Genomic DNA, 143,260 nt, shown 5'->3' with positions numbered 1-143,260 from the left:
TTTAAGAAACATGGATACCTACAGAGCAGTGTCACGAAGACGAAGCACTGTGTTCTTCAAACTCTAGGAGCTGTAATCTAAAATCTTACCCTGTAGGTTTGTTTAAAACCTTCTTATATCGTTTGTTAATAAATCTCTAAAGATAAGATCTGCAGAAATAATAAACACGCATTCAAATGTATAAGAGCCGACGTTTGCTTTGGGTTCGTATTTTCATTTGATCACTGCTATTATTGTACATTTAGCTAAGTAAACTACGTTGTGTATAGAAATACATATCTGACATCTTTACAGATTGAGATGTGCAAAGCTACACACACACCTACACACACATATATAAATACAAGCACAATTACATTTAATTACACTAAACTCTCTTTCTTACAACATGCACACGCACATTGAAATGAGGAGATTACCTTTGTATGTGTGTGTCTTTTTATGTTAATCATGAAGGGTATGAGGCTCTAATAATGACAACACTAAATCGACTTTGAATGACAAGATGACAATAACATTAAGTGTGTGTGTGTGTGTGTGTGTGTGTGTGTGTGTGTGTGTGTGTGTGTGTGTGTGTGTGTGTGGGAGGGGGCGGGGTTAAGTCCTCCTGATGCTGAATTAAAACTCCCAATTAACTGGAACTGTTTGATCTGCATTCACCAGTCCTGACCCAATGCTTACACACACACACACACACACATCTCTGACAGCATGTTTGCATTTGAGTGTGTGCATGTCAGAGAGAGAGAGAGAGCGAGAGAGAGAGAAGTAGAAACAGAATGTGTGTATTATGGTAAAGAGAGATGAGACCTAAATGCCGAGATAATTAAAAATAAAAGAGAAAAAATGAAAAATGATAATTATTATGTAAATCCATGAATTACACACATGAGTTATAGTCAGAAAGAGAGAGCGAGAAAGAGAGAGAGAGGTTTAGAGAGAAAGCGAGTATGTTTGCCTGGTTTAACAACATTATCATAATTGATCAGATAACTGACATTATTGGTGTAGCAATGCCCATTGCAGCTATCTGTCGCCTGCTGCTTGTTATTGTCCTTTCATTGTTTCTGTAATCATGACCATCATCATCATCCTTTATATGCTGATTAGCAAAACTGACAATTAATTTACTCTGTAATCTTTAAGTCATATGTCCTAAACCCTGATCTGAGCTGCTGTCGTGAAACACTTTATCTGTCTGTAATTGTCTTTGTAATTAAATTGCTTTAAGATATATTTTTCTTCTAGCCGAAGAATATGTTTAACATTATTAGCAAAACAATTGTTTTCATTGGTGGATTAATACACTATTATTATTTAAAATCTATTTAACATTTCTGCTGATTGTGTTAAAATAAAATAAATACATAACTCTATAAACAAATTATTATTATTATTGTTATCATTGTTATTAATAATAATCATAATAATCATAATAATGAACTGAAGGAAAGCATAAGTATGAGCAGACTTATCCTTTATAGTTGCATTTCAGCTGTTTTAATTGTATTTCATGTGGAAAGGTACAGAAATAGTCATCATACATCTCAGTCTATCATGTTTATATTTCATATTTAGTGTTTATTCAACAGAACACTGTTGTGACAAGTCTTTTAGTTTGGTTGATTTGGATGCATGAACAATAAGAGACTGGAGGGTAAGGACAGGTGTCACGCATGGGGGCTGTTGTCAGGCACTGATGTGATACACATCAGATGTCAGGGATACAGCAGTAGAGATGTTGAGTTGCGTCACACCAAGACGATCACACAGTTGTTTGATTTGGTGTTTTGGACTGTGTGACAATTTGAGAACTTTGCCGCCTACCACTCTTTTAGCCCCAAAATAAAAGCTGAACCGCTTACATCAAGAGAAGAGTGAGCTAGCCAAAGAAAGAAGAGGGGGACATTAATCAAGGTCCACTATCATCAAAGATGTTCCATTCCCTTAAATGCATTCCAGAGGAGATGAGGAGAGAGGAGGCTCTCATAGCAGCTTGGAGCAAGGAAACACAGCTGTATCCTATGTAACAGCAACACCCCTTCAGTCACAAAAGATCTTCTGACTTGTTCCAGCAGGAAAAGCACAGGAGAAATGAATTTCATTAATGATGGCTCAGGTCCATTAAGTGTCCCAGTAAGCACTGTCAGTGTGACAGCGAGCCAGCAAGCACAATATCAGGTCCCAGGAAAAAGCTCACCTACATGCAGTTGTTTTAATGAAATCAGTCACACCTGTGCTTTTCCTGCTATGATCCAGAAACTTCAGCCTCCTACTAACAGCTCCAATGTTATACATGTTTGTTCATAAAATAAAAAGTGAGTACACAAGTTTAATCTGAATCATGAGTAACTCATCAAACACACTGCAACTTTTTCTTATTTTTTCTTCAGTTGCCCAAAAGATTTTCTCTTCTTCTTTTTTTCTTTTTTGTTGCAAGCGGAATATTTACCATGGTCACCATCTTGCTTAGGCTTAGGCTTAGACACGAATGTCTGAACCAAATTTGAGGTCTTTCAGTCTGAACCAAAGAGGCAGACTGATGGACATTTCCATCCCTAGAGCTTCACTGCTAATGGGGATGAAAAGACAGACAGTTCCTCTCTGTCACAGCATATTTCACTCTGTTTGCATTTGAATCGAGTTTGTGGTTCTTTTAAACGTTGCAGTAGTTTGTGTTGATGTTTTGTGTGTAAAGTTTAGTCTTTGACTTGAACCTTTTCTTTCCCACACAGTGACAGATCAACAGAAATGAGGAAATTTAGCTGCTGAGTAGAGTATTGGTCTAAAGGGAATCAAATGTTCCCCTGACGTTCACGCCGAATTTCAGCCTCGTTTTGTGGTTCTGCTGTTGTCAGAGAGCGTTCAGTTAAATGTAAGAAGTCACTAAATGAAACACAGTGCATCCAGAATTTTTTTTTTCCTTTGTGTCCAGATGGACCTGGAGGAACTTTGCCTCCTGTTTTCCACTTACAAACCATCCACCTTGTTTGTCCTGATAAAGCGAGACGTAAATCCGTCGCTTCCCTTTTTACCATTGGTGGGAATAGCTTGTTCCACCCGGCGACCGGATGATGATGGATGATGATTGGCCGGCTGGATCAGGGTCTGCTGTGTATTTCCATACATCATCTGACTCTCTCTCTCTGCCCCCGACGATCTGCACCTGCGCCGCCTCGCTTCCCCCGAAAATACCTCTGATTAATGTCCGGAGCCGGAGAGGGGAGCAGAGCAGGGAGATGCTGTGGTATTAATTAAACCAACCCTAATACCCCCACCTCCATCATACATGTGAAGGAGGAATAGAATGGAGAGATAAAACAAATATCAAAAGAAAGAGAAGGGGGAGAAAAATGATGAGAGAAAGGAAAGATGAGAATGCAACAAGGAAAAAGTGGAAGGGGAAAGAATGGAGACTGAAAGAGAGGGAAAAGAAGAGGGAGATAAAAGACAAACATGAATCAGAGAGGGAGAGATAACTAAAAACAAAGGATGGAGGATGAAATAGAGGGAAAAAATATAGTGAAAGTGAAACAAAGAAAAGGAAAGAAACCAGAGTAAGAAAGAGGGCAAAACAGACATAAACCGAAAGGTTACAGTAGAAGATAAAATGTAGATACAGTGTGAAGAAAGCAGATGTGAAAGAGAAAAAGAAATGGAAAGACTGAAAGAGGGAGGAGAGAATGAGAAATTGATGTGAATCTAGATAAGAGACAAGGGAGCAGGGAACAGAGTGTGGATGCTCCTCTGCAACCACGCACAGGCTGCACTGCTGCTGTTGGTCAGGTGAAGTACCTGCTAATAATAAAATCTGCCACTAGCTGCCCAGATAAATAACCCTTATCTTGTAAGCAGACACACGGTGTGTGTGTGTGTGTATGTGTGTGTGTAAATATAGCGTTGGTCTGTGTTAGCTAGGTCATAGTGGGCAGTGTGCAAAAAGTATTACTAAACCTTCCTAAGGTTTAAGGTTATTCTAGGAAAGAAGCGGTTTGTATGATGTGTTGTCCAACTATGTCTGAAATCAAGTCAACTACACTGGAAGGCTCAGCGAAAAGCCGACTGACATCGAGAGGAGGAAGACATGGTATCGTTTAAACGTGGGGACAATGTGTGTGCATTTTCTGAAAGTCTCTCCCTGAGATCAGTCTTGGACTCCGTGGTTCACATGGAAACTGTTGAGGATGAAAAGAGAGCCACGGAGCTAGTTCAAACCCTGGCTCTCTCCTCGCCTGCCCAGAGCTGACCAATCACAGCGCGCCAATCACAGACTTGTGGGCATCCTTTACAGGGTGTGATTCGACACGTTGCCCTGCATGGTTCCCTGTATAGAGAGTGATGGATGATGGACGTGTGAATGACCCTCACTGTCATCAGCCTCTTTCAGTTTCTATAAACTGCTTCAGTCTGAGCATTTAGTCCCTGAGGAGGAGCTCCAGACCTGGGCTCAGTTTACCTTTCACTTCTACAAGTGAGCATTGAGCTGCAAAAGCCTTTTTCACACGTAATGTGTATTGTTGGGAAAATTTCAACAAGAAAACACTGCATGATTTAATGTAAGAATTCTTCTTTAACTTATCAGATAATGCTCTCAGTCAGATTCTGTTCAGTGAGGAAGAAGCAGGAAGAAAAACAGCTGGCTAAATTAAAAGCACCAAAAAAAAAAAAAAAAAAAGAGAGTAAACAACCCAAAATGTTTTTATCATTGAAAGGCCTTTCTAACTTTTTGAAGGGCGACAGCATCTCCCTGGTTTCCAACCTCTGAAATAATACTAATATTAATCCTAAAAATAATGAGATAATATATCAGCTTATTAAAAAGCTGAGACGATAGTCGGTGAATAAAGCAGGCAGAAATAAATGTTTAAAAAAAATTTAATAAATAAATAAATAAAAGCAACTCCCCCTGTGAGTGAGTGAATCTGCAGTTTACACCTAGCAGCCACTGTCTACAGCAAACACATTTATTTTTCAGCTGCATTATTTAAAAATGCAAATAGATGCAATTACATTCGCCTTGTTTATCAGCAGTTATTACCAGTATTTTGGCGTCGCCGCGCTGAAGAGGAGCCATATTTCAAAGCGTTCGCCGTCGGCCGCTCGCTAACGCAGATAACGAGTTTCCCCCCTCGCAGATGTAATTACAAAACTATTTTCTGGAAAACAACTCCGGTCCCACGACCCCCACAAACACACACACACACACATATATGTATATATGGATATACATGTAGAAACAAACACACTCACACATATTCCCTTGCAGCAGTTCTAAAAATAGCCTGGTCCTCCCAGATAGAGATCAGTTGATGGATTCATAGCAAGACCGTTATTACTGGGATTAATAATAATTTGCTGTGTGTGTGTGTGTTTTGGTGGAGAGGGCATGTTTTAGACCCTATGTATGTAGGCATGTTTCTGTCTGCATTAATCTTGTTATTAAGACTCATCATTTTCATTGTCATTTTTTCTCAGATTGCTTTAAAAGAGGGTAATATGAAGCTGTTTTTCATGCAGGGTGTCCCCACACATGGAAACATATTAGCAGTTTACTCTGCAGTGAGAAGTAAATTAAGATTCTGGACGTCATCATTTGGTATCGTAACTGACAGATGAGTCGCACGATAGTAATTTTCACATCACTGCATTGCATTGTGGGATTGTTAGCAGAGAGTAGCATCCACGCTATCAGCCGACATTTATTGCACTGTGAGAATTTTTGAGTGTGTACAGCAGTGCATACATTTCTCAATCAGAATCTGGACATTCAAGTGACATGGCGGAGGGTAAATCCTGTGCGTTGTGGCCTTAAGCACTTAAATGAACAATCATGCCGTGTACACATAACACACAGTTGCATATTTTTCCTAATACTGCTTCAATGGGGCATTCAGAGAAAGTCCCACAACTCTGCACAGTCTGCTGCTCCACATTAGTCCAGTTGTTGGCAGTAATACATCTATAGGCTGGTGTCAGGATTGACAGTAATCAAAGGACATGAAGAAATGTAAGTTTTTGACATGTTGGTTGGTTGACTGATTAGAATAATATCACATATCTGTCACAACATCATGTTATGTCTCTTTTATGTACAGTGGACCTAAGTGCTCCTAGATAACTTGTGTTGACGTGCAATCACCAGTGCAGATTTGAGCTACTGTTGCCGATTGTCCTCCTGTCCTCAGGAGTCTGGACTTCTGAGTTGCCAAGTTCAAATTCCCATGTAAGCTTGTTTCAAACCCCTGAAAGCTTTGAAAGCTGCTGTATGAATATATTTGCTGTGCTTGTTTCTGATCATGTTGCTACATTATTTCTGTCCTGCTGTTATGTTCATTTGTAGAAAATCACATGGTTGTCTCGGAGCACTTTACAGCCTGTACAGTATACAACTTCTATTCTTAGACCCTCAGTTCAGAGGGGGAAAAAAGAAAAAAAGAAACCTGAGCAGCAGAGGAGGGATCCTTCATCCAGGAAAGACAGACATGACATTTTTCAGTGATCCTGTTTATTTCCTCTGAGCTGAATCCTGTTGCCTTCGCCGCTACAGTGATCAAAACACTCCACACACATCAATAAAGTTTGGTTAAATTTGATTATTTGTATGAAATGTTCATCATGTGTGCTTTAACACTGTTGTCATTTCAGCATGTAAAGTGTGAAGTGAAATTCATATGTTCATCATCCGCCATCTGCGCACACGTCAATCTGTCACACAAACACAGGAAAACGCACAACAAACACAGAGTCTAACACAGCACCAGCCTTCACTCACTCACACACACATCTGCACGCACACCTGCATACATGTACATATGCACATGCTAAAATGTCACAGATATGATTCATACACACATATGAAAGCGCAGATGCACAGTGGAACATGTTTCTTACGCACACTCCTCTCCTGCAGCGAGAGGCGTTGCAGTGCAGATGTGTGTGTTGAATGCACAGGATGCGACGCCACACATGAGTGGTTGTCATGGCGTTTGGATGACAGATGTAGTACTCTGGTCTAGGCTCAGTTCCAGACACACACACACAGACACACACACACACACAGACACAGACACACACGCACACACACACACACACACACACACACACAGCTAAAGCCACTCTTCATTTATCAATAATTGGTTTTTAATTCCATTTGGCAGCCAGCAGCGTGAGCGCGGCAGAACGACAATAATTAGTCCATCGGAGAGAAAGAAAGAGAAGAAGAAAAAGGGATGGGAGGCAAAGTTTTGGGGACCATCTCAAAAGTGACGGAATCCCACCTGACTGCTCATTGGATGAAAAGGCTTGCGGGCGTCCTTTATACAGCAATACACTGTCATTTTTGTGGCAAGTCTGGAAATGAGGGGCAGATTAAAACGATGTGGTTAACTCAAAGTGGGGACAGGGTTTGTGGTGCACTCATGAAAACCCTGCCCCCAGTGTTTATCTTTGATTCAGACCTGAACTTTTTTAAACCTTAAGCATTCAGTGACGTCCAAGCAAACACTCATTCATGCTTTTGATTTTAATTATCTACTGTAGAGTACTGTCACTCATTATTTGCCGGACTGCCCCAGAAATCTATCAACCGCCTCCTGAGACAGAGGGTAGAAGAGCTTTTACTGTAAAGGTTCCTCAGCAGTGGAATAACCTTCCTTTGGGAATCAGAGAAGCTACTTCAGTGTCTTCTATTTTTAAATACAGTTTTCCTTTTTGTTAATAGTTATGTTTCCACATCTTTATTGCACTAAAAAAAACAAATATAAGTATTGACTAAACTGGGCCATACGTGTACCAACAAAACAGAGGTGAACCCAAAACACAGCAAACTGGCCCAATAACAACAGTAACATACATATTGTTATGCTGAGACTAGGAATCAGGCCAGGACCCAAAAGCAATAACCCCCCAAGACAGGCTAGGAGTAATTTAAATACTTTTAATAAACCAAAAATCACTGGAAGTCCAGGGCCAGGGAACAAAACTCAAACAACCAAAAATCATCCATGCAGGAGAAAAATATTCAGAAACCAAACCAAACGAAAAAACAAAACATTCTTACATGCAAACAGAGGAAACCAAGGTAAGTCCATGAGGTGGGGAAAAAATGCAAGGCACAGGTACGGGAACGATCACGGGGAAGACACAGACTCGGCTACACACTCAGGCATGGAAACAGACTCAGGCATGGACTCAGACGAACCCACAAGGACACAGGGAAATAACGACTTAAGTACACAAGGCAATGGGCAACAGGTGAAGCCAATTAGGGTGGGACAATCACAAAAGGAGGGAAACAAGACAAAGACAGGAAGCAGAATAAGACAAGATACACAAGGGCCATGATTTCAAAATAAAACAGGAACAGTGAACAAAACTTAACAAAAGTCCGAGAGTCCAAAAGAGAGTTCAAAACATAACCAAAAGAGTTCAGAGAACAGCCTCCTTAGGGGCGCCTTACTAAACTATCTCATGTCCACATCTCGTGACCCAACAACTCAATCTCAACTATGAAAAAATAACTATATAACTATAACAAAATAAATGTGAACCATTTAAAAAATTAACAAAAAGTTTTTTCAACTTATTAAAGATACAATGTGAGTATTGACATTATTACAAAATTAATCAAATGTGTGCACTACAGTGTGCCAATAACATTAAATTCTACATCAAACAAACTGGTTTGGTTTTTGCTCTTATGAAAGCTGTGTGTAGCTTAACATGGTCTGACCTAACAAACTGTGACAGATGAGAAGGAGAGATTTATTTATTTATTTAAGTTACTGTTTAATCATTGTGCCTAATTAAGGCACTTTTAGGAGACTCTGAACACAACTTCCGCTCCCAGCTTCGGATTCAATTCTCTGTCCTCTCAACATCAAGCTACCCCACCTAATGTTAGTCCACATTGTCTGACTGGCTAACCAAACTGACCAAAGAAAGTCTTCATCTTCCTGTCCTGATGATGCGCTCATCGTGACCCTTCATGATGACATCTCATAATCAGAGTAAAAGTCGCTGAGCCTTTAATCCTCCAGATTGTTCCTCTGCTCTGGCCTCAGTTCATTACATGTGATTCATATTAACTCTATAGATTTAACTCTAATTAATTTTATTAGTAAAAGCGGAGCTGGAGAACATGGCTCTGACCGTCGTGACCTGTGACCTTTTGATTTGCAGTACAGCAGATTGCAGACAACACTGAGGCAGCATGGCCTTATTTAGAGTTTAATCACACACACACACAGACATCAGACTCATCACTCGGCTGTTGAAACAGGTTGCTGTAGAAAACACAGGCTAGAGAGAGAACAATAATTCTATCAGGCAGAAGCAGTTTTTCTCAAAATTTCCCAAAATATCTAATACAAGAGGCTCTGCAGAGTGTGTGTGTGTGTGTGTGTGTGTGTGTATCTGTGGGGGAGTTTATCACGGCTAATGTTATTATTTGTCAACCCTAAATATCTTGTTAAGGTCTGAATGTTGTACAATTATTGGTGAACCTGTGCATTTAAAGCCACTGCAGAGGAATAAATCTTATGGATATACAGTGTTTTTCTGCATTTATTAGACTTGCTAAAGCCTCTCACAGGGTAACGGTCTGTGCGAGAGCCACAAACAACCAGTGTTTGGCTTTTAATATTTGGCACAGGAGCAACTATCACAACTGGGGAGGTCGATGTGCAAAAGAGACCTCACGGTAACGGTTAGGGATGAGCCAGAGGATTCAGCTGAAGACGCTGGTACATCTGTGCTCATGTAAGGCTCTGAGACAAATCGAAGCTTGACTCAGACTGTCCCTGATTAGAGATATAAACATTTAATAAAAAATTTACATAAAACTTTCTCTTCTTAATGTCTTCTTGTTAAAGGGCACTGTGGCTGTCTGAGGAAAAAAGAGAGAAAAACTTTTAATCATTTATTACAGTTAACATTCTCCTACGAAGATGTGGGCCACCACAGCCAATGCCCGGCAACATCAGTTTTCCATATTTTGAATTGGCAGCAGCAAATTCCAAAGGCCTTAACCCCCAACTGCTGTTAGAGCTGCTCAGTGAAACAGCAAAAAAAAAAAAAAAAAAACTGTGGTTTTACAAATTGTTTAAAAAACAATGGCATCTCAGGACAAAAAAAAGTATTTATTTCCAGTGGGATCAGACTCAGTTCGAACCGTGGACACATTTCTGTTTATTTGGTTTTTTTTGTTGTTGTTGTTGTTGTTGCTTTGTTTTTTCCTGACTCAGGTTGTAATTTTGCGGCTGAACTTTGTTTTTGAGTTGTTTGGACCCACCTCACCTGGCCAGACACATTGACAAAAGGGAGGAATGTGTGTCTGTGTTTGTGTGCGCGGGGGGTAGTGGTGGTGGTGGGGAACGGGGATCCTTTCATAGCCGCAGGGCCAGATGTTCATGGTGAACGCCCTCCTCCCTTCCTCCCTCCCTCCCTTCCTCCCTCCATGTCTCATTTTTTCACTCTCTCCCTGTTCTTCCTTTACCTCAGTCGTCCATCCATTCTCCCTTCTTCCTTTTTTCACTCTCAGCAACAAATATTACAGAATGAGCTGATTCTTTAATGAAGGTTATAAAACAGATACTTTTATATAACAGCAAACAACATACAACAGTCTGCGATCCAATTCTATGATGCCAGGGATCAGCACTCTTGGCATCATAGAATTCCTGTCCCTGCATGTTCTGGGGCCATGTAAATTTTTCGGGCTGTGCCACCAGCTGGCCCCAGGAGGGGGACCCAGTTTCCCTGGTCCAGGCAAGGTGACTAATCTCAGATAAAAACTGTCTATCAGAGTTGTGTGAAATGCTCTGGTTTGGTCAGGAAATGATGGATTACTCTATGATTGACAGGTGGTTTGGTACAGCATCTGCAGCAAGGTCCAAAATATTTTATATTGAATATGTATTATATATTTCAGCAACCCACCAGTGACGACTGACCTCATTTACTTTGTTAACCAACCTGGTTTAGACTCTTATTTAGCGAGTGGCAGGTGCTGATTTTGGCCCCTGGTCTGCAGTAATACAGGCTTTGTACCAGACCATTGTGGTGAAGAGGAAGCTGAACCAGAAGGCAAAGCTTTCCAGTCACTCCAACACTCGCCTGGGATCATGAACTCTGGGTAGTGACCTAAAGAATAAGGTTGTGAATAGAAGAGACCAAAATGAGACTCCTCGCCCAGATGTCTGGAGGGAGCTAGGATTAGAGCCTCCTTCGTGTTGAAAGAAGCCAGTTGAGGCATCTGATTAGGATGAGGTTCAGATGAGGATCAGGTTGTCCTGGCAGGGTAGGAGGAACTGGAGAGACTACATATCTCATCAGGTCTGGGAACACCTCAAGATCCGTCAGAGATGTCTGGACCACCTTGCTTAACTTACTGTCACCACCACCCAACTGTGGATGAGCAGCAGATGGATGGATGGAACATGCAGACACATAAAAGGTGAATAGAAAGGTTAATTGCAAGTGTATAACCAATATATTTTGGTTAGAATTCTATATCTTATCTGTTTATCTCTCATCATTACTCTCTTTGTTTTTCTCCTCACCTTCACTTTCCCAGTTTCCTAAAACCACCCCACACACACACACACACACACAAACACCTTCCTCCACAGCGACAACTTGAAAATGAACTGCACCTGCAGTCTAGCAAAGGTGGGGGTTGGGTTGTGTGTGTGTGTGTGTGTATGTTTACATCATTCCTGACCGCTGACCTCCAGCTGTCATCACAGCAACATCACGTTAGGTATGTCAGATACAAGGAATCAAACCAGACTCACAGGCTTGTCAGTCCCTCTTCTCTTCGACTCTCTGCTCTCCTCTTTGTGCTGCCAGCATCCCCGAGAACCTGCAGCGTTCATCACAGTCACAATATAAAACGTGTTGGTTAGAACGAACATACTGATGATTTAGCTGCTTTTACAGAATTGACAGCAGTGGAGCTAAGTTTGTCCTGAGGTTGGTGTAAGAGAAAAAGTCACAGGGCCATTAAAATCTAAAGAGTTCATCGTCTGGGGAGCAGAAAAGTGAAAAGATTCACCAGTTTCCTTCTTTTTCTGACCATTAACTACACATCTTGAATGCTCAATGCTCTTTAGCACTGAGCAAACTGTGTGTCTGATGTTGTGATATATTGTGAGTTTGGGCTTTAAGGGGGAAATGTAATGAAATGTAAACCTGCAGGTTTTAGGATAATCCATTTCCCATACCGTCAGCTGGTGAGAAAATATGCTCTGCTATCCGATACCACACACACACACACACACACACACACACACACACACACACACACACACAGTGTCAAAGCAGCTGTTGTGGACTGAGAGAGACATATACATGTAGATGCAATCAGAGCAAGAGAGAGACAGTGCTGTCATCCTCTATCGTGGGAAATAATTTTTTCTAGATTAACTTTTCCTAAGAGGAAAAAAATGATTGTCCTCGTGTGTGAACGTTTTTTATACGGTCAGGACTTAACTGACGTTCAAACTGACCAACCACGGACAAACAGGGCTCAACTCTAAAACAGTAAGACCAGAAAAACAGAAGTGGCGAACGTACTCAAGAAAAAAAGCATCAAAGAGATCAATACTGTTTCTGTCTGCTGTTTGGTGCTGATCTAGGTACAGGTTTTCAGCTTCTCCTCTGAAAAGAGCAGCCATCTGCGTTTGGAAACGAGCCTGGTAGGAGCAGAGACACTGAACCAAAACAGAAAACTTGAGCAGTAAAACCAAAACAATGAGCTAAAAGATGCTGAGACACTCAGTGGAGCTGAAAGGATGAAGAGATGAGAGTCTGCTTCATCAGCTCGAATGGCTAACCTGGTATGTTTCATCAGCCATAGCGAGCTAATTTATTAGCCTTAATTCAGAGGCTGGTTGAAGACTCCTTGTCCACCTGACTAATTGAGGCCATGAAATGCATGAGGTTTTTCAGCATGCCTTTGATGGCTAAATCAATTATTTTGTTTGAGGCTTAATTTATGCAATGAGATGAGGCATCCAAAGTAGTCACTTACTAAAGTTTTGCTTTGTTGATTTTGCTGCTGTCTCCACTGAACTGAGAGGAAGACATACAGAGTAAATGGCTGGAGAGACACAGACGGACACAGAAATTCAACCAGACTGGAGGACAGACAGATGGAAACACAGACAGAGAGACAGACAGACAGAGGGCAGGAGGGTGAGACAGAGCCATCAGTTCACCAGTTGAACAAACTCTCCACATCCTTAAATATTTACTCGGTTGCCACGACAACGAACATTCTTCCTGTCCCAGTATTTTAACGTTTGGGTTTCCCCATCTGGAAAACTGTGCTATGATGAACGAGGGTATCAGATTCCAATCCGACCACTGCTGACGTTACGTTTTTGTCTTTCTTTTGATTTTTCTCTTTGTGTTTTTCTTTTCCCTTCAGTCTGAAGCAGGTGTGTGAATGAACGTCACCATCTTAAAGAAACAGTGGGTAGTCCGAGGTTAAATTTGCTTAGTGTCTGACTGAACCACTTTGCAAGTTTCCTTTGAATTTAAACTTATTTTTTTCCAAAATAAAAGTCCACAATGTTACGGGCACAGAAAATAACATAAAATTGCATATTTATTAAATAGGCCAGCAGAAAAAGTGGAATTACATGGAACAACAGGGACACAGAGTCCAGTAGTAGAGAGTCTGAATATTAGCTGTACATCCACAGGTGCATTAATGCAAAAATTTCTCCTACAGTCCGGTTTTTGCTTATTTTGAAGAATCTCAGACCCACTGTCAGCCTATGGACGTGAGGAGATTAAAACAAAAAAAATCTACTGTACCTGAAACATGACGCATCATTCATTATTTATAAAACAGCACACAGTAGGTGCCGATCAGCCCATGCCTGTTCAGCCTGTATGCTTTATCTTTGCGGTTTGATGAATCAGCAGCAGCTGAGGTTGTTGCAGATTTAAATATCCCTGATGATTAATATTGTTTATTCTGCTGTGATATTATTTCCACGCAAGTTTCGGATTTAATTATAGAAAATGTTGCCGACTACGTATGTTAGTTATTGTCCATTACAAACATTAATACTCACACATACATGGTAGAGGGCATGCACGTATTCAGAGCAGCCCTCCTGATGGAGGTGAAGCCATTATTTGTGATGTTCACAAATAATTCCAAAGTTTGCATTCGTGAATCCACCTTTGTGAACTTCAAGTTGGTGTGTGTGTAAACAAGACGTGTATTTATTTAAAAAAAAACACAGTCAGACAGTGAGGGAACTTTAAGCGTTGAGTTTTCCACTCAGTTTTCAGCTTTGTATCTGTGCACAGATGTTCACAAAAGCTCTCCTTTTTCAACAGCGTCTTTGTGTAACTTCACCACTGATATCATTTGTTCACAGATTTTATTCACACAGTCTCTTTTTTAAGTACAAATCCTTTCTACACATACACAGACTCGAATTTCTCATGCAGATTTTATTTCACAGGTTTACAAAGATTTGATGCACAACTAGACAATTTGGAAACTATTTGTGAACGTCACTTTACAGGCTCAAAATCTTATTGACTCTAGTCAAGCGCCAATAAGTAGCCCCACCACCACCCGAGTGAAAATACATCCCCTCCGATTGAAAATAAACTCCTGCTCACAACCATTTCACAACCAATTAAAGAAAAAAATGTTACTTTTCAAATTAAAAAACATGCATAAGTATTTTAAATGTTTTCAAGTCAGGTTCAAGACATTAATAGAGGTGGAGAGGATGACATCATGTGACTGTTTACCTCCATTTAACAACAAAAGACCCAGACAAAGAAGAAGAAGACACTGAACATACATGTGCATATGTGTCTTTTTTGTTTTATTGTGTTACAGCAGGTTGAAATGTGTCCCATGATATGTAAATGTTTTATTACATGATTTATCATGTTGTGTTGTTGTGCTATCTTTGCAACCGTATGTTATGCATTCCTATGTATAACATACTACTACAGTTACTAAGTCATGTCATGCTAAATTATAAATGTTTCAGTACGCTGAAGTTCACAGTGTAGTGGGTTTTCTGTAAGTCATTTTGTTATGTTAAAAAATGTACAAGTAAACTTTCTGTATTTGTACATTTCATTTGTTAAACTCAGATTTTTTGTCAGGTATTCTCAAGTGTTTGCTTCTGTGTATGTGTGTGTGTGCTCGTGTGTTACTCTCAGTAGCGTGAGGACACAGGCGATACAGTCGGACCTGAGCTCTCTGATCCTCCAACAGAAGAAAACATGCTGACAGACACTTGTTCTGACGCTTTGTTCACGGATACAATGAACTTACACAATCAGGAGGAGACACCACACACACTCAGCTGGATCAGTGTTCTGGGTTTCGGTCACTGCAAAACAAAAGACGAACCAAACGGTTAAATAGAAACTTGTATTCGTCATCATTAACTTCATCAATACAGATCTATCCTCCACTGAGTTTTGATGCTTTGAGCAACAACTTTGATTCAGCGAATGCACCTTCAGTTCTTCCTTCTTGGAAGTGGCACAAAGCAGAAGGTTTTAAGGATGAAGTGTATGAATGCTCATCTTACAGTAAGATGGAAAATGATCTTGTAGTTGCCACATTGTGTCTAAATGACTTTAAGCCGAAGCTCAACAGCCTGGTTTGCACCATCTGACACAATGTAAATCTGTCTGACTCTGTGAGGCCCCAGATCTTCTCTGGGCTTCATAAAGATGTAATTACACTTCATATAATATTCAAGAAAATCCCATAACTAGCTGGAACCCTGTTGTGAAAACCACTAAACTATTAATAACTTTAAAAAATAAAAAAGATGACCATCAATTAAACTTTAATCACATGGAAAATGGAACGAGACAGTAATTGGAGGAGAAACAAACCCAGGTTCAAATTTATGAGGTGTCTGGGAAACATTCGCACCTGGATGAGATGGTGACAGGAGATGGAGCCACCTCTAAAATGTGGCTTGTTTTTTTTCCCCTGTCCTGCTCCTGTCTCTGTTGTCTCTCTCCATTGCAGAAAAGTGACAGGAAATTTTGAAAAACGCGCATGAGTCATGACAACCAGTGTATTTCCCCTCCAAAGAAAAACAGACAGAAATATCAAATTCAGAAAGTAGCCTGCTGTCCATCATGTGGAGTCTGCGCAGGTGAAGTAAATTCTTTCCAACCACGACCTCGTACCAGCGTAAAGTTCCCACTGCATCATTTCCAATAACTGCCACTACCTTTGATTTCAAGTCACAGTAAAGAGCAGGTTCAGTAGGAATGTGTAGCGCAGACCACGCACTGTGCGCAGGGCCACACATTTGCGGAGGGGGCCCCGTTTTGAGTGAAATGCACAAATTGCGTGAATGATTCATGCAGCGCACCACTGTGCACTGTGCAATATGAGATGCACAATGAGGACCCTTAAGTGTGAGCGAAGCAAAGGGTAATGGCAGCTGTAATCTGACACCGTGCACGCACACCGTCATGATGATTGGCAACAATCAACATTGGACCAATCAGCAGTCAGAGGCTGCAGAGATGGCATCCAAAAGAAAGTATGAGTCCGGAAGAAAGGGTTCAGGGTTAGGGTTACAAAATTTTGCTTAGGGCTCCTGTTTGGCTTGGGGCGGCCTTGGTGTACAGTATAGGTGTTTCTTTACCAGAAACAAAGACTCAGACAGGATTTGAATCTACAAACTATCTGTTACCAAACCAGCTGTTTAGCAGCATTGCCAACTTAGCAGCTTTTGCTGTAGATCTGGTGACACTTTCATTTAATTTTGTCATTCTGCGTCTGTGAATATGTTTCAGATTCAAAACTCACCATTGCTGTTCAGTCAGTGTACAGTAAGCATTCCTGTGACTTTTTTTTTTTCCCCCTCTGCATATTCACGATGGTCAGTTAATTTTTAAAAAAAAACATTTTTTTTCACTTCCCCTTCATTGAAAAGTGGAGGGGAGAGTCTTAGTGCAGAGGTACAGTGCAAGAACACGGGGACATGGGACTGGAAAGACAAAAACACTAAAATGTGAATCAATAACAAGGCCTATATTCCTGTGGGAGATGATGTAACAGGTAGACGGTGGGTTAGTGTATTTCAATGCAAGATTTTAAATTTTTTATTATGTTTACTTTAAATTGAGAGGTTTTTACCACACGTTGAGTATAAATTCATCTCATTAAACCAAGCCTGTAAAAAACAAACATCACACCAAGGAGGACCTCTAAGATTTGAATTAAGTGATCCTGATCCTGACCAGGACCTGCTGAGGTCATCAGGCGTGTTCGCTTAAATCCAGGACTCCTGCAGGTGAAACCCATTTAAAAACGCTGAAGCACACAGTGTTTGGGGTTTGTGCGTCGGCTGCAGCTGTCATCCTGCATCGGGCGGCGCGCTGCAGCAGAGCGGCAGCAGCTGTTGATTGGCAGCTCTAATGACATGCAACAGTATTCAAACCAGAACGCAGGAGAGGAAGAGGCTGCTATTTGGACGGATGCCAACAGTTCTCTCTCCTCTTTTTCCTCCCTTTCTCCTCCACCTCTCCTTTGTGTCTACTTTTTCAGGTCTTTTACTTTTCTAATTATTCTTCCTTCCCTCATCTCTTCCTGTTTCCTCCTCTCCTTTCCCTTTCCTTTCGCTCCTTTTTTCTCCTTTCTTATCTCCCATCTCTTTATTTTCTTCATTCCTTCCATGTTTTTCGTTTTTTTCTATTTTTGTTGTTTTTCCATCTCTTTATTTTTCCCATTCCCTGCTGTTCTTATCATGTTTTCCTTCCCTTCATTTTTTTTCCATATTTCTTTTCTTTCTTGTTTCCTTTTCCTTTATTCTCTCTTTTCCTTCTTTCCTTTTCTGTCTGCCGTTTTCCCCCTCCTTCACTCTCAACTATCCAGTGTGTGTGTGTGTGTGTGTGTGTGTGTGTGTGTGTGTGTGTGTGTGTGTGTGTGTGTGTGTGTGTGTGTGCGTGTGTGCGTGTGTTGCTGACAGCTGCAGATCATTAGTGTAGCAGGTAGATGCACACACACACACCAACCACTGTATACGCGCAAACACACTTTGTGGACAATCCTGCTCCCGCACCTGGCCTATTGCATACTGTGTGTGTGTGTGTGTGTGTGTGTGTAAGAGTGAGTGTGCACAGCTGAGGATGACAGAGATAAATAAACATTTTTAAAAAAAGATTTCAAATGTGCTTATTTTTAGTCCAGGAAAACAGACACACACACACACACACACACACACACACCTACATACACAAACACGAATGTTCAGATACACACCATAACCTCTGTGTAGTTAAGAGACCCAAAACAGGGCAAGATTAATGTTGCTACTTTCCACCAGAGACTACTCTACATACTCCACCATGAGGATAAAACACACACGCACACACGTGCACACACACACATACACGCACACTGTATCTGCTGACGTCTACATTTCCATTGTGGAATTTATGCTAAATATGCATATCTTAATTGCATTATCTGAAATAATTAGCTGGTGTATTTTTCTTTCCCGCTTGTCCGTCCACGAGCTGAGCAAACAGCGCCATGCTGCAGTGGGCGGGGCCCCGCCTGCCGCCGTCACTTCCACCAAATTAATCCAGTCCCTGTTTGCTAATTATTATCAGTTCTGCTGTTGAGTTACACACACGGAGAGCCAGGGGCTGATGGGAGAGAAGGATCCTTTTTTTTCTTCTGTTCAAAAGCAAAAGAATGAAAGTGAAACAAGAGTCAGAGCAAGGAAAGGAAGGATGGATGGGGACGAAGGGAAGCTGTGAATGAATTGTTGAATATTATAACTGGACTATTTAATTGGTCTTCAGTTTGACTTGTATGTAATTGATTATAATTACATAAGCTCTGAAAATCGGAGCTATGTGAACTGTTAGGCTTTATTTTTGGATAGTTAGTAAAAATCTCATCATCGTCTAAGTGAAGACAAAAACAAGACGAGGAACAAAGTAAGAACAAAGAGAGAGAGAGGGAAGGAAAGTGGGAAAACGAGAAGTATTTATAAGTGAGAAGAAAGGAAAGAAGAAAAGAAACAGAAAAGGTGGAGGGAAATAGGAGGATGAAGGAAGGAGGCCGGGAGGGATGGAGTAAAAAGCATGCAGGAGGTAAGGAAGTATAGGAACTGTATTATATTTACTGAGAAGGAAGAAAGGAAAGATAAAAAAGAAAAGAATGAAAAATGATGATAAGAGTGTAGGTCAAGGAAAAAAGAAAAAAAAACAGGGAAATAAGGGAAGAAAGAATAGATACAAGACACATGCGTCATATGTGCATTAAGGATGTGTATTGAAATTTTAGAGATATTTTTAGGAAAATTTATTCTGAATAATTTAAAGGAAGGAAATATATATCAGTTACAAAGATCATTAAAATGTAAGAAAATGCACAATATAATTGCAAATTGGAAAATTAAGATTAGTTTTTTTCAACATTGAATGTTCTAATTTCATATTTTTAATTAAAAAAATGATCACACTTCCCAACAAGAGATAAGATGAAAATAAACCCTTTCTTGTTACATTTTGTCCTTCGGTTTATTTAGCTGTTTGCTGCTGCTGAGGTACCAGTAAATGCCCTAAATACATCACACTCAATGACACCAATTAATCACATACACAGCTAATGAATATTTCTTTATTTGCCTTAAGCCCTAAACACGTTATCTCCTCCCTGAAGCTGAAAGGGTCAGTGTTATCCTTTAAGCCTCCACACACACATCAGGGTCCCTAAAGTGGTAAAAGGTACCGGCCGAGGCCTTCAGGGACACACTGGAGAAATCTGGTCGCTCACTGAAAAGACCACACATGATGATTATTGATTAGTTACTGATTAATGTGTTAAATGCAGGAGAGGGTCAGACAGGATAGAGCTCACACCTGTGACCAACTGAGAAAGTTCTGTAGTGTTTTCCCAACACAGAGATCACGCAGGAAAAATTTTTACAGTATATGAAATACAATTCAACTCACATCTCAATAACGTAGTTGGAGTCAATGTGTCAGGTGATGTTCAAGAAAGTAAAAGATTCAAAGTGGCAGTAGAAGCAAAAACCAAAGATGTTAAACTGCAGTTTAAATGTGAGTTCTGAAAGGAGTTGAAGTGGCAGTTGAAGTATAACAGAAAGGAGTTGAAGTGTTGTTTGAAGTGTAAAAATGTAAAGGAGCTGTACTACTGACACTAACCACTGTAGTTCACAATACACATGGCACACTTGAGATGAAAGAAGTTGAAGAGTAAAAGGCACTGGAGTGATAGCTGAAGAATAAGAATGTAAAGGACTACAAGGGGCGGTTGAAGTTGAAGACATAAAAGAATTGAACTGTCGTTGAAGTAAAAGCACTGAAAGGAGTTGAAGAGGAAGTTTAAGTACAGAACAAAAGGATTTGCTTCTTACTTCTTTTCCTTCTCATGAAAAGAAGCTGAAGTGACTTTTTAAAAGTAAGTAGTAAAAGTAGTTGATGTGAAAGAGCATGAGTTAAAATGGTAATTTAAAGACAAGCACTAATAGCTGAAGTGTGACAACATAAACTGGTTGAAGTGGCAGTTGTAGTGAAAGGAGCTGAAATTTAAGCACTGAACTACACGTAATGTTTTTAGTGCCAGTAGTAGTAGTAAAACTAGTATTTGTAGCAGTTTTGGTGCTCGAACTGTTATAGTGGTAGCCTCAGTAGCAAAATCACATAATTTTACAGAAATGTTCAATATTTCATGCAAATTTTTCTAATTTCTAAACTTGTAGAGTGTGCAAGAATTCTTTACGACCACTAGCTAAATCTGATTCAGTCTAATAAAAAATCTTAAGTTTATGAAGACTGGAATGTTCCAGTTTGGTCGACACAGTCAGGAAGATGATCCGACTCTGCGTTTTATCTTACAGCCTTTAGACAGCTATCAATATGATTTCTGATTCTAAAAAAGAAAAGAAAAAAAACCAAAACATCCCAGCTACTCTGACAGTAGTGATAGGGCATACTTGCAGTGAATTAAGGGCGGAAACATCCCTCCACTTTGTCTGAAGTCACCTCTGCATGTACCTGATGTGATCACCCAGACTAAGAGCTCTGCAGTGATCACAAATGTGATTACGGTGGTTTTTCTGCCTTTGGATGGCATGATTTCACTGGACCTTCAGCCAGAACCTAGAAGCTGATGTAGGTCAGATCTACTTTTCTGTTCTGAATGATTATTGGTTGTTCAGCTGCCATGACAACGAACCATCCCCCAAACCAAGAGGCCTGGGAACAATGTTCCTGTTTTAGAGATGCAGACCAGCGCTCCTGCATCCGATCACAAGTTAATGGCTGTTTTACATGGTCACCGACGCCCTCGTTTAAGGTGTTTTGGCCTCATCGGGCCACCTACTGCTCAGGCTCCATCCTGAGTGGTCCACCTTAACAACACTCTGCCTGGCACTCAAACAAGCTTTGTTTACTGACAGGATTTGGCAGTCAGCCATTTTGTTTTTGCACATTTACATAAACACCAAATGGTGCCTGTTTCCTGTGTGTGTGTGTGTGTGCGCGTGTGTGTGTGTATGAGTGAGTGTGCAGGGGCCCCGGCTAATTCCCTCCCTCACCGCTGCAGATGAAAATCAGAGGCAGTTTGAGATTCATTAAAGCGCGGCGGCTGCCTGGACACCGTTTTCCTGCAAAAGCTGATGAACTTGACACAAATGCTCACTAGCTGCAAGTTCATCTCTCCGTGCCTTAATTTAGTTGATTACTAAATTATGCAATGACCCAGCCAAAGACATTGGGGGTGGGGGTTTGATTTTTTGCTGCCAGTGATTTTTCCAGAATTGCCCTGTTTTTAGAAATACTTCCTGCTTGCCGTCACCCCGGGCTAAACATGTGTGCCAGGCAGCACAGCAGAAAATAAATGAAGAAGTTTCTCTCTTCCCCCTCCCCTCCAGTGGACTGTAATATAACCCTCATACATCAGGTGGACAGGGACACATACCATCAACTGAAATGCTCAGTATTATTAATTTTACCACTTTAAGCAGCGCACACACAGACACGTACTGCGTTCTGCATTTAATGTGTAACATTAAACCAGGTTTAACTGCTTTTAACTAGCTGAAGACAAATTATTTATTCTCATTTCTTGAACTGAACTGTATGAACTGTTTCTCTTGTTCAATCTGTTATTTAACTGTTTATTCACTATTTATTTAGTCTTTATAGTCAGTGTTCATTCAGTGTGCTGTATGATTACAGTTGCTAATACTGACTGTTTGTTTATTCTTTTAATGATTCATTTATTCATTCATTCTATTATCTCTTTTAATTTTTAATTAACTATTTATATGAGACATTGATCATTTTATTAATCCCACAGAAGGAATTAGTTTGGTGTCTTATGCACACAAAAAAACAAAGAAATGAGACATATTTATGAAAGACCTATGAATACTATAACACAACAATAACACACATACTAACACACATTTCAAGAGGTCATGACTGTAGATCTGGGATCTGTCTAACCTGTCAAGTTCAATATAACTGACCTTAGATAATTTAAAAAAGGCAAATCATAAAACAATTACTCAACAGTCAATACAGATATGTCTTAAGCAGCTGTTTGCACTGAAAAGAGGAAGTGTAGGGATGTAAAGTAGCTGAGAGGTAACCACTGGAAGGAGTTTGAAGTGGTAGATGAAGTGTACCAAAGTAAAAGACTGGAAGTGGCAGCTAAACTACAACCCATCAACAACTGCTACCCATCTGTTCCTTTTTATTCTTATTCTCTTTCTATTCACTCTATCAACTTTTTATTTACTCCCATGTCCACAGCGAACAACAACAGCTGAGCATCAGTTGAATTACTCAGTATATACTTTTCAGAAATTTGCAGAGCAAAGTTGTGCACTGTGAAATTTAAGGGAGCGTTGAAAATGGATGATTCTGCGTTCACTGAGAACATTTGTAGTTTTTTAGCAATATTATAAAAAGTTACACAAAGTAACACAGTGACACACACACACACACACTGCTTTCCAAAACAGCTGTGAACGCTGACTTTGAATTGTTTTGGTTTTTTTTTACCTCTATAAAGTGAATTCACTGCACATTTGAACACTGTAAAGTTTATTGGCTGCATTCATTCACTGTCACGTTTTTAAACATCATGCTTTTAATGTTATGATCATTCAGTGAAAACTTTATTCATATTTATTCACAGCCTTCCAAACACACCTCGACTTCTCCGTCTTGTTCTCGATTGTTAAATCTTCCCATTTTTAGATCTCAGATCAGCGAAGTTAAATGAATGATACCTGAATACACTCCTGTTACGCTGACGTTTGTTTTCAGTCGTCTCACTGTGTTGCGTGTCTGTTGTTTGTGTTTGGAGGTGAGATGATTTTTTATAAGCCTCCTGGGCTGTTTTGTTTTTATGTCGCCATCATAATTCACCTTCTCTCTCCGTTTTGTCTGTGGTTATTCACAACTATGTGTTACTACGTGTGTGTGTGTGTGGGGGGGGGGGGGGTGTGATTGTGCGATCTGTGAGGTGATTTATATTTATCTTTTGTTGTGTTTCACAGGTACATCAGCGGGAATGTCTAATAAATATCTAACAAATAGACAAAGATTGCATTATAGATGAAAGTAGCGTCTCATTTTGACTTAACATCAGCTCATTAGTCTTCGTTTGATTCCTTCACTCCTTGCATTCTTCCCTCTTTCCTTCCTAAGACTAAAAATGACTTCCTTCCTTCCTTCCTTCCTTCCTTCCTTCCTCTCTCCCTCCCTGTGTTTCCGCTCTGATGAAGACTCTCGTCTCTTCAGGCTGTAATTAAGCAGCTCTGCCTCTGTCTCTGCGTTCAGTCATGGGTGGCTCATTGTGCACATGGATTCCTCTGCAACGCTTCATCTAAGTGGGCTAAACAATGTTTAGTCAGTTTTTCCTCCTCTATTTTTATTGCTTTTATTGTTATTATCACCCTGACTACAGCCGTCCAGCTGCCCTCCTCCTCACCTGACACCCTGTTTCTCTTCCATTCAGATGAATCTTGGTCTGTCTTCACGTCTTCACTTCTTTCTCAGTCTTTTTAGCGTTTTTCTTCTGGGTCTCAGTGTTGAATCTGCTCTTTCTCTCCCTCTCTCTTTCTCTCTCAGTTTCTCTCTGTCCCTCCACTCATCTGGCTGTGCTCCAGATCCAGCAGGGTTTTAGCCTGTGGTCCTAATTGTCAGGACGAGGGTGGATCCTGGATGAGATGGCCATATGGTGCCTGGCTACAAGGCTAAACTCCTCAGGCGTTTTAAGGTGAATGTTTGTGAAACAGCCACAATGATTAAAAAAAAAAAAAAAACTCAATGTATGGTACGGTGGAGTTTGTAGGACAAGTTACACTCAGCTTGGCAGACTCAGTTTAGTCAGACGTTGGCTCAACTTTGATCAAGCTGGATAAACACAGCTGCATTTTAAATGAATAATATTAAGCATTTTTTTGTGTCCAGATTTTTTATTTCTGGAGGGCAAAGCAAATATCAGGAGATTATAAGACACTATGTCAATCATAACCTGAGGCATACGTCCATGTTACTGAACGCACACAGGGATATTTACTGATATTTACGGATATTTGTCCTCATCAGACATACAGTAAACTCACACTCCACACTACAGTGCACCAAAAAACAGCAGCAGTTCGTTGTTGTCTCCTAAATTTTGCATCTTGCTTAATTTTCCTGACTTTTAATAATTCAGCTCCAGTCCAGTGTGATGTGATGTGATCGAAGCAGCCAGGGATGAATAAACAGGCTGTTATATTTTTATCTGTCCACTCAAATAATCTTGTCAAGGGGGGTTTTAAAGTTTTATCAACAATCTCCTACACTCATGTTTCATGTTAAAGAGCTCAGGCTCTTTAACATGTCCTCACATACAGAGATGCATGAACACAAGTTCCAGAAAAGTCTTCTCTTCAGCCACACTCACAGTTCAGCAGCAGAAGACACTTTTCCTCTGCTTTGCTTTCCAGACGTGTTCAACATGTTTCAGAACAGTCCAGCTTCAGATCTCATTTAGCTTGCCCCCACACAGTCCTCAGAGTCCTCAGAGTCCACAGAGTCCTGTCCCTTTCAACTTCCTGGCACAAGACAACTGAACCAAAACAAACAACACAACAAAAAAATTCAAGAAAATCAATATTTCCCTCTCTTGATCGTATATATTCTTCATATGTGTTCCAATCAATTGTGTGTTTCCTGTCATCATTAACATGAACTCCAGAGAGACTGAGAGAAGTGGAACGATACTGAATAATGACAGAAACACTGAGTCATGTGACGGGAACTTTCCTCCTCAGCAGTGTTTGGCAGCTCTTTTTTTTCCCTGAGATACAGTCAGACAAATGAATGAGTCTCCAATCAAAGGTTATGAATGACAGGAATACTGTTCTGAAAATGACAAATAATATGTATTTATTGCTATTAATTCTGCCAGTTGTATTTAAATAGCTCACCTCCACATATTAACTAAATGTACAATGAATTAACTATTTTTTAGTGAAGCAAAATATTAGATGATATTATATAAGAATGAAACTTAAGTTGGCTCAGCTGTACTCTGACAAAGGTAACATGCTAACATCTACTGTTATGACAACCGAGGATTCAGAAATTAAGAAATTAGTGATTATCATTATTATTTAAAGTTGGTTATTAAATTAAATGAAATTAAACAAAATAAAACAACCAAAGTGAAACAAAAACTTAGTAATGACAGTGTTTTTTCCCTTTTATTGGTATTTTTGTTATTCTTTTGTAAGCATTTAAATATTTTCAGTGATTTTATGAAGCGTTTTTTCATTTGACAATATATAAATATTATAATAACTATAAAATAGTGATCGAAGCTTTAATAAAATGCAGCTGTTTCTCATCATGTCCTGGTTTTTATATGTTATTATTTAAGTTTCCATCAGTTTCTGCTGAAGAAAAACAAGCAGCAGAAGTTTGTTCTCCCCTCTGAACTCTGGGAAACTTCTTTCAAAGGTTTGTTTAGAAAATAAAATCTGTGAGTGAGCGTGTTACCTGTCGTTAATGTATGCAGGTAATGTGCTCCATATGTTAACGGTCAGCGGTTCAGCTCCACTAATATCCACAGAAATGCACACACACACACACACACACCACCGCTTCACCTCCACAACCATCAGGACACAAAACCTGTTGATCCCTGACACACACTCAAGTACACACACACACACAGAAGAGCTGTCCCACATGACATCTGTCTGTATGTATGCATGCAGTCCACAGGTAGGGCTGATGGTTGGCAGTGGGTGTGTGTATGTGTGTGTGCGTGTGTGTGTGTGTGTGTGTGTGTGTGTGTGTGTGTGTGTGTGTGTGTGTGTGTGTGTGCGCGCATGTGCATGTGTGTTGTAGACATAACACAGGTCCCACTGGGAACTTAGGATCCAGCTGCTGATTTCAGAACAAATGGCATCTGCTGTCACACACACACACACGCACACACACGCTTCACCATCACCACCAAGAGTACAAACACACATGCATGTGCTAACTGGTGGTGCGACACACACATGTTGGAGTGTAACAGATGTAGTGTGGGCCTGAGACACATGCTCGCTCTCTTCCAACTCAGGTGGTGAAGGAGCAGAGAGTGAATGTCAGGATGTCAGAGAGGAAACTGAGTGAAGACGAGTCCAGGAGACATCCATTTTTTTTTTTTTTTTTTATTGCATTCTATATTTTTGTTTTTACCAAACCTTATTTTACTCTTAACCCTGTGAGCCTGTACGTATCATATATGATACCCACATTTCTGGGACTCATTGCATCACCATCAAGCATAAACTTTGCATTTAACCCTTTTAGATGAACTCTTATGCTCGTATACTGACTCCTGGTAGACACTCCTCACTTTTCTAAATGTTTTGACATGTGTGATACAAACAAAAAATATACTTAGAATTTTTTTTTTTTAATTTTTTTTTTTACATTTTGTCAAAGGGACAAATAAAGAGTTCATATTTGAAAAATTAGAATTTTCTGACCATTCTTTCATAGTTCAGGTCTCACAGGGTTAAACAGCAAACAGGTGAACCGGACTTTCACCGTCATGGTAACAATAACAAATACATGGTTAGGTTTGTGAAACAATGATTTGTCCACCCATCACCATCATCACTCTCCCATCTACTCCAGGCTCTTTATAATATGGACTTTGTCATTATTCAGCCACTTGACTTCCTCCTTTGCTCCATCATAATCACCACAGCCACCAGAGGTCATAATAAACTGCTCACAGACCACCTGTGGGCTCCTTTTTCCCCACAGTTGGACAGTCTCAGCCAATCAGACATTGAATTTCTGTCATTCCAACCCTGTCTCAGTTAAACCAAGACTTTTTTGATCTGGGAACATTTATAGACAAATAAGTCTGATCTGCAAAAGTGTGTGTGTGTGTGTGTGTGTGTGTGTGCGTGCTTCATCTTCTCTGCACAAAGCTTGCACATCCTGCCATTTGTACATTTATCTGTGGTTTTATCTTTGTGTATGAATGTGTGTGTGTCTGTGGAGTGGGGATGGTGGTGGGAGGAGGGGGCAGTTGGGGGTGTGTGTGTGTGTGTGTGGGGGGGGGGGGGGGTCAGTGGATCAGTGTGGCAGGTGCAAGGATCGTGGCGACGCCCCCGGGCCGACTGCAGGGCTCGAACGCTCGCCGCGGCGATTAATCACCCGGCAAAATGCTTCTGACGTGCCGAAGAGGGAAAGAGAGGCGCTTCATGTTTCTGCATCCTTCACTGAACACGTGTGTGTGTGTGTGTCTCTGCCTGTCTGTCTGTCTGTGTAAGAGAGAGCTAGAGAAGATGGGGCTTACACACACACACACACACACAGCAGTCAATGGGTATCTGGAGAGGAAGTATTAGGTGTGTGTTGGTAGATGTGTTGGCGGAAGAATACAGGGTGTGTTTATTTGTTTGTTTGTTTATTTGTTTGTGGCCCCAGTTTTTCCTGTTAGTCCTTCTGTCAAAATGACAAAACAAGTTAACTTTGGTCTGATATTTGGAGTTTGACGGCTCAACAAACAGAACCAGTCAGACAATCAGACAGGTTGTAAACAAAGTCAATCTGATTTAGAAGAGAAAACTAAAGTAAAGGGTATTAACAAAAACAGCAACAATAATGATCATAATAATTTATTTTAAAACAAGGCCACAAAGTACTTTACAATTATTATAAGATAAAAAGTACTTTGACTCACCGTACATACCATTAACTGCAATTGTTCTTTACAGCATCGCATTGATTCCAAATGGATGAACCTGAAACAAGAAAACAAAAATTTTATTTTTTTAACACTCAAAAGACAAAACAGAAACAAACACTAACACACACACACATCAAGATTTGCAAATGACAAGTGAATGTGTGAAACGAAAGATGAAGACAAAACAGATGCTTCTAACTGTATATGTGTTGATATTATCCTGTCAGCCTGATCTTTTCCGGTAGTTTTTAACAGAAATGTTATTATTGATGAGAACCATAAATCTTACATATTATTTTTCCTTTATTAGGTTTACAGTAATATCCTCTCTGTTTCTCTCTCTTCTGTCACTCTTCAAAGGCAACTAATGAGGCAGAAAATCACACAGAAAAGAGGAATATATGAGCAACATGTGAACAATACATGTCAATACAAACAGATTTTTTTGTTTCCCTGCAACCAAAGGGACGTAGCTGCTGCAGCTTAAAGCAAAATGTGTATTTTCTGACAGAAAAGGCTCTAAAACATTATTTATTCACAGATCATTATTAAAATAAATTATACTTAAACCTGCAGGTAATGACTCTGTACATGTTTTTATTTCAAGTTAGCGACTTGCATTCCCTTCTGTTTTTTTAAAAGTATTTTCATTTAGTAAGTTGTTTAACCAAATAAATTTCCATTTCGATTTTTCAGATAGCCTGCTGTTCATATTCACAGGGCTCTATCCTTATACATTTCTGTAATGGATGGGGTCAGCACCACAGTCCTTATCAGACAAAGCTTCTCCATTCATGTTAACTTGTGTCTTTCCTGACTGAACTTTATTTGGGAATGTGAACAGTGACCCTGGTTACATATTACTTCATCATACCAGCCCTTTGATTCATTGATAATATAAAATAATAGAACCATTGGTTAGTATATTAATGTAATCAAATAAAAAGTAGATTAGTGAAGGTGTGTGTCTATATATATATAAAAAAAATACAAACCTGAACAGTGGTGAAGGAAAGACGGAGAAAACAAACTTGCTATGGTGACTGTGTGGCATTGGAGACTGAAAAAAAGGAAAAAAGAAAGACAGAGGACAGAGAGAGAGAGAGGTGGAGGAAAAGAAAGAGAGCAGGAAAGAGAGACAGGGACTGGCTGTCCTGGAGGGACGAGAGAGAGAGACGGAGAAGAGTATTATTATTTGTTGTTGTTTATTGTTTGGGTCTCAGCTGGCAGAGTAATGCCTTCTGTGCGTGTGTGTTCTGAAGCAGTTCTACATCTATCTCACACTCACACTCACACTCTCACACACACACACACACACACACACACACACACACACACACACACACACACACACACACACACACACACATCAGCACTAAGTGAAACTGCCCTTTGAGGTTAAAATTTACATAATGATCCTGTATCAGTTTGATTTATCGGTTCAGATCCATGCCTCCTCTCTTTTTTTTGTTTTTGTTTTTTCTTTTTCTTTTTTGATCCCCTGGGCGAAGCAGTTTACTGATCCACTGTCCCTAATTGGCAGAGCAAGGCACTAACGCAGCCCGGGTGAGAGTTCGAATCCCAGAGGGGCAGCATGTGCTAAAAATGAGCGCTAACTGTGTCCAGCTAAATGGGACGTAATATTATATATGTTTAATGATAATAAAGGAGTTACATTTGGATATGAGGGGAAGAGATTCCGAGTCAAACGAACGAGAAACCTCAGGGGAGGAAGAGCGCCGAGGGAGTTTAAATGCTAGGAAGAATTGGGTTGCACACAAAAGAGAAAGCACCATAAGAAAGTATTCGTCTTTAGGGAAAATATCCTGTGATACTCAGTGAAAAGCGTTACAGTACCTGGTGCATTTATACTGCAACTGTAACACACGTATTGTCTGCTCTTGTATTCACTTATGATGTGGTGTTATTCTAAAAGACCAAAACCAACAGTGTTTTGGTCTGTGCACAAATACATGCTTTCATTTTTAAAACCGGTTCAGTAAAACAGGTGGTCACTGTAGCTTTTAACAGATGTTACGCAAACAGGAGGAAACACTGTGTTTGATGGGGACTATTTCAACTGGTGGATTAATACACATTTGATGCTGAGTACTGGCGAACAGTGTATGTGGGACTGGGTCACAACAGTGGTTAACATGAAATGACCAGTAAAGTACGTCAGGAGGAAAAACAAAAGGAAAATGAGATGTCACAACACAGGCTGACAGAGCCAGGAGTGCAACACCATGAGAAAACATTAGCAAAGAAATACTGATAAAATGTCTAGTTAAATATTCAATATTTCAGTGTATTCATGACTAGCTTGCTCGCTAGTCCCTTGAGTTGTCTCTGTACTGGGTGAATCCATCTTCTCATCTGGCTCTGGGGAAGACAGCACAAGAAGACTTACCTAAATGTCAGACTTCCTTCCTATCTGGAGGTAAGTTGCATCCTTGATTGGCTGAATGACCATTGGGGAATGCCTGGATTGAAGATTACCCAAGAATATGTTAATATTTATATAATTACAAAGCATGCATTTACAGTGTAAAGGAGAGTGGATGGATGGATGGATGGATGGCTGTCTGCAGGTATATATGGGCAATTGGGTCCTACAGGAGTTCTTCACAGCAGCACACATTTTATAAGCCATATTTCAATCCACCAACACACAGATACAAAGGGAGAGAGACAGAGAGATTAGTATACAGAGCATTATTAATGTAATTGCATCTCCAAATCTCAACAAGTCCTCCAACCTGAATGACCATATAGGATGTTTGTCTCTACCCACTGATACAACCCATGGGATCCTCTCCTGAAATGGGGCACAATACGCCTGCCGCCACCGCACCTTCGTAGTCTTGGTTACAATAATAAATATGCTATTAAGGAACAGTCACAGTTTTGTGTGTTTGCATGGTTGGGACTTTCCTGTGTCAAAGTCCAGTGTTTTATTGACCCATTCATTCACCATAACCTCCTCCTCACACGGACTTTGTCGCTCCTTACACTATGTCACCTGGCTTCGTCCTTTGCTCCCATCATAATTACGGCTAGTGGTCACCAAACAATAACACATAGTTGTGAGTCGAATGGGGTCATTTTATAGGGGAGGAATAAAATCCACAAAATACCAAAATATCTTAAAAGTTATGGGTGTGACTTTGGCCTTGTGTTTGGGATCAATGCGTTTTGATGCATTTGGCTGAACCTGAGCTCACAGAGTTCAGTCAGTCAGCAGTAAAATCATAAATAAATGCCAGCGTGCCGGTGCCAAAAGAGCCTTATATGTACAAGCCAGAACAGAACCACCGCCATGTTTAACAGATGAGGTGGAGGCTCATGGGTCACGAGCTGTTCGTTTTTTTTCCTCCATCCTTTCCTCTATGCGTCATTTTGATAGAAGTTGAATTCTCCCCTCACAGTTCTTTCACTATGGATGTAAACATAGTTTAGAGGAGCCAAATAGACTTGTCACTTTAATGTAGCATACAGTATTTTATTTTGAATTGTGTCCTCGCATTGTTGTTTGGAGGGTTGGTTCAAAAAAGACAATGACATTCTAATCATCAGACTATCCTGCTTCAGCAGTTAGTATACGAAAGAAATCAATTTACCGTTCTATACTTACAGACGTTGGAACGGCAGTGCCAGTTAAACTCCACAAACAGACAGACGATGAGTCCAGAGACGCATTTCTTTTCACGTCAGATCCTTGTGGTGTGGCCTGTGTGCCGCAAATCTGCCATAACTCCCAAGTACGTTGTGAATGTGCAACCAAATTTTAGACGACGCATGCACGTTGCAAAATTCGAAGGAATTTCATCTTTCATCTCTAGGTGGCATTACAGCAGGTGTTGATGAGTCCGACTCATTTTGAATTTCATCTTTGAAAAAGGTGCTACGTTCCACGGTAGGATATAGCCATCGCACAGTACAACTGTTCAGCATTTTGATGCAGGTTAAATAACATTTTCTATCATTCACTTTCTTCCCTCACACGCTGTCATTTATTTGACATCTACTTATTCATTCATTCACTCTCTCATTTGTTCATCCATTCATTCATTAACTCGTGTGCATCTATTCATGTTAATTTTTTTTTTTTTTTTAAATATGCATGTTGTGCGTATTCTGTGTGGCTGACTTCAATCAAACATACATTTTAATTTAATGCCTTTGATCAACAGTTTAATTCATTCATCTGTTCATTCGTTCGTTCGTAGGTTCCATACTCTCACAGTCAACACGATTTAAATTTTTCAGCTGTGATCTGTGCAGGTGTCTGCCATGAATATCAAACTCACCTCAAAGAGAAGAACACTCCTCAGAGTCTGCAAACGCACACGCCGTGTAGACATGCCCGCACACATGCATGCAAAACGCCCAGTGTCAGCCTGTGATTGGATGTGAGACGATCACACACTGATCAGTTCTGTTGTGACAAAACAACAAATGAGAAAACTAAATATAAAAACATTTTTAGAACTTTGTTTCAATAGTTAGCAAAAAGATAATGTGTCATTTTGCCTATATTATATTTAAAACTGCACACAAAGAGCGGATGAGTGTGTGTCTGTTCTGATACCTTCACTCAATCAGTTCAACAAACAGCTGATCAGTTGAATAGCAAATACTAAATCAGACATTTTTCATAAGGAGAGATTAGACAAACTTCTTGATCACTAACAAAAATAAAACTTATACGGTTACATTTTGTTCACATTCTCAAATGTGTGTGTTTTTTGGGGGGGAATCAATAAGTGTGTTTTCCATTAGCATGAGCCAGCCTTTCCTGTTTTCCTGCACTTCTCCCTCTGTGTGTTTCTATAGTAACCCTGGCTAAAATCCAAACAGCCGGTAGGGCCCTCTGAAGGGCACTACACAGGCAAGATGAAAGATTTCCACCAGGCGACTGCAGCTTCCAGTCAACAGATAAATGTGATTTTGAAAGGAGGACATAGTTCCACTGAGCAGAGCAGCGACAGTTAATATCAGGGTGACGGTGGCAGTCAATGGTTTTATGTTAACTAATAAAAGCCTGAATTCATATTAGTGCCAATGCAACTGCAACCTGATCAAATGTCAAAAACTGAAAATGGAGTCATACAGACGAGCTGGCAGCAACAAGAAAAATGTAGGAAACCATGGTTCATCTGTGCAAAGCTGTGGTGTAGCAGCTACTACAGGAGCTGAAAAAGTTTTTTCTCCATTCACTTAAATATAGTCCAAGTTTTCTTGGAGCAACATCATCTAGGGGCCAACAGAGGAACTGCACCTGACATGATACCCATAAAAAGGAAAAAGAGTGATGGTGATTATAGGGTCTGCCAGCAACCAAGTTCGATTTCATCTCAGGTACAGGTGATTAGACAGGTGATTAGGTAAATCTTGCTTTTTGGGAGGGTACTATTAAGGAAAATGTAAAAACGTGATGACTGAAGCTTCCATTACTACTACTACACATACAGACAATTAATGGGGGGAAGGGGGGCAACAAAAAAAATAAACAGAACTGGGAACGGGAGAACGGGATTGAGTCTAGGTGTACCACTGAAACAGCATGAAAATAACCCAGATCAATGCAATGACATGGCAAAAATAGGAGGATTTTGTCTTTCAAAGGGGAAAACTATCGATGAGATACATGGCGCCCTTGGAGGCAGAAAATCAGAGAGATGTTCTCAAGCTCTTAATTGTTATTATTCAGTCCCTGGCAGAAAGGAATCTGGTGCTCAGGGGATCTGTTCATACATCACGTCAGCACAACAATGGGAACTTTCTAAAAGAAGTGGAACTGATAGCTTCGAAATTCGACAGTGAAGCACAGCATATCACATACTTATGAAAAATAATCCAAAATCAGTGACAAAATACTGGACAAAACCGTGGCAGAAATCAAGAATGCTAAATATTATGCCATAATATTGGATTGCAATCCAGAAGTTAGTCACCAAGAACAGGTGTATGTTGTTGTGTGCACTGTAAGTTCTGGCAAAAGACCAGAAATAAAGCAAACGGGAATTTTTCACTGAATCTATTGGTCGAGGCTCGTCCACATTGTTTCTTAACAGGTTTGAAAAATTAAACGTCCCCTCTTCCAGGACAATCTCATGACAACAGTGCAAACATGAAGGGCAAAAATTAAAAGGTGTGCAGGACAGGTGTTAGCTGAAAATCTATGTGCTTTTTGTGTCTTGTGGAGCACATACCTTAAATTTAAACATTTCAGGCGCTGCTAAACCATCCATGGATGCCACCACTGTTTGCTGGAAATGTGCCAACTTGAAGATGTTACAATTTAGTCTTCTGGACCCAAATGTGACACTCGAGCTTAAAGGCTTGTTATTGGTGCAAGGTCAAAGTCTTTTTAACAGTTAGAGTGAAAAGAGTCTTTGAGCAGCAGTGAAGCCAGTGTTGGAGCAGAGCAGGGTGAGGCCAGCGTCTCTCAACTCCAGAGCTGAGCAAAGAAGCCAGAGAGCAGCATGAGAATCATCTGGAGCTCAGGAGACTGACGTGGCGCTGAGAGTGGCTGGTAACAGGTGAGCTGGTGCAGGTGAGTCTGAGACACCGGCAACGGAAAGAGCAACACGAGGACAAAGCACAGAGTTAAACACCAGGAGAGTCCGCTGAACGTAAATACCACTGCAGGTGAACTGACAGTGTGGTGGAGGGAGGAGTGAAGCACCTTTGGAGGTGGATTGATGACGAGATGTGTAACAGGTGTGCAAGAGAATTGACCGGAAGGAGAAAGTAGGTCAACACACCCAAACCAGCACACACACACACACACACACGAACAGGGACAAAAAGGGGACAAACAAGGAACACGAGGGAGGGGAACAGAAGAAGAAGAAGAATGTGAACATCACACTCAAGTGAAACAGGATGGGAAGGCCGGGTTAACAGTATTGAACGTTCAGCTTTGTTAGAAGTCAGGGAAAAGGCTAACGACAGTGGAAGCTGGATCATTTAGATTTCAAATTACCACATTCTCTCCATAACTAACGTCACAATCAAGCTTCTTCATTTAACCAGCATGCAGCTTGATGAGTGGGGACTCATCCAGGAAAAAAACAAAGGAAAATTATTTAGTTACAGGACACTTGGTTTTAAGGATGCACAGGTCTCAGCAGATTTATGAAGAAATGAACACCGGGACAGTCATGAAGGAGAAGAGGTAGCAGTCCACAAAAAGCCTGTACTCTGCCTGAGGCTGCTCCGTCTACAGAGCTGAGCTTTTTCTGAGCTCAGGCTACAAAACCAGGCAGCTAGATGACGGCTCAGGACCATATAGTGCTTCCAGATTTGGCCTAGTTTTAGAGGACGCAGACTTGGGCTGAGAATCAGCTACAGTTAGCAGGAAATGGACCAGCCCTGGACCAATGTCTAGACCTGGAGTCAGACCAGAACTGGGCTGATTCCTGTGAGTCATTCATCATCAAGTCTTGCATTAGTCCACTGAGGCTGCTGTTTTCGGCCACACTGGAGAAAAGGCTTTCAACTTTCAAATCAGAATCTGTTTCATTGTTCATGCAATTGTACTTTTCACTCATTAAGAACATCGTTCTTGCTTACAAAAGAAATCAAGGCAGGTAGGACTTTTATTCCCACACTCACATCTCAGTTCGTTCGGTTCCCAGACGCTTGGTTTGGCTGTCGAAGCAGCGACTAGCGAAGGAGTTTAAAGCTCTGAGCATCAGTGTTTCTGTTTGTTCTCTGAAAGATTCATAAGTGCCACATCCACATGAATCATTCACTAAGGAAATGATTGTCGTAAACATGAATTGCCATCTCTGCCACTGTGCGATGAAAAATTCATGCTTTTTAAGTCATAAATTATGACGAGGCGCTCTCGCTCTCTCCCCCCACCCCTCTGCCGGGGGGAGGGCTGTGACTTCCTCCTCATCAACCTTCCTCTTCCTGACCGAGGTTCACTGGTGCACACACACGCACACACACACACATGCACACAAAGGCAGTAAAACATATGGGTCACGTTAATGTGGTGTGAGATTCTCAGTGTTTCCCCAAACTTCTGAACTTATGCCAAGAAACAACCAGTAAATAAACCATATTTACTCAGTCGCTGTCCTTCCTGCTAATTCCTGTCTCTAACAACTTATTGTTGTGTTGTTTTTGTTTTTGTTGTTGTGTTGTCCTGGCAGAAGGCTAATAATAGTATTGCTCTCATTATGGAGGAAACTGACAGGAAGAAGTTGTATTAAGCACGAATCTTTCTATAAAGCACAGTTCAGATTTATTTCTTGTGACATCACAGCCCATCTTTTTTTGCCAGAAACAGTTTGGTTCAGGTTCATGCTTTGGGTTTTGTCGCTTTTCTTTTAAAATGAATTTACACCTGTCAGGTTTGACTTCTCCTCCAGGGGTTAAATCACACTTATCCAGGTCCAGGAGACTGAAACAGATCATTTTTTAAAATAACCTGATCTCTCTCTCTCTCTCTCTCTCTCTCTCTCTCTCTCTCTCTCTCTCTCTCTCTCTCTCTCTCTCACTTTCTCTCTCTCCATCCTTTTCTCCCATGACAGTCGTTATCATCACAGCTCCTCGCTTTCCGCTCTTCATTTTGAAGTGTGTGTGTGTTCCTCTCTCTACCTCCTTCCCCCTCTCACTGCCAGATCCTGTTTTGTTTTTTGTTTCTTTTTTTTTCAGGGGAGTGTGTGGTCCTATCAGTGTGAACATGTTCCCGTTTGTGTGTGTGTTCCTCTCTCTCTCTCTCTCTCTCTCTCTCTCTCTCTCTCTCTCTCTCTCTCTCTCTCTCTCTCTCTCTCTCTCTCTCTGTACGTTCGGCCCTCACCTCGAGGCAAGTCGATCCTCTTACAGTAATACCATTGCCTAATCTCAGAGGCGTATCAGAGGGGGCTCAGAGCGCTCAGCACTAATAGGTTCACACAAATGGGATCTAGTCAAAAACCTCCCAATCCTCCTGCCACTGTAAATATGGAGAGCATTATCTAAGTCCGCCTGGAGGCCTCCGATGTGGAACTGATGCAGATTTGACAGAGAGACCGAGAGATAGCGGCCAAAAAAAGGATGATTTAACATGCTGTTAGCAGTGTTACGGGAGTCATTTTATTGGATGTAGGGATGAATCAAATGAAATTTCAACTTTTGAAACCCCAGTGGAGCCTCATGTCATTCAGGCAGGATTGTTTTAAGGAACAAAAATAACATTGTTAAAATGTTATTGTTAATATGAAACATTTAAGGGGCTTGTAAGGTATAAATGAAGTGATTCTTTTTTTCTGTGAAGCCTTAAGTCTGACTTTATGATTTTATTTGAATTTTTACCACAACAGTTGTACAGTGTTCAGCATACAACTTACAGATGCTTACATCTCCATGTCTTTGACTCCTCGCCTGCTTCTTAATGTGTCTTCGTCTCTCCTCAGGATTTAAGGAAAAAGTTAAAAGAGTTTCCTCTTTTAAGGAAACTCTTTTTCAGCTGCACCTCCTTCACTTTTCTTTCATCCCACTCCTCTCCCTCACGCTTGTGTCCACTCTTCTCATCCCTCCTTTTAATTTCAGGACCTATAAAAGCCTGCATTTTAAAAAATAAAAATAAAACAATGCATGAGGCACTGCTCAAATGTGCACTGTTTTAAAGCAGCTGTGGATTAATAATGTTCTCAGGGGATTAATAATCTGTGATGTTAAACCAGTGTGAAGCTTTCACTCAGATCCTTAGTGACCCAGCACTAAATTACACCCTGTGTAGTTCAGTCATTTGATTCAAGCTCTTTATCTCTGACAATGTTCTGGTATCAAAGTGTCAAAAACAATGACGAGCATTGCTCTTCTCATGATTTTCTCTGAACACTGGTGGTACTGTGACTGATAGCGGGTGAAGTGTTTACCAGTTCGGCCTCATGATGGCACTGTCGTGTCACTGTTACAGTGAATAAATGCAGATACTAAAATAAAGTGGTCGGAATATGTTTTGCTTGCTGTCAAAGTAAAGCGGCAGCACATCACCAGAGTGTTGAGTTTAATACAGAGAAGCTTCCTCTTTGATACTGGAGCTGGTGTTGATGACAGCAGCTCTGAGAATGAAGAGACGCCTGGGTCCACTGATGATGAGGAATGAAGTTTTTGTGCCATTTGTGAATCAGAATTGGAGCTTGAAGGTGATGAAGCTATAGTTCAGACCATATGAGCTCTGAATGGGCCAGGACACGTCCAAGTAGTGGCCCTGCGACAAGTTAGGACTGAGGGGGCAAAATAATCTAGTTACCTCAACAACCTCAAGCCAAATTTCATAAGCAATGTACTTTAATGAAAAACTTTAGCTTTCAGCTGCTGTGTCCATGCCTGGAGAAAGATAAGACACCAAGTCATCAGAAGCTTATAGTTAGTTTATTTCACAGAATGTTATTTGATGCAGATGATGGTGGTTGTACGGTGGCTCTGTGGTGACAGTATACAGTTGTCTCACGTGATGATGACGGTGCTCGGTGGAGAACAAAACACAGTGAATAAATACATGCATTCATGCTGATCACAGCTGACACAAACTTTACGTCTTTACATGTGATAAGTAGATATTGAGTGGACAGTGACATCCTGTCACATGTTTGAAATGTCACACACTGATCTTCATTTGTTTGCCACCTCCACCTGTTTTATTTAAATGATTGTTCATGGTTTAAATGCTTTTATCTGTCTACTTGTATTACCTGATGATGTATTGATTGATACAGTACAATTCTAAGTTTTTAGGTGGATTCAGGGATGTGCACATTGTCTTAGTTCACATGCAGTTATGGAAGCTTGATATCGTACAGTAAGAGATACTAAACATGCAAATGTAGAATAATTAAAATAAATAAAAGATAAATATATTAAGATTCAAGTAAATCGTCCAGTGTGGCTTTGCCTTGTTGCCCACACTCCTCATGCACCGTCAGTAAGAAGATGTAGGAATAAATGAGTAAATAAGTGTGATTGCTCAGATGTTGTGGTGCCATGTGAGCTGCCAGGTCGTGTTCCTGCAGCTGAACCACACGCTGAGTTTTCACTGGAGCCACAAACTGGTCGGAGCAGAGCTGAAAGAGACAGGCACAGTCCTGCAGTGACACCCAGAGGCTGCAAAGTGTAGCAGTTTTTTCATCTTGTTCTGCTGCTTTCTCTATGGGAAATCAGAGGCCTATAACAGTCTCTATTTGAAATAAACAATATTAATTATTACTGCACAGAATTCACAGAAGAAACATCTTAGACCAGTGGTTCACAACCTTTTAAGGAGTGCGACCTGTGTGTGTGTACGTGGCACTGTTACTCTGCAGCGTGCTGAATTTATTTCCTATTGGCTTATTTTAGCAGCCTTCCTGTAACCCTGCTGCAAACCTGAGGTTAAGAGTCCTGGTCTTAGACTGATGTGTATTTCATGTCACACATACATTGAAAGCAGTGCCACCTTCCAAAGCTTAAACTACATGAAGAGCAAAATCACAGGCAGATCACAGCATGTCTACACAGTTTATCAGCTCATCAGTGAGAATTTGCAGTAACACCACAGCAAAAAGATCCAAGCAGCAAAAAACCCCAACGTCACTCATCCACCTAATCATTCCAACCTATCTGAGCTCAGCTGTAGAGTTATAACCAACTCCAAGTCCCACATAGAGCGGCTGAGTGAACGTGGTCTGGACTCTGTGGAGGAGAGTCATGGTTTCAGAGACACTGTAGAAGGACAGAATACCTGCCCTGTGGTCCAGGTACACTCCCACTCTGGAGGACAGAGGATCTGAGATGGAGGTTCTGATGTTGTTATGTCTGAATTCTAATCTATTCCCAAAACAATACATTGCCCAAGACTTGTCATTGTTCCCAAATACCCTCTCATATTCTGTTCCTCTTGAATGCTTGTATGTGACTGCTACTGAAACTACATCCCCACTGTGCTCCACCTCCCAATAACAACATCCAGTCAAAGTCTCTCTGCTCAGCATCTGAAAACGGTAGAAGCTACAGGGTGAACTCAGCTGTGTAGACTGTAACTCCATTAATATTTTAAATGCACCAAATATTGATTGTCCCAATGTTACTTTTCTGTTCCCTTCAGATAAAACCAGCTTTCTGTTTTCTGTGTTTGGATCCAGTGTGATTTGTTGTGAGTACTGTAAGAATTCAGCTCTGGTCCTGGGCTCCACTTGTGGCAGTAAAACATCCACATCAGTCACTGTCTGTGAGATCTTGGTCCATTCTTCTTTAAGAACGTGCTGCAGTTTATCTCTGGCCTCTGACACAGTCGCCATCACATCCTCAAAGTATCGCAGAGGTCGGATATTGAAGCTGAGTGACTCTGAAGAGTCAGTGAGATTTGAAAGTAAAAGGTAATTCTGTAGAAACTGGGTGTGGTCCTCTGTGTGTGAGAGCTTCTCCAACTCTTCATCTTTGTTCCTCAGTTCAGAGATTTCCTTCTCCAGCTTCTCTTGAAGCTCTTTGACTCGCCTTTCTTCACTTTCCTGCTGGGATCTGATCTGCTGCTTCACATCAGACCTTCTTTTCTCAAAGAGAAGGATCAGATCTGTGAACATCTTCTCACTTTCCCTCACAGCTTTATCAGCAGAGCGACGGATAGCCTCCACCTCCTGCTGAAGCACCTTCACATCTTTCTCTCTGTCCTGGATTCTCTGCTGGATCTTTTGCTGATTCACTTTTAGCTCTCTCTGCTTCTCAGTCATTTCTGTTACAGCAGAGACTGTGTCGTGGCCTTTGTGTTCATCCATGGAGCAGAGATAACAGATACACTGCTGATCAGTGCGGCAGAAAATCTTCATCACCTCATTGTGACGAGTACAGATGTTCTCCTGAATCTTCTTTGACGGTTGAACCAGCTTGTGTTTTTCAAAGGCTGGAGACTCATAGTGAGGCTGGAGGTGTTGCTCACAGTAAGAGACCAGACACTGAAGACAGGACTTGAGAGCTTTCAGTTTTCTCCCAGTGCAGAAATCACAGGCCACATCTTCAGGTCCAGCATAACAGTGATCAGCTGGTTCAGCTGAGGCTCCTGTTTTCTTCAGCTCCTCCACTAAATCTGCTAACATGGTGTTTTTCACCAGGACAGGGTTTGGTATGAAATCCTGCCTGCACTGAGGACAGCTTTGTACTTTCCCTTGTTTCTCTTCATACCAGTACCTTTTAATACAGTCCATACAGTAGTTGTGTCCACAGGGAATCGTCACCGGATCTCTGAGTAGATCCAGACAGATGGAACAGGAGAGTTTTTCTTGCTGCGCCATTTCAACCCTCAGAGACAGTGAGAGTCAAATAGTTTCACTTTCTCACACAACAAAACTGATCCAATCCCAAACTGAGTTTCATTTCTCCACATTCACTCACTTGAAAGCACTTGCATTTCCCACCATGCTGGTTAAGCCCATCTGTAAACTTGCAGATCTGTGAAGCACACAGGAAGCAGGAAACACATGGACTGAATGGGACTGGCTGCATTGGAAAGCAGGAAGAGGGAGGAGGGGCTTATTGGGCTTTGTCACGTTCCAGGAAGAGGACTGGAACAAGGAAGTTAGGATGTTTTTTTAGACCCAAGTTAAAGAATTGGAAACACCAAACTGGATGAATTCCACCTAAAAAATATATCCTGCCTCACAACCTCAGATTATCCTGGACAGATTTGTCAGATTGTAGGTTGATGTGTTGACTGAGTCCTCTATGGATTTGAGATATTCATGTCCTCCAGGGTTTATTATCAAGTTCCCTACAGAGTTTGTTTACATCAAAGAAAAGAAAGACAGAAGAGAAAAAAAACACGAAATGTGGGGTATAATCCAGCTTTGACAGAGGAATGTTTAAGCGTCCATACGTATGGGCATTTAGGACGTTTTCTACAGCAGAGGAGAAAAGATCCCATTCAAAACTTATTTTTAAATGAAGACACACTTTGAAAGAAGAGACGCCTGAGACCACTGATGATGAGGAATTAGTTTTTGTGCCATTTGTGAATCAGAATTGGAGCTTGAGAGTGATGAAGCTATAGTTCAGACCATATGAGCTCTGAATGGGCAAGGACACGTCCAAGTAGTGGCCCCACGAAAAGTTAGGACTGAGGGGGGAAAATAATCTAGTTACTTCAGCAACCTCAAGCTAAATTCCACAAGTTGGTGGTTGTACAGTGGCTCTGTGGTGACAGTATACAGTTGTCTCACGTGATGATGACGGTGCTCGGTGGAGAACAAAACACAGTGAATAAATACATGCATTCATGCTGATCACAGCTGCCACAAACTTTACATGTCTTTACATGTGATAAGTAGATATTGAGTGGACAGTGACATCCTGTCACATGTTTGAAATGTCACACACTGATCTTCATTCATTTGCCACCTCCACCTGTTTTATTTAAATGATTGTTCATGGTTTAAATGCTTTTATCTGTCTACTTGTATTACCTGATGATGTATTGATTGATACAGTACAATTCTAAGTTTTTAGGTGGATTCAGGGGTGTGCACATTATCTTAGTTCACATGCAGTTATGGAAGCTTGATATCTTACAGTAAGAGATACTAAACATGCAAATGTAAAATAATTAAAATAAATAAAAGATAAATATATTAAGATTCAAGTACATTGTCCAGTGTGGCTTTGCCTTGTTGCACACACTCCGCAGGCACAAAATTAGAAATAAAAAGAGGAACACAAGAAAGTGCGAATCTTAAACTACATGAACAGCAAAATCACAGGCAGATCACAGCATGTCTACACAGTTTATCAGCTCATCAGTGAGAATTTGCAGTAACACCACAGCAAAAAGATCCAAGCAGCAAAAAAGCTCAGTGTCACTCATCCACCTAATCATTCCAACCTATCTGAGCTCAGCTGTAGATCTATAACCAACTCCAAGTCCCACATAGAGCGGCTGAGTGAACGTGGTCTGGACTCTGTGGAGGAGAGTCATGGTTTCAGAGACACTGTAGAAGGACAGAATACCTGCCCTGTGGTCCAGGTACACTCCCACTCTGGAGGACAGAGGATCTGCGATGGAGGTTCTGATGTTGTTATGTCTGAATTCTAATCTCCTTGCAAAACAATACATTGCCCAAGACTTGTCATTGTTCCCAAATACCCTCTCATATTCTGTTCCTCTTGTATGCTTGTATGTGACCGCCACTGAAACTACATCCCCACTGTGCTCCACCTCCCAATAACAACATCCAGTCAAAGTCTCTCTGCTCAGCATCTGGAAACGGTAAAAGCTACAGAGTGAACTGGTTTGTGTAGTCTGTAACTCCTTTAACATTTCGCATGACCTTGCCATTGCAGCAAATACTGATTGTCTCATCATTGTTGCTTTTCTGTTCCCTTCAGATAAAACCAGCTGTGTGTTTGCTGTGTTTGGATCCAGAGTGATTTGTTGTGAGTATTGTAAGAATTCAGCTCTGGTCCTGAGCTCCACTTGTGACAGTAAAACATCCACATCAGTCACTGTCTGTGAGATCTTGGTCCATTCTTCTTTAAGAACGTGCTGCAGTTTATCTCTGGCCTCTGACACAGTCACCATCACATCCTCAAAGTATCGCAGAGGTCGGATATTGAAGCTGGGTGACTCTGAAGAGTCAGTGAGATTTGAAAGCAAAGGGTAATTCTGTAGAAACTGGGTGTGGTCTTTTGTGTGTGAGAGCTTCTCCAACTCTTCATCTTTGTTCCTCAGTTCAGAGATTTCCTTCTCCAGCTTCTCCTGAAGCTCTTTGACTCGTCTTTCTTCACTTTCCTGCTGGGATCTGATCTGCTGCTTAACATTAGACCTTCTTTTCTCAAAGAGAAGGATCAGATCTGTGAACATCTTCTCACTTTCCCTCACAGCTTTATCAGCAGAGCGACTGATAGCCTCCACCTCCTGCTGAAGCACCTTCACATCTTTCTCTCTGTCCTGGATTCTCTGCTGGATCTTTTGCTGATTCACTTTTAGTTCCCTCTGCCTCTCAGCTCTCTCTGCTGCAGCAGAGACTGTGTCGTGGCCTTTGTGTTCATCCATGGAGCAGAGATAACAGATACACTGCTGATCAGTGCGGCAGAAAATCTTCATCACTTCATCGTGACAGCTGCAGATGTTCTCCTGAATCTTCTTGGACGGGTGAACCAGCTTGTGTTTATCAAAGGCTGGAGACTCATAGTGAGGCTGGAGGTGTTGCTCACAGTAAGAGACCAGACAGTGAAGACAGGACTTGAGAGCTTTCAGTTTTCTCCCAGTGCAGACATCACAGGCCACATCTTCAGGTCCAGCATAACACTGATCAGCTGGTTCAGCTGAGGCTCCTGTTTTCTTCAGGTCCTCCACTAAATCTGCTAACATGGTGTTTTTCACCAGGACAGGGTTTGGTATGAAATCCTGCCTGCACTGAGGACAGCTTTGTACTTTCCCCTGTTTCCCTTCATACCAGTACCTTTTAATACAGTCCATACAGTAGTTGTGTCCACAGGGAATCGTCACCGGATCTCTGAGTAGATCCAGACAGATGGAACAGGAGAGTTTTTCTTGCTGCGCCATTTCAACCCTCAGCGAAAGTGAAAGTCAAATAGTTTCACTTTCTCATACAACAAAACTGATCCAATCCCAAACTGAGTTTCATTTCTCCACATTCACTCACTTGAAAGCACTTGAACTTCCGAGCATGTTGTTTAAACCCGTCTGTAAACTTGCAGATGTGTGAAACTCACAGGAAGCAGGAAACAAGTGGCCTGAATGGGACTGGCTGCATTGGTAAGCAGGAAGAGGGAGGAGGGGCTTATTGGGCTTTGTCACGTTCCAGGAAGAGGACTGGAACAAGGAAGTTAGGATGGTTTTTTTAGCCCCAAGTTAAAGAGTTTGAAACACCAAACTGGATGAATTCCACCTAAAAAATACATCTTGCCTCACAACCTCAGATTATTCTGGAAAGATTTGTCTTATTGTAGGTTGATGTGTTGACTGAGTCCTCTATGGATTTGAGATTTTCATGTCCTCCAAGGTTTATTATCAAGTTTCCTACAGAGTTTTTTTTTACAGCAAACAAAAGAAAGACAGAAAAGAAAAAAAAACACAAAATATGTGTTATAATCCAGCCTTTACAGAGGAATGTTAAAGCGTTTACAACGTCCATCTTTAAGGACATTTAGGTCGTTTTCTATAGCAGAGGAGAAAGTCAAATAGTTTCACTTTCTCATACAACAAAGCTGATCCAATCCCAAACTGAGTTTCATTTCTTCAGGTTCAATTTAATCTAGTTACCTCAACAACCTCAAGCTGAATTCCATAACCAATGTACTTTAATGGAAAACTTTAGCCTTCAGCTGCTGTGGCCAAGCCTGGAGAAAGATAAGACACCAAGTCATCAGAAGCTTCAAGGGCTAATAGTTAGTTTATTTGACAGAATGTTATTTGATGCAGCTGATGTTGGTGGTTGTACGGTGGCTCTGTGGTGACAGTATACAGTTGTCTCACGTGATGATGACGGTGCTCGGTGGAGAACAAAACACAGTGAATAAATACATGCATTCATGCTGATCACAGCTGCCACAAACTTTACATGTCTTTACATGTGATGAGTAGATATTGAGTGGACAGTGACATCCTGTCACGTTTGAAATGTCACACACTGATCTTCATTCGTTTGCCACTTCCACCTGTTTTATTTAAATGATTGTTCATGGTTTAAATTGTGACCCAACTCCGAGTGTAAAGAGACCCGTGTAGTTAAAAATCATAAACCTCAAGACAAGATAACTTACTGATACTGAGCGGGGACACAAATAATTAAAAAACTCAAAAAGAAAGAGCGGCAGACATGCTTTCAAACAAATAATGAGTTTATTTAAACCAAGATACTTAAAACAGAAAGTGTTGAGAGCTAACAGGCCTGAAAGAACAAACGCACTCAGGTAAGTACAAATGATAGCCTTTATTCTACAATATAAAAATAGCCTAGATAGCACCAACTGAATACTATAGTAAACGCTTAAAACAAGGGTAGAGTACTCACTGTAAGGTGAGCCTATCGCAGTCTGCTTATACTCACACCATGTGCTCACCTGGTGCCCATTAGAAGACACTTAAAACACTGCAAGGCTTTAAACACTGCAAATCTACCACCACTGCACTGCACATGAGTAAATTCAAGACATGACTATGTGACCGCCACCATTTATATCACCACACAGCATGCAACGTGTGTACCCGGCAAAACTACTCCCCACAGGCTGGCCCTCTACCTAAAAATAAAAACAATTAAAAATCAGTTGGTTCTGATAAAACAAACTAATAAAATGAACAATAAAGAACTTATATGAACACAGTAAAAACAAAATATTAGTTCACAGGAACTAATGTCGGTGCCGCAAAAATCAGTACATCAGTCCCTGTAAAAACAACAGGTGAAGCAAATACATTCAACCAATAAAAGAACCGCTCAGGCACAGCAGCAGTCTGGATCTGGGCCTGAAAGAAGTGACAACAGCTATTAAAAAATGTGTGTTAATACATTAGCCCTACTACACTGCCTTTAAATAAGTTTCATACTTAAAGATGTGGCGGGTCTACTATGGAATCCCCTGGCTCTGTCCGGTTCTGTGGTCAAGGCTCAACACAGTGCACTCCTCAGTCTTCCTGTCAGATGGAAAGAGCTAAGTTTCATTTAGCCACGGCCTACAGGCTCACAGGACTGCAAAGATCTGTATAATCAGAAAGTACCTCTATCAACAGGCAGGCATATCTATCCCTACCCATTACTGGGTGGAGTTACAAACCTAACTCGGCCCAACTCAACCCTCACAAAATGCTTTTATCTGTCTACTTGTAGTACCTTACACTTGTATTCCCTCTGCTGGTAGAATGTCAAACTGATCTCTTGGTATTCACTCTTTTTAGGTGGATTCAGGGGTGTGCACATTTTCTTAGCTCACATGCAGTTATGGAAGCTTGATATCTTACAGTAAGAGATACTTTAACTTTTGTGGGTTTGCCTTGTTGCACACTCTCCTCAGGCACAAAATTACAAAATAAAAAAAAGATGAAAAGAAAGAAAGAAAGATCAGATTTTTGAAGGGAAGGAAAATGTCACATCCCCACTAAGTGTTGAACAACCCTTGATCTGCACCATCAGTAAAAAGATGTAGGAATACATGAGTAAATAAGTGCGATTGCTCAGATGTTGTGGCGCCATGTGAGCTGCCAGGTTGTGTTCCTGCAGCTGAACCACACGCTGAGTTTTTTCATATTGTTCTGTTGCCCTCTCTATGAGAAATCAAAGGCCTATAACAGTCTCTATTTGAAATAAACAGTATTAATTATTACTGCATAGAATTCACAGAAGAAACATTTTAGACCAGTGGTTCACAACCTTTTTAGGAGTGCGACCTGTGTGTGTGTACGTGGCACTGTTACTCTGCAGCGTGCTGAATTTATTTCCTATTGGCTTATTTTAGCAGCCTTCCTGTAACCCTGCTGCAAACCTGAGGTTAAGAGTCCTGGTCTTAGACTGATGTGTATTTCATGTCACACATACATTGAAAGCAGTGCCACCTTCCAAAGCTTAAACTACAAGAACAGCAAAATCACAGGCAGATCACAGCATGTCTACACAGTTTATCAGCTCATCAGTGAGAATTTGCAGTAACACCACAGCAAAAAGATCCAAGCAGCAAAAAACCCCAACGTCACTCATCCACCTAATCATTCCAACCTATCTGAGCTCAGCTGTAGATCTATAACCAACTCCAAGTCCCACATAGAGCGGCTGAGTGAACGTGGTCTGGACTCTGTGGAGGAGAGTCATGGTTTCAGAGACACTGTAGAAGGACAGAATACCTGCCCTGTGGTCCAGGTACACTCCCACTCTGGAGGACAGAGGATCTGAGATGGAGGTTCTGATGTTGTTATGTCTGAATTCAAATCTATCCGCAAAACAATACATTGCCCAAGACTTGTTATTGTTCCCAAATACCCTCTCATATTCTGTTCCTCCTGTATGCTTGTATGTGACTGCTACTGAAACTACAAGCCCACTGTGCTCCACCTCCCAATAACAACATCCAGTCAAAGTTTCTCTGCTCAGCACCTTATAATGGTAGAAGCTACAGGGTGAACTCAGCTGTGTAGACTGTATCTGACTTAACATTTTTATTGTAGCATGTAGTGATTGTCTCATCACTGTTGCTTTTCTGTTCCCTCCAGATAAAACCAGCCATGTGTTTGCTGTGTTTGGATCCAGTGTGATTTGTCGTGAGTACTGTAAGAATTCAGCTCTGGTCCTGGGCTCCACTTGTGGCAGTAAAACATCCACATCAGTCACTGTCTGTGAGATCTTGGTCCATTCTTCTTTAAGAACGTGCTGCAGTTTATCTCTGGCCTCTGACACAGTCACCATCACATCCTCAAAGTATCGCAGAGGTCGGATATTGAAGCTGAGTGACTCTGAAGAGTCAGTGAGATTTGAAAGTAAAGGGTAATTCTGTAGAAACTGGGTGTGGTCCTCTGTGTGTGAGAGCTTCTCCAACTCTTCATCTTTGTTCCTCAGTTCAGAGATTTCTTTCTCCAGCTTCTCCTGAAGCTCTTTGACTCGCCTTTCTTCACTTTCCTGCTGGGATCTGATCTGCTGCTTCACATCAGACCTTCTTTTCTCAAAGAGAAGGATCAGATCTGTGAACATCTTCTCACTTTCCCTGACAGCTTTATCAGCAGAGCGACTGATAGCCTCCACCTCCTGCTGAAGCACCTTCACATCTTTCTCTCTGTCCTGGATTCTCTGCTGGATCTTTTGCTGATTCACTTTTAGCTCTCTCTGCCTCTCAGTCATTTCTTCTACAGCAGAGACTGTGTCGTGGCCTTTATGTTCATCCATGGAGCAGAGATAACAGATACACTGCTGATCAGTGCGGCAGAAAATCTTCATCACCTCATTGTGACGAGTACAGATGTTCTCCTGAATCTTCTTGGAAGGTTGAACCAGCTTGTGTTTTTCAAAGGCTGGAGACTCATAGTGAGGCTGGAGGTGTTGCTCACAGTAAGAGACCAGACACTGAAGACAGGACTTGAGAGCTTTCAGTTTTCTCCCAGTGCAGACATCACAGGCCACATCTTCAGGTCCAGCATAACACTGATCAGCTGGTTCAGCTGAGGCTCCTGTTTTCTTCAGCTCCTCCACTAAATCTGCTAACATGGTGTTTTTCACCAGGACAGGGTTTGGTATGAAATCCTGCCTGCACTGAGGACAGCTTTGTACTTTCCCTTGTTTCTCTTCATACCAGTACCTTTTAATACAGTCCATACAGTAGTTGTGTCCACAGGGAATCGTCACTGGATCTCTGAGTAGATCCAGACAGATGGAACAGGAGAATTTTTCTTGCTGCGCCATTTCAACCCTCAGAGACAGTGAAAGTCAAATAGTTTCACTTTCTCACACAACAAAACTGATCCAATCCCAAACTGAGTTTCCATTCTCCACATTCGCTCACTTGAAAGCACTTGCATTTCCCACCATGTTGGTTAAGCCCATCTGTAAAGTTAAAGATCTATGAAACACACAGGAAGCAGGAAACACGTGGCCTGAATGGGACTGGCTGCATTGAAAAGCAGGAAGAGGAGGAGGGGCATGTCCTCCAGGGTTTATTACGAAATGGAGGGCATCTTGGTGAATGTCACAACCAAACTGATCCTGAGTGAGTCATTAGGGAGTGGTCAGGTGATAAAACATAGCAACTTTTCTGTGGGGGTTTAGTTTTCAAAGTACAGTGTAGACTATGCAGGGTGAGGATGAAGCAAATGAAAGGAATTATTTTCAGTGTGTCCATTCTCTTCACTCTTCTGCCTTTTACTGTTTAGTTTGGTTGGATTTCCTTTTTTCATGTCCGGTGTTTGTCAGAACTGAGGCAAAGTGTCACCAGTGATTAACAAATAATCCAAATATTGGATTATTATTATTAGTGTTGTCTTCACAAAAGTCTCCAGTGGATTGTTGGTGTGTGTAATCCAAATCTAAACGGTGCACTTTCGATTCATTTCATTCTTATTATTTATACTTATGCTGTTAACTAATTAAGTGTCACTGCAGGATGAGCTGCTCCTGCTTCGACCTTCTGTTGAAATTCCTTTGTCACCTTGTTAAAATGTCAGGTGCTGGTTAAAATATGTGGCCTTGACTTACTTTGTTGAATTAAAAATGTTTTTTGTGTGTGTCTTTATATGCAAAGTTGGATCAGAAAGAGGAAACTTTATCATGAACCTCTTAACATTACCCCAGCTTAATCACGTTAATCATTCAGTAATTCACAGTGACGACAGTCAAAAAACAAGAAGCACAGGTCACCACAATAAACATAAAACACTCATTTCAGATTGCTAAATGTGCCCTTGGCTTTTATTAACAACCACATGATAAAACACCATCATATGACAGAGATCAAACTCAGTCATGACCTACTGCCTCCATTCATTCAGTAATAAAAAGATCCATATACAGTAACACTAGTATGACAGGTACAGTAACAGTCAGAACAGGTATATGTCAGTTTTGGCTTTGTTTAGCAGATATCCTAAATCAGATTATATAACTTCTTTGGGTTCACTGTAAACAACCAGTGAGGTGCACACACTCAAAAAAAAAACAACAACAACAACGTGTGATTTAACCTCCAAGGAGTTAAGAAAACAGGAAGAAAAGAATAAACAATTGTCATAATCAAAAGAAGATTATCTAAGACCTCTTTCCTGAGTCTCTGTCCCCCTCAGAAGTGAGGAGCAACTGAATTTACATTCTGCAAATTGACACTGAGACACTGCTGTTTATTTACAGCAAAGAAAACAAAAGAAAGAAAAGGAAAAAAAAATGGGGGGTATAATCCAGCTTTGACAGAGGTATGTTTAAGAGTTTACACCGTCCATCTGTAAGGACATTTTCTACAGCAGAGGAGAAAAAAATCACATTCACAACTTATTTTTAAATTAAGACACACTTTATAACATCTGACCACCTTGCATAGCCTGGCATAATAACGTCCCACCATTATTTACAATAAAACGTTAAAAGAAGATACCTAGACATGTTTAGCTTCAGCTCGCTGTCTTTAATGTGAGGGGGAAAACGTTCTGGGTTTGCATCTCAACGGACAGAAATAAACCAAATAAATGTGGCGATGTGATTTCATGTCGCTAATGGACAAATGAACTAGGATTAGGTTTTAATTTTAATAAAGCGCCGACACATCAAGTGCTCCGCAGACATCGGGCTAAAACTGTGAACGTCCAAAAGTGTCTTATTAAACCACATTACGTCTCCTCATCCAGAGCCTCAGCACTGGTGAGCAGGGACAGACTTGATTAAAAATGAGGCTGTGATTTAAAAAGTCCTGAGTTAAACAACATTATCAGTCACACAGTCACTGCATGACTTCAAACCCCATAACGGCGGTCGTCTTTTCGGTGAGCTTTTTTTTTTTTTTTGCATTTTAACAGAGTGTCTGTGGATACAGGAGGAAGTGGGGGCGGGTGGAGTCAAAGGTCACAAACTGGAGCCAAAAACACATTCCGTAGCGCTTCATTCAACTTTCTGCAGATCAGGCGCACACGCTGGTGGTAACTTTCTGAAACTAAATGAGGAGCTTATTTTAGCTCCTACAGTACTGAAATCCCTCAAAGAAGAAAGTTGACTCAAACTCCGACCAGGTTGTTGTGTTGTTTCTGTGCATAGCTCCTGATGTTGACCATTTCAGCAGCAACTCCACAGATAAAAATGAAGATGAAACCAAGCGCTCCTCGCACTTTCGCAAATATTTAAAACCCGTCTGGCTACAGTTTTGCTCCGTGGCCTCCCGCTCCTCAGATGTTTTCGGCCTCCCTCTGGGGAACCTCCCTGATGCTGTCCTGCGGTCCACCACGGGCCGGTGGGCGCCGCCGAATGCTCCGCCCAGACGAGATGAGGTCTGCGTAGCCACGGGAGTGAGAGAAAGCGTAGGCGGAGCGGCGGGAACGCTGGCCACGCTGGAAGGCTGGCGGCCGCTTCTTCTTCTCCTCCTCCTCCATCTCCATCTCGTACTTTTTCCTGTTTCTCTGGACCTGGTGGATGATGGGAAATAAGAATGGAAAATCAGAAAAGTGCTATTTTGTCTTTTTTTTTTTTCATTTTATTGGGAAACAGGAGGTACAAGAGTACTTCCATTCATGACTATTTCATTTCGAAAGTTATGTAATTTAACTGTTCAGTCATTTGATCTTGTCTTCTTTTTTTTTTTTTTTTTTAATCTAAATTTTGAGCATATAACATCTGGGAACTTTTAGTCCTCCCAGAGGTCTCACCTTGTCTCCTACAGAGGGCCAGATGGTTTTATGGAGGAACTGGATGCAGATGACGGGCAGCAGGCTGATGCCTACAGTCAGGATGATGGTTAACCACAGGTAAGGCTGACGCAGGGCATTTGATGCTACACCTACAAAGAGAAAATATAAACATGTTAGGAGAGTAGTGAAGAGGTTGAATTTTTTTTAAACAGTCATTTAACAGTCCTATTTATTTTACTGTATTATAAGAACTTTTCAATACTTGGACATAAGATTCTCCTTGTACTTGTACAGGAATCTTTCATACGACTGACACACGGAGCCAAAAAAAAAAAAAAAAATCAGTTGTAGGGGTAACTGACCCGTGAAGGTGAACGCTGAGGGGAAGATGACGTGAATCCCAGCACTGTGGATGTCAAACATGATGCCAAAGTAAATGGCTATGCTGCCCAAAACCGCAAAGCAGTTGACAAAGGTCCAGTAGGAGGTGTCCAGAGAGATCTGACAAATAAAGAGGTGAAGGTTAAAACTAATAAACTTCCATTCTTGAAAAAAAAAAAACCAAATCAGCACGCTGATGTTAGCACCCACGCACGTTCTCATCTAATAGCTCTTAATGTGCCTGAACACAGCTATGTGACCAACCTGCAGGTTGACGGTAAAAATCAGCGACGAGGCGGTGACGACGGCAAACGACTGGTAGTCAGAGGGGGCTTCTCCGTCCTGCCCCATGGTCTGCAGGAAGGCTCCATAGGGGATGAAGAAGATGATAAGCGAGACGAAGATGCCGTGGAACAAGCTGATGAAGAAGTTCCTGTAGTTGAACAGTGTCCCTTGCTGACCAGGCAGGTAGAGCTTTGGGAATTTCAGGCTCAGTTTGTCATTAACATCCTGCAGTGGGAGAGGAAGAGGAGGAGCAGAGTTCTGGATGAGTTTTATTTTTCCTCTTAAGGAGCATTAGATAATAGAACTGGTGGAACTGGTTTCCCAACCTGTCCTACAATGGCACACTTTGAAAAAGCAGAGTCACTATGATAGTCAGAGAAAAATTTAAATAAGGATATTTCTACAAAGCCTGTTTTTACCTGGTCAAGAAGTCCAACTAGTAGAACAGGTAAGCTGCTGTAACACAGATTGTAGAGAGTGATGAACCAGTCTTCATAGGCGACCTGCAGACAGGAGAACAGTCACTCAGTGTCTCCAGTAGTGAGTGTAAACTGAGGCATGCTGGGATTGGGCTACAACATCAGCTTGATAATGGCTCGACCCGGCAGACGACAGGGCATTGGGAACAAAAATGAGCATCAGGTGAAAACATCTGTCACAGTGGAAGACGGCTGATGAAGCATCTGTGACGACTCACAACGCTCTGACGAAAAGAGCAAAGTTCAACAATGTTCTGTCACACTGAACCACAGAACACTCTTCCACGTAACACTCCATTCTTTTCTCGAAAACTATTAAGAGAAACCCTAACTGAAGACCTGTTTTTACTTGGCTTTCAACCATTTCAGCCACTGGAACAGTTTCATAATCCACAACAAGTGAGCAAACAATCGTCTCTGTTGATGGAGACCAAGGGGAAGCAAGTGGATTTTGATCTTCTAAAGATTATTTTGCCAAACTACTTCTCGCCTGTCGATGCTGTTGATCTGATCTGATGAAAAATGGAGAGATCATTTGTGTGATCACTAATTTATGAAGAGACATGTACATACTGGATAGGGCTTGTGTGTCAAACACACTTGATCAGGACATGTCTCAGAGGAGTGTTTACACCCTCGACCATAAGCTTCTGACCTGTGAGGAGTATCCGCTGAAGAACGAGTACCAGAAATGGACCAGAGTGAAGGCGAAGTTCTTGAAGAAGAAGAAGCGCAGGAATTTGCACATACGAATGTAGGACCAGCGTCCGTGCACCAGCAGGAGGCGCTGCAGGTAACGGAACTGAGCGAAGGCGTAGTCGCTGGACATGACGGCCTGCATTCCCTCCTGACCACTGATCCCCACACCGATGTCTGCAGCTGAAAGGACAGAGGACGAGGAATTAGAGTAGATTCACTGGAACATGTTGCACACAGACCAAAATTTGTCCTTTAACAAAGCGAAGTCCATTCACGTCCTTACTCTTGATCATGTTTACGTCGTTGGCTCCGTCTCCAATGGACAATGTCACTGCCTTCTTGTACTTCTTCACCAAACTCACCACGTTGGCCTTCTGCTTCGGCGTGACACGACAGCAGATGACTGCTTCACACTCGCAGGCCATGTCCACAAAGTCAATCTATAAAGACAAAAAAAAAACATTTTATCACATTTGTTATTATGTAAACCATCATGAGAAGCATCATCCTTTGAACATCTGGCATACATCTGAATTTATTTAGCTGTACCTGTCTCATCTCTTTCTCCCAGTCGTTCATCGGCTGTCCGTCCTGAGGGCTGCTGGGAGGCGGTCGCTTTCCTAGACGACGAAGACGCAAACGACGGCGTTTCTTCTTCTTTTCATACAGAATCTCATTCTTAAAAAATAAAAAAAAAACAACAACAAAAAAAAAAATCAGTTCAGTCCAGTCCACCATGTTGGCTTGCATGTTGCATTTCTGAATCATTGATCTCTTGAGTGGAACTCACCAGCCATCCTCCAGTGATGATGAGAGCGTTTTTGCCCGGCTCGGGGAAGAAAGGTTCTGCGGGTTTCTTTTTGCCACGATGGAAATTTGAGGGTTCGTTTCTCCTGTTGCCCTGACGAAGCCTTAGCTTTTCACTAAAGACAGAAACAGAGAAAATGTTACAATACAATAATACGGAGATGACAAACCTGTCTCCAAACTACAAACTTCTCTCTTACATAAAACCAGTTGATTTTTTTTTTTTTTTTTTTTAATCATCACACTGTTTCAGACTGTGACCTTCTAACCAACTCACTTGACGTCTTCTCCGTAGTGGATCTGCATGTCGTCTGTCAGAAGTGAACAGGAGTATCCAATGTTTTCTGCCGTTTCTGGGGGGAAAAGGTTAAAAAGTAGAAAGGAGAAAAAACATGGAACAGGTTCTTTTAATCATATTTGCACTGTTCAATTCAGTATCATACATTATTTCTAAAACAAAAAAAAACATGAAAAAAAACAAAAAAAACAGGCAGATTCATTCATAAATCCAGCACCATACTCTAACCATCTGTATATTTTCAGTGAGACATGTAGCTATGTTGATCCTTGTTGTCTTACTGGCACATAGACCAGATAGACTCTTCACTGCAGTCTGATGTGATGGTACCTTTCTTATCTCCTGTCAGAACCCAGATCTTGATATCAGCCTTGGCCAGTTTGGCGATGGTCTCCGGTACTCCATCCTGCAGCTTGTCCTCAATGGCCGTTGCCCCAATCAGCTGAACAGAGGGACACCATTGCTTAGATATGACTGAGGCAGCATTGTTTACTAAACCCTACAAGTGTTTCTATGCAATTTTTGTTTTTATAATTTCTCCTTTAATCAATGTACATTTTCATGGTTCAGGTTGTGCACCTCTACACATTCCTGTTTCCCTCCTGAATCCTGTACCTCAATGCCTCAACGCTTAAGTTTCCTGATGGAAACTAAACTTTTTCTTGAGCATAAAAGTTCACTCCTGATGAATCTGTCAAACTAAAGTTTGCTTGTTTTCCACTCACCATCAGGTTGTTCTCAATTTGCTCATATACATGGTCGAGGGCAGCATCTCGGTCAGCCGAGGACACCTGGGCTTCTTTGTGTTTCCTGGACCAGGCTTCATACTCTGTGGCGCTGATGTCTTTATAACACAAGCACAGCGTCCGCAAGGTCTCATTGGCAAAAATCTGTAACACAAAACACAAGCATCGTTCACTCCCACAGAAACGAGAGAAAAACAGCGAGTGTGCTGTACACTTGATTTCAGCGCTTCGTTTCCACATCATGCTGTGTACAGCAGTGACATACACTGGTGCAAATGAGAATAAAGGTGAACTCACATCCAGAGCAGACTGGGTAGTGTCCTTGTATCTGGAGTTGGGGGCGAGACGCTCATAGATGACTGTGTCTGCTCCTTTACAATAGAGACGGATATGTCCATCGGGAAACTTCACTGAAAGACAGAGAAGACAAGTTGTAAATTTGTGTGAACAGAGGAATAAGACATACCATGTAACACCTGTTAGCAGAACACATTCAGTTTGAGTTTTAGCCTTATATTGCAACATTAATCTTCTAACCATTAACTTCATACTGTATTTGTTGTATGCTTTTTTTAAAATAAAATCATCTTTGTGAGCTTTCACATGAATTTGCTCGAACTTTACTCTGAATTCAAGTGTGTAGTCAAGCTACATCAACAGAAGTGCATATATGTATGTATGTATGTATGTATGTATGTATGTATGTATGTGTATGTGTATGTGTGTGTGTGTGTGTGTGTGTGTGTGTGTGTGTGTGTGTGTGTGTGTGTGTACTCTTACAGATGATGGACATGCGCTTGCGGTCAGAGTTGAAGTCGAGCAGCGCCAGCATTTCATACGTTGTCTCCTGCTCCATCTCGCTGATGGTGATAGTGTCCTGGGTGCGAGACAGGAATACGTAGCCGAAGTTCCTGGCTGCCGTCACCAGGGCGCCCTCGTCAGGAGACGCCGCCTGGTACACCAGCTCACCTGAGAGAAAGATGTAATATGAAGAGGTCGCGTCCAGTGTAACACCTGCTGTTCTTTTTAAAAAGTTATTTGACTCAGTGACAGCATGAGAAGTATTGTTTGATGGCATTGCATGTTAGGGTTGACTGACAGGTGCAGCAGCCTATGAGAGTCTGCTATGGTGGTTGCAGCTTACTCATCCCACTTTATTGAGTAATGACTGTAGGATTACCGTCTTTGTGCTCCACCATGACCGTGTGGCAGAGTGAGAGCAGTTTGAAGAACTCCGTCGCATCTTTGTCCTTCTTGGATCGGACAACGGCGACCAGGGAATGATCCATGAACTGGAACTTTCTGTCAGCGTAGCGGTTCCAGCTCCAGTCCACCGGCTGATGGGAAACAGAAAGTGTTTTGGAAACGATCAATATCTGAAAGATTGCTCTGTTCAGCAATATAAAATTTTCACGTCACATATCAATTGTCTTATTTTGAAAATTCTTAAGTGCGTGTATTTGATATTTTACCCTTCCTCTGTCCAGCGTCACTCCTTCAGCAGTGGTCGGGGAACCTGTGGAGAGGAGAGCAAGAACTTGACAAAAGTGCAGGTCGACAGCAGAGTGCAGTGATGCATTAGTGTAAAAAAACACTGCGAACACATACACATGGATACTGGTGAAAAAGGAAGTAGAATTCAAAGAGTTCTCAACATTACTGAGTACACGGTTATCTGGCAGGTTACTTCTCATAACTTCTCTATTAAATCATGTGTTAATATACTATTTGGTTTTATTATTACATTTTTTGTGCTTTTCTTTTTTCTTCCCTGTAAAGCACTTTGTAACTGTGTGACAGACTGTAAGCCATTTGCAGTACCTACAGTCGCTACACATCTTGGTACTGTGTCGTCAGTTGTCTGTTTGTTCTGCTCTTATCTAAAGTACTTCTTCCTGCAACAGTGATCACGTTTCCCCAAAGGGATCATTAACAGCTCATTCTTCATCTCTCTGATAACACAGTGCTGTCAGGGGATACAGGCAGAGTAAATACAAACCCTCAATCCATGTGTATAACATCGATTTCCTGTAAAAATCCTGAATATTCAGCTACATTGTTGATGTATTTGATACCAATGAGACAGCTGCACTTACAATAACAGGGCAGTAGGGGTCACTCTCACTTTCAGATCTCTACAATTACCCTTACTGCTCTTTTACATGTATCTTTCCCCGTCTTCACTCACAGGTTTAATACTTTAATTCACAAGAGCAAGGTACTGATGTCAACATAGTCAAAGGCTCAATACCTCTGAGCAAGGCACTAATATTGCCAGGGTTAGAGTCTCGGTTCGCTCTCCCTCACCTCTGTGAAAACCTATTTATTTACCCATTTAATGTCAAACAGTAGTACAAAAGCTTGTTCAGTAAAGTTTGATGGCACGTATGTCAGAGTGAAATGACACTGCTCAGTACCGTAGCTGCGTCCGGCAATGGTGCACTTCTTGAACTGCATGATGTTCTGCGTCAGAGTCCCCGTCTTGTCGGAGAAGATGTACTGGATCTGACCGAGCTGCTCGTTCAGGGTGGTGGTTCGAGCCTGCACAGGGTCAAGAATCAATTTAATGAAAGGTGTTTTCAAAACGATGCACTGCCGATATGTTGATGGTAAAGTAACACTCAGTGTAAAGTCCTAAAGTATAAAGTGTCATGAAAACACATCATACTATTTAGCAATTGACGTAAAAATTCATCTGTAATATCTGCAATAATATGTTAATACGTTGCAGTGTGTAACATTACTGTCCACAAATTGTGCAAAAATAAAACTATTTATGGTTCAGGAAGATTATTTTCTTCACTTTTCCAAAACCTTTGCTCTAGTATTTCTACACAAAAAGCAAAAATAAAAGCCGTAGTGATGTACCTTAGCTGGAGTGTCTTTCTCTGAGAAATACATCTGCAGGTCCCAGTTGATGAACTTACTCTGGCCCAGACGAATCACCTCCACACTGAACACAAAGCAGACAAACCAGAGGTGAAACACTGACAAGTCATTCTATCACTTCTTGGAGGCAGAGCTGCTCTTTAACTATATTTATGTAGGATAACAAGAGCATGTGGGTGAAGTTTTACTGACCTAACATATAGTGAAATGGGCACCATGGTGTTGAGGACGATGATGTATCCCCAGAAGCTGAGGAAGCCTCTGTAGGAGGCGTCCTGGTTTTTGCCGTCGTACAAATACCAGGCCTTAGAGCCGATTTCCTCGTACCAGAAGGTGTGACCGATGGCCAGGCCCGCCGCCACCAGGATCAGCAGCACAAAGATCTACAGGGAAACACAGACTCACTGAGTGACTCATAAAAATACCCAGGAATATCATTTAATAACAAAACCATAAAATGAAATACTGACAGTGATGAGTGTCCAGCGACCAGGACTTAAACTTACTGTGTAAACCATGTAGTTCATCAGCTCGTCAATTTTGGTTCGCTTGAACCTCGTCTTCCCGCCATTCCTCATGATTTTGGTGTCGGCACCTTCAGCAACAAGCAACATTCAGCAACATTATGAATGCTATCCATGAGACATCATTATTTTTTGCTGATCAGCAATATTCGAAATGATCAATGACACTAAATGATACCACCGAATTTAATTTAATGGCTGCAGCAGCGTTCACACCTGCGAAGATGACGAGCCCGTGACACTCCTCCGTGTTTCTGACCTTGCAGCCTCGGAGCAGCATGTTGTCCAGGTCCAGAGGGTAGCGCTCCCCCTGCCACAGCATCGTCCCCACGAACTTGTCCAGGCGGTTGTTTGGCTCCTCGCACTCAATCAGAGCTATGAGAGAGACAAGGAGACGTGACAAGGTCCAAAAGTAGAAACTGTTAATGACAAAACGGTTCCTCCTCTGGGAAGCGTGAATTAAATCAGTCGATTTCATGACTCAGTTGTTGTGATATTTTGCTCAGGATCATTTTTAATTCTGGATATTTTGCTTCTTGCTACAGTGATTCATTGAAAACAGTCCTATCACAAAAACTTGGCCTGGAAACAAATTTAAAAATGAAACATCAAGAAAGTTACACACACACACCAGTATTTTTGAGAATCCCTTGCATAACACACGTTGCATAATGCAAATATAAACACACTTTATCTTTATCCTTATCTTCAACAGCTGAGGTTATCGGAATGAGCATGCGATTATTTATTAATTCACTGGCACGTCAACAAAAGTTTTTGTATTGTAATGTGTTTGTTGTAATTTCTTCTGTTTCACGCCCATTATCACGTTCTTCATTTACCGTTACGAGGACTATGACTTATGATCATGGTTTATGTTTTAATTTCAAAATTCTTTAATTAGTCAGTGTTCTGACTAATTAAAGCTATTTGAGGTTATGAAACCTAGCTTGTAGTTTTGAAATATAAATTCATGAGGCTGTGAAAATCTGCGCTATGTGCAGAAGTGTTTACCATCAAACTGAGCCAGCTGATGCTCCTCCTGCAGCCTCTCATCGGTCACTCTAAGTCCCATCTTAAACTTCAGGTTGGTCTCTCTGTGAGAGAAAAGCAAACACAAAGAACTGAATCTCAGCTCCTGAGGAACCACAGCTAAGCAGAGATGGATTCAAGTTCATAAAGTTTGGATTTCAAAGGATTTATTGATCTGATTTATTGAGGCCTCCTGTCTGGACAGATTGAAGAGGAATGAGATTTTATGTATATGAATTCACAATTAATTTAGCCCAATTCCTTACATTCAGGCTGCATATCACATAGCAAATAAAGGAGAAATCCATGTCTGAGCTTCAGTGAAGTGGCCTTTCACTGTAAAATGGTCCCATTAGAGACACCTGCGCAGGTCTGTTTGTTTTATTTAAAGGCGTTTCTCAGTCGCAGAATGTACTGTACAATTCACATGGACAAGTTTGGCAGAGGCTGTTTAACTATTGGCAAAAGCTCTTTACACATTTACCCTCCTCTTATCAGTGAGTAATGTGTTGACTGAACGCTTAAGAAAACGACAGGTCAAACAAAAAGTTCATGGAGCAAAGAACTCAATGTTAGTCCATTACTCAATTTGAATATAGCAATCCATGTAGGTATTACAGTCCAAAACTAAGTGTGCACAACACTGAATTATGAGCCAAATTAAGTTTTTTTTTTCCTCTTTAGGTGGTAAGACTTTAAATTAAAAGGTGACGACTCTTACCCATCCAGTTCGGCAGTTTCTACATAACACAGGCTGTTTGGGTTGGAGCTGGATAACAGCAGGATGTCAGCCTGAAGACAATAAAAAAATAAACATATTAATACAGTGAAATTCAACAACAAGCATTCTGGTTTGTTTAACACTCCAATATGACAAAACATCTGCTTCTGGTGTCTGCACCACTTCTCAAACTCCGTCCCTGGATGCTCAGTAACTATGAATAGGATTTTAGATCATTTTAGATCTTGTCAAATCTTCACAGAACAGAAACTGTTCATAAAAGTCACAACTGATCTCTTTCAGCTTTAATTCAACTGGATCTTGGCGCAGCCTTTGTTAAGATCGTTTACGGGAGTGGTTCTGTCCCCTGACTCTTCACTTGTGTGGCTCAGGATCTTTTGGTCACAATCCCATTTCAGCCATCTGTGCATGTCAGCCACTCTGTCAGGTAATGGCACAGTCACACAGCCCCCCCAAAAAAAAAAAAAAAAAGTATGCAAGCTCAATCATCATACCGGAATAAAGTCGTTTTTCTTCAGACGAACCACGTCTCCGACCTGAATGTTCATCCACTTTGACTCCTGAAACCTGAAGCGGAGAGGACTGATCAGTTTTGTTTTTTTTGGTCATCACCAAAGAATAGACAATCTGGCAGCTGACATTTTAAAAAAAAAAATACATTCAGGCATTGTTTTATTTTGAAGATGGTAGTTATCTTGATTTATAAATCAAAGCTGATATAAAATTCATTTTGTTCTAACCTGCCGTCAAGCAGGACCTCAGACTTCCTGTTGTTGATTTCCTTGTCCATCCTGTGCCGTGCCTGGAGGAAAAGAAATTTAAAAAGAGGATCAGTCACATCAAATAAAAATTTAAATAACCTTCCAAATTCCAATTTGTAAAGCAGACCTTCCAAATAAAGAGCATGCGGAAAAAGATATATATTTTCATTATTTATTCAACAAAAGCAATTTATCTCTCAAAAAACTGAAGATCTGCTTTGTGCAAAAGTATGTGAACCCTTTCAGTTAGTAGCTTGTGCACCCCCTTTTTGCAGCCATTACTTCAACCAAACGTCTTCTGTAACCAATAACCAGTGTATCACATCTGCTTAATGAGGATTTTTGCCCTCTCCTCCTTGCAGAATTAAGCCAGTTGAGACAGGCTGGAGGGACATCTGGCATCTTGTGTGAATCTTCTTTCTCTTACGCCATTCCTTGGTCATTTTGCTGGAATGCTGTGGATCGTTGTCTTGTTGCATAATCCATCTCTGTCCCAGCTTCAACTCCCTGACCGATGGCAGGAGATTATGGTCAAGAATTTGTTGATAGGCCTGGGAACTCATGGTTCCCTGGATAATATGGAGTCGTCCAGGTCCAGAGGCAGAAAAGCAGGCTCAGGCCTTCACATTTCCACCACCATGCTTCACTGTTGGGAGGAGTTTCTTTTCTTGATATGCAGTGTTGACTTTTCTCCAATCTTGGCGCCTGCGATTGTGGCCAAATAATTCAGTTTTGGACTCATGTGTCCAGAGAATGGACTTCCAGAAGGCCTCTGGTTTGTCTAGCAAAGTGTAAACAGGCAACTTTGTTCTTTCTTGAGAGCAGAGGCTTCCTTCTCGCAACTCTCCCATGAATGCTTTGTCTGTTCATTTTTCACCTGATTGTAGACACATGTACATTTATCCCAGATGCTGCCAGAGAGGTCTGTAACTCTCTAGAGGTGATGTGTGGGTTGGCCTTTACCTGATTTATTATTTTTCTGCTGCTTCTTGGTGAAAGTTTTGATGGCCGTCCGCTTCTGGGCAGAATTTAGGTGATGCTGAGTGCCCTCCATTTGTATATTATTTGTCTTACAGATGATTTTCCTCTCAGCATTGTTGATCTGTATGCTTTACACCTTGGCAAGACATTGCTTTGTTTGGTGTCCTCTCTCTTTTAATCAGTGCTGCTCAAAACTTTTCCAAAGGATGTCTCATTTGATTGGTCTGCTTAATTGATTACTTGATTACTCACATGTGTTTCACCTGTGTCTATTACCGACTTGATTTCACCAATGCAGCTGGGGTTTACTTACTTTTGCACATATTCTGATTCCATGTTTCACCTAGTCTGCTGGCTACTGATAGTACATGGAATTGATCTACATAAATCTGACATTTCATATATAAAAACTGGTGATGATAAAAGATGAAAATCATTGTAAAACAACAGCAAAACCTAAACTACTGAAGGGGTTCAAAAACTTTCAGGCAGCACTGTATGCTGATATGAGTATATATGACGTACAATGTATTCTAGCTTGAATAATAGTCAAACTTATACCGGTGTTTTCTCATTGTTATACTGAACGTGTCAATAAAACCACTTGGTAGCTCTCGTCTCACAACAGATAAAACAGTATTTGCGCGTGTGTGTTTGTGTGTCTGTGTGTCAAAAGAGGATGTCTCACCAGGTCGTCCACCAGGTCTTTAATGGCAGTAATTCCCAGCACCACAACCAAAGGAATTAGTGTGGTATACCAAGGCAGAGTGGAAATATCTGGAATGATCTGAGAGGAAAAACACAAACAAGTGAAGGTTTTTATTGGTACCAGTATGAATGCAAATCAGAAGACAGGTGGTCTTTTTTTTACCTGTAAGATGAGCAGAGCCAGGAAGTAGAGGTTGGCAGCTCTCTTGAACTGCTCGTACAGGTTCAGGGGGAGGAATGTGAGGACGTTATACTTGTAAGTCTTAATGCCGTTGCCCTGCAGAGGAGAAACACACACAACAGATGAGCACAAAGTTATTATTTTGTTCTGTGCTGCTGAACTGAAGAAAGTGTGCATCATAAAAGGACACCAACAATATTACGTCTGTCTGTCTCACAGAGTACGATTTTATAACAGAAAGCCTGCATTACAGACTGGTGTGCAGTTTGAAAGACGCAGGTGCTCACAGAAAGATTTGTTGTACTGTGGGAAATGTAGGAGCTAATGTTTTTTAACCCTTGACACACACTAACGTGTGAAAGTCTGAATATCTTATCCAACATCATGGAAGTGAAACGATATGGATATGGAATCAATCATTGGTCCACTTGTCATGGTGTCAGGTCTGAGGCGGTGCTGTGTTTCAGCAGAGGGTAACCCCCTGAAGACAAGTACAGAAGTAGACAGAAGTATGAGGACAGGAGTCTGGGTTTAAGTTATTGCTTTTACCGATCTTTCTTCTCTACAGCTAAAGGACTATCATGAATAACTTGTTTCCATCTTAGCGATCAGTGTTGGTTGAGTGTGCAGGCAGTGGCCCAGTTTGTGGAGACGCCAGTAATGAGACAGAGCTGCATTTCATTACAGATAACCATCTGTACCGTGACCAGGTCTGGCCTGGCTTTACCTTGCAGGTCAAACAAAGACATTCACCACCTTTTTACCTTCTCTTGCTTAATGTTCATCCAGGACTCTAATGTACAGGATATTCATGTTAAAGCTGTTCGAAACATGTTCTGGTTTCAGTCCCACTTCCTCTCACTGTGTCTAATGTGTCTATTAGTGGGATACGGGTCGGCTTAGCTGGATGATCAGGTTTCAGCCTCCGCAAAGACGACACAAAGCTTCAGAAACAACAAACACTTATCTATTCACCAGCTGAGTCACACCAGCGAGTTGAGCTGTCAGCAGGACTTTTAAATTATTATTTTCCATAATGTAGGGTAGACCAACTTAATAAAAATGAGAAGCCAAAAATTGACATAAACTACAGAGAAGAAATCATCTCATTTTGTTTGTGTATGAAAAGTTCCTGTCATTTCTTCACATGCTCCTCGTCTCGTCTTTAATCTACATTTTCATTCAAATTTAAGCAGCATTGAACACAACAGAATAAACAGCTCGTAGCATATTTAAACATGACCTTTCAACAGCTCAGGGAGCCCTGATGGAGTCAGGAATGACTCAGCACAAACAGAGAGGTGAAATCAGATGGAAACTATTCCATGAACACAGAACACTTCCTCGTTGATGTTGTTCACCGCTTCTTCTATTTCACATTCTTTGGAAATTTTGTTAAATATTGTACGTTGTCTTGAGTAAAATCCCTGAAAAGCACGTATGAGGTCAATCAATCCTTACGGATGTCCTGTCCCTATTGCTAACAAGTTAGTACCTTTTATATGATTTAAAGTGAGACTATGTAGCATTTGAATAAAGACATAGCAATTGTCAATACACTCTGGCTACTTAATGACCATTAGCTTATGGTGGCTTGCTTTTTTTTTGCATGAATCTCTGGGCTTGAGACAGGATCAGGTTTAAAAAAAAATTTAATTCTTAGCACATTGTATGAATGTGCTGAGAAGCCATGTGCAGGCAAGCAAACTCTCTAATGTCCCATGTATAGTCTCTGCATAAACTACTGCTGCATTTTCCAAATCATCCTTCAGGCTTTAGGTGGATTTCCATTGGTTAGTTAACTTCTGTGAAAATCTTGAAACTCTGGTGACAGATAATCACAGTGAACAACAGAGCAGTTATTTGACCAAATATGCATTATCATGTGATGAATTAAGTGAAAGTAAAGGATGGTCTTTCTAGCTGACACATTGAAAATGGCTGTTAGAAATTCTAATGTTCAGTGGTTGAGGGTCAAACTGCAACTTGTGTGTTTGTGTTGCAGGATATAACTTATCAGTATGACTGTGAACCACTGAACATCAAGTTCCAGAGCTCTGCAGGTCGATTGTTTTAGAAATGAACTGAAACCAAAGGCTGTCTGGAAGGAATAAAATCAATCTAACGACTGTTGGATGAAAAAAAATAGTCAACATGATGATGAACTGCCCATGGGCTAAAACATGCCAAACACATACTTGTTCTGCTCTTTGTTCAAGCTGTGTCAGGCATGCTCAGCTCTATATGTTCAGGGTTTGGTTGGACCAACAAGGAGAAGCGATAAAGACACCCTCGGAAAAGCAGTTTTATGTAAACAGTTGAACTTACAGAGTATCTGCTCTTCTTGATGCACAGGAAGACTTTTTTCTGAAACTCTGGCAGGTGGTGGTAAGGTCGATCATTGGCTTTCACTTTCCATCCCATCTCTGAAACAAAAAAAAAAAAAAGATGGTTTCCTTAACATAAATGTAATAAGAAAACTACAAAATTCTATTAAATGACTAATGAAAAAGATTTCCCAAAATATAGTTAATTAAAAAAAAAAAAGAAAAAAAAAGTCAACTTTAGTGACTCACCGCTGGGTTTAACTTCTACTGGAGGCTGCGGGGCTCCTGGTGGTTCTTCTGCTTCTCCATCAGAGCTTGCTCCTAATTCGTCATCGGTCTCATCGTCACTGTATGGCATGACCTCATCGTCAGGCCCCATGGAACCCTGGGAGTCTACACGCCGCCGACTCATCTTAGCACCTCAGGTATGTCTGAAAAAGACAAAGAGTTGCAGCTGATCTGTAATATAAAATAATTCACAAGACGTTTGGTATGCGCATTCATGTGACCCTGAGTTTGATTCATAATAACTTTGGATCCCCTGACCTTTTATTGTCTAACGCCATATTCAGAAAGCTTCACTGTTTTCCCCATTTGTACATTTAACTGCCTCAAGACGATGAAGACACAAAAGAAAAAATGCGCTTCAAGAAAGAGGGAATGGGTTGTAGCCACAAGGAGACTATAACCTTCATTGAAAGCGTTTTTAGGCTATTTAGAACAAGTATAAACATGTTTGCCTTTAAAAGTGGTCGGGAAACACATCAGAACACCGAGTTAAACTGCAGCATACTGAGGAAAGACAAATGAGTGAAGAAACTAACCCCAATGCTGACACTATAAAGAGAAAGAGTGAACAAAAGTAGACAAATAAAAACAGTTTTATCAAGTGCAACACGCTTTACAAATGACACACCGTGACTTTGTACTTTTAGGAAAAATGTTTACTGCGAGATCTGTCTGCCGAGCAGGAGCACCATGCAAATGAATGAGGAAAGAAGCTGATTCATTGGAGATATGACAGAGCAGGTGTGCTCGGGTGTGCAACAGGTTAAACTGTTTTACAGCATCTAAAGTTACAGAGGAAACTCATGTCTTAGAAAATGAACATCCACCCAGATGTACTGTGTACAGCCATTGATAGTGAACAGAAACAGAGCAAAGAGCTGTGACAGTAAGCCAGGCAAGTACCAGGAAAACCTCCTGAACCTGTAACATGATGCGTGTGTGATGACGTTGCGTTGTGTGTCTGTGTGTTAAAGTGTCATGTAAATGCGTATACACGTGTGACTCTGAGAAATGTCACCACACCTTTCTGATTACTGTCACCTTCTACTCAGGACACGTTACAGTTCTGTGTGTTTAACAAGCTTTGTTGTGTTTTTGAGCAGCAACACGACACCGGCCCCGTCAGTGTGAACAGGAAACCCGGGGACCTGTTCCAGACTGAAAAACTGAGAGGAACCCAGTTAATGCTGCTACATTTGTGATGCAGAACCCTCATTAACGTGCGAACCTTCGATCAGGTTTCACCAAGCATTTGATTCTGGGATGGTATGACTGGAAGAGCAGGGTGAACCTCTAACACCTGACTGTCAAGATTTTTTTATGATTGAATCATCACTCATAACAAAATGTGCTATTAGCACAGGCTCTTTATCTAAGGTTATATATAGAATACGTACGTTCTTATGACAGACACATAAACAAGAACAACAAATCTCATGAAAAGACCAAAACCAACAACAAATGTGTCCTACTAAGCATTGTGTCTACATCCAAGGCCTGATATATCTTACTCCTCTGAGCCATAGAGCTCCACTGGTGTTGAAAACCATTAAAAACACATCAGTGAGCCATGCTGTTGGACTGGGTGACATGTTCCTTTACAAATACACCATCCTGCCAACCGGCTTGAAGCTGGGTGTTACAGACAGGATAAGGGAGCAGAATAAAAAAAATCTGTGTGATACAAAGAAGAATACTTTTGTCATTTTAGATTTGATTTGATCATTGTTGGAAAAAGAAATGGAAACTTTCATTTAATGGCTTACAAATCTCCACAGATCTTCAGGAAACCAGGAGCAGGACTTCTATATATGTACGACTGAATTTAGTGGCTGTTTCACAGATATACAATGTCAGACTGTAAGATGATCATTTTTGATCCTGTCTCCCTACTGACTAATGACGTAATAAACCCACTGTCTCATGGGAAAGCCCTGCAACATCCGCCTAACTGTTCCTGTTTAGTGGGTGCCAAGTTGAGGTTGGCACTTCCCAACTGCTTAATGTTTAATGATGCGGAGGAGTCCATTAGCACAGCCGATAAGGTTCACTGGTTCTGTTTCCAAGAACAAACACACCTAAACAGGGCCAGACCGGGATCACAGTGGGACTCCAGTTTGTGAAATGGAAGAGTTAAATGAACAGAACAGTAGTCCAGCTTTGGAGTTTATATTAACTACATATTTTTAGTTTCATCCCTGCATAGTTTCCAGTTTTCTTAGTTGTCACTAAATCATGTATACGCTGTAATAAGCTACTTAGCACTTTCATGAGGTCATTGCATTGTATTTGCATCCTGCCTAACATCAGCCGGTTTCAGACCTTTATGTGTTTGACACTCTCTTACTCTCTGTGCTCTTATATACAGTAATTCAATACAGATGAATTCCCACTAAAGCTGTTCTCATTTACATGTATATATTTCTGTTGTCAGACAACGGAACAAATATAAAACAGTGACTGAACTGCAACTCATTAACATACATGTTGACTGGTCCTCAACACTGTTTTAAAGCAAACTCCCTATTTAAAGAAACTGTGGTTTGACTGAATGAGCTCTGGCCGGCCACACAAGTCTGCACTTGAAAACCGAGTGAGGAGAACAAAGAGTTTTGTGGAATCTCAGAGGAGGGCAAGAATGAGAGAAAGACGGAAAATGGGAGTGAAGAGTAAATAAGAGGATGCTTCAACTCTCAGAAGGTATTTTAAATGTACAGCCACATTTCCTGTGTGTTTCTGGTTTTGATACTCATATCTTGATGCCAGTATGAACTCTCTTTACAGGACACTAGAACCATTAGTCCTTTCCCATAAAAAGAACCTATCCAAACTTTACAATGACTAATTGTTGCCTAGAGGACTCTAGTGTCATCTCAATATCTTCATCTATCATCTGCATCAGAGGATAAGTGTAAATTCAAAGTGTGTGAGGTTTTTTTTTTATTTTAGCTGAACTGTCGTCATTAGACAGACAAATATATCACAACAAAAGAATATACAATCTCAACTGAAGCCCTGCGTCATGCCTGCATTCATCCACGCACTGTTTTAGAAACCTGTCATCACTGAAGGTATGCACGCCTTTACAAATAAAGTTTTCCTGAAGAACGAAAACTTCACTTCACTGCAACTGAGTTGTCTTCATGTTACACTGTGTAAAAGCCTGGGACATGTCCCGATACATGCTCTAAATATTATCTAATTTTTTTTTTTTTCTCACACCAAATATTAAATTAACTCATTAAGTCAACTCAAAGATCTGACTGGCTCAAGATATTAGAGATGACTGAAGTTTTGTGTGTGTTCATCAGCCCGTCAGTGGTCGTCGACTGATTACTGTTACCAAAAACAACTAGCAGCTGCTTAACATTAAAAGCTTTCCTCCTGCAACACACTGGGGAGGCTTTTATTGTGCTTACATTTAGATTTTGGAAAGTCAACTATTATTGATCTTTCCAGATTCTCAAGAGTGAGAATTCATTGATTTTCTTGGTATTACATTATAATTAATAGAATATTTTTGGGTTTTGGATCATTGGACGGACAAATCAAGACATTTAATGATGTCTCCCTGTGCTCGCGGATACAGTTTTCTGAGAAAATAATCAGCAGATTAAATCAATAATTAAAATAATCATTTGTTACGTATTCATTTATGTAATTATTCATACAAGTTAATACGAACATTTAGCCTTTTTTTCTGCATATTCAGAGAGACTAGCAACAAGACAGCTGAAATGACCAAACTCCACGCCCAACACCAGCCGGGGGGCGTAGAGCTACTATGGATGGGGGAGTTGAAGGGGGGGTGAGGGGGAGCACACATGACCAGAGGGGGAGAATGTGAAATCTGATTCATGTGGGAACAATAAACAAACAGGGGTTCTCTGATGCTGGCAGGCTACCAAGATTCAGGTTATTCAGACAGCAAACTGACAGGAGTGAAAGAAAAACACAAGATGTTTGTCAAGCATACAGTTAAACTTCAGCTTGCCTCCTTTTGTTTCTATTTTTCCTGGTATTGTTAATCGAGATGCAAAAGTGTGAAGAGCCTCTGAATCCGGAAGCGTTTTTCCCCCTGATTCTGTGTTCCCACTTCAAACTTCCTTAAACGATATCCTCAGTGTTACTGATCACAGACACACAGCCACAGCTGCCATGAAGAAGGAAACCAGTATGAGAAGCAAATCAGAGAAGGTCCAGGTTTTAAACGCTTGTGGTGCAACAACACGTGATGCAGCAGCTGCTACATTTAAACCCAGAGTACAAAAGTGAATGGATTTAAAGCAAAGCTTCAACACGATTCACTTTCTGTTGGACAGTTAAGGGACAAGACTGAGATCACTGTAATATCCACCCTATAAATATGGAAATAAAGCCAGCGGACAGTTGGCTTAGCACAAAGACAGCTAACCTACCTGACAACCAGCAGGTGTAAAACTAAACGTTTCCAGCTTCTAAAGGGAGCGATGAAAGAAAAAGTTTGAGAGCCACTGCTATAAACAATAAAGAGTGAGGAAAGAGCAGAGAGCACCTGAGCAGAGAGCCCTGAGAGGAAATATTAGAAGGCAAATCAGTTTTGGAAATAACAAAAAAAAAAAAAAAAAAAACAGGAAAGAAAATTAAGTAATTAGTGTGTAAACAAATTTGTGCAACCCATCCTGTGAGCCTGAAAACAACCTCATTAAAAAACACAAATTCATCTGTTTCCCCCCTGAGATCACTTGCTGCCCCGCCCCAAAAAAAAAAAACAAAAAAAAACAACCAATCACAGGTTCAGCAGCAGGGCCGCAAGGATCGCCCATCTCGGAGAACAAGTTTTGGTGTCTGGTCCGTGGCGTTGCTCTGGCAACAACAAAGCAGCAGGTAGGGAGAGGGAGGGATTCATGCAGTGGGACAGAGGAGGACATACCTGAGCGACGACAGTGAAACCTGAGAGGGAGTAGGAGGTTCAGCTCTCACTCAGACAGCCGGGGAGAGGAGGCGGCGTCAGGAAAAACTAAACACAACGAAAGGAGAGACTCTCGTTTCTGTTTCCTCCGGCGACCAAAGCACTGAAAACACTGTGTGGATCTGAAGACTGTAATGTTGTCAAGCAACAAAGGGCCATTTTAATTATTGTTGTTATTAAGATGGTCATTGCTGGCATTGTGGCTTTCACTGATTTTTTTTTTTTTTTAATTAACATTTTTCGGGATGAGTTCCTGATGTGACAGAAGTGTGGGTTGCAGGGAAGGGGAATGCTGAGTATTCGTGTCTGTGACTGAGCGTCCTGTCCAGGCGGGAACAGATACTATCAGTCAGATTAAGCCAGGGTTTCTGCAGCACCTGAGGGGAAACTGTTTGAGCTGATGAGTGGAAAACAAAAAGAACAGTGTCTGCCTGTCCTCCGCTGGATTGCTACTTAATACGGTGACTGTGACTAGAGCAGCACAAACCATGAGTATCCACCACTCTCCTCTTTTATTAATGTTTTATTAATCCCACCTTCTTAACCCAGCCTACAGGGTCAACCTGTGCCCTGCAGAGCTGGGCAGTTAAACAGCATCCTCTTTCATTCCCTCTCTGCATCGTTAAATGCTGACAAAAGTCTCACATGTAGATGTACTGTATGTATGATTGTATTCACCCTGTCCAAATGAACGATATTACATTTACAATTTGAAATCTTAATGCAATTGTACAATTATACAATTTAATTTCAGTCCTCAATATTAATAGACTGATTTGGGATTAAAATACAACACACCAGATGTGTGTAAACAAAGATTATTTTCTTACTTTTCAGTTTGCCTTATTTTTAAAAGGCTAAACTTGCAAACTATCTATTAAATGCCAAAAATATAATTTGCCATGCTTTTAACAGAGAAAAAAAAAGCAGCAGCAGGTACACACCCTGGAGACACTGAATAAACTGTCTGACACTGAGAAAGTGAATAATAAATAAATAATCATTTTATCAAAATCCTTAATTAACTGCATGTTGAAAAGGTAATCAATTAATCCACTAATGGTTTGAGAACTGGTAAATATTAGAAGCGTGTGCACGTGTGTGCGTGTGTCTTAATGAAGGTTAATGAGTCAAGTCTTTTCTTCAGTATTATACTCACAGCTGGAGCCCAGACAATGAATCCACGAACAGACAGACACACAGACAGACAGACAGCCAACAGAGACACCAGCTGCTACTGCAACATGTGATCCCACACTGCCACAGCCCCCTGAGCAAGGCACTAGTACGACCAGAGTCAGAGGTTCAGGGATGATAAGGATGTACTAAAGCCATAGTCCTTGAGCTCAGCAGAAATCATATGACACCGTTTACAAAGTGTCATGCCTTCCTCCAACAAGACGCACATACACTAACACTGTCCCCTATGTAGTCAAATCTTATTTGACTCCTAGTTTGCTTATGTTGTGTATATATTAGTGATGACTACAGCCTTTACATGGCTCAAGCCTCAGGTCTTGTAGAATTCACTGACTGCTAGTGATGCTATGGATCCATTATTAGATCAAAATTGAACACCATCACCTTAACAGGGCGTCCTCACTGACCTACCCATGTAGCATAGCATGTAACAATATTTGCAGATAGACGCTGCATGTCATCCTCCTTAGTATCTCCCTGTGTATCTTGTCTGTCAACCATGGCTCGAGGGACCTATAGTGGGACCTAGGGCAAAAATTTGCTGCTGATCCCCCTGAGATTGATTCAGGGAGCCTATACAAGAGGAGGCCACATGATAAGGTCATGAATGTCATGAGATGAATTAAGAAGAAACTGCGATCCTTTAAAAACAGGCAAAATAAAGAAACAAATTAAACTAAATAAAGTAGATAGAAGTTATAACAATATTTTTTTATGACAGAAATCAACATGTGAAACAACACAAACTAACACGGCGAAGGAAGTGCCAATCCCAAAGTGACAAACAAACAGGTCACCCATATGGAAAATTTCCTTAAGATTTAAAACAGCTGCCATGACTTTTTCACCTCAGCTAAACCTTCAGTCCATTTTCCTCTCAAGTCACTATACAAATTCTCCGTCATTGCTTTTAAGGTCAACAATTTCCATAAGAAGACAAACATTTCCATAATCAAAGGACACAGACCTGTTTTGTCTTCCGAAGAAAAGCTTCATTGCTTGTTTATGGAAAAACATGGTATTTCCAAGTCTAATAAAACTCTCTTACTTTACAAGCAGTCATTTCCCTACAGATCCCAGGCAGGGACATGGAGGAAATATATTTTAGATTGGAGTAAAAAAAAAAAATCTACATTTGCAACTATTTTGCAAATATGAATTGTTTATTAATAATCAAACTTAACTTAAACTTAACTTAACAGGACACCACAGATACTTTAGGCTCCAAATGTTACAATTGGTGCTAAATGTATATGACAGTGCTTACGAACCAATATGGCTTGTGACACTTTGAAACCAAGCAATGTGTACTGGTCATTAAAAAAAATTATATATATAAAAAAAAAAAAAGACCATAGGAAAGCCTGTAAAAACAAAAATGTTCTGTGTAGTAAAACATATTTTTCCTGCTTTTATAGCCTGTTAATCATCTTATGACACACTAAAAAAGATGACTGACCCTCAGTTTGTTCTTTTTTTTTTTTTTTTTTTTAATATAGCCAGATAAAATTATAGTGTGAGGATGAAGTACGGATCTAGACAAGGTGTGTAGTTTGTTGTGCAAAATGTAAATATGTAACAACATACATGATTATGCAATGGAAAGATTCAGCCACACACTACAACCCTGTAACTGTAGGGCTGGGTACTAGTACTAGCTGTTTCACAGCTGTAGACCTACATCACTACTTTTTCAGTGTCATGTAGTTTCAAGTTCATTTGGCACACCTAGTAAAATAATGCAGTCTAATACAACAGTCCTGCAATAAAGTCAGCCTTCATGATGGTTATTATGTTCTTATTTAAAATGTCTTAGAGGAGTGTTTCCTAAAAAACAATTTGCTGCTGTTGGATTTCACTGACTGAGAGGTGTTTCTAATATTTAGTTTTAGCCTCGCTGATCTAAATGTGATGGACAAACTATAAGAAACTTTTCCAGACTTGTACTTTGTAAAACCGTGTATTTTATCAAATGTTATTTTCACCTTCTGTAAGTCCTTCTAGTATTTCTGTTAACCCTCAACTGTGACTTTATAGAGACCATTTCTTAGATGTGGCATAAAGTCATGGGAGTTTTATACCCTTTAAGGAATCTGATAGGATTTAATTGTCAAACCTGAAAATACTATGGAAAAAAGAAGTCCAGGACTGAGCCAGAGCCCTAACAATGAGGAACGTAAAATTACCTGCAACTCCAACAAAAATGTGTAAAGAGACTGTTCTGAAGTTGTTTTATTCCTTAGAGCGAATAAAACAAGATTCTAGAAGAAGTAAAAACACACACATACACATCCACAAACACCACAGTCTCAGCTCTAGTCTCTGTACAGGAAAGGTGAGTTGAGCAGCAGCACCAGCAGCAGCCGCCCAGGTGAAACACTGATCCTGTTCTTGGTGTTTTTAAACACTTCTAAAACACCCAAATACTCAGACAAAACTCTCAAACACACACTGGTACATTTCTACACTGAACAGGACTTACCCGGTTTCCTTCGCAGATTGATATAAAAAGATGAATCCTTATTATCAGTCGGTATCCGGGACTTTAGTCACCGCACCATGTTTTCCTCTTCTTCCTGCTTGTAGTGAGCTCCGGCGGCTCCCCGCCCTTCTTCCCCCGCTGCCTCACCTGCTCTGTGCCGCTCAAACCTGCCGGACCGGTCCGACCCCTCCAAAGCCTCAAACAACAATAAGTAGCTCGTTAAAAACAACGCGTGGCATTCAGGTGAGGCTGCAGTTGCGGAAGCGGGCGCGGAGGTGTTCTGGTCACGTGATGTACAGGTAAAGGTATGTAATTGAATTCTTAATTAAACCAGGTGATCGTTTGCAGGGGGCAATTCTACTGTGCTTTTTACTTGCATGTCACATACACAATTAAAAATCAGTTTTTCAACAAAACTGGTGTGAATCATGGAACTGTAATGACAAGATGGAAAACAGAAACAAGGAAATATTAAACGCAAAAACAAAACGGAAAAACAATGTGTTTTTTACAATCAAATCAACAATAAGCAAAAATAATAAAGAGTAGGCAGCTGCAGTGCAGTGAGATAAATGAACCAATATAAGTTATTATGGGCTGAGTGACACCTCATTTCAAACTATAATCTTGTGATTGTCTTTCTGTGCTGCTGTTGTGGATCCTCTGAGAGGCCTCGGTGAGCCAGTGGTGGTCCGTGTACCACAGTTTAGGTACCAGATTCACTGGAGAGAAACATGTTCATTATTGTGCAGGACACATTCAATGTAATTTTAATGTAATTTGTGCTTATATTATTATTATATTTCCTGGTCAATAAAGTTTTAAGTTTGAACATGTAGCTTTCAAATACAGAACGGGCATTTAGCCTGGCACAAATTCAACGATGAGTTTGTTTCTTTAAAAAAAAGTTTCCATTTTCTTCAATTCAGTTCTGTTGAGTACCTTTATTGTCATTGTACAAGTTCAAGGTACAACAAAATAAAGCGTGTACCCTCCACCAAATCTACATTTACAGAAACAAATACAAAAAAACAATACAAAAATATAAATGAACGATAATAATAATAGATTAAAAAACTAATATGAAAAGACAAATAAGAGAGAATCAGAGTACCACAACTGTGCAACATACAGTTACATACTGATAAGTATGTAACTGATAAGATAAGTAGCATAGATAGCACTGAGTAGTAGGACTATTTAAAGTGGCAGGGCAGCCACAACTGATGTGGTCTGTGCGATGAGTGCAGTAATACTGGTGCAGAACAACACAAATCTATGGTCTGCAGATGACGATAAAGAGTATGGAGTTACTGTCTGTTATAAACTGTTGCAATTTTACAGTTGTTAGTTGTCTGTTTTACATGATGGATTTCGCTGGGCTTGGAACTGATCCTGAGTCTGGTGGCATGGGAGTGAATGCTCCTGTAGCACCTCCCAGAGGGCAGGTCGGGGAACAGGTAATGGCCAGGTGATGCTTTTGCTTTCTGGAGACACCTGGGGCTTTAGATCTCCTCCAGAGCTGGTAGCTCGACCCCAGTGGGTTTCTGGGAACTCCTCACAATACACTGAAGGGCTCGTGTTGCAGTAAGTGTTGCAGCTGGAGTACCACACTGGGATGCAGTCTGTCAGTATGCTCTCAGTATTACATCTGTAAAAGGTCACCAGCAAGTCTGTGTTGATGTTTACTTTCTTGAGTGGTCTCAGAAAGTAAAGTCAATGCAGGGCTTTTTTACAGCTGAAAAATGCATTTTGTGGCTCTGGAGGAGATTTGTCAAGTCCACTGCAAAGTCTTTGTCACATTAGCACCCATGTCACTGCCTGATGTACTTAGCAGGAATATCACTGCCACAAATCCTATCACCCATAGCCCTTCGGGTACTCCTGGATGAATGCTGCCATCACATCCAGTGTCTCCCCACAGTTCTCCCTCACAGCCACTTGTCGATTAAAATTAACTTGACAGTTAATTATTCTGTGGACACACCAAGCTGCAGGCACACTCAAAATTTCTTCAGAAATTTTCTACAATGAACAGGGATGTAATGTTGTGTGCGTTGACCAGTCAGGGAAGGTCTAGCTAAAGATGTTATGGAGTTGTATGTTGGAAACATGTAGGTTGCAGTTTGACCCATACTGGGGACTAAAAGCCATGATATATTGAGCTATGCTGCTTCAGTTGGACCTAGAAACTGTGATTTATGTTTTTTCCCCCTTTTCATGTGGAGGGCAGTGAAGTGCACAGAAGCAGTTATAGTTCCAAAAATCACAGAAGAAGAAGAACAAAGTCCCGCCTTTCCTGTTTTGTGTTGGCCAATCAGGAGTCCACACCGTGAAGCGGCTCACTGTACCTGTAGTGTGGCTCAGATACCGGAGGTAGCTAGTTCGCTAATATACTGACAGAAAGCTAAAAACACAAAACACGTTTTGCTTAATAGGTTACCCACTTTCTGTCCTGAACGTCGCCCAGGTAACCAGCGCACGCCACAGCCGCAAACTGTACCATGGTCGGTGTTAAAGTAATCGGGAGCGACCCGGACTTCCAGCCGGAGCTAGCGGCCGCCGGCTCCAGGCTCGCCGTGGTGAAGTTCACAATGGCTGGGTAAGCTTACTAAATCAGCGACGAGGCCGCGCTGTTCGCCGAGCTTAGCTCGTCTGTCTCTCCTTTTAACACAGAAGTGGAAAACACTCAGAGCACACCGTTTTACTGATTTGGAGAGCTGACATGAGCCGGAGAGCTGACATGAGCCGGAGAGCTACGTTATCTGACAGGGGTGGCTTTCATTGCCAGGAAAGCTAAGTTAGCATGCTACCGTTAGCTGACTAGCCGTGTTGCTTACAATGACATGGCAGTATTACAGTAACTTGGTTGTTAAGGTGTCGTAAGATCTAATGATGAGTTGGTTAATTAAATGGAGAGTGAGCTGTCCTTTTTAGTCTGTGGTCAGCACCAGAGAAAGCAGCAGTGTTACCACTAATACAAAGCTAACGTTAAATACAAGTGGGTTATATTTTACCCCCCAGCAGTAGCCGGTCTGTGTAACGTTGTGTCTTTACACTTTGATTGTATTTGTTGACGCTTCTTTGATCATTGTGTCTGAGGACCTGTTACAATGACACACATGCAGATGATCTGCGTTGATAGAAAAATGACTATTGAGGATTTTATTTGATAATTTTAAACCTTAGAAATACAGCATTAGTCAGGTTATAAGCAGTACTTTTGTGTTATGACTGTATTGTAAATAATAGCTTTGGAGACTGTCAGGTACTAAACGCTCAAGTGGCAATACATACAGTGCACTCACTTGAAATTTAGCTCAGGTGCGTCCCATTTCTCTTGATCATCTTTCAGTTGTTTTTACACCTTGACTGGAGTCCACCTGTGGTAAATTTAATTGACTGGACATGATTTGGACACCTGTCTATATAAGGTCTCACAGAGAGGAATTAAAGCGATATTAGCATACTGTGAAGAAAGTGAAGTGGTCTGAATACTTTCTGAATGCACTGGTCATGGTCAGATTCTCACTTTTGTTATTTATCTTCTACCTAATATTCATTTAATCACACAAGTATTGAACAGTGATTAGCAGAAATTCCTCAGACTGCGAAGCTGGAGCTAACGTTTTGCTTTAACCTGATAAATAACTGAATCGGTTCACTGAATATTTAAATGTCGGTCAGTTTCATTAATGTTATCAGACTTGCTGAGTAATCGGCAAATAGTTTCAGCACTATATGAGAGACCAGCGCACATCACTAATGTACTGTCCTCCACCTCCTCAGGTGTCGGCCCTGTGTCACAATAGCTCCAGCTTTCAACATGTTGAGTAACAAGTACCCACAAGTCGTCTTCCTTGAAGTAGATGTTCACATGTGTCAGGTAAGTCTGAGCTATGAGTAAGCTATGAGCTGAGTAAGTCGTCAGGTTAAATCGTTTACATGGTACGAGTTGTCTGGTGACTTGTTTATGAAAAGGGTTAAACAACATCTCTACAACCGACTGATATTTCAGTTGGCTTGAGGCTGTTTATTCTGACTGACGTGTTTATAGGGGACATTGTTATCCTGTTAATATAAGACTCCTTGCAAACATACCTATTTACTGGTAAAAGAGTGAGAATCTCAAAACTGCAAGCCAGGAGAACCAGCCATTAAGACATTACTAAGATATTACTGTTGAAGAAAATATTGTCGCCAAGCTAATTTTACAAAACCCATTTCTCTTTTTCTCAGGCGACAGCAGCAGCCAACAACATCTCAGCCACACCAACGTTCTTGTTCTTCAGGAACAGGGTTCGGGTGGATCAGTATCAGGGGGCAGATGCTGCAGGTCTGGAGGAGAAGATCAAACAGCACACAGAGAACGACCCGGGAAACAGTGAGGACTCCGACATTCCAAAGGGATACGTGAGTGGAAAATCTTCCCTGACACCTTTCATCATTCTGTTGCAGGGTTTGTTTGGTTGCGTGTGCGCAGGATTTACTGTCAAATTTTGTAAGCTGACCAGCTATATGTTTTTAAAAGCACTATATTTAAAAATGTGAAGCAATTTATATGGCAAACATTATTTATAGGCCATGTCGCCCTGCCCTCGACTGAAATAGAACCTGAAGTTGAGTTTGTCCTTGGTTGGTTTTCAGATGGACCTCATGCCTTTTGTGAACAAAGCCGGCTGCGAGTGCCTCAATGAGAGCGACGACTGTGGCTTTGATAACTGCTTAATCAAAGACTCCTCCTACCTGGAGTCTGACTGTGATGAACAGGTACGAGCTGTCAGTTCACCTTTTTATTTGCAGCCCCAGCATTTCTGCAGTAGCTGTACTTTCATAATACCATAATTGTAGTGTAACAGTAGTACTGTTTGCTCCTGCATCCTATTGTGATACTGAATGTTCTTTTTTTAATCTGGTGCAGTTGCTGATAACTATCGCCTTCAACCAGCCTGTGAAACTCTTCTCTATGAAGCTACTGTCCTCAGACTTTGGTGAGTTTTTTTTTTTTCTAGCTTCAGGAATTAAATCTGAGGAGGATGCAGTTAAAGTCATTCTCAGTTCCCTGATAACTAACGTTGTGTCTTTTTCTCTGTCCTCCCTCCCTTTCTTTCTACCACCTTTCTCCTCCACTCGTTTCTCCTTTGTAATTTTTTTTTCCTTTGCTGATCCTTCTCTGCGTCAGCCCAAGCCCCTAAGGTGGTGAAGGTGTTCATCAATCTCCCTCGGTCGATGGGTTTTGACGACGCAGAGCGGAGTGAAGCCACTCAGACCCTGGAGCTGTCGGAGGAGGACTACAAAGATGACGGTTTGATTCCTCTGCGCTACGTCAAGTTTCAGAACGTACAGAGTGTTACGGTAAGGACCACACAGCAGTCACCGTGTCAGCATGTGCAAAGAAACACGCACTTACACCTGAAGTATTTCGTTTTGTGAGTTAGTTTTTACTATTTATGACCATAAAATAATTCAGGTTTCCATGCAGAGCTAATGCAGGAGGGTGTGAGGCCCTGTGCAGCTGTACCACACGCACACACCCTTTATAATGCCTGTGTTTGCGTGTAATTTTATATGAACCATGTGTGGAGCCATTGTTTTTCAGAAACATCAATGGAGCAGTTTCTGCTTTTTATGGTAATTTATTTTTCTGTACCTTATTGTGGTTTTTTCCCCTCTCTACTGTTCCTTCTCTACCTCTATTGTGATCTTCTGAGCTGGTGCAACGTAATCTCGTTCCTAATACGTACCTGAACATAGAAGGAATGACAATAAAGTTATCTGAATCTGAATCTTAAGAAGATATTGATGAATTATGAACCAACAGAAAGTGGGTCAGGCTCCACTGCACGTCTGTCTATATAAACAAGGCACCAGCAGAGCTAACCAGTGGTTAAATACCCTCAGGTTTAACTGGTTGAGTATGTTTATTAATAGTATTATTACTTATTCTTTTTCTCTATTCTGTTCTTTTTCTTTTTTTTTTTTTTACCAGTTGTTTGTCAAGTCAAACCAAGGAGACGAGGAAACGACAAAAATCAACTATCTGACGTTCATAGGGACCCCGGTACAGGCCACCAACATGAACGACTTCAAGAGGGTATGGGGCAGTTACAGCAGCCTGGGTTTGTTTGTGTTCAGGTTTGTTTGTGAGTGTGTTGTTGCACTGATCATTTTATTTTTTCTTTCCAGGTGGTGGGGAAGAAAGGAGAGAGTCACTGAACAGGAGAATGAAAAGGAGGAAGAGAAGAGGAGGGGGCTACAGATACATTCAAGGACTTTCACTCTGCCAAAGCTGCAACACACTCTGCTGACACACACACACAGACACGCACGCACGCACACACACAACCTCCAGCTGTCCTCCTCAAGCTCTGAATGAATTCTCCATCTGTGGAGTCTACAAATCATTTGTATTGTAATTCTGATGAAAATCACTGTAAATAAAACACAATCCTTTTTCAAAGGCATGTGCGTCAAGTCTGCTTTTTGTGGGAATCGATGTTGGTAGAAGACAAGGAGGCGGAGCAGTACAGAAAGTAGTACTGAAAGCAGTACAGGTAACAGTGCTGGTACTGCAGAACAAACAGTAGCAGGGGAGGTTTTAAAATGCACAGCTGACATACATATGTACCTGTTGGGCCAAATCATTAGGAGGGTGATTCTGTCGGCAGATCGCAAGCATGTCAGAAATGTACTTTGACTAAGCCATTAAGGTATTTACAGTCTGGCTTAACTGATAATGGGAGAAAGTGAAGGTGGTCGCTCGTACTGATGAACCTGCAGCTGCCCTCTGCTTTTCAGGGCTTCTTAGCGAGTTCCAGCTCATTGTTTAGCTTCTGGTCAACAACTTTGCTGTTTTGGTTCTCTTGCATTAAGTTGTTCGTCCTGCAGCAGGCAGCTCTTTTCAGAATGAAAGCTCAAAAAAAGCCCTCTGAACACTAAACAAAACAACGTGCGATCTGCAGAGCAGATTCAAAAAGAAGTGGAAGTGAAGAAACACTGCTGAAGAAGATAAGCCTGAACCATGGTGTTGTTAACTGAACAGCAATAATCCTGGAGCATACAAGGAGTTAAAGGTCTGACCACCTGCAGAAGTGACAATATGTACTGTATTTTTTTACATGAGAACATCAAGTGTTTTCTGGTTTAACTTGTCCAGGTCTATGTCTCATACACCTCATGCTGTAAACAGGGTGTGTAACCACACTGCTCCATTTCCTGTATGGAATTAAACCTTGACAACCACTCCCTGTTTGTCCTGTTCTCAAACAAAGCCACTCCCATTCATTCGACACTGTCAGACCTGACAGTGTATGGATAAGTATAACCTGTATGCTGTTAAGTGTAAGAGCTGACAAGCCATATGCGCTACAGATCAAGTGGACGCACAGGAGAGGAACAGTTTCAGTCCTTAATGAGAAAGTGAAACTATTTGACGTTCTCTGTCTCCGAGAGGAGAAATGGCACAGCGAGAAATTAATCTGAAAAAACTCTCCTGTTCCATCTGTCTGAATCTACTCAGAGATCCGGTGACGATTCCCTGTGGACACAGCTACTGCATGGACTGTATTAAAAGGTACTGGTATGAAGAGAAACAAGGGAAAGTACAAAGCTGTCCTCAGTGCAGGCAGGATTTTATACCAAACCCTGTGCTGGTGGAAAACACCATGTTAGCAGATTTAGTGGAGGACCTGAAGAAAACAGGAGCCTCAGCTGAACCAGCTGATCACCGTTATGCTGGACCTGAAGATGTGGTCTGTGATTTCTGCACTGGGAGAAAACTGAAAGCTCTCAAGTCCTGTCTTCAGTGTCTGGTCTCTTACTGTGAGCAACACCTCCAGCCTCACTATGAGTCTCCAGCCTTTGAAAAACACAAGCTGGTTCAACCCTCCAAGAAGCTTCAGAAGAACATCTGCAGCTGTCATGATGAAGTGATGAAGATTTTCTGCCGCACTGATCAGCAGTGTATCTGTTATCTCTGCTCCATGGATGAACATAAAGGCCACGACACAGCCTCTGCTGTAGCAGAGAGAGCTGAGAGACAGAGAGAGCTAAAAGTGAATCAGCAAGAGATCCAGCAGAGAATCCAGAAAAGAGAGAAAGATGTGAAGGTGCTTCAGCAGGAAGTGGAGACTATCAGTCGCTCTGCTGATAAAGCTGTGAGGGAAAGTGAGAAGATGTTCACAGGTCTGATCCTTCTCTTTGAGAAAAGAAGGTCTAATGTGAAGCAGAAGATCAGATCCCAGCAGGAAAGTGAAGAAAGACGAGTCAAAGAGCTTCAGGAGAAGCTGGAGAAGGAAATCGCTGAACTGAGGAACAAAGATGAAGAGTTGGAGAAGCTCTCACACACAGAGGACCACACCCAGTTTCTACAGAATTACCCTTTACTTTCAAATCTCACTGACTCTTTAGAGTCACCCAGCTTCAATATCCGACCTCTGCGATACTTTGAGGATGTGATGGCGACTGTGTCAGAGGCCAGAGATAAACTGCAGCACATTCTTAAAGAAGAATGGACCAAGATCTCACAGACAGTGACTGATGTGGATGTTTTACTGCCACAAGCGGAGCCCAGGACCAGAGCTGAATTCTTACAGTACTCACAACAAATCACACTGGATCCAAACACAGCAAACACACAGCTGGTTTTATCTGGAGGGAACAGAAAAGTAACAGTGGTGTCAGAAGGACGGTTACATTCTCCTCACCCAGAAAGATTTGTCGACTGGTTTCAGGTCCTGAGCAGAGAGAGTCTGACTGGCCGACGTTACTGGGAGGTGGAGAGGTGTGGGTCACAAGTTTCAGTCGGGGTCACTTACAAGGACATCAGCAGAGCAGGAGACGAAAGTTTGTTTGGGAATAATGACAAGTCTTGGGCTTTAGCATGTTTTAACAAAAGTTATGATTTCAGACGAACAGTATCAGCACTTCCATCTCAGTCCCAGGGTCCTCCAGAGTGGGAGTGTACCTGAACCACAGGGCAGGTATTCTGTCCTTCTACAGTGTCTCTGAAACCATGACTCTCCTCCACAGAGTCCAGACCACGTTCACTCAGCCGCTCTATGTGGGACTTTGGTTTGTTGGTTTAGGATCCACTGCTGAGTTGTGTGAGCTCAAGTAGACAATGATTTTGTCTCAGTGTTTGTAGCTAATAGCTCCTCTCAGCGCTCCTCATGGTGATGTGTCACAGTTCAGCTCATCCACTAACTTTTCTGTAATTTGGTTGGAATGGTGCCAACCCTGTTTGTATCATGTTTTATATGCTGCACATCCTTCTCCTCCTCCCCCTCCTCCATTCCCAGCTGTCATTTCTAGATGTCTGTTAAATATTTCTATCAAATCTTTTCCAATGTGGTTGTTTTGATTATGGGGCCTGTAGTCTGTTGTGTGTGTGTGTGTGTGTGTGTGTGTGTGTGTGTGTGTGTGTGTGTGTGTGTGTGTGTATATATATATGTGAAAAGATTTGATGGAAATATTTTAATATATGTTGATGAGCGTTGTGGCTGGTGTCATCCCATCGCAAGGTGGTCTTTAGTTGTACCTCATGTCTTAGAGTGGGGATGCTGGGGCTCAGTGATCTACAGCATAGAAAGGAATGTGGGCCACGAGCATAATGCGGGGAAGCCAGTGGCCCCATCCCTAATTCTTCACTTTGAGCTCAACTACACACCTTTAAAGTTTCCTAGCTGCATCGTGCATGGTTGTGAAGCTACTGTGTGAAATGGTTTTGATTTTAATTTTGAGATGAAATCTGAAACTTATTCAGTCAATAAAGTTGTTTTTGTTTATCGAAGGATGAGTGAAGTTCTTCCTGTGGGTTATTTTGATGTGCTCTGTCAAAACTGCTGGAAAAAGTTTTAACTAGATTCTAACTTTAACAGTATAACTGAGTACGTGTTCCTGGATGTTTCGAATAGATGTGAAATCCAACCTATAAGTCTTTGTTTTAAAAAAGCTGCTTAAACTTATGAGTTCAGTGTTGGTCTATTTCAGGACTTTATCTTCTTCTTCTTCTTCTTCTTCTTCTTCTTCTTCTTCTCTATCTGAAATCCAGCAGTAAAAAAAAAATTCATGTGATTTCATGTGAAATTTGTTATTGGCACATTTGATATTTTAAAAGGTGTGATGGTACATGTAAATCAGTGCACACATGCCAGTGAACATGGAGGAGTAACATTTGATTTAAAACCAATATATTAGCTTTATCTGGTCATTTCTTAGTTTGAACAGAAGGTGGAGCTGCTGCATGAAACAATGACATGAGACTAAAACATATAATAGTTGATGTGTTCCACACTGTGTACAACATATAACGTAAAACTAAATATTACACATTAATCAGTATGTACTTCATATTGTACACAATGTGAAGTATACATTACAACTGTGATTGACGCCTCTGCTGTGTTGTCTACAGCTTTTTTCCTGTTGGAGCAACAAGAGGTACACCACAGACTGACTAGCTGCATGTTCAGCATCCTCTGACTGCTCTCTACATACTGACAAGGCTGTCAGTGTCAGTATGACCATCACATACATCAAAAGACTACACAATATCTGTTATCAGCTCAAAATACATGTTGTACCAGTGCTGTAAAATAAAAACGTTTAGTATAGTTAAGGGTTAGGAATCCTGAAAGATTATTTTCCACTTTTCTCTCATGCTCTTTACTGCATGCTGTAAGCAGGGGCTAGAGACACACACTTCCTTGTTGAAATCCGCTAGTAATTCCTCCCCACCCTTCTTCCTGTTCTCAGATAAAGCCCGCCCCCCTCAGTCCACGTGTTACTCTCTGCTCACTCCACAGATCTGCCAGTGTACAGATAGGTGTAACCAACATGCTGGGTAGATGTAAGCCATATTTACTGCAGCTTAGGAAGCGTACGGTGTATGAAGGAAATGGTTTAAAGGGAGGTGGTTATCTGGAGGTGAACCTGTTTGACCTTTACTGTCACTGGGAGCTGAAATGGCGCAGCAAGGAGCTCAGTGGGACCAGGAAAAACTCTGCTGTTCAATCTGTCTGGATCTACTGAAGGATCCAGTGACTATTCCCTGTGGACACAGCTATTGTCTGAAATGTGTTAACAGCTACTGGGATGAAGAGGCTTGGAAAGAAATCCACAGCTGTCCTCAGTGCAGGCAGACCTTCAGACCGAGACCTGCCCTGGTGAAAAACACCATGTTAGCAGATTTAGTGGAGGACCTGAAGAAAACAGGAGCCTCAGCTGAACCAGCTGATCACCGTTATGCTGGACCTGAAGATGTGGCCTGTGATTTCTGCACTGGGAGAAAACTGAAAGCTCTCAAGTCCTGTCTTCAGTGTCTGGTCTCTTACTGTGAGCAACACCTCCAGCCTCACTATGAGTCTCCAGCCTTTGAAAAACACAAGCTGGTTCAACCCTCCAAGAAGATTCAGGAGAACATCTGTACTCGTCACAATGAGGTGATGAAGATTTTCTGCCGCACTGATCAGCAGTGTATCTGTTATCTCTGCTCCATGGATGAACATAAAGGCCATGACACAGTCTCTGCTGTAACAGAAATGACTGAGAGACAGAGAGAGCTCAGGGTGAGACGGCAAAAAATCCAGCAGAGAATCCAGAAAAGAGAGAAAGATGTGAAGGTGCTTCAGCAAGAGGTGGAGGCTATAAACAGCTCTGCTGATAAAGCTGTGAGGGAAAGTGAGAAGATCTTCACAGGTGTGAAGCAGCAGATCAGATCTCGCCAGGAATCTGAAGTGACTCACGTCATCAAGCTTCAGGAGAAGCTGCAGCAGGAGATCACTGAGCTGAGGAGGAAAGACACTGAGCTGGATAAACTCTCTCACACAGAGAACCACAGCCAGTTTCTGCAGACTTACCCTTTGCTGTCACATCTTACTGAAGCCACAGATTCACCTAACATCAACATACATTCCATGAGGTACACTGAAGATGTGACAGCAGCTGCGTCAGAGCTCAACGATAAACTACAAGACATTCTTAGTGGGGAATGGACCAAAAGCTCAGAGAGAGAGGCCGAGGTGGATGTTTTATTGCCACAAGAAGAACCCAAGACCAGAGATGAATTCCTAAAGTACTCATGTCAAATAACACTGGATCCAAACACGGCACACATCTATATGGCAGTTGACGACAGAACAGTGAAACACTATCAAAGACATATGTCTTTTTCTGGACACCCAGACCAATTCACTAGCTGGTGTCAAATTTTATGTAGAGAAAGTTTGACTGAACGTCATTACTGGGAGGTGGAGTTGCGTGGGCCTGAAGTTTTTGTAGTGGTTGCATACAAGGACATCAGCAGAGCAGGGGCAGAAAGTGTATTTGGACACAATGACAAATCTTGGGCATTGCAATGTTTCTGTCATGGTTATGAATTCAGACATGACAACATCAGAACTTCAATCTCAGGTCCTCTGTCTTCCAGAGTGGGAGTGTACCTGGACCACAGGGCAGGTATTCTGTCCTTCTACAGTGTCTCTGAAACCATGACTCTCCTCCACAGAGTCCAGACCACATTCAGTCGGCCGCTCTGTCCTGGACTCGGTATGTATGTCAGTGGAGCCTCTGCTGCGATCTGTTAGGACTGAGACCTGCTCATGATGACTTGTCTCTGGTTTTGTTTATTGTCAGAGAATATCAGTATCCTAAGTAAACCGTTGCAAAGGAAACAGCAGAAACATAAAATGCTAAGGAAACTTAAATGTGAAAAAATACGGTTGTTTTTAAAAAAACAACAACAAAAAAAAAAATAACAATACAAAAAAACAAACAAACAAACAAACAAAATCAGATAACCTGAATAATGTGTGGAGGATAATGTGAAAAGAAATAAAAAATGATTATTTTAGGATATTTCTTTATTTAAATCTGTGTAACAAGATTAGGGCAACAGTACTGGATTTAAAATTAATTTCTTTGGTAATAAATGATGTGAGAGAATACTCTTTGGTCACTTAAACACACTGTCTTGTTCATATTGTATATCTTGTAAATAAGATTGGTCCTTGCTTTATCTTACTTTATCTTATTTTTTGTATTCTATATTTTTCTTTTATATTGCATGACTCTTATTGAAGTTACTTTCTATGTATGCACCAAACCACCAAAGCAAAATCCTAGTACTGTTAAACTCTTTCACTTACACGGCAATAAACCTAATTCTTATACTGATTCTGAGTCTGATTGACTTGATTCAACTTTTAGGTTCTTAGGTATTTGGAAAGACTGATATCATATTAACATCTCTTGAAAAACACTTGCTGTTGTAGCAGTTCTGGTTTGATGGATGGTGTGGTCTTGTTGCTGTAATATTTACAGCTTTCTGTTCTGCTGCATACAAGGGTCAGTCTTCATCACTGTGGGAGTCACATTTAAATAAATCAGACAATTAAATAAATATTTTCTTCGTCTTTAGTAATTTGCTTTTGTTCACATCTGTTTATTCATTGTGTTAAAAAAAACAGAGCGCAGTTTGAGGTGTTTGAGCATTCTTTTAACTGACCCGGAACTTGAGCTAACTGACAGGACACATCACCAATCAAATTTGCTGTCATGGTGGTGACGTTTCCAGGGGGACCAATCAGCGCTGACAAAGTGTGCCGAAAGGCAAAACCGATTCCAGCTACATCGTCCGCGTTTGACCATAGCGAGCTGCGGCAGGGCTGACGTAAAGTTGCATGTCCGTGGCTGAATAGGCGCTACCGGCTGTCGCTACTGGGGTTTTATCTCCATTTTTTTGAATCAAAGTGATTTTGTTTCCCAATCTCAGCGCGCTGCCGTAACAACTGGGTTGGACATGGCGACGGAGATAACAAAAGGTGTGGAGCAAGTCTCAGTGGGTAAGAAAGAAAGTAGCTTAGCCAGAGCTAGCTAGCTAGCTGGTTAGCTAGCTCCTAAAGACATGTGTGTTTTGTGTATTGCATCAGTTTCAGTGATGTTAGCGGTTAGCATGTAGCTAACGGATCTGGTTCGATGTACATTCATGCGGGATAGGTTTACATAGTCACTGTACATACTCTCGTACATGCTGTCGCATGAATCAGAGTCACAGATAAAGAGTGTGAGCCAGGCATAGGCTGATAGCTAGCCATGACAGCTGTCAGTTTGCAATGCAGCAGCTAAGGGTCTGCGTCAGTCATTTAACCCGGTGCATTCGTCCTCGTCCTCGCTTTGTAATTTTACTGTCTTTTATTCGCATAGTAACATGTATAGCAAACTTGTGTAACACCTGAAAACACCGGAAATGCTTTCAGTCTCTCAACGAGTCAGTATTTGCAGGGGCAAGAAAGTCTGGATCCACCCAGATGCACCGATGGAGTGTATATATAGAACTATATGCTATTCTTAACACACTGCCTCTAATGTCTGTGTTCCAAGCTAAAAGTTAAAGTGTGACTTTGTTCATTTGGTGGCTGTTAGCTTCTGCCTCCTGACAGTCTTGACTGTACTGAAGCAAATTATGAGCAAATTAAACACCCAGTCTCATTTCATTTTATATGAAAAACGACTAAATAACTTCCTCTAACAGCTGGAAACTGTAGTTTTTAGCAGATAATCCTACCTAACCTACACAGACAGGAGTAAATATCAAATATCCATGTTTCCCACCGGTATTTTGTATTGACCGGGAAAGAGTCTGATGTCTCACTCTGTCTCTGTTTCTCAGGTGAGCTTTATGTGTCGGACAAATGTGGAAGCGACCAGGATGGAGATGGCACAGAGCAGAAACCCTTCAAAACTCCTCTCAAGGTAAGTGGTTACGTAGCATAAAATAGCATAGTTGTTTACTTTGACTATATATCTTTAGGCATGTATTGTTTAAAATGCTTCATGTAACAGATTTTATTGTTAGTGTCAGAAGTAGTAGGAGAGATTTTATTGATATTAATTGATATTATTGGTATCATATTCTCACAGGCTCTGATATTTGCTGGGAAGGAGCCATTCCCGACCATCTATGTAGAATCACAGAAGGACGGAGAGGTTGGTTTAAAAAAATCTTTTGTTTTTTTTCTTTTTGTACTTTAACCTTTTTGATATTGTCCTACTACACACACTGGAAATGATCCTCTCTTGGTTTACATGAAAAAAAAAATCCTTTCATTTGTGTTGCACAAGGTTTTATTTGTTCCAGAACTGCAGCATGTTTTCACTGACTAGTTGAAACTCTCATTCAAAGGTTGTTGTCACTGTGTGATTCTGTCACTATCATTGGCTACAGTTTTAGGCTGCTGTAAAAACCTGCAGAAGCAGGTGACAATGCTACTTGATATATTTGATACTGTACGCAGCAGCTCACATAGACAAGACTATTTAAAAAAATGCTTTTATTAATTCAGTGTTTCTCCTCCTTCTCTTCCTCAGCGTTGGGCGGTGATCTCTAAGACACAGATGAAGAATGCAAAGAAGGCCTTTAACCGTGAGCAGATAAAGAATGATGCCAAAGAAAAGAAGGAGGTGTGTTTTTTCCATTATTTGCTTCATATCAGCTTTTGATAGGGGATCACAAAGTCATGTTTTTTTGCTTTTGTTTTTTTATTTACCTGCCATCACTGAGTTACAAAAACTCCCTCCAGGATATCGGTTTTTCAGTCTGTGCACCAGTGTCTTTAAATGTGTGCTCCCTGTTTGTCATGCAGGCAGAGGACAACGAGAGGAGAGAGAAGAACCTGGAAGAAGCCAAGAAGATCATCATTGAGAATGACCCCAGCCTGCCTGAGCCTGAAGTGGTCAGTCTTTCACATTTACGCCATATCTACAATTAAGACTATTTCTTGGCTGTGACCAGAATTTCCAGTCTTCGTGCTGAAGTAAGCTAATCAGCTGCCGGCTGTGGCCTTATATTTAACAGGCAGGAAGGAGAGTGGTATTAATCTTCTCACCTAACTCTCAAAAGTCAAAGTCTTGAGAGTGTATTTACCAAACTATCTCTGTAAGTGTTCATACACTGCTTATAATAGCTTAAAAAGGTGGGTTTAAAATAAGGTTTTACCATCTTGGGATTCTGTTTGGTCTTCATCTTTTCCTATAACAGAATCTTGTTGTTTGGAAGAGGGTAGCATTAGGTTTAATCTTAGTTTATCCTCAGTGGATCACATGAAGGACATGCATCAATCTGCATATGACAACAAAAAAACAAAGGATGAAATAATACAACACAAAAGGTAAAAAGTGTATGCTAACTGGGTGTGCAGTGACAAATAAAAGTGCTACGCCCTGGACACATCAGATATTTATGAACTTATTTTTTATGCTAATTCCTTTACTGACATTTAATTAGTAATAACAGTACTTTTTTTCAACACCTTACTTACAGCATGTCTTTTCTAATCCACTCAAAATGGGTTGTTTTGAGCTATATTTAAGAGGCTAAGCAGGTCATCTTGAAAACGAGGTTGGTCTTTGTTTCTAATCAGGAACTGTCTGAGCAGGGAATAAGTCAAGATGACTATATATCTGGATATTTAATGCCAACTTTCTGTACCTGACAGTGGCTGATACTCTTTGCAGCAAGTCTGTTTTTGTGTGTACCAATAAAGTGCTGGGGTTCAGTACTCAGCACTAAATATTCATGACCTAAAGGTGAGTGGTGGCTTTGTTTTACAGGTTAAAATTCATCATCTGGAGCCAAAGAGAGGTCAGAGAGTCAAAGTGTTTGGATGGGTTCATCGCCTCAGGAGACAGGGTGAGGAGCGTAACACGTGAAAATAAAAATAATGGGTTCCATTGGTTTAGATTTACACAGCTGAGTGTGAAGATGGTGTCAGTGTTAGATTTGTTTCAGCCTCTGATGTCGGAGCAGAAAAGGCATGACTTGAATTCCAAATGTCTGATACTTTAACTTAAGTTCGGTGTATATTTTGGTCTCTTCCAGGGAAGAACCTGATGTTCATTGTGCTGAGAGATGGAACTGGTTTCCTCCAGTGTGTCCTGTCTGATAAACTGGTACAACTTTATACCTTCTCTTTTTTACAGTTACGTCACAGTTCAGTCATTTTTGCTCCTCATTCGTGTAATGTGACAGTTCAAGTTATAAAATGTTCATACATTAAAAATGTTTTTTTCATTAATTTTGAGATAGATATGTTTTCCTCATTAGTACATTAAGAGGTTCATAAAGCCAAAGCCTTGTCTCTGACTATGGTTGTGTCTAACACTTAGTGGTTTAATCTTTTTCTGTAAACCAAGGCGCTTCAAACAAGTCATCAGCGCCACAGCTGTTAAAGTTTAATTTTGCAGACTAAAATGCTGATCGTGCTTCTGACTCACCTGCTTCCTTCTCGTCTTTAGTGCCAGTGCTACAACGGCTTGGTGTTGTCCACAGAGAGTACTGTGGCTCTGTACGGGACTGTCACTGCAGTTCCTGAGGGGAAACAGGTAAACACACCTGCTGCAACAGTCAGCATGCAAACAGGAACCCAGGTCACTCAGAGAAATCAGACAACAAGTTTATATGCACTGTGGTAACCTGGTTATGCAGCAAGTTAGTAATTGCTGGTGAAAGGTTAGTATAAAAACGTGATGGAAGTCATCAGTGAGTCCTCTGTCTTCCTCTCCCAGGCGCCCGGTGGTCACGAGCTGCACTGTGACTTCTGGGAGTTGATTGGCTTAGCCCCAGCGGGCGGGGCCGACAACCTGCTGAACGAAGAGTCAGATGTGGACGTCCAGCTGAACAACCGGCACATGCTGATCAGGGGAGAGAACGTCTCCAAGATCCTCCGAGTCCGATCCACCGTCACACAGTGCTTCAGGGACCACTTCTTCAGCCGCGGCTACTACGAGGTGAGGCACACCAACGCTCGTGATTTTCAGACTGATTCTTAAGATTTTTCGTTTTTAAGAGGAACAATTTTTATTTATCTTTTATAGGCAAAGAGAAATGTACAAAATATTCTTTCAGAATGCCTCTCACCTTTAGCTGGTTCAGACGGTTGCTTTCATTGGTTGACATGACTAAGATTACAGATGGCAGATTATATCGGCTGCAGTCTGTGCTTGAATTGAAATAAAAAAAACAAAAAAAGGCGCCAGGTCGCTGAAAGTCAAGTGTTGACCTTCACTAAAACAAACTCACACACGCTGATCCTCAGCTGTGTGTTTTGAGTTCTGTGCAGCTGAAAAACCATCTTAACCAGTCGTATTACTGAATTCTAAAATTGGCCTGAAATCTTATTGTTGCAGCAGTACAGTTATACAAGAGAATCCCTCAGAGGCGGCAGGCTAAGGCTTTTTTTTTCTCTTGTTCAGTTGCTTGGTTTGAGTTGGCAGCAGATTTGACTCTTTGAAACAGTAAGGTTTGGCTCCACCAGCATTCTGTCAAATATGATCCCAGTACCAAATCTGCTCATCAGATCTCTTATTAAATATGTTGAGCTGTCTTAAAGTTAGAATCCTTAAGATTTCAGTCTGGATTGATTTGTCAACACCCGTGTTTATGGTGATAACAGTAAATGTGGTTTGATTCTACAGCAAACAGCCACTGAGCAGCTACTTTACAGCAGAAGAGCCACTGGTGTGTCTGTTTGCAGTGCAACCAAACAAACTCAAGTTGTTTTAATTGAGAAGTGAGTCAAAAATGCTCATAACCAGGATCTGGTTTCATGCAGTTTGCCACACAACAGCAGGACACGGTGACGTTTGTGTCCATCTTACAGTCCATTGTGGCTCCTCCCGACTTTTCCATTACTGCTTTGGAAAAAATAAAACTGATCTGTTGACCAAAAAAAAATATATTCCCAGAAACACAGCTGTCTTTCTTGAGACTGTTTCACAATAAAAGCCACCTAATGTTTTGCCATGTGAATGCTTTTAATATGAAGCAGAAGTAGAAAGTGGCTTTCCATTAGCAGTAACTTACTTCAGCTCTGAGACACCTGCAGCAGAGTGAACAGTAAACAGTGAGGCTGATACCAGTGGGAATAAATTACAAACACTAACTCCGGATTTAATGCATGGTTTCCTATGTGTCCCTCGTATGTAGCTGTATTTGAAATGAGTGTGGAAATGACTAACTCCATCACTACATTTGAGTATGGCTAGATAGAGAGGTAATTACAGAATGTGAATACAGTGATTGCTGTTGCTGAAATAATATTAAAAGTTTTATTTCATACACCTAGAGCATTATAACTTCATATTTTAAAAAAAGCTGTATTTACATTTTGTTGTCAGAAAGCTGTGAGCTCAGGATCACAGGCTTTCTAACTTCTTTTTGTTTTTTTCCTTTGTGTAGATCACTCCTCCGACCCTGGTGCAGACTCAGGTGGAGGGCGGCTCCACGCTGTTTAACCTCAACTACTTTGGCGAGCAGGCGTACCTGACGCAGTCCTCCCAGCTCTACCTGGAGACCTGCATACCTGCCCTGGGGGACACCTTCTGCATCGCGCAGTCGTACCGGGCTGAGCAGTCTCGCACCCGAAGACACCTGTCCGAGTGAGTATGCTGTTCAACACATTAACAAATACCACTCAGATAGTGAATTATGTCCCAGTGTGGTTTAACAGCTGCAGAAGCAACACAGAGACCTCAGTCTGGGCATCAACGGAAGTCCAAAGGAAAATTCTGTAGATTTTAGATAAATTTTACTACATCCTGAGAAGATGCAGCAATATGAATTCACATAGCCTTATATCAGCATATATATGTCCCAACACATTTCTTGATACGTTTCAAAAATCCTGTAAAGGACAGACAGACACTGATGGATGTCTTTCATGACAGCATCCATCTCCGTCACTGACTGTGACAGAATCTGGTCACACCCAGATATTTCCCCTGCGGCCACACTATTAGGTTAATTCACCATCACATTTGGCCTTTAGTCAGACTGATAACTGTGACTACATCCTGTAATGAACACCAGGTATTATGTCATAGTTAAAACAAAGCTATACACAATGATGGAACATTTCAAAAACGTCTGCTAGCTTGGATAATACACCACATACCTAAATATGTGGACAGAGGTGCCCAAACGTAGCCACAGTTTCTTGGACTGTGATAATTACTTCTGTTGCCTGGTTCAGACACAACAGTGATGACTTTTTACACAACTACAAACACCATAGAATAAAAAGGAGAGATGGATAAATAAGTTTTCATCCAGGTCAGCCATGTTCTCTGTAAACTGGTGTGTCCAGTAAAGCTATTTAAAGGCACCTGACAGGTTTTTTTACTCACATACTTCACCAGATAATTTGCGGGCGGAAGTGATCATTGTGTTTAAGTGTTGACAAAACAAAAGGGACTTAAACACCTGCGTAGTAACTTGACACACAGGTAGTATTTCATTCTGTTAGGAGGCGACTCTCATCGGTTTTACATATCAAAATCTTAAGGAGCACTGTACATGTTTAAAAATGTTGTTCAAAGCCTGTGGTGGCTTCAGAGGGAGTTGCACAAAGCCTTACACTGCAAACTCTACCTGAGTCGTTCTGCCCTCTGCTGCTCTTTGATCACCTGTATTGTAGTGGAATATACAACATAGTAAAAACACTGTTTTCATTCACACATTTCATTGGTGGCCTTGGGGTTAGAGGACTCGAGCACTACATTCTCCAGTTGCCTTCTCTTGTTTACTGCAGATTTATGAGGCAAAAACCAGACTCAGCTCAGTTCCCAGGCGCTCTATGCTTTAAACACAGTGTATTAGTGGGTTTAACGTATCCATAGATGTGTAATCTGATACCACATTAAAAGGAACGACACAAGCTGGACATTTATTAGTGCTTCATCAAGAAAGGACATCAAACTACAGCAAGTCAGAGTGTTCTGATTATTTAATTAAGTATGATTATTAATTGATCTTCTGTTTTCAGGTACACTCACATAGAGGCTGAGTGTCCCTTCCTGTCGTTTGAGGATCTGCTGAACAGACTGGAGGACCTGGTGTGTGACGTGGTGGACCGAGTGCTCAAATCACCCGCCGCTCAGCTGCTCTATGACATCAACCCGGTACATCAGTTTTTTTTTTTTGTTTTTTTTTTTAATGTGGGAGCGTGTTCAAGCTAAAACAGGCTGTCAGGTTATCACAGTATCGCAGTTTGTCTTCTAGTTAACGGTTAATTACTGTTGAGCAGTGTTTCTGCTCTGAAGCATTTGATCACATGATCTTCATTAGCAGATGAAGTTAAATGAAGTTTTATGTGATTGGAATCTTTTTTTTTTTTCCTCAGAACTTCAAACCCCCCAAGAGGCCGTTCCGGAGGATGAACTACACCGAAGCCATCGAGTGGCTCAGAGAGCACGACGTCAAGAAGGACGACGGCTCCTACTATGAGTTTGGAGAGGTGATGTCCGAACACGACACACACACTCTGTCAGAATATCTAACACACACACACACACACATCGCTCTCCAAATGAGCCACTGTAGGTTCAAGTCTCAGTATGACTCATTACTTTATCAGTGGCCGAGAGTTCAGCTCTCTCTCTCTCCCTCCCTCCCTCCCTCCCTCCCTCCCCCCCTCCCTCCCTCCCTCCCTCTCAGGACATCCCAGAGGCTCCAGAGAGGTTGATGACAGACACCATCAACGAGACCATCTTGCTCTGTCGATTCCCGGCTGAGATCAAATCCTTCTACATGCAGCGCTGTGCTGAGGACACACGTCTCACTGAGTCGGTATGAACCTCAGTAGAACCTGAATCTAGTTGAACACAACCAGTCAGAGTCTGCGTCGTTCCAACTCCATGTTTGAATCCATGTCAGGCTGTAGATGAGAGAGCTCATATCTATCATTATTGGTTGTGTGAATCAATGGTGTCTTAGTAGGTTGGTATACTGGAGCTTCAGTGGACCTAAAGCCCCGATCCCACTGAAAGCTGTAGAGGAAGCCCAGGAGTTGTTAACCAATCAGCTGATGTGTTGACTGTCCCACATGACGGCTTTGTCCGGTAGGTCGACGTGTTGATGCCGAACGTTGGTGAGATTGTCGGAGGCTCGATGCGTATCTGGGACGCTGACGAGCTGCTGGAGGGATACAAGAGGGAGGGAATCGACCCGACCCCGTACTACTGGTACACTGACCAGGTAAAGGAAAACTGAGTGGAATGGCATTATGTTCAGCTGTATTAGTCCTGAAATGATTAACCGATTAATCGTTTATTTGTCCATCATTGTCTCTTGAGAAGTCATTCTAGCTGCCAGAATCAAGTCTCCAGTTGTCCCGTCATGAAGCGGGCACTAGGTCTTACTGTGTTAGCCGTGTTTGTGTTTGTTGTAGTAATGGTGTGTATTAACAGGCTGCCGTGTCCATCTGTCTGTGTGTGCGTTTCAGAGGAAGTACGGCACGTGTCCTCACGGCGGTTACGGCCTGGGTCTGGAGCGTTTCCTCACCTGGCTGCTGAACAGACATCACATCCGGGACGTCTGCCTGTATCCACGATTCATCCAGCGCTGCCGACCCTGAACACACACACACACACATACATACTCGCACAAATCCTGTTAGTGTATCTGGACCTGGCACATGAGCCATAAAATGTATCGCTAAATCAAATAACAAAGAATTCAATGTTTTGTCCTGTTCTGTTTTCTGAAGCGTTCACATCTGAACAGTGAACTCCATCGTGTCTCACCGCAGACAGAACTCCCACCTGCTGCCTCGTATCTCACAGCCTCCTCCTCATTTGTTCTGACTTGAAACCTGAATCTGATCATTTCTGCCTCTGCTGATGCTCCATGGCTGATTATTTAACCGGTAATAAACACTGTAGTTTCTTGTGAAAGAATTGAGCAATGTCTCAAATGTGGTTTTCGGAGCTGCTCAATAGTACATTTTTCTATTGTAATTCACATCAAAAAAGTCTTGAATGTAAGTTGACTGAACTTGCAGCCACCCTGTGCTTTCCTAAAAAGTGGACTTTCACAATAAATGTCTTTAACTTCAGGAACCACATACTGTAGTTGGCTAAAATAAATCTGATGTCAAATTTACATTAAAAATCACACAGTGAAACACAGAATCATTAAGATGCAGAACAAAATCTTTAGAAATGTTCGTTTGGGTGTTTGTGGCCCAAAAAACCAACAAACAAAAAAACCTCACAGTGTAAGAAGTGTGTGTGTCAGATTCACTGATATAAACAGATTCACTTACTGTAACTGAACAATCTTGAATGGAATAGTGTGTCCTTCCCTCTGAAGATGTGTGGAGAAAAAAAACAAGCATTCACACACACACACACACGCCGTTCCTTCCATCATTGTATTGGATGACCACCGTCCTGACTCTCTCCTGGTGGTTGGATGAAGTTATTTTTTTTTTCTGTCAACAGTTGGTTCAAACTTAAATCACAAAAACAACAGCGATGCTTTTGTGCATGTTTCATGTATTTAGGAAAGTTTTACTTCTTTTCTTCAGAGGACCAGCTGGGTCTGGACATAAAACTGTGGACAGCAGTCTGTCGGCAAATGATTCTCATGGGTAGTTTGGAAATGTGACGCAGGTTTCAGCCTCAGGGGGTCTCATCATGTTTATCCTGCCTCTCTGTCTGAAAATATTCAGCTCAATAAACTGCACTTAAATTACGTGTAATTCAAACAGATGGTTGTATGAGGGTTTTTCTTCACTTTGGTTATACTTACTTTACAAAAGGCACTAAATGTGGAAAAGAAAGTAGCAAATGTACTTTTAGAGAGTAATATTTCAGCTGCACTTTATAGCAGTACAGGCATCATACACTTAGAAAAAAAGATTATAAATACATAAAACATCTCAATGTAAATTTTAATAAGTGTATTGATGTATACTTTAAATGCACTGAAGTGAACTTTACATTTAGCATCAAACATCAAAAATACTAAATACACATTAAAAACTTTTTTTTTTTAATTACTTGTATATACACAAATGAATTCAGGCACATACTGTACAATTTTAAATCTATTTTTTTTTTTAAAGTACACTTTCAGCATACTAAAGTATAGTTAAGGTTACATTATTTTTGTGAGCACATTAGTGTCACATTGACACCTCTCTAACTTATTTATCTAATAATTTTCTCTGAAGTAGCTCTGAAAAGCTTTTGTCAGTTTACTTTCACATTGGTAGAAAACTTTGAACACACCTTATACAGGAAAAGTGAATGGAAGTGCACTGCATCCACCAACAGAAAAAAATGAGACATTTTTTCCCATAATTCTCACTTATTATCTCTATGTTAGCGTTGCAGTTTGAGCGTTTGAACAAATGAGGCTGCTCATCTAGCTGAGTGTTGAGGTGTGTTGTGCTGCAGTTCCTCTAAATGGCCACTGGGTGATTCTCCAAGTAAACTGTTGTGACACAACACGAATAGTGAAACAAATTCTCTTTAAATTCAAAGAGGAACCATACAGACACTGCTGTGCAACATTGTGAAGACAGACAGACAGACAGACAGACAGAGACAGAGACAGAGACAGACAGAGACATATATGTATAAGTGAGGACTTCCCTCTTTAGGAGCTGGTGTTTCCTGGATCCTCTGTGGCTTTATGCTTCACACTCTCACACAGTGATTTTACAAGGAAGAAGGAAACACAGCTTCAGACCTCAGTCCCAGAAAAACTGGTATCAATGAGAATGAATATCAGCAGTTTAAAAACAGCATCCTCTTCCTGTAATACCTGCTTTCACTGTCTGTCCTCCTTCTCTCCTGCTTTACACCCCTGTCATCCTTTCTTTGTCCTTTTCTTCCTTCTCTCCTTCGTTTATTCCTGGACCAGAACCCTGGTTAAACAGTGCCTGACAATCTCTCAGAACACACGCTGCTCTTTCTATACTTGTGCGGACACTCCTTGATTTAATACACTCCCAAACCTTAACCAACAGCTAAAGGCCTAATCCCAACCCTGACCCTGAACTCTGACCCCAGCTCTGACCACAACCTGAACCCTAGCACCAAGCAGCTCTTTGATGGTGTAAGCCCTCACAATATAGAAATGTCTTTATAATTATGGTTTCTAACTAAAATTTAACCACACAAACCATAGGCCGTCTACAAACATAAAGATGTGTGCACAAATACACACACACTCGCGCAATCTGATGTGGGCGTGGTCGGCACGCGCGGGGCGTTGTTATCTTGTAATTTACACCAACGTAGCTGTGACGCCATTCCAAGAGAACGAATCTGCGTCAAGTCAGCCAGACTAAGGAAGTTTCAGACCGGAAATGTGCTAAAATTGTCTTCATGATAAAAGTCAGCATGATGAAATCAGTCACGTTTCCAACAAAACATGTACAAAATAAATGCCATTAAAAATATATTCGACTATTCGACACATTACTTTAAATATGTGGTAGTTGTAAAGTCGTTTTACAGATCTCTTTAATTAAAGTTAATTGCTGCATTCAAGTCATAGATTTTTAGTCTTCTAGTGTTAAGACTAGATATAGTTTTTAATTTTGTAGCACTGTTTCTTTACATATTTCTTCACATTGTTTGTGCACGTTTGTATTTGTGTTCAGTAAATGTGTAGTTAATTTTTTCCGTGCCCCGTTTTAATAACCTGTGAAAAAACTCAGGGGTCGTTTTTGTTTTTCGTCATTTAAACACAAAAATACTAACAACAGTGATGTAAAATTGCTGATATGAATAAATTATAAACGAAATGACAGCTAAAAATATGCAACTAAACTATAAACGGAAACCCAGGGTAACAATAAACCACAATTTCCATCCCTTACATTTTGCATTATTAGCACAACGGATTTTATTTTGAAGGTTAAAACCAGAAGTACCAGAGTAATCGTTGAAGCACTGGACAGAGGTGTTTCCAGCCAGCCGGTGGCACTTGAAGGAATCCGGCTGACACACAGGACTGACCAGTACGTTACTCAGTGAGGGTAAATACTCGTGGATCCAGCGGCTGATAGCAGAGGTATCCAGCCTTTATTTCAGCAGGACCAGAGACTCATATCGGCAGTGAAAACAGGAAGTTACCATGATGGCAGTCCTGGGAAGCGCTGGTCGCTTGATCCAATGTGAGTGTGACTATGCAGCTAAGTTAGCCTTATCAAAGCTGTGCACGGAAACCTGCAAGTTTTAGGATTTCGTAAGAATATCATACGACGGGGTAAACTATGCTAGCCCGTCTCTTTAACGTAGTTTAAAAGCAGTTTCGAGATACGGAGCAGCGGTGTTTAGTGTAACGTGGTGTAAACTCATCAACACTCCTCTGACATTGGCATCAACGTTTCGTAAATTGGTGTTAAGCTAGCAAGGATATGGAAACACAACTTCCTGTCAGGACTTTCGTGCTACAACCCTCGCTGTAACTGTAACAGATTAATTTGTGTTATTGGCCCTTTAAACACACTTTAACGACCCGGGCACTGCGTTCATTGGCCACATTTGACATTTTCGACCATTTAAACTCTCAATACTTTATGAAAAATGATCATTGGTTTGCTTTTATTTCACAGACAAATGGCTGTGTTTCCGTTGCTTGCCAGTCGCTAACACGCGGTGCCTTGATACAGCCCAACATTACTGTAGATTACTGTTAAATGTTTGTGTTACATAATGGACTTATCTGATACTTGTGCTGCATTTAGACCGAGCATAGGATCTTTAAATACTACACGCGGCCGTTAACGCTCCATGTTTCCACGTCAAAAGAGAAAGAGCTGAACATTTTCACAGTTACACAATTCCAGCGTTATGAACTTGCATAATCCCAGCAGGCCTCCTGGTGGCGCCTGAGAGTACTGCAGCCCGGGTTATGAAAGTAAAACTGACGGTGTGGACCGTTAACCTGTGTGTTCACATAGATCAGAAGACACTGGCTCCTTCCTCCGTGTCCTCTGCAGCTTGGAGCATGTGTGTTAGTTAGCTTACACTCTGCTGCTGACCGCACTGGTCTTATTTATTACAGTGTGTTTAGGGTCACTTGCTGTGACCCCATGTAAGATGTCATTACAGAGAGAGCAGTCACCATTGCAGACAACCATCAACATTTCATGTCATTTTCCCCTTTCAAATATCTAATCTCTGTGTGATAAACATCCACTATTTGGCCAAATTTGAGCACTGTTAGATCCACATTTTGCTGAGTTTTTTTAAACTTTGTTTATTGGGCAAATGTTCACACTAAGTGGACTTAATATTAAATTCTTATTTAATCCTGATGAGATGATTAGATAAAGAAATGTGTGGGTGGCAGATGAACGAATAACTTGTTTTCTTGTTCTTTAGTTGCCAGGAGCAGTGTCAGTCTGAGTGTGAGGAGACGCTCCACTGCTGCTGCATTAGCCCAGACTACAACTCCAGAAACACAGGAGAACAGGTGACACATGCACGCACACACACACACACACACACACACACACACACACACACACACACACAGAAACAACTGGCAACACGCTGTCGTGGGTTTTATACTAAGTGGATGTAAATGTACATACAGTGGGTACTGAAAGTATTCAGACCCCCTTAAATTTTTCACTCTTTGTTATATTGCAGCCATTTGCTAAAATCATGTAAGTTCATTTTTTTTCCTCAGTAATGTACACACAGCACCCCATATTGACAGAGAAACACAAAATTGTTAAAATTTTTGCAAATTTATTAAAAAAGAAAAACTGAAATATCACACGGCCATAAGTATTCAGACCCTTTGCTGTGACCCTCATATATTTAACTCGGGTGCTGTCCATTTCTTCTGATCATCCTTGAGATGGTTCTACACCTTCATTGGAGTCCAGCTGTGTTTGATTATACTGATTGGACTTGATTAGGAAGGCCACACACCTGTCTGTATAAGACCTTACAGCTCACAGTGCATGTCAGAGTAAATGAGAATCATGAAGTCAAAGGAACTGCCTGAAGAGCTCAGAGACAGATCTGGCCAAGGTTACAAAAAAAATTCTGCTGCACTTAAGGTTCCTAAGAGCACAGTGGCCTTCATAATCCTTAAAGGGTAGACCAGAACCCTTCCTAGAGCTGGCCGTCCGGCCAAACTGAGCAATCGGGGGAGAAGAGCCTTGGTGAGAGAGGTAAAGAAGAACCCAAAGATCACTGTGGCTGAGCTCCAGAGATGCAGTCGGGAGATGGGAGAAAGTTCTAGAAAGTCAACCATCACTGCAGCCCTCTACCAGTCGGGGCTTTATGGCAGAGTGGCCCGACGGAAACCTCTCCTCAGTGCAAGACACATGAAAGCCCGCATGACAACAAGACAATGACCCTAAGCACACAGCTAAAATAACGAAGGAGTGGCTTCAGGACAACTCAGTGACTGTTCTTGAATAGCCCAGCCAGAGCCCTGACTTAAACCCAACTGAGCATCTCTGGAGAGACCTGAAAATGGCTGTCCATCAATGTTCACCATCCAACCTGACAGACCTGGAGAGGATCTGCAAGGAGGAATGGCAGAGGATTCCCAAATCCAGGTGTGAAAAACTTGTTGCATCATTCAAAAGGGAGCTTCTACTAAATACAGAGCAAAGGTCTGAATACTTATGTTTTTTTTTTTTTAATAAATCTGCAAAAATTTGAACGATTTCGTGTTTCTCTGTCAATATGGGGTGCTGTGTGTACATTAATGAGGAAAAAAATGAACTTAAATGATTTTAGCAAATGGCTGCAATATAACAAAGAGTGAAAAATTTAAGGGGGTCTAAATATTTTCTGTACCCACTGTAGATGCACTCTGTAATATTACGGTTGGGGCAAATGCTGCTCCTGGCACAACATGACAACAGTCAGATGCCAGTCACCTGTGTGCTGCAGGGCCGCCACTGGGCTGCCGTTGAGCAGCTGTGCCTGACAGTCATTGTTGTTTGTCTGGTAACACTGACTCTAGCTTGCACTAAATAGCAGTCTTCAGCTGAATCTGCGGGTTGCATTGGCAGTCTTCTGCCTCTGCATTTTTTATTTTGTTCCACAGGTAGAGTACTACAGTCTGACAATGCCACTGCAAAGCAAAGCAGACCTTCAAAGTATTCACAATGTGTGTTTCAAAAATAAGACAAGATTGTTTCACCAGAGTTACAGTGATGTGAAAATAATTCAATAAGGAGAAACCAGTGGGATATATACTAATATGAATTGGGATATCAACAGAGAAGGACATTAATGATTAGATTAGAGCTTGTACACTAGAAATAACTTCATTTGATTACATTTTGGTCCTAACCCAACAGGCCTGGAACCGTTAAATTAAGTTATTGCTTATTTTTAATTAATAATCAATCATTCAATTTATCAAGTGTAAAAATGAGGACAAATATGTTAGCAATCTGAGTGGGACTGGGTGTCCAAAAACTCAAGGTGATGGAGTTAACAAAGGTATGAAACACAGAGAAGCAACAAGCTGCCGTCAGACAGTGTTTGATATTTTTACTCAATAAATGACTAACAGTGAGTCAGTGATCATTAAGCTTTCTATCAATTAACTGACTAATCCTTTCAGGTCTAAACATTATTGAATTTAAATCTTGAGCAGAAGCTTGGCTTTAAGCTTACACAGTGGAGCTGCTGGTTGACAGATGCCAGGTGTCCTGATCTGACCTTTTGGTATTATTAGAAATGAAACGCTGGCTCTTTGCCAGCTGTCTGTAGATCCTTGTCAGCCATTAATAGAAATACAGTTTTCTATTGATGTCTTTTCAAATTTAGCCCTTATCATCTCTGTCCTTATGGCTTTTGGGCTCCTATCTGTCCTTTGGAGATTATGAATGAGACATCAAAGTTTTCTGGGGTGTTCAAGGCTCAAAAAGTGTGTAAACAAAGACAAGTCAGAACTGTTAGTAATGTAGTACGTAGAGAATGAGAAGTCTGCATATTGTACTTAAATTTATTGAACAGACTTGGAAATCACATATCATGTATTACTTGTCACAAAAGGATAATCTTATAATGATAATGGGTACAGTAGTACTGACAGCATGGCAGCCTCCATCAGTGCTTAGTGACAATCTAACATTAGCTGGTTGAGCTAAGGTTACTTTTACAGGCTGCCACAGCAAGCTATCACCAAGTGCTTGAGTCAGGGTTTTGTCACAAATACACACAACAAGCTAACGAAAAGCTGTTTGAGGGAGTGTTAATTTTACAAGGTGACTCAACAAGCTAACGTTATCTGCTTGAGCTAGCTCCACTTTCATAGAAAGATACAACAAGCTAACATTAGGTGCTTCAGCTAATGTTAGCTTTATAGACTATGGGGGCAAGCTAACACTTAGCATGTTAATTTCTCAAGCTGTACTACAAGCTAATGTTAGTTGCTTGAGTTAGCAGGCTGACATGACAAAGCCAATATTAGCCCTTGGAATAGTGTGTATCCTCTTTTTCTGTTTTGTGTTTGTTGTTTAGCCCTTATTTTGAATGAACACATTTATAGAGTTGTTTATTTTATTTTCTGTTGAAAATAGTTTTAAAACTTAGACCCACAGCTGGTAATATTTTTCATTGTTCTGCTGCTTTTCCTACTAAAAAAGAAACATTAAATTGATAAAAGTTAAAGTTTGTAAGCTGATGTAACAAGCTAACATTGCCTGAGTTAGCATTAACATCACAGCCTGACACAGCAAGCTAACAGTAGTTACTTGCTGTGGCATTGTCAGATATGAATTAGTGATGATGGACTTCGTGTGTTTGCAGGAAACCTAAAACAGGCATCCTGATGCTGAACATGGGAGGACCCGAAAAACTAGAAGATGTTCACGACTTCCTGCTGCGGCTCTTCATGGACACAGACCTGATGAAACTCCCTGTGCAGAAGTATGCACCATGAACACACACGTGTATTATGGGTTTTTGAGTAAAAGCAGCTTTTAAAAAAGTCAGCAGCAAACCTTCTCAGGAGATGGTGATACCTTTCTTAGGACCAACAACCTGATCAGCTCAGATTTGCCAGTCTCCTCTCCAAAATTGTCAGTTATCAGCACCTAGTCGATAAAGTGTTTGTTTGTGGATACAAGTCCTGGCCTGGGGTTTACACACTGTCTTTACAGAAAAGAAAAAAATTTCAAGTTCAGTCTGGAAAGCACAACAATTTCTGCACATCAGACACATACCCACAGTGAGCAGTTCAAAAAATGTGTAAACATTTGTTTTGGTTTTTTGGATGAAAACATATTTTCTGACTTACAACATGTTAGTTGTGATGTGTTTTACATATTTTTTGTAAACACTCACACAAATTGAGGAGAACAAATGGGGAAGGTTGTTGGGTCACAGTGCCCTGCTGTGTCTCTATCTGTTGCATAATAACCGGTGGTGAACAAACACAGTGGGTTTCTTTTCTGTTGTTTTTTTTTTTTCAACAACACAGATCCTCTGAAAGTAGTTTAAACCAACAAAACTTATCTGGATCCAATTCACATTTAACTTACTACTGGAATTAATTTTATATGGGAAGTACTAACATAAATATTATGATACATATCAATAAATTCATGTACTAAATTCCTGTTCTTTCATATGAAACCCTGTTATCTATTTATCTGTGTGGAGGGCAACATCTTACATACAGTACTTTAAACAAATTTGATATCTGACCATCTGAGAGTTTTGTTCTCACTTTCTCAAAACGACACTGGTCCAAAAGATAAATGCAGTTTCAGGTGAAACTGTCTTTTGCTTTTATTGTTTTCTCTGTCTGTTAATGTACTGTAATGTCATTAAAGAGTGTTGTAGTCATAACCCTTCAATCTGTCCTCTGCTCTGCAGTAAGCTCGGTCCGTTCATCGCCAAGCGTCGCACACCAAAGATCCAGGAGCAGTACAGTAAGATCGGAGGAGGCTCGCCCATCAAACACTGGACTTCCATGCAGGGAGAGGGCATGGTGAAGCTGCTGGACGAGATGAGTCCCGAGACAGGTGAGACAGTCCTAGAGAAGGAGGAACATCCTGCCTGTCAGGGTCCTCACTCCTCCTAAAATCCTTTAACTTTAGCTCAAGTGTAAAGTTTGTGTATTATTGTGCTTTTATAGATCGATGTGAGAACTCTGATTAGTTTTTGTTTCAAATTTGAAAGCTAAGCAGGGCTGCTGCTGCTCTTTCATGCTGATGGACTCAGTTGCTTGCATCAAAGTGTGTGAAGTGGAGATAGTGACACAGTGAAGGAGTGTCTCTTAACACGCCTGCAACACACCTCACTGATAAGAACGCAGTTAACCGCGGTTTGAAAGCTGACCGTATCTAGTTGCAAACAAGCCAGAGTTAGACATGTAAATAACAATAATCTCCTTAATACGTTCCCTGCATTTTCTTTTCTATTCATTTGATTATTATATATTATATAGTTGTTCAGGTTAATATACAAACACCAGATTAGTACCTTTCATTTCTAGTTTTACTCAGACTCTAATATTGTAAACGACTAATGAGATTATTGACTCTGGGCTCTGCAGTTATTGACTCTGTCGCTGTCTCTCATCAGCTCCTCACAAGTTCTACATCGGCTTCCGGTACGTTCACCCGCTGACAGAGGAGGCCATCGAGGAGATGGAGAAAGACGGAGTGGAGAGAGCTGTGGCCTTCACACAGTATCCTCAGTACAGCTGCTCCACCACAGGTGACAGTTGCACACAGTATAGATAAAGAAAAATGAACAGACTGATATGTTAAACTGTAAACAGGCAACAGAGAATATCATCAGTGCGTTTGCTTTACCGGAGCTATAAAGCTTACTTCTTACTTGGTCTCTTGAAAAGATAATGTGCCAGTGAATCAAAAGGGGGGAAACAGTGAAAGAAAAAAAAAAAAGACAGTTGTGTCCGTTAGCGAGACCACGCCCAGAGTGTTATCCAAGCTCTTACTCTCTGATAAACACACACACACACCAGTATACTCTGGTATACTGGTGTAAAAATTCTGTGTGTTCTTACACTACTGTCAGTAAGCATCAGTGAACTCACTGAGGCTGCAGCTGTCAGGACTTATGCTGGATTGTGAATCAGATAGATCCAGTGTTGTGCTCATTGACATATATGTGGAAATGAACAATATTCATGGTGCAGCATATATAGAGAGAGTCGGCAGTTGTAATCCGAGAGAATCAGAGATAAAATTTAATTTTGGTTTGTCTGATAACGCTGAAGTCAGCTACCAGTTTGGCACTTGAGGAGAAGCTTAAATGACAGTATGGAGCAACCGATTCTCTGTTTTTTGACCAATTTATTGTCATGAAAGGGTTTTAGATATTCTAGTTAAATCCTTAACACTGTTTAAACCACTCTTAGAATTGTGAAACTTTTATTTTTAATGCAAAGAAACATTCATTGTAATGTCTCCATTCAGACAACAGTGGATCCGGTCTAGACCTGGACACAAGCAGAATAAAGGATTCATAAATCTGAAGCTGTGCATTAAACTGTCTTTAAACTTTCCCTGTTAATCTACAGTACTCCTGACAAACATAGTGATGTTTGATTCAGACATGGTCTGATGTGGTCTAGCAGAGGAAAGAAGCACTGAAATCGCCTTTTTGTGTTTTCAAATAGATTAAAGCCTTGATAGTCTGGGGCATGATCCCCATTATTGAAAATATCCTGGAGAGGGAGTTCTTGAAAAGAGTGTGAACCCTGATTATACTGAAATGTCTTTCTTTTATTCTTTTGATCTGTGTTTGATCTTTTGAAAGGAAACTTACTGAGATACATGATCATCACCTTCCTTTACAGCAGTTTGTCTGATATTTGGGAATTAGTTTCTGCTCTTTAACAGATTAAACAAAACCTGTAATGGAGCTGTGCAGTGGTCGACAGAGGACTGTGGTTGCTGTGTAATGTAGCATATTTGTAACATTAATGTGAATGTTTGTTTGTTGTGTAAACAGGCAGCAGTCTGAACGCCATCTACCGTTACTACAGCAACAGAGGCGACAGGCCTAAAATGCGCTGGAGTGTCATCGACCGTTGGCCCACACACCCTTTGCTGGTGGAGGTCAGACACACAAACACACACACACACGCATAGGCACACATAGAAAGTTACAGTAAAACCAAAGGGCCTGTGAGGCTTCTCTTCCACTCAGAGAATACCAAATACTAAATATTGGAAAACAGACTGATTCAGGCAAGAAGTCGTCATAGCAACTAATGAGCTCAAAGTGGCTGTGGTCGGTAATCATAGCAACTAAAAAGCCTGGCTGTATTTTTAGATGTCAGCATGTTGTCGTCATGGTGGGAAGTCGTGATCGGTCAGGAACTTTTTTTATTTTATTATTTTTTTAATCAGTTCAGGACATTAATAGTTCAGACATTTCAGTAAAACAAAGCATGAAAGAAAAAAACGTGCATCAAATACAGCAAATGTTCAGTGGGTGTGTGTGTGTTTGTGTGTGTGTAGTGTTTTGCAGAACATGTCAGTAATGAGCTGCTGAAGTTTCCAGAGGAGAAGAGAGATGACGTTGTCATTCTGTTCTCAGCACACTCGCTCCCTCTGGCTGTAAGTATTCAGAAGTGCTACTACTGATACTACGGAAAATACTACTACTACTACTACTACTACTGCTTCTGCTGCCTCTGCTGCTGGTACTGATAATACTGTTCGTTCTCTTGCTGCTAGTGTTAGACTTCTGCTCTTACTGATAACAACACTGCTACAATAGGGACAGATTATAGTGATTATATTGAATACATCATGCTCATCCAGACTGCTAATCAGTCTAGTGCTTTATTTTTCTTTTGATTTAAGGGCAAGAAAAGGGCAAAATCTTGTTTACCCAGTAAGAAATTGACCTTAAAATGGCAGGTTTTTCCCAGTTAATGTAGATTCAGCCCCCCTTACTTAAGTATGGTGTCTTGCACTGAATAAAGTAATTTTCTCTTTACTTGATAAAACTCCAGCACATCCATTAGTACCACAAAGCTGCCAAATTTTAATGCCCAGCCCCAATTTAGCAATATTACCGGTGACACTATTGCTAGTGCTGCTAACTATACTAGTTGTAGGAGCCATGAATGTATTATGTATTTTTTTCTATTAGTAGTAAGGTTAAGAGATATTGTTTGTTTTTTCTGGTTTATTAGGATATTGTTTATGTGATCATGTTGATTGGGGGGTTAGCGGGTCACATGACTGTGGGCGTGTATATTAGTTGGTATCACCTGTTGATCTGTTTTTTCGTTCGAGAGAGAGCGAGCGGGTGGGACGCCGGATTTTTTGTTGGCCGCTAATTTTCTTCGATCACTGAGATTATTTTTGGTTATATTTTGGAGCACGTTATCATGAGTTGATTATCTTTTCTTTGGTAATAAACTGTTGAATTTAGGTTAGAAGTCTCAGCAGATTTTTTTTGTATAACAATTGGGCCCATCCTGTCTCTCAGCGACAATTAGGACTGCGAAGTCGCTACATTTTGTCAACAAAAAAGGCTTAATCTCAGTCACAATCATAAGCATCTGAGCCGAAATCAAGAGGATGAAAAGAGGAAGAGGATGAAATACAGACATCGGAGACAAAGTATGGAGGTAGGCGCTGGTTGTGAAAGTGAAGTTAAATTAGCCGCTGTCAAGGCCAACTACTGCCAGGTGGGCTCCCCTGTGGATGTGCGCGTGGAGGCCTTTTATCAATGGTGGGATTGCGGCCTGTATGTTGACTGCTAATTGTTCCTTGGTAACGATTGTTTGTTTGATGGAAGGATCGCGGCTTGTATATTAACTGCTGATTGTTCCTTGGTAACGATTGTCTGGTTGATGGAGGATCGGATTCTTCGGCGCAATGTATTCCGATGCTGAAATTGTCTTAGAGCTGTAAATGTAAATCAGCGCTCTGTCTCCGAAGTTGATGCGTTCAATGTGGATGATCTGTGTTGGATAAATTTAGCTTTTGTCTGTGGATGTTTTTTTTTAAATGCACAAACAATACATGCATGGAAAATCTAACGGAAATTAAGAGGAAACGTGTAAATAAATGCTGATGTTGCAAGTTGTGTAATGGATGCGTTTTAAATGCATAAGCTGAGAAACAATGGAAATCAAGGAAATTGAGTGGGATAAATCCTGCTGAAATGGAGTGTGGGAAAAGACAAAGCCTTGGCAAAAGCACAGCCAAAGCCTGGGCAAATAAAATCAAAAAACTTCAACGTGAACGCAAAATCATTGTGAATAAAATGAAAGCACTCATACCAGAAATGAAGTCTCTTATGAAAAACAAAGGAAAATGTTTCACATGTTCAGTCCCATTTTGAAAAATCAAAACAACTTTGTGAAAATGCTACTGTGTCACATGCAGTTTTGATTCCTTTGCTCATGGAGGATGGACAAAATGAATGGTTTTCCAGCATCATGAAATACAGCGACACATTTAAAGAGGATGTTATGAACTGGCTGAGTGAATCAGGGGAATCACAACATCCTCAACCCACCTCAATCTGATCCAGCTGCAATAAATGAGGAAGTGCTTCAATGCCCAGTTCCAATTCAGGCTGCATCAATAGTCAGCACAGAGGACATGCAAGATGACGTAAAACCAAATGACAGTGTGTCAAACGTGGGAAGCAAAAACTCTTCTACTGGAAGAAAGTCTGCTGTTTCTACTGCTTCTTCTGCACGTCTGAAGGCCGAGGCTGACTTGGCAGCGTTAATGGCAAGACAGAAACTGCTAAAAGATAAACATGAACTGGAGGAACAGGAGGAATGTCTGAAAAGGAAAAAGCAGCTTCAAATGGATGAAGACATTGCAGCACATATGGCAAAATTAAATGTGTTAAGGTCTCAGAGTATCCTTAGTGGAAAGAGTTCCACAAGGTGTTCAGATAGAATGAACTCGTATTTGGGAAAAGGAAAACCAAAAGCTCTCAATGCTAATGCAAATTCCTTTATTCCTCAAATGTCAGTGAAACAAAGGGAAGCTAAACATGACTGCCTTCATCCAGAGAAAACTGCACCTTCATTCACTCAGTGTGAGCCTGTGTCAATTAAGGAACCCAAACATCATTCAGTGAATCACCATGCAAATGGTGTCAGAGAAACTCAATATGGACACACTTGAATGCAGGATTTGGGTCAGCAGATGACGATCAAAGCAATATGCTGGGAATCATGAGAAAGCAAAATTAAATAACATCACTCTTAATGCAACAGCAATGCCTCTCATCATTACCAAAAAGAGAAATCCTAGTTTTTGATGGGGATCCATTAAAATATCATGCTTTTATTAAAGCTTTTGAGAATGGTGTGGAGAGAAATACAGAGAACTGTTCTGTCCTGGAACAGTTCACTAGGGGTCACCCTAAGGAACTGGTGAGAAGTTGCCAACACTTTGACCCAGAAAGAGGCTATGTCAAAGCTAAAGCCTTGTTATGTGAGCACTTTGGAAATGCACCGAAAGTTGCTTCTGCATACATGGAAAGGGCTCTTTCATGGCCTGCTATTAAGACAGAAGACATAAAGGCTCTCCAGGACTACCTTTTCCTTAGAGGCTGTTCTAATTCCATGGAAGGAGCTGAATATCTGCATGAGCTTGATCTGCCTGCCAACATGCTTACCATTATAAGGAAATTGCCTTACAAGTTCAGAGACAAATGGAGAACTGTAGCCTGTCAACTGCAAGAGAGACGCAACCAGAGAGCTACTTTCAGTGACATCACAGATTTTATTGAAAGACAAGTGAGAATTTTAACTGATCCAGTCTTTGGGAACATACAGGATGCTCCCTCAGTGACAACTAATAAAGGCATGAACAAATTCAAATGACAATCTCGTTCCGGAGCCAAAGGAACAAGTTTTGCCACCACTGTGGCTTCTATGGAGAACAAGACACAACCAGGGATTAAAAGAAAGGAGCAAATTCAGCCAGTAAATACAGCCAGGAGGACATGTCTTTGCTGTGGAGGAGGACACACTTTGGATTTGTGCCCCCAGTTGGAGAAAAGAACCCACAAACAGAAGATAGGCTTCTTAAGAGAAAATGGTGTCTGTTTTAGCTGTTTGTGTATTGGACACATCAGCAAAGATTGCAGAAAATGGATTTCCTATGTAAAATGTGGTCTCCAACATCCAAGCATGCTTCACATTCCTCCAAAGGAAAAGGAAAATAACTCCAGTCAAGCCAAAATGGAACCAGAGGTGGTAGTGGACAGCACCTTGGTGTCAAGTGGGCTCACCGGGGCTGGTGATAATGATTGTAAACTCCCTATTGTTCCTTTGCAGGTTAAGTCCAGGAAAGGCAGCATGATCATCAACACATATGCATTTCTGGATCAAGGAAGCACAGCAGTTTTCTGCACTGAGGCACTGATGTGCAAACTAGGCCTCACAGGAAAGAGATCACACATTCTCTTGCGGACTATGGGTCAAGAGAAAGTTGTAAGAAGCCACATTGTTTCAGGACTGGAGGTTGCAAGTTTAGAAGGTGACAACTTTTGTGAAATGCCTAAGACTTATGCTCCTGACTTATACTCAGGAGCATATGCCTGTATATGCCTCCTGGACAGGCATATTTCTGTTGGAATATTCCTTTTACAGGAGGAATATTCCAACAGAAAGGGATGTTCATGGATGGCCTCATTTGAGATCTGTGCATCTGCCTGAGATAGATGCAGATGTTGAGCTGCTGATTGGGACAAATGTTCCAGAGGCATTGGAACCATTGGAGGCCATTCGCAGTGTAAATGGTGGACTTTATGCAATCGGGACAATGCTGGGCTGGACTGTGAATGGACCTCTAAGTGAGGGAGCACTGAATTGTGAGCAACCAGAGTTATTGGTAAACAGAGTTACAGTTGTGAATTTGGAGGAACTTTGGCTGCAGCAGTTCAAAATGAATTTCCCTGAATGCAGTGTGGATGAACAATCTGGAACATCAAGAGAGGATCAAAAGTTTGTTGAACTGGTCACAAACTCAGAAAAAATTGTGAATGGTCATTACCAGATTAGTTTACCATTAAGAAACATGGAACTCAACATGCCAAACAACAGGAAAACTGTTAAGCAGCGTGCTTCATACTTGAAGAGGAGGCTGCAGAGACTCAGCATTCCATGCAGACTACGTAGCCTTCATGAATGATCTGGTCACCAAAGGTTATGCAAAGAGGGTGGCTGAGGAGGAGCTGGAACGCTGCAATGGTAAAATCTGGTATATCCCGCACCATGGTGTCTACCATCCGACAAAGGGAAGGTCAGAGTTGTCTTTGATTGTGGAGCGAGTTTCAAAGGAACATCTCTCAATGCTCAGCTTTTACAAGGACCTGATCTGACCAGCTTGCTAATTGGAGTGGTAACCCGATTCAGGAAGGAACCAGTGGTGATCATGGCAGATGCTGAATCCATGTTTCACCAGGTTAAAGTACCAGTACCAGCTTAGAAAATGGGTAAGCAACAGACATGGGGTCATGGCTGCGATACCTGAACATCACAGAGGCCAGGATATGAAAAGGTTGGATCTGGATCAAGGTCAGCTATCTGTGGAGAAAGTGCTTGGGGTGGAATGGTATATTCAGTCAGACACTTTCAGGTTCAAGATTGTGATCAAGGACAGACCACTCACCAGGAGAGGAATTCTCTCAACTGTTAGCTCCATCTACGATCCTCTTGGAATCCTGAGCCCTGTTGTGTTGTCAGCTAAGAAAATACTAAGGGCAGGAGAGCTCTCAGCTGGGATGACATCATACCTGATTCAGTGGCTGAAAGGTTGATGAGTTGGCTGCATGAACTGTGTCGCTTGGAGGACTTTAAAGTCATGAGATGTCTGAAGCCCTCAGGCTTTGGAGAAACAACAAGGGCACAGCTGCACCATTTCTGCGATGCAAGTCAAGATGGCTACGGAGTAGTGACTTATCTGCTGTCGCATAATGCACATTCACAAGTGCGTAGTGCTTTTGTCATGGGGAAGGCTAGGGTGGCTCTGCTCAAGTCTGTGACAATCCCTCGAATGCCACCATGGCAAGTCGCCTTGATGTCTTGTGGAGGAGAGAGTTACACATGGATCTTCAGGATTCAGTGTTTTGGACAGACGGTGCCTCTGTACTTAAGTACCTCAGGAATGAGACCTCCAGGTTCAAAGTCTTTGTTGCCAACCGAGTCTCAGAAATTCTCAGGGTTTCACAGGTTTCTCATTAGAGGTATGTAGACACTGCATGTAATCCAGCTGATGTGACCTCCAGAGGTTTGAAAGTGGATGCATTTCTGAAGAATGTGGCATGGGTGTCAGGTCCCCAGTTTCTCATTCAACCTGAGAGTGTGTGGCCTGTTAATCCTGATGATGTCCGTGAACTTCCAGTGGAAGACCCGGAGGTCAAGAAAACTGTGGCAGTGAATGTTGTACAAGTTGCAGAGGAGGTTGATGCTGTGAATCACATGATCAATTACTTCTCGTCTTGGACTGGATTGAGGAAATCTGTTGCTTGGATCTTGAGATTTAAGAAGTGGCTCTTGGCTCGTTGCCAGAAGAGGAGAAAGTTAAGGATGGATTTGACACAGTCTGGTCTGGATTTCCAGGAAAGATGTTTGTTGGAGAAGGATGTGGATGCTGTCAAAGGAGAGACGGTTTCAAGTTGTATGTCAGTGGAGGAGCTGGAGAAGGCTGAGCTGGAAATTATAAGGTTCTGTCAGAGGAAGAGGTTCCCAAAAGAACTCACCAGGCTGCAAAGTGGCAAAGCTGTGAAAGGTTGCAGCCACATTTATAAACTCTGTTCCACCACTAGTGGAAGATGGTGTTCTGAGCGTTGGTGGTTGACTGAGCAGGTCAGCTATGCCAGCGGAGGCTAAACATCCCTTGATACTGGCAAATGATTTCCATATCTCACACATTCTTCTAAGGCATATTCATCATGAATTGGGACATGGTGGTCGTGACCACATGTTATCCAAACTGAGGGAGAAGTATTGGATCATTGGTGCCAGCACAGCCATAAGGAGAGTTTTGTCCAAGTGTGTTGAAGACTGAATGCTCAGCCGGTGTACCAGCAGATGGCAGACTTGCCTGTTGAGAGAGTTACTCCGGATGAACCCCCATTTACTCAGGTTGGAGTAGATTACTTTGGACCGTTTGAAGTCAAGAGCAGAAGGAGTGTAGTGAAGAGGTATAGTGTGATCTTTACCTGCCTGGCCATATGTGCATTTCACATCGAGGTGGCGTCTTCACTGGGTACTGACTCTTTCATAAATGCACTCAGACGCTTTATAGCAAGATGGGGCCTGTCCTGGAAGTCCTGGAACTGTGCTCTGATAATGGGACGAACTTTGTAGGAGCAGAGCGCAAGTTGAGAACAGCCATTGATCAGTGGAATCAGTCAAAGATTAATGATGTACTTCTTCAGAAGGGAATCAGATGGAGCTTTGACCCTCCAGCTGGCTCACATCATGGAGGACCTTGGGAGAGGTTAATCAGATCTGTGTGGAAAGTTCTGAATTCCACTCTGAATGTTCAGCATCTAGATGAAGAGGGTCTTCACACTGTTCTATTTGAAAGGGAATCCATCATCAACAGCCAGCCAATTACCAAAGCTTCCACAGATCATAATGACCTGGAAGCACTAACACAAAACCATCTGCTGCTGTTGAAAACTGTGCCATCTTTACCACCAGGAGACTTTCAGGAGGCTGATGTGTATGCTCGGCGACGATGGATGCAGGTGCAATACAAGTCAGAGTTATTCTGGAAAATAATACTTACCTTAGCTGCAGGAGTGTCAGAGATGGTCTGGAGTGAAGCGAAACATTATCCCAGGGGGTTGTGCTTGTCGTGAACAACACAGCACTCTCCCCATGATCCACTTCCTGGATCATGGGGAGAGTTCTACAAACTTTTCCAGACAGAAGAGGATTTGTGCGTCAGGTCCGGATTAAAACAAAGAGCAGTTGCCTTGACCGACCAATAACAAAGATCTGCCTACTACAGGAGGCTGAAGCTGGAGGAGCAGCAGTTGCTACACACTGATATTTTGATTTCCATCTTGATTTTTATTTTGACTGACATACATGCCACAGAATGATGGCTAAAAGGGACTGTGACTGTCAGAGACATTTGATTTTACTGACTTATGACATTAGAAGAAAGAAGACAAAATGTGAATTGTGGACTTTGAATGTTGAACTTTTAGCTAATCATGTCTCCTATTAATAGAAATGTGGGTAATTATTATGTATGATGACCTAATAATTAGGGGCTAGTATGTAGGAGCCATGAATGTATAATGTGTTTTTTCTATTAGTAGTAAGGTTAAGGGATTATTGTTTTTTTTTTTTTATTATTAGGATATTCTTTATGTGATCAGGTTGATTGGGGGGTTAGCGGGGTCACATGATTATGGGCATGTATATTAGTTGATATCACCTTCCTTCTGTCTCTCAGCGACTCTTAGGACTGCGAAGTCGCTACACTAGTACTACTAAGGACTTTTCCTGATGATAATACCAGTGCTACTGCTAATTTTTTACTGCTACACTTTTAAGTCTCCTACTCGTAGTACCACCACTACTACTAGTGGTACTGTTACTACTACAATTGCTTCTACTTTTATTGCTGATACTGTGATACTGATGCTATTGCTATTCCTACTGTGAGTACTCCTGACAGCACTACTGTTGTGCACAGGTTGTAAACAGAGGTGACCCATATCCTCAGGAAGTGGGAGCCACAGTTCAAAGAGTCATGGAGAGACTGGGACACTGTAACCCTTATAGACTGGTGTGGCAGTCCAGGGTGAGTATATACACACACACACACACACACACACACACACACACACACACACACACACACACACACACACACACACACACACAGAGCCAGTGATTTACAGTGTAATTTCATTGTATGACTCAGATCCTAATAAAATACTTACAGTTCCTGCTGGTACTTATTTGTTTGTATGGAGACTTATTTTTTGTTTCCCAGTGCTGAACCCCATAGGTAACCAGTATTTACAAAACCTAGATTTAAACACACAATATGTAATCTCTGGCTTTTAGAAAGGGTTTTACTTGTATGTTTTTGCATTATTCATATGTACCTTTATAAGTCATGCTGTACATCAGTGCATCAGTACATCAGCCTTTTATGACTGTACACTGTACAGTTTCCTAATTGTCTGCTCAGTGCTGCTTTCACAGGATGTTTTAGTTGTCGCCACAAGATGGAGCCACTCGTCTGTCTAATGCTGCAGATACACTGGAGCAGGAAACCTCAAAGCTCTTGGTCCTCAGGTCACAGTGGCTGACAGTTTATTGAATTCTTAAACCACATTAATTGTTCTTGAAAAATAGAAGAAGACTGGGACCTGTTAAATCTTAAAACAATGATTGGTCAGTTATTTGGTAGTGAGAACATGAGAACAGAGCCAAGGACTAAATCTTCCTCTCTAGCTATCTCTTTTGTTTTTTTTTTTTTTTGTTTTTTTTTTTTTAAATTACACAGCTATTTGTGCCACTTTTCATGTGAACATCACTGTGAATGACTGTTGCCATTTTTAAACACCACATTTCCATCTCTATGACGATAGAGGTTTTACTACACCTTTCCTGTGTGGTTGGACAGCTTTAAGTTGTGAGGAGCTATAAACTGGCGCTAAGAGTCCACAGTGTTGCTGCTGTCCCCTAGAGGCTGCAGTGTTCATAACAGCTGCAAAATGAAACTGCTGCAGAGAACAAACAACGTTCTGATGATTTATATATCTGTTTTACACCCTCCCTGGTAGAAGAGCTAAAAGTTATCCTGGCTCTACAGGAAATGTCTTGGAGTGATTAAAATCAAAAAAGTGGTCATCCTCTGTGGACCATGAACATCTACAGGAATTACGAAAATCTGAGCAGTAGTTTTGCTCAGGATTAAAGGGTTATTGCTGTGTCCTGTCAACACATAGTCAACGCCTGTTGTCATGTCTTGTGTCTCTCAGGTGGGTCCCATGCCGTGGCTGGGCCCTCAGACAGATGAGGTGATTAAAGGTCTGTGTGAACGGGGTAAGAAGAACATCCTGCTGGTACCCATCGCCTTCACCTCCGACCACATAGAGACTTTACACGAGCTGGACATCGAGTACGGACAGGTGCTGGGGGAGGAGGTAAGGGACAGAAAAACTCCAGGTGTAATTCACAGCTCCAGTTTCCTCTCTGCTCCGTCAACTTCTTTCTGCACATAACTTTGCCTTAAATGTTCCAGACAGAAGACTTTAGTGGGTAAAGAACCATACAGGCGGTTATGAACTGTATTTAGGATTAGGACTAAGATTATAATTTGTATTGGGATCAAATCACAGTAGATTAACTTGAGACTTAATGTGGAGTTTGAGTAAGCAAACCTGCCAGATGTGTCAACTGCAGGCCTGTGTCCTCTGTGTGTGTCTGTCTGTATGAAGGCACCAGTGAGGTGACCACAAATCAATGTGACTGGTGCCATGGAGACACAAACGCCTTTTTGCATTTCTATACTTGCGAGAAAAACACGTCCTCACTTTCCAAACGCATCCTCACTGTTAAAATTTAAAGCTCAAACTGGTCCCCTCAAAGACAGAAGTCCCAGACAACACACGCACCCACACAATGTCTGGACCACTTCAGCGTGTCCACAGACAAGAGGAGTTTCACTCTGAGATGAAACCTACTTTTAAAAATAATTGGAAACACAGGGCGAAATGCTTTTATTTCTTGAAGTCCTCCACTGACAAAATGAAAACACCTTTTTCACATCTTCAGTAGGTAGAATGTTGAACTTTATTTAATGATTTTCTTTCTCAGAATTGATATAAACTGTCTAATGGTGCTTTTTACACCTGAACTGTGGTGTGTTTGCACATTTGGTTGAGTTTTCTAAAAGAGGTACTGCTTTTGTTCCTTCTTCCTCTGTCTTCAGTGTGGGGTGGAGAACATCAGGAGAGCAGAGTCACTGAATGGGAACCCTCTCTTTATGAAGGTGCGTGTTACACACACGATAAAGGAGCATTTCTGTATTTTTGGGACAAACTTTTAGTATTAAGAGAAAGGAAGAAAAAGAAGGAGAAACATGATTGAAGAGAAAAAAGAAAATAATATAATGAAAGTTTCTCCTGTGAACGTAAGGCAGGAAATGGTCAGTAATGGTCAGATTCGTCCTTCCTTGCGTCCCCCCCGTCCTTTTTCTTCCTTCCAACCCCTCTTCCTTTCCCATCTCACATCCCTTCTCCCCTTCATCCTCAACCCTGCAACCTTTCTCACAACAGGCAACTCCTCCAGCTGTAACAGCTCTGTGTGTGTGTGTGTCTGTGTGTAGGGTTTATTAAAGGAAGGGGGCAGATCAATGGGAACCTTTAGAGCTGACTACAGTAGAACTGAACCGCCCGGCTGGCTAGCTGGTCAAACCCAGCGCTCAGAGACCTCTCACCAAGACTCTGTGTGTGTGTGTGTGTGTGTGTGTGTGTGTGTGTGTGTGTGTGTGTGTGTGTGTGTGTGTGTGTGAGTGTGTGAGTGTGTGAGTGTGTGAGTGAGTGAGTGTGAGAGAGTGTATAAATCAATATCCAGAGGATGATTAGTTGGTAGTTACTGAAGGATGGTTTCCTTGGTGTGGTTTTAGTTTCTCAGTGAGCTGCATCAGTCTGCTGCCGTCTGCAAGCAGCAGCCTCTGGAAAATAAAAGAAAAATACATTCGTCAGAATTTTCACTGCAGAGCTCGGCTGGTGTCGGGGTTTCATGTTTGACAAAGCCTCCCTCAGATTACTAACATGTACAGTCAGTTTTCTTTTTTCATTCTCTCATTCAGATAATCTTACTCTTGAATTTTCAGTTTGATTATTCATTTTCCTCCTCCATTGTGGAGGGGTGGTAGCGTTAAATGTTCTGTAATAGCTCACATGGTAAATTCAGAGTCACATTTGCTCTGAGTTTGTGTTTTTAAAGGACTAGTTTGACATTTTTTTTTAGAGATGCACACTCACTTTCTTGTCAGGCGTTGGTTGGTATCACTCACCAATACCTGCAAAGGAAATGTGAAACTTCCACCAGCAGCGGCTGAGATTAGCATAGCAGAAAGACTGGAAACAGCTGTCGTTTGCCCATCAGAGAGAAGTTACAGGTTTAGTTTTCAACTATAAACTCTTATCCATTATATTTCTTGGACACAGTTGCTAAAAAAATCTAATTTTAGGGAACCTTATCAAAAATATTTAGTTATTGGTTCTGTAAAGAAAATATCAGCTGATAAATCATTATCAGATATAAACTGTCAAATATCAATTTTCAATATTCAGTATCAGCTGCAGAAACGTGATAAAATCAGCCAACCAGCTCACTAATTAACATTTTGTTTGTTTGATCTGTACAAAAACCCATAGACTGTTTGGGCCGGATGCATTGACTTCATTGAGTCTCTGCTGATTGCCCAGCAACCTCAGTGATAACAATACTCTGCTAAGTCAGTGGACAGAGCCAGGAAAACTGTTTAGCCTTTATGCTAAGCTAAGGTACGCTACAGTGTCTCCTGGCTGTAGCATCATATTTAGTGGATAGATATGAGTAATATCAGTCTAACTTCAACCAGGAAAGCAACTTACTTAGCATTTCCCTAAATGTCAAAATATTTTATTCACTATTAATTTTTAACAGTGAATAAAGTATTTAATATAGAATTCATTTTCAAATGCTTCACCTTAACAGTTTTTACAATTGTGAGTAAATTTCTGTTAATGAAACTCAACACTTCCTTCAGATGTTTCAAATGAAAAGCCTAACAGGAAACGGAGGAATAATGTCCTTTGAGCCATTTTTAATGTGAAACATTGATGCTGGAAGTGTTGGGCGTTAGTGATGGTAGCTTCACATTGCTTGAAAATCAGCAAAGTAGAAGCAACTTGAAATAAAGTAAAATAATAAATAAATTAATAAACCACAACCAGGTGTTCACAGAACAGAAGAAGGTAGGCCCTGTGTTTATCTCTCTCTCTTTCTCCATACTGAATGTGTATTTTAATTGGCTGTCAAGGCTTTGGCAGACCTGGTCCAGTCCCACCTGAAGTCCAACGAGCCGTGTTCCCGCCAGCTGACCCTGCGATGCCCACTGTGCACCAACCCCACCTGTGGAGAGACCAAGGTCTTCTTTGCCAACCAGAAACTCTCATAGAAACACACATACACAAACATGCGCACACTCTGATGCCCCTCTTGCAGCAGGGCTATATGTGGAGAAACATAAGGCCTTCTTCAATTAACTGAAGCTTCATACACGCACATACATATACACAATTTCCCCAACAAGAGTGTCAGTTATATGGAAAATGTAACAGGAAGAACAGACCAAATGGTTTTTGCAAATACATTTGTCCTTTGTTTTATTGTAGCTGTATGTTGGAAGGGTGGAGTTGTTGTGTTTGATCTTTTCGTGGGATTTGTTGACATCAAGAAAAATACTGAGTATCACCTGAGATTTTCTCAATCAAAGTCAACTCCAAAATTTGACAGATTCAGAATATTGAATACAGATTCAAACTGATGAATGTCAAAGGATTGCTGTGTGACTTTGAAATGTGAAAAACAGTATCAGCAAAGCACAAGTTGCTCCTCAAATTTAAAATGTTGTTGCTGGCACTAATATAAACACTCTGTAAGGATTTGCGGATACTATTTGATGAAAGTCTGTGTCGATAAAAGAACTGACACTGTAGAAACTGCTCATATCACATCAAAGCTACAGGAAAAAAGCCTTGCACTAGTTTTTGGGTTGTTGTTTTTTTCTTTTTTTTTTTTTTTACAATTCCCCTGCTTACATTCCATTCACTTAGCCCCTCAAAACCTCCATCAGAGACCCTGTTTCTCTTCTCGCTGGTGCTAAATGAATAACCCCTCCCCCTTCTCACCTGTCCCTTCACACCACTGGCCCTCCACCTAGTGATTCCTGCCCATACAGCCGCAATCCCTGCAATGTGACTGGAGGTGGATGCCGCTGCCTGGTCGGTGGATACCAGTGAGTTTGAGAGAAAAGTGTGCTGAAGTCACAACCCGTCCTTTTAATAATGTGAATGGAACTTTCAGTTATTGTATTAATCCTCCATTTATGCTGGTGCTGAACAAAGCTAATGTTTAATAAGAGACGTGGCGTGATTTCTACAATGAGTGCAGCTGTAGTCCAGCTGAGATTTAAAAAAAAAAAAAAAAAAAAGAAGAAGTGTCCAGGGCTGGGACCTCTCAGGGTGTCATGAAATAATGTTGGGTTGTTTTGAGATGGTTTACAAGCAAGGACAATAGCATTGTGAATATACAAATTCATTAACATGTTTATTTTTATACTGTTGTTTACTCTGCTGAAACATTGACCATGTTGAGCCTCTTGGCCTCCACTGGTAACAAATCCCAAATTTAAAAGGGAAAATTTAACTCTTCACTAATGAACATGTGCAGCCTTTGGGGCAGTTGTTGATTAAATGAATTAAATTAGCTGTTAAATTAAAACTAACCAAGTTATGTTTTTTCAGCTTTGGTTTCTTGGAGTGCAGGTGAACGGGAATATCCTCTGGTTACGCGTCAGCAAGTGCAACACAGGAGTAAAATAATACAAACATAATGAAAGACAACTGAGAGGCAGCTAACACTAACTCGACCCCGTCCTCTCCATAATGCTGGACAAACAGCACTGAGTAGCAGGTATGAAGGAAAAGTAAGAAAATCATCAGAGCTAGCGTTAGCAAGTTAGGCTACTAGCTTGTTTGTGGGCCATAGAGCATGGCGTTCTACAGTCAGTAGCGCACATGGAAGTTGATAGCATGTCTTCTAGCTAGTTCTTACATGTCAGTGAAAGTTATTTGGAGCCTCTGAGCTTATTATGTGCAGATACTACTTTTCATTACGAGTACTGATCTAATACCTTGGTTCATCAGTATCAAAATAGATGCATGTCTTTGTATCATATTTAGCATTTAGCTAAAGAGGCTTTTTCTGGTTCATTACTGTGAGCGCTTTGTCTGCCGCACAGTTTCAGTTTTAGACAAGACAAAAGGTTTTTTACCATTTATTAATAATGATATATTCATATATTCATATTTGTGGTGTGATAAGAGCAGAAAATAAAGTCAGGAAAAGCATAAAAAAGCATTATTCTACAATGATGCGGGAGTTGTCCCCCAGTAATATGCATTCTTTTAAAAACTACAGTGTAGAGAAGTAGCACAGATGTGTCAAATTTCATACGTGGAGTGTAGGATAAGAGCTTAGTTTGAGTGTTAGACTTTGACTTCTGTCTGCCCCCAGCTCAATGAAGGCTTTTTTTTTTTTTTTTTTTTTGTCCACTCACATCTCTTTGATCATAGTGCAGTAACTGTGAAAACCCTCATTCAGTTAGTCAGTAGGTTGAAATAAAGAATCCTTAGTTTTATTTTTCCCCATTGGTTACTTCAGCTCCAGAAAATGTATTGAAGGTCGCTGGTTTGATTCCCACCTGCTGTCCTATCTGCTTGGGATGATACTCCCAAAAAAATGTGTAAATGTCAAAGTGAAACCTTACACTTTTCATGGGCAGTAACTTGACCTCCAATCTCTGCCCCTGTTCCCCCTCTACTGTTTTTGTTCTGCTATGCCATGACAATGTGCCTTTTACACTGGCTAACTAGAAATACTGGACTTGTGCTTTATGTAAATTTCATATGTGCTTAACCAAAATTCTGACAGGAAAAATCCACCCTGAAATCTGACTTTACATGTTCCTGCTGTGATACGGGCCATTGACAGTCCTCTTCATGTTTAAATTAGGAATCGATAGATCCTGACTGAGATGTCTTATACTGCAGGTCGCCATTTTAACAAGTTTAGCTATTGACCTAATCTGCTGACTAAGTAGAGGGTGAGCTAGTGAGCTCAGTACTTACTTTGCAGCTGCTCTGTGTGCAGTTCTTCCTTTTCACCAGATCCATTGTGGTTCACAACTTCCATAAACTGTGGCAGTCTGCACACCACAACTTTGTGTGTAGAAAGAAAGATATGGCAAAATTCTGATAGCTAGAGATCTCCCCCTTAAAGAAAGGAACTAACCATTTTGGGTTAGTGTACAATCGCTCCCGAGTCAGAGCTTTGGGAGGTTTTTGGGAAGTTATTGTTCAACCCCCCTCCCAAAAAAAAAAAAATAATTGGACCTTTTTTGTTGACCGTTTATTTATTGAGCTTGTCACCGTCTGCCTTTTTCCAGTCTAGACAGTGTACATAATACCTGTGGTTGGACATTGGTGCTTTTGGACATGGTTGCCATTGATTACCAACAAGTCGCCATATTGGGAGGCAGATGTTTAAATTCATGAAGACTTTTCATGTGTAGCTTCATCTGACCTCCTCTGCCAGCGCTTAAAAAAAGATTCCAGTTTTATATCAGTCCTCCAACATGGCCGCATGTTGTGTCCATAGGTAATCTCCAGCAATGCTTGTATGAGTTGTACAGTTATTTTGGTTGGTACATTTTTCTGCTTCCACTGTGTATGCATACAGAAATGCACTTTACAACACATATTCTCATTCAGTACAAACAGCGTTACTCTGTGCTCTCAGTGCTCTTCCATAGGTTCCAAAGGGATGGTTTTGTTTTTGAGGAATACTTAACCCAGAGTTTGACAAATGAAGGGACTCCTTTGTAGGAAGGTATGTTAAATGGTGATATTAGCATTGCTCCGCTCAGTGTGTTCAAGTGGTGGATGCATATATATAAGTAAGACAAAAGTTAAAAAAAGTTTCTAAAAAAAACAAACTATCACTTTAACACAACTCTGATAACTGGAAAAAGTCCTGTTTGTGCAGACAGTGCAGACTTTTCAGGTCACAGCAGGAAGACATGTTGATGTCTGTGATGACTGGGTTTTTCCTCCACAAACATGTTGTCTAATTTATTTTTAATTATCCTTGATGTGTAAGTTTTGACAACTGTGTTGTTTTAAAAGAGTTTTGCTGTATGTGTGTGTTTAGCCGAAGGTGCTTTGTGCAGAGCTTATGTTGTGTATATAAATAACAAGGATGCTCCAGCTTTATTGCAGCTCCAGCGTATTTTGGGTCATTTGGATTTTATTTATTTTGGGTTTTTTTTTTGGATGTGTCCCACAGCACAAAAAACATTTGTCTCCACTGTTGAGTTTTTTTTTTTTTTTTTTTCCTTTTTTAAATATGAGAGACATGTTATTAACAGTGCGATTACACCTAACAACAAGTCTTCCTCCAAAATAAAATACAAAAATCTTGGATGAAAATTGGGTGTAGTTGGTTTTCGGCTCTGTATCGTCCTGTGTTCACATCAACCCTTTCCCCCGATAGAAGAATTTTTGTGGACTAATTGCCTAAAACTTGGATTATGTTCACTGACAATACTTAAAATTCACTGCCGACATAACTAAACTCTAGTTTATTATTGTAGTTAAGGTGTTTTTGAGCTAAATGTCTTGTTTCCTTGCTTCCATTTGTTTTTCGTTTTCCACTTGTTTTTCTTTCTTGTAGTTCTTTCTCTTTCTATCCTTCCATATACCCTCACGTTCTCCCACCACTTCCTTTCCATCTCTCGTTTCTTCTGTCATCGCTCCATTCCTGCAATTTCTTTCTACCTTTTCTTTTCTCCCCTTCTGTTAAACTCATCAGCCTAGCGATCACTCTTTCCCTTTCTACCCATGTTTTCCTTCTTTATCCTCCTTTCTGTTCTCCTTCACTCCCTTTTTCCAGATTTCCCTCTCTCCTATTTGTCTCTGTCCTCTTCATTTGCTCTTCAGCGCTTTCTCCTTTATTCCCTCACCCGTTTTCTCCTCCTGTCGTCCCATAATATTCCCATCTCTTCCTTTTACCTCCCCTCTTCCTCCTCCCAATCCTCCTCCCTCCCTTTGCATCCCTCCCCTTGCCATCCTCCTCTCCCTTTAGCCACTCTTTCCCAATCTTCTATCCTCCCCCTTCCACCTCCTCGTCTTTCCACCTCCTCCCCCTCTTTCCATCCTCACCCCCGTTTCACCCCCCCGTTCCAATCTTTTCCTCATCTCCCAGCTCCATCCTCCCCTCCCTCCCTCCCCTCCAACCTTCGCATTCATTCCTATCTTGTTCTCTCCCCCTCCATCTCTCCCCCTCCCCCCCCCCCCCCCCCTCCATCTTTTTTCCCAGCAGTCCCCTGCGGTGTTGCAATCACCTCTGCTGCTGTTGATTAAGCTGAGAGAGATTGGCTGTCCACGACCCAATAACCCCTGAGGGCGCCGGGCTGGGTACCTCCCCCCGTTTCACCCCCCTCCCCCTCATCTGAGCCAGCTACAATTCCTCCTTTCATTTCAGTTTGTTCCTTTTTCTCTTCACCTTTTCTCCTGTCCTGATCTCCTTTTCATCTCTTTTCCTTTTTTCTCCCCTCCTCTTTTTTCATGTCTTCATCATGTTTTCTTTCTTCCTGAGATATTCTATCTTCTCTTACCTATCCTCTTTTTTTTATCTCCTTGTCTCCTCTCCTCATTTCCCCTCGCCCCATCTTGTATCCTCTCCTCTTTTATTCTCTTCCCTTCTGTCCTTTTTTCCCTCACCTCTCTCCGGGTCAGAGCTGTCTCGGTGGGACGTGGAGGACCAACACTGTATTGACTCATCAGAGTACAGTGACTGTGTATTTGGCTCTGAGCATTTCCAACGCAGGTGAATCTCATGGGATTGCGTTTAAACACCACGTCAATGTCACGTGTCATTTTTAAGCTTTTCCTATGTCATTTAACGTCACATGATCCCGCATGGCATTTGACACCATCTTGGTCAGGGTTAGGGGTTAGCCAGCAGAGAAATGTCAAGGTGTGAAATGACACACAAAAAGGCAAAAAAAAATATGTAGTGATAACACGAAAAAACTGAAGAAATTGGCACATCATTCATACTCAGAGGTTCAATCTCTCACACAGACAACTCCCACGTCTCCAAAACCGCCAAGTTGTCAAATGTTCAATTATTCTCTCTCTTTTTTTAAAGAACCACATGTTCGAAGTCTAAACGATTATTTTTCACCACAACCGAAGAAATCGCCACTGTAGAACCAATACTCTTAACATTTGTGGAGGATGGTTCATAACCTGAGCCATCATGCTGAAGTCATGTGGAAGGACAGAAACACACTGAGAAAGTCTTCTGCTGTTTCTTTCCTTTCGCCTCCTTTCTTTTCTCCTTTCTTCCTCTACCTGAGCTCCTACCTCTTCGATCTTCTCTATTCCTGGTTGTGATTCCCCTCATTTAATCTTTCTTGCTTTCTTCTTTCTCTGTTTTCTCTCCACTGCTTTTCACTTTGATTTCTTTCTCTTTTTTCTGTCTTTTCAACACCAAACTCATTCTCCTTTAATTTTGAAATCTTTTTTTTTTTTTTTTACTCTTTTTTTTCCTGTTGGCCCAGCAGCTCTGGGGTGGGGGGAGGGTTGTTCAGGATGAAAGGTGTGTGTGTGTGTTGTGGTGACTGCAGGCTGCTAGTAATTGAAAAGCTGGGACGCGAGCGCCAGCAACCCCCGTGACCTCCTATTTAGAGAACGACCATTGATTTCTACAGAGAAAGAGAGAGTGAGGAAAAAAGTAAAAGAGAAATTAGAAAAAAATTTTGGAGAAGAGTAGGAAAGAAGAACAAAAGATAACAGGACAGTAAAGAGAGAGGGAAAGGTAGATTGAGGAAAGCAACAGGCAAACTGGGAAGGATGAAAGGAGGAAAGAGAAGGAAGGATGGAGACAAAGGAAGGGAGGGGGCCAACAGAGAGGAGGGGACAAAAGGAAACAAAGTATAAAACAAAGCAAAAATTTGGATAGAGGAGAGAAAGATGATGGGATGAAATGAAATTATGCATAAAATGGAATAAAAGTCAGATATCCAGACATCTTCTCTGCAGGCTGCTCTGTCACTTTTGTTAATGAAGACCAACACTTTATAATCATTTAAAATCAGTAATGCTTTGGTTTCCCACGCTTTGTCCTCCCTATCAGTCATCTGACCCACAGGTAATAGAAAAACAGTGTTACCAGATTAACAGCTGTCCAGCTGGAATGGGCCACTGTTTCCCTGGCAACAGAGGGAGGAAGAGGAGTAGAAGGATAGGATGGAGTGATTAAAAGGGGAAAGGAGGAGGAGGGGGAGTTTAAAGGGAAGATGGTGACGAGGTGGATTGATGAGAGGAGATGGATGCTGGGATGATTACACAGAGGGAAAGCAGAGTTGAGAGAAGAGTGACAGAGAGAGGAGAGGAATGAACAAGAGATTAGAAAGAGACAGAAAACGATAGAATAATTAAAGACAGAAAAAAAATAAATGGATTGATGGATGGAAGGGCTAAAAAGATGAGAGAGAAAATCAGCAGGTGACAGGAAAAGGCTGGAGTGACTTACAAAAGAAAAATATTGGATCAGATGAAACTTTAAACATCTCTGTAGGGAAATTAGTTTGCAGCAGTGAATTGAGGAAAACAAGGAAAGGCCAAGAATAAACAGACATGTCACCCCTTGTGGTGGTAAATGAACACGGCAGCCACCAACGTGGGCCCTAGTGTAAAAACTGTAAAGGCTAGTGCGATGACTCGTACGAGGAAAAAACAACATCGAAGATTTATACAAAAAGTGCTCAGACAGAAAAGAACAGACGAGGTGACCTATCAGGGTCAAACTGTAGCACAATAAGTACAAGTTTTTTTTTCTTTTGTGTAAATTACAAGGAAATTATTAAAAATACATAATCTAGACCTACAAGCAGATTGGCTAGGGTCTACAATTCAATGTTACTGTATGAGTTTTTACAATAAAACTTCATTCATTCATTACACTACATTTCAGGGGGAAATTTTGTACCATTTACTCTCCACAAAAATCCATTAAAATCCCAAAGAAAATGTCAGCAGAAGTATCTGCAGTCCTGCAGTTGTGTTTCCCACCAGTGTATTTTGAGTAAAGAAAACATAACAGGAGGATCAGCTGTACATGGATAAGACCATTGTGATTTCTTTATTGATTTTTTTTTCTTCTTTTATACATAGAGTGGAACAACATTAATTCTCCAAATATCTCCTTCATGTTTGATCATTGTTTTATTCCACACCACAAGTTTTCAGTCACTTCTCTTTTTCTGTTCCAACCAAATGTAAAAAAAAAAAAAAAAAAGGAAATGCATAATTTGATTTTTCGATTATTGTATGACAACTATGAAAGAAAATGGTAAAAAACAAAAAAAAACAAAAAAAAACAAAAACAGTAAACAGACAGGAAATAATTGTTTTGATGAGGTGAGGTTTTGGTGGGAGAGTGTGTGATTTTGATTGAATTATTTGGTCAAACTTTGTGTTGTGGGGAAAAAATGCTTCGATTAGCTTTGACATGTTTAGCTCAGGAGTAGCCTGCTGTGTATCCTTTAAATGCCCGCAGTGAACAGAAAAGTGGACTGATTGTGATTTTGTTCAAAAACTGACATCATGAATCTGCCTCTTTGACCTTTGACCCCTATCTGTTGCTGATGTTCGAATAGAAACAGTTTTTGTCCTATTTCTAAGTCTACATGAAAATGCAGTTAAATGCATATGTTGATTTAATCAGCCCCTAAAGTCTTGAAAGACGATATAGTTTTGACTTGTTTTGCAAACAAACTTTTTGCAAAAGTTATTTTGTTTGTGCAAATTTTTGTCCTGTGTGTGTATAAGTAAAAAACAAAAATTCTTTTACAGGACTTCAGGGTTTCTGTATTTGAGCATATTTATGCAAGACTGTGACATCATTCAGATCAGATCCTTTTCATCTGCAGCCCTGTGGATTATCTGACATTAGGATATGATAATCTGACAACGGGAAGCTCTTTGAAACAACCATAAAAGAACTTTACCATTAGCGATTTTGAAATGTTGCAGCATGTAACGCATTGTTTGTGCCACAGTTCTTCAGAAAGTTTTGCATCTATTCTTGATCACCATGCAAAAAACCCAAACTTATTTATATTTCATGTTACAAAAAAAAAAAAAAGGTTAGGTTAATTCTGGAGAAGCTTTGTTCATTTGTTGTTGGGATCTTTACTACAATGCAGATGCTGTTTGATGCTCAGAAGCTGATCACGGATGGAAGACAAGTAGGACAAGTGCTTTGTTTTCCTTTAACACTGCATGAACTTTAATACAAACACAAAATACTGAGGGATTTCTTTTGGTCTGTGGTCACTCTATGGGTCACACTTGTTTATCTTGAGCACTGAAGTAACTATAGCATCATTTTCACAACGTGAGCTCATACACTTAGTGGGTTAATTGGGATTTTTCTCTGCTAAGCTTGTCCATCAAAATGTTGATAAGCTTAAATCCCGATAAGAAAAGCATCTTTTTATTATTCTGTCTTTGCTATTGTTTTGTTCAGTAGCCCATTTGTTCTCTCACTCTTATTGTGTTGTTCAAATATGAGGTTTGAGCAAATTTCCTTGATTATTTCAGCTCTGATTTCAGAGCACTGCACTAAATGACACTTTATGCCCCCTAGTGGCTAAAATGTTCTACTTCTGAGTATAAAAATGATCAAACCCATAGATTGTAATTCATCTGTCCAATTTAGACTGAAATCTACCTGCAAACAACTACTCTCACTGACCTAAGGTTCCTTTAATTAAGCTTAAGGACTTTATGTAGTTTTTGTTTGAACAATCAGTTTAAAATCAATCACAATATTTTACTACGCCGCCGGAAAATGTCAGATGTATAACCATAAACGATTAAAATCCCTCAAAACATTTCTGCTTGGGATTTTCAGGTTTGGGAGAAGGTTTATACAGGTGAAACTTAAGTACCACAGAGCTCAGCCAAGCTGCAGCAGTTGTGCTCCTGTCGAAGAAACCAAACCCATCCCGTGCACCACATTGCATTTAACTGTTACTGTCAGACGAACGCCTGACGTCCAAATTCGCTGACAAATTTCGTAGCTAACTGTAGCTCAGTGGAAAACGTTGTGATCCCTTCTCATTGAGACGCTGATGCTTTCCTCTAAACAGATTTTAACGGTATTAAGTTAGTGGGTTTTAAATCAGCAGGTCAAAGGTCATACTAATGTGAGATGCAACGCAAAGTTCTGCATACAGTATGTGAAATGAAATGAGAAGGTGCTAATAATAAGGTTAATAATAAGAATCACAATGCATTACACGGCTAGCTAATCGTAAATATACTCATGCATAAAATCTGGGCTATAGCACTGCTGTATGGACAATGTAACTGTGATGCTAGCAAGTTTAACACAGGAAAGGAAGGACACGAAAATAAAGGCTTAAGAAATGATGCATGAAAATCAAGTGAAACATGGCTGGATTTAAAACGAAATCGATGGATCAAAGAAGCCGGTATTATTCTGGGCTGAAACAAGTAAGTCCTGGCATCATTCCAACAATGTTTCCAATCCCAAAAATATCCACGAGGGGACAGTGACCCCTTCAAAACAACCAGAGACCAGAAAAAAAAACAAAAAAAGATTTTAAATCATAAATCATTCCCTCAATCCTCAGCAGATGGGACAGAGAGAAAAGATTAATACATCAACAAGAAAGAGAGCATAGAAGAAGACAAGCATTTCTGGTTGCAGCGCACCTTTTTAACTATTACAAAAAAAACAACTTAAAAATGTATAAAGCTTTTTTCCCCACATTTGTTTCATTTTTAAGTTACAGTTACCAAAAAAAAGGAAGAAGAGCAAGTGAATAATTTATGACATACGCTATTATAACATCATCCTACCACTAGTGTCTATGAGGTATATCTGCAACAGTTCGGTAAAGAGAGCACGGTCTGCGCACAACGCTCACAAGTTTGTCTCCATGTTTTTTCACCATTTAAAGCTTTGCAACCATTTGAAGAAACAGAACGAGGACGGCAAAGGATCAAGCTGCATTTCCACCAAAGCTCAGATCAGAAAATTATTCATTCAAGATCTCAGATGAGCAGGCTTTGATTTCTTAAGAAAGTTCAAGATCTTAACATTTCTTTTTCTTTTTCTTTCTTTCTTTCTTTTTTTTTTTAACTCAGTTTCTCTACATTTTTCACTCGGTGTAGCTGCAGTCTCATCATCTCAGATCTGTGTAGAAGCAGAAGGAAAATCCAATTTGACTTGGTTTCTCCTTCAGACAGCGGTGAGAGGATGATTAGATCTGGGCCACAGAGCGTAGAAAAACCAGGTCTTTGTCATGGAAACACAGCTCAGAAAAAAGGAGAGAACGAAAAAAGAGGGGATAGTAAAAGAGAAGAGTCAAACAGAATAGGAAGCCTTTGGTATTCACTCTGGATTTCTTCGCATTGATTGCATTGCAAAGCACCAGAGAGCAGAGAGGAAACTCAGGCGCTTGAGCCAAGTGACAGCGGCACTAGCGCTGAGGTATTTATTTTTCACAGGAATAGAAAGTGTACAGCACAAACAGAGAGGTCTAGACTTCGCTTTGGTTCAAGCAAGGCACTCATCCAAGGTTATCTCATACTTTGCAACAAAAGCGCTATCTATGTCTTTGTTTTCAAAGCGGCCCGCTTTGGAAAAGCAAAGTGTGGCAGCAGAAGTCTGAAAACTGGCTAAACCCTCAAGTCTAAGGAGCCATAGATTTGTTCCACCGCAATTTAGCTTCCCTGGTTGATTTTAAAGCCAGATGCTCATAAGAAGGGAAGCAAAATGGCACAGTTGAATATATAGACCCCAGACACCTAATCCTACTTGCATATTGCTGCTGTGATGAGGAAAAACAATTTTGCTGTTTAATTAACTGAATCAAGATGATTACATAATTACATTTTAAGTGTCATGAGTCTTTATTCTTTAAAACATGGGCTTATATGCATGTGACTCCTAAGCCTTCCAAGTCCATGCTGATAAAAACTTCTGCCAAGTCTGTACTTCTAGTCCTTTTTACTCCTGCTCAAATTCAAAATGTGTGTGATTGGTATTAGGTCCATGGAGTATTTGAGTATCATCTATCTCAAGTTTGTGGTTTTGGTCTTGTAGGGTCCACAGAGCAGAACCAAGGTGTTCCCCAACAATTTAGATTCATTTACTTGAAGTGTTAGCTGTGTTTTGGGGCAATGGGAATATTTTGTGCTGAAACAACAGCTAAGGGCTACTGTGGTCTTTTGGGATACTCTGTTAAATTATTTTTTTTGGGTGTGTGTCTGTGTGTGTCTTCAGATCTCTTCTGTCTTGGTTCAGCCTTAAGATGACACAAGTAAGTTGTGGAGTAGTAGTAGTTGCGCTCAGGCTCTGGCTGTAGGTATGTCAGTTGGTTCACTCTGACATCCCTCATTCAGTCCACCCCTTTGGCCCATTTGGGAAACTATTGGTTGGATTGGATTTTGGTAGACATTTAACGCCCCTACAGGAAAACATCTCATTCTTGAGATTAAATTGCGCTCAGTGTAGCGCCATCATCAGGTCAACTTTTATAGTTGTCCAGTTCTTCAGTTTATGATCCAGTTTGTCTCAGCCTCAGCTGTACTTTGTGTTTAATTAGCAAATGTTAGCATTTTAAACAAAGCTAATTAACAATAACTGGTAAACATGAACAATTTAGCACTGTCATTATAAGTATGTTAGAATGTGGATGTTAGCATTTATTTTAAAGCACTGTTGTGTCTAAGTGCATGACCTCCATGAGTTTTTGGAGGTGGAGGTCTGGTTATGTGAGATGCCTCATTTTGAAGTTTTAATGTATGACAACAGAGAAGCTGTTTCCGGTAGGACTCGTTAATGTTAATGGTTTCTCTTTCAATTTCACTTCACAGATAAAGAGTTTATGTGGTTTCCTGCTGCTCAGACACATTCAGAGCTGCATCATTCTGGTTGCTATGCAACGCAAAGTTGGTAACAACTAGCTGTCTAATTACCGTTTTGCAAGATAAGGTACAATGTTATTGGAAATAAAAATAGCCTAAGGAAACCTTTGTGTTGATGAAAAAACAGGATGTGAATGTCTGAGTAGAACACCAACAGACTGACCCTCTTGCCCAAGACCTCCACACAATACTTGTTCGAAGGACTAGTTTTTGTTTATTTGTTTGTCTTGGGTCTTTTTTTTTTTTTTTTTTTTCTGGTTCAGGACCATTAAAGTCTTCATGAATCCACAGCTTTCACATTTCAGAACTTTTTGAATTTTTTGTTTTTGTTTTGTTTCTTTGAAACATAGTAGGGCCTTCAAACTGAAGTTTTGTTAATGCACCATGGAGATGTGGTTAAAAAAAACTGGACAAAGCAGATATCACCGGGCCTATATTTGATCATCGTAAGTGACCTAACTTAAAAATGTATTTACCTGCTATATGCCTACTGTGCGATATATATTATCTTTCAGGCTGACTACTGCTTTTTTTAAAAATTATATCTAAGTTTAGGATTCTTTATTCTGGGATTTTTTTTGTTGTGTGGCATATTTCTGATTTGAAATCAAAATTTACTCTGCTTTAATACTTGTTGCCCAAAATGACATAGTCAAATTAATTATTTCAAGACAAATGTCCATACTATTGATTAAACACTCCAGATTAATGTGTACGTGTGTGCCTGTGCTCCCTGATATTCAGCATCCAACCTGACCCCAGGCGACACCTGCCTCTTCCGCCTTCACACATATTAAGGAAAAAGACAACGCAAGGCCAAGAGACAAGGAGGGAAAAATAAGAGACAGAGGAAAAGAGAAAAAAGGAGAAAGTGTAGCATCATCATTAAGAACAGAAAGCACAGAAGCATGGAGGTGAGCGCAGACCGTACTGATGAAAAAAATCTTTGGTTTCTTTGGTTTCATCAACACGATTAAAAGGACAAATGGAAAGTCAGTGAGGTAGCCTCTCTGGTTCTCACTATTGAAATAGAAAGTTTTTTTTTTCTTTTTACACACTCACAAAGTCAGTCTTGGAAGCAGCTAGCTTTAAGGGACTTCTTAGATTTCCTTCCTAACGAGTGAAACAAGTCAGTGTGTTTGCATTCACGCAGTCTAAGCTCTTATCCTGATGCAGAGGATCTCTGAAAAAGCTGGAAATGAGCAGGTTTGATGTGGGAGTCAGAATCACACTAAAGACTGTTTGTCTTCTAAAGCTCAGCTCAAAACTTTTTTTTTCTCTTGATCACAGTGTAATTATTCAATGATCATAAGAAATGTTTTTTCACAACTGGGTAAATATGGAGTGTACAAAGTGTGCACCGGATGCTATCTGGTGCAGACAGAAAACTAACTTGGTTGTGCACCAGAAATTTAGAGAGCAACTTAACACCCTTGAACACAAATATGCAGAAATGCATTTGAACCCTGACAGAAATACTAGGTTTTGCTTCTTTTGCAATGAACAGTATAAAGTTGGACCAGAATCAATAGTTAATACAATACAGAGACTGTAATTTAATAACTCAAAAATATGAATGTAGTGTTAAGTGACTCTCATGTTCCCTTAGAGGCATCTCTAATGTCCTCTTTAGCCTTCCATTGATGCTATAAGTATATTTCTGATATTGTTTAATTTAGTTATGCAGATGTTTGAGACATCACATGCAGCTAAAATCTGTTTGATTCTGAAATGCAACAAATAGTTGTATACTTCACTAATAAAACCAAAGAGAGCTTGCTTTACGTGCAGCGATCCTTTTGGGGGCAGAAAACGGTGCTTTCACACATGTGAATGCTGTGTGTAATTTTGTACAGTAAAAGTATGAATAAGACCTTAACCAGAGTATGAGCTGCGTGGATGTAAACACACATAGTTTATTGGCCTCTCAAGGATTCCAGTTATCTTTGGTGAGTCAGTTCATATCAGCGTGTGGCCCTTACTTCACCTGATCAAGTGTCACTAGAACATCAGTCTGAAATTCATTGCTTGTTCAACAATGGTCAGCAGGATGCAAAGAAATTAAAAACAAAACAACGAAAATAAATTAGCCATAAAAATCACAAGGAGGAAAAGAAAAGCCGATGCAGTGCTCATCATTCAGTAGGCTATTATTTGTCGTAAAGAGATTGTTTTCATTTTCAAAAAAGAAAAATCATTACCAGGACAAAAAAAAAAACAAACAAAAAAAACCAAACAAACAAAAAAAAACTAGATTGGCTAAAGAGTGAGAGCAAGTGTTGACATTCAGACGTACGCAAGTCTAATCTGACATTCCTACATTGTTCTGCCATTAAGTCTAAACATTCATAACACATTTTATTTGCTTTTTAAAGTAAAGCTAACTAAGAATAAATTAACAGGCCTGGCATAAGCACTGCATCTTTGATGCAACTAATATTCTTAAATACTCATAAATATTCATCAAAAAACAATTACATCTAATTAAATAACATTAAATTATTATTAAGTATAAAACTAGTGTGTTCTAAAACACCTCATAAATAAATACATCATCGAACAGAAAGAAAAGGGAACATACAATGTAAACTTTGGCAAAGCTAATCATCATCAAGGGAAAAGGTTCAGAGGGAGATTTGGCAACAAAATTTGTTCGCTTAAATTAATTCACAATTAAAAAGAAAACATAAATTACAGTGAATAAAAAAAAATCACATATTGCAAAAACCTAGGAAGGAACATAGTGGTAGTATTAGTTGACACTTAAGTATTGGCAAATAATTTTTAAGTACTTAAAAACAAGCAAGCAATGAAAACCTCTTTGGGACGGTTTTTGGTTTCACATCCCCCCCTCCCCTCTTTTTTTGTCTTTTTTTTTCTTTTTGTGTTTTTTTTTTTAACTTTTGGTTTGGCAGGTTTAGCCTGTGTTACATCCAGACAGAACTGCAAGTGGGAATGGAAAATGGCCACCACCCCCTGAGCCACAAGCCACGCCCCTCCATTGGGCGTGATCAGTAGGATGTGGGAGCGTCAAGAGGGTGGGGGATTTCTTTGGACTAGAAGCTTTACATACAGAAAGAGAGAGAGAAAACTAAGGATAAAGCTATTTGACCGATATTTTAGCAGTTTCTCTCAGCGGGTGTTGGCGTGGTGTTTTTTGGTTTTGTTTCATTATTGTTGTTGTATATATGGAGCAGCAGCATAGTTCCTCCCCCCTAAAGAACAAACTAACATGGGTTCGTTAGCTGTGGACAGGTGTCATGTCCATGCATCAGTGTCTCTGTGAAGCTCCTCCTCCAGCACAGCAATGTGGCCTATAAAAAACTGTGGTGTTTGCTCCCCGCCATTCAAAACTTTTCCACCCAAACGAGTAGTACTTTTTCTCATTAGCTGAAAGTCAACCAAGCAGACATTCGTTGCCTGAACTCTCCCCAGTCCAATCTTTTTTTTTTTTTTTTGGTTTGATAACACAATTTAGAACTGGAATTATGTGGGTCATTTCCTTGTTTTCAAATTAAAATGCACTTGGACATATCTCAAATATTAAAAGTGAAGAAGCCTCTTTTCTATTAAATACCACTGTAAAACTCTGCTGAGTTTGAAATGGACTTTGTTTTTCACTTAGTTTCTTTTTTCACTTGTATTTTTATTTGTAGATTAAATGGTTAATGTCACATTTGGTAAATGATCCAAAGCCTGTCTTTCTGGTTCAGCTGGTTTCTACGAGGTTTGGGGTGAAAAGTAAAACCTCAGTGAGTCAAACAGCACTGTGAGCAACTTAATGTAAAAGAAATTGATCACAGATCCAGGATCTGTTCTAAACTATTAAATGGGTGTGGAGAAAAGAAAAGGTGTCGGCGTGCTACTGTTTGTACAGCAGAAAATCTTTGGTATGTACTGTACGTTTCACATAGCATTACATTGTCACTCTCTGCAGTAGGAAGCTCGTCAGACAACAGCAAGCTTAATGCGAAAAGGTGGTCGGTTTGCATCCCCAGGCTGGGTGGAAGCAAAAATGGTCGATGGAAGAGTTTGAGTAACAGACAACTAGTTGACTAGTTTTCTCCATGTTGATGTACCAAGCTGCTTTCAGCTCATATCAGTGAAACCATATGAATGTAAAGCTGTGGGGCGGGGGGGGGGGGGGGGGGGGGGGGGGTGTTTGTGAATAAATCATCCCTATACTGTTGTCTGGCAGCTTTTGTTACTACTGCTGGAGATTGTTGGAGGTAGACTTTGTCCTGTGGAGCAGATAATGACTCGTGGTGACAACAACAACCACAAACGAACAAAAAACTGATTTTACAAAACTCCTGAATGTTTTTCTCTTTTTGAGCAACAGAAGTTAGTTAAAATGTGTGGTCATGGTCACGTTTTTGAGTGTGAAGGATATAATATGAAAGGTGCATGTGTTGACGCCATGCTGGAGGAACAACCCATCAAAATACCAGATGTTCTAGACATTTTAGCTTTGAAAGGTAGTGTACTGCACAAGGAAATAAATTTAGATACTTGCTAGCTAGCTAGCCAGCTAGCCTATTAGCTATTCCGAAAGAAACCCTCAATCATCATCCAGGTTGAGTTTGTCAGTTTTAACTTAGGTAAACAGATGAAAGAAATGCTACTAATTTGAAAGTTAAAACAAGCATGGTTTAGCCTGCATGTTAACCTAGCAAGTTTCATGTACAAATGATGCAGTGGAATAATATTTTGTGGAAAATATGAAAAACTCACAGCACTTCGCTCCCAGCAGGCTGCACATCATGCAGCGAGTTTGTACGTGCTGGTTAGCCAAAGTTGAGATTTTTCTTTCTGGGGGGAGGAGAAACTGCTGCTGGAGTTAACGGTGAATCTTTGGTTTGTTAGCTGATGAGGTTTCTGTTGTTCTCTTAACCATTTTTTTACTTTGAAAAACTGCATAGGCACACGTTAGAGACACTCTTCAACCGTGAGAGACACATTAATGTTCTGCCGTTTTTGGGGGTCGGAGGGACGTCCTCCATTCGTTCCTTCCCTCCTTCCCGTGTGGTTTTACCCTTTTCAGTCCCCAACTTGCTTCCCCTTAAAGATGGCCTGACGCAACATCAGGCAGAACAAAGCTACTCCTCCGCTCCCAGGATGTCATCCTTCCTTCTATCCTCCCTCCTTCTCCTCTTCGTTGTCACACTCCATCCTCAACATCGTCGCCACCACTCTTTTTTTTTGTTTTTTTTTTCTTTTTTGGTAATAATTCTCTTCCATCTTCAGTTTTTTCCGTTTGTTGGAACAGTTAGGTGCAGAAAAAGGTTTTCTTTGGTTTCGATTTGTCAATAAATAGAAAAAGTCTCAAGTGTCCATTTTTTATTTTAAATCGTTCTTAAAGCCTTTGGCTTGCCTCTAACCAGGCCGGGACTCAGCCTGGGGTTTCTAAGGAGCAGGGGCTGCTGACTGACGCCTTTCCTTTGGTTTTGTTTCTTTTTTTGGTTTGATAGCTTGAGTGAGAGATGATTGATGAGGTGATTGCATATGGTAAAGGCTGTTAAAACAGAGCAGGAGGTGGTGACGGTTGAGGTTTTTAGGGTTCATTAGTATTTACATCATGTTTAAAGGCTGTACAGTGTGACGTATCAAACTATAATAATGGGTGGGCTTTGGTTGTGAAGGACGCTTGGTAAAACCTATATGGACGCAAAGGCAGTCAGAAAGACAAGCAAGGAAATCTTGTCTCTGTCTCTTGGTCCACCTGTCTATCTGCTGTCCATTCACTTTACCAAGCATCCAACTCTCCTACGCTGCAAACAAATTCTATCTTGAGCTTCATCTCGAGTTTTGTCCTCAAAATCTGATTTTTTTTTCATAAAAACAACTGAAAAAACTCTCACTTATTAGTGGTACATTTGTTTTGGATCACAGATGATCTCTCCACTATCAACAAGGGAACGTGGAAAAAGTTTCATCAAGTCTCATTATGATAATATAAACTCTCACAGTCTGAAGTCTGAATCTATGACGTAAGACTTAATCAAGATGATTTGTTTGCTGCGTTAAGACTTGTCCTCTTGTTTTCCAGCCCGCTGGCCTTTTGGAAGAGACGAACCTGCCAGGCATCGTCTTTAGATTGTCCTCTTTAACTATTACAAAGGCCCTGATCCGCCTGGACAGTTCGTCCTCCGCAGGTTCAGCTTCTCTACTGGTTTTGCTGTTGTGTCTGTCAGTGTCTGTGGTGGGAGCTTGTGGTTTGTTTGTTTGTTTTTTTGATATCTGTGATGGCAGCTGGAGGTCTCCAAAAAGCATCTCAGTTTTACAGCTGGATTTACACCAAAAGGTTAAATCTGAGCAGGTTTTAACTAAGAACCTTTTCTGATAAGCCGATGCAGTCATAAATTTGTGACATAAGCACAAACCCTGGACTTGGACTCTGGAAGATCTTGTTAGGAAAGTGACATTAGTGGAGATTTCAAACTGGATGAGGATCATTTTCTAAATGCTTTGTTAGGGATTACTGACTTTCTTTGGATGCTGTGGTTTTTATGTGCCCAAACATTTCATTTAAATGTAAACAGTGGGTTTCCTCATGTTTCTCAAATGGATTTTATGATTTTTTTAAAATCCCATCTAAACAGGGAGAAGTCCCAGATGAAGCCTTTTGTTTTTGAGTAAATCCAGGCTGCATTTGGTGCTTTGTCTCTCAAAGTGAGCTGTAGCAAAATCTGAGTTTGTGCATTAAAAATGATGCCTTCAAATTACAAATCTAGAATTTGTCTCAAATTGATGAGAATGTCATTAAACAACACCAGTTTTCAGCAATGTCTATAAATAGCATCTTTGTTCTAATTGCAAACAAAGATTGTGCTAATGCTAAAATGCTAGGTGGAAAGCGCTGCCCTGATGGATGAGTTCCCATGGTAACATAAATGATGGGTGGGTGAAGCCAGGGTAAACTGGAGCTTAGCTTTGGTTTAGCTGACAATGTTTTGGTCAGGGTTGGAATTATGAAAAAACGCTTGAGAAATGACTCTTTAAAGTTGTATGTGTGTGTGTGTGTTTTTTTTCTGACATTACAGCAACAGTGTGTGTGTGTGTGTGTGTCTGTTGGTACATTCGTACATTACAGTGTGTAACGACAGATGCCAAATGGATTTCAGCCACCGTTTAGAAAAAAATGGCATCCTGAGTTTTCTAAGATATGAAGACCACTCGGCTTGGCAGAGAGCCCCAGTTCTATTGCAAAGAAAATGTGCTTCAAGATTGTGCTCACGTACGTTTCATATATTCATATATGATACACTAATACTCCACTGAATGTTACGTATGATGAGTAAGCTTGTGATTCTACAAGTCGGCTCAAATTATGAGGAAAGTTGCATGTGTGCCTTGCTGAATGTTTGTGTATGAGCGTGTGTGTGTGTGAGTGTGTGTATAGGTGTATGTGTTTGTGCTTGCATATTTTGCCATTTCCTAACTTCACGAATCCTCACTGCCCCCTTTAAAGAGTCAAATCATTAGATGTTGCTTTTTCTTTGGTAAAATTGAAGAGTTTTGTCCATAAAGCAACAACAGAGTAACAGAAATCTTGTTGTTTTGTTGAAGAAAGTTGGTTTAGGTTTTGTCATTTCTTAATAATCCATCTACCACCTAGGTCATATTCATCTCAGAGATCAATTTCAGGTACATATTTCTTTTTTTAAATTTGTTTAAAATTTGATATTTAACATTTTGGAAGACAACTCTTCAATTCTGATCTCAGGGAAAAACAGACTTTGATTTTTCAGTTAGTGTTTGTAAACCTGACCATTAAAGATGGAGACTGCAGAGCCAAATTAACACAGTTGTTGGACTCATTCTCGATCACCCAGCACATTAATTAGCAGATATATGAAATGATCAGTTTTTTCAGCATGGCAGTGTAATCTCCACGCAAGGTCCACTGGCTTCTCTGGTTAGCACACAGTGCAAACTCCTTCCAAGTTAATAAATAGACCTTATGTTAAGATTATTAAGGACAGGAATGTACTTTGATGCTTAGCTTAACCGAAAAATCCCCTTTTGTCACCTCGTATGTCTTTGGTTTGGTTAAGAAAAGGAGATTTCATCTACGGCCGACTTTACCCTCAGCTGCACAAACTGACCAAAAATCACAATTCAGCTATGGCAGCTTTCTAAGTTTGGCTGTGTAATCTCCAAAACCCAATATCTGAATGAGAACTCTGCCCTAAAATGATGCATCATTGCCATCTTTGGACATTTGAGGGTCAAAGTACCATAAAATTTCCACAGAGAATTTTTTTTTTTATCTTAACCCAGAGCTTCTCACACATTCTGCAGTCATAAAGCTTTCATTGGTTTCTTGTTTGGTTGGT

The 143,260-nt window shown here is 40.9% G+C and overlaps 8 protein-coding genes and 1 pseudogene across 10 annotated transcripts; 5 read left to right on the top strand and 4 right to left on the bottom strand.

Annotated features, from left to right (window-relative positions):
- Positions 1–38,640: 38,640 nt before the first annotated feature.
- On the bottom strand, positions 38,641–41,550 carry LOC121195244 (tripartite motif-containing protein 16-like). Its single transcript, XM_041058574.1, has one exon. It carries the CDS (start codon positions 41,536–41,538, stop codon positions 39,871–39,873), a length of 1,668 nt encoding a protein of 555 aa, XP_040914508.1. The 5' UTR covers positions 41,539–41,550; the 3' UTR covers positions 38,641–39,870.
- Positions 41,551–41,990: 440 nt separating this feature from the next.
- On the bottom strand, positions 41,991–44,973 carry LOC121195243 (tripartite motif-containing protein 16-like). Its single transcript, XM_041058573.1, has one exon. It carries the CDS (start codon positions 44,802–44,804, stop codon positions 43,122–43,124), a length of 1,683 nt encoding a protein of 560 aa, XP_040914507.1. The 5' UTR covers positions 44,805–44,973; the 3' UTR covers positions 41,991–43,121.
- Positions 44,974–45,646: 673 nt separating this feature from the next.
- Positions 45,647–49,693, bottom strand: LOC121195231 (tripartite motif-containing protein 16-like). The gene is made up of 2 exons (XM_041058562.1): positions 46,812–49,693; positions 45,647–46,730 (listed from the first exon to the last, which is right to left on the bottom strand). The coding sequence occupies exon 1, from the start codon at positions 49,642–49,644 to the stop codon at positions 47,974–47,976; it is 1,671 nt and encodes a 556-aa protein (XP_040914496.1). The 5' UTR covers positions 49,645–49,693; the 3' UTR covers positions 45,647–46,730; positions 46,812–47,973.
- Positions 49,694–50,622: 929 nt separating this feature from the next.
- On the bottom strand, positions 50,623–75,503 carry atp8b1 (ATPase phospholipid transporting 8B1). Of its 2 annotated transcripts, XM_041058560.1 has the most exons (31): positions 75,324–75,503; positions 71,603–71,689; positions 66,652–66,833; positions 66,404–66,501; positions 64,058–64,171; positions 63,875–63,973; positions 62,185–62,246; positions 61,939–62,011; positions 61,424–61,494; positions 60,685–60,767; positions 59,887–60,045; positions 59,653–59,741; positions 59,339–59,529; positions 59,126–59,210; positions 58,675–58,798; positions 57,730–57,773; positions 57,438–57,594; positions 57,038–57,226; positions 56,555–56,667; positions 56,237–56,401; positions 55,842–55,953; positions 55,491–55,566; positions 55,197–55,329; positions 54,956–55,084; positions 54,690–54,846; positions 54,363–54,586; positions 53,648–53,731; positions 53,208–53,453; positions 52,925–53,063; positions 52,581–52,711; positions 50,623–52,340 (listed from the first exon to the last, which is right to left on the bottom strand). In XM_041058560.1, exons 3-31 carry the CDS (start codon positions 66,812–66,814, stop codon positions 52,104–52,106), a joined length of 3,747 nt encoding a protein of 1,248 aa, XP_040914494.1. In that variant the 5' UTR covers positions 66,815–66,833; positions 71,603–71,689; positions 75,324–75,503; the 3' UTR covers positions 50,623–52,103. The 2 variants fall into 2 exon arrangements, with proteins under 2 accessions (XP_040914494.1, XP_040914493.1); XM_041058559.1 differs by lacking the exon at positions 71,603–71,689.
- Positions 75,504–77,647: 2,144 nt separating this feature from the next.
- txnl1 (thioredoxin-like 1) lies at positions 77,648–81,785 on the top strand. Its single transcript, XM_041058563.1, has 8 exons — positions 77,648–77,925; positions 79,113–79,209; positions 79,563–79,736; positions 79,971–80,093; positions 80,245–80,314; positions 80,506–80,678; positions 81,313–81,417; positions 81,510–81,785. Exons 1-8 carry the CDS (start codon positions 77,828–77,830, stop codon positions 81,537–81,539), a joined length of 870 nt encoding a protein of 289 aa, XP_040914497.1. The 5' UTR covers positions 77,648–77,827; the 3' UTR covers positions 81,540–81,785.
- An 897-nt stretch (positions 81,786–82,682) lies between these two features.
- LOC121195232 lies at positions 82,683–84,703 on the top strand (annotated as a pseudogene).
- Positions 84,704–86,272: 1,569 nt separating this feature from the next.
- On the top strand, positions 86,273–88,068 carry LOC121195072 (tripartite motif-containing protein 16-like). Its single transcript, XM_041058268.1, has one exon. It carries the CDS (start codon positions 86,288–86,290, stop codon positions 87,905–87,907), a length of 1,620 nt encoding a protein of 539 aa, XP_040914202.1. The 5' UTR covers positions 86,273–86,287; the 3' UTR covers positions 87,908–88,068.
- An 884-nt stretch (positions 88,069–88,952) lies between these two features.
- On the top strand, positions 88,953–98,868 carry nars1 (asparaginyl-tRNA synthetase 1). Of its 2 annotated transcripts, none has more exons than XM_041058267.1 (15): positions 88,953–89,143; positions 89,992–90,074; positions 90,243–90,308; positions 90,690–90,782; positions 90,965–91,054; positions 91,932–92,010; positions 92,200–92,270; positions 92,616–92,702; positions 92,886–93,107; positions 94,558–94,757; positions 96,143–96,278; positions 96,500–96,613; positions 96,814–96,945; positions 97,222–97,353; positions 97,601–98,868. In XM_041058267.1, exons 1-15 carry the CDS (start codon positions 89,122–89,124, stop codon positions 97,730–97,732), a joined length of 1,659 nt encoding a protein of 552 aa, XP_040914201.1. In that variant the 5' UTR covers positions 88,953–89,121; the 3' UTR covers positions 97,733–98,868. The 2 variants fall into 2 exon arrangements, with proteins under 2 accessions (XP_040914201.1, XP_040914200.1); XM_041058266.1 differs by having other exon boundaries at positions 88,953–89,164.
- A 2,218-nt stretch (positions 98,869–101,086) lies between these two features.
- Positions 101,087–126,386, top strand: fech (ferrochelatase). Its single transcript, XM_041059111.1, has 11 exons — positions 101,087–101,290; positions 102,504–102,594; positions 105,912–106,031; positions 106,983–107,131; positions 107,694–107,828; positions 109,092–109,198; positions 109,604–109,702; positions 117,794–117,901; positions 119,094–119,258; positions 120,047–120,106; positions 122,147–126,386. Exons 1-11 carry the CDS (start codon positions 101,251–101,253, stop codon positions 122,282–122,284), a joined length of 1,212 nt encoding a protein of 403 aa, XP_040915045.1. The 5' UTR covers positions 101,087–101,250; the 3' UTR covers positions 122,285–126,386.
- The last annotated feature ends 16,874 nt before the right edge of the window (positions 126,387–143,260 follow it).

This window comes from Toxotes jaculatrix, chromosome 16 (genome assembly GCF_017976425.1).
Source record: "Toxotes jaculatrix isolate fToxJac2 chromosome 16, fToxJac2.pri, whole genome shotgun sequence".
Taxonomy (NCBI): Eukaryota; Metazoa; Chordata; class Actinopteri; family Toxotidae; genus Toxotes; species Toxotes jaculatrix.
This window is presented reverse-complemented; position numbering and strand designations above follow the sequence as displayed.

What these genes read in the sequence shown, in the direction of transcription:
- LOC121195244 (XM_041058574.1), bottom strand. Translation starts at nt 41,538, where the DNA reads ATGGCGCAGCAAGAAAAACTCTCCTGTTCCATCTGTCTGGATCTACTC.
- LOC121195243 (XM_041058573.1), bottom strand. Translation starts at nt 44,804, where the DNA reads ATGGCGCAGCAAGAAAAACTCTCCTGTTCCATCTGTCTGGATCTACTC.
- LOC121195231 (XM_041058562.1), bottom strand. Translation starts at nt 49,644, where the DNA reads ATGGCGCAGCAAGAAAAATTCTCCTGTTCCATCTGTCTGGATCTACTC.
- atp8b1 (XM_041058560.1), bottom strand. Translation starts at nt 66,814, where the DNA reads ATGAGTCGGCGGCGTGTAGACTCCCAGGGTTCCATGGGGCCTGACGAT. An exon ending in AGTAGAAGTTAAACCCAGCG is followed by an intron (nt 66,502 to 66,651) that starts GTGAGTCACTAA and finishes TTTTTGTTTCAG; the next exon opens with AGATGGGATGGAAAGTGAAA. An exon ending in TGGCTCTGCTCATCTTACAG is followed by an intron (nt 63,974 to 64,057) that starts GTAAAAAAAAGA and finishes TTTTCCTCTCAG; the next exon opens with ATCATTCCAGATATTTCCAC.
- txnl1 (XM_041058563.1), top strand. Translation starts at nt 77,828, where the DNA reads ATGGTCGGTGTTAAAGTAATCGGGAGCGACCCGGACTTCCAGCCGGAG. An exon ending in GTGAAGTTCACAATGGCTGG is followed by an intron (nt 77,926 to 79,112) that starts GTAAGCTTACTA and finishes CCACCTCCTCAG; the next exon opens with GTGTCGGCCCTGTGTCACAA. An exon ending in GCTACTGTCCTCAGACTTTG is followed by an intron (nt 80,315 to 80,505) that starts GTGAGTTTTTTT and finishes TCTCTGCGTCAG; the next exon opens with CCCAAGCCCCTAAGGTGGTG.
- LOC121195072 (XM_041058268.1), top strand. Translation starts at nt 86,288, where the DNA reads ATGGCGCAGCAAGGAGCTCAGTGGGACCAGGAAAAACTCTGCTGTTCA.
- nars1 (XM_041058266.1), top strand. Translation starts at nt 89,122, where the DNA reads ATGGCGACGGAGATAACAAAAGGTGTGGAGCAAGTCTCAGTGG. An exon ending in TGTGGAGCAAGTCTCAGTGG is followed by an intron (nt 89,165 to 89,991) that starts GTAAGAAAGAAA and finishes TCTGTTTCTCAG; the next exon opens with GTGAGCTTTATGTGTCGGAC. An exon ending in TCAGCCGCGGCTACTACGAG is followed by an intron (nt 93,108 to 94,557) that starts GTGAGGCACACC and finishes TCCTTTGTGTAG; the next exon opens with ATCACTCCTCCGACCCTGGT.
- fech (XM_041059111.1), top strand. Translation starts at nt 101,251, where the DNA reads ATGATGGCAGTCCTGGGAAGCGCTGGTCGCTTGATCCAAT. An exon ending in CCAGAAACACAGGAGAACAG is followed by an intron (nt 102,595 to 105,911) that starts GTGACACATGCA and finishes GTGTGTTTGCAG; the next exon opens with GAAACCTAAAACAGGCATCC. An exon ending in GACTGGTGTGGCAGTCCAGG is followed by an intron (nt 117,902 to 119,093) that starts GTGAGTATATAC and finishes TGTGTCTCTCAG; the next exon opens with GTGGGTCCCATGCCGTGGCT.